Here is a 144,179-nt window from a genome sequence, read left to right as displayed (position 1 = left end):
TGGGAACAAGATGAAAATATATAAGCTGAAACATTTTGGAAAATGCTTAATTCAATTTATTTGCAAAGGGAAAAACATTTTATTTGCTCAAACTTTGACCCCACCCTTGGCTCCAGTTTCCATCGCTCTTTCTACCAGGTCTCAGCTGTGCTTAATATACTGGCATAACTCAAAGCAAACATGAATAAAGAGGAAGATTCCCCAGTACTGGCTTCTAAACAATTTTTTTATGGCACTAATGGGTAGCAGTCAGCAGCTCCTATCTTACTCTCCCAAAATAGATTCTATCCTGAGTCTAGGTTTGCCTTTGGTATGTTTGTCCACAACACACACACACACACACACACACACACACACACACACACACACAATTAAACACATAAATACATTCATCAGCTCCAAATGAAACTTAAATCTGTCTTGGAAACCAGAAAGAAATAGGATGGAATTCAACTTTTTTTTGCCAAAGTGTTAAATTGTGTCTGTTTCATATCAATTCCATTGTTATTATAATTAAGCTAATGATCATAAGCTTTCCTTGTCATTCACCTCATAAATCCAGCTTATTTTTAGTTCCATGTAACCTATAATAGAATACTCTCCTTGAAGTTTTTGCCTATGTCTAAATCATTCATATTTTCAACAAAAAGTCTTTATTGGCTGATGTCAAATGTTGTCATCCTTCATTATCTACTGCCACTTGCTTCATTCAGATGAATTGTTAGTCAAATAGGGTTTTTTAGAGTTTGGGCTCTAGAGTCAATGTTTAATTTAAGCTTAAATTCTGGCATACATACTTATAAACAACACTAAATGAACCAGATGTAAAACTTTTAACAAATATGTACAACGAATCCACTAATATCAACTTTTAAAAAATCAACTTTTAAATGAACAAATAAACAAATTAATTATGAGGCCAGCTGTGGGCCAGATGCTGTTATAGGTGCTGAGATATGGGAGTGAGTATGGCAGACAAGAAACCTGTTCTTTGCAAGCTCACATTGTAATAGAAAGAGAAGAGGGTGGACCATGGGCAAGAAATTAAAAACATTTCAGATTATGGTAAATTCTATAAAGGAAGTAAGTAAAGTCATGCAAGTCAGACTAACTGGGGTTCCTACTTCTTTTGGGGTGAGGGTAAAAAAAAAAAGCTCTGATGAGGGGATAACATTCGGGTTGTGGCCTGAAGACTGAGGAACCAGCATACAGAACCAGGGAGTGGGGGAAGTGTATGCAGGTTAGAGGGAAAAGCAAGCACCAATATCTTGAGTAGAAAATTATATTCAAGGACTAAAAAGGGTGCTGTGGCCAGAATATGGGGTGGAGGGGTGGGGAGCAAGAGCTGTACTTGATAACATTGAGAATTATTAAAAAAGAGTTTGGATTTTATTCTAAGATTGAGATAAAAACTGGATTACTCTGTTTAGTTGTCATGTAGATTTTCAGAAAATTGAATTGGTTCTAAATATTTTTCAATTGTGAAATGTTGCATAAAATCTCAACATGCTATGCATTTACCTGAAGATTCCCCTGATGATTAAGAACCAATTGTTTTGACTCACAATTTTCTTATCCACTCTAGTTTAACACAAATATATCAGGTGATGATTAGAGCAATAAATCCAAAAATTCCTTTGATGCCACTCCAAGTACAGAGTCACAGGGGAGTGAGCGAGCATCTGCCATTCCCATGTCCAAGGTCTCCTCCGAACAACGGTGTTGACCGGAGGGATGAATGAGGATAATTGAACCCGGAGCACAGGGAAGAAGTCAGGCCTGGAATTACAAATGTGGGCATCATCAATGTATAGATGTTTGTAAATCAAAGGAATGAGATTACCTAAAGTGATAATATAGGTAGAATAGGGTCCCAAAGGAAGCCCAGGGTCAAGCCAATATTTAAAAGTAAGTTTAGGTAAAGGAACAGGTGTCATCAAAAGAGACTAATTAGGGTCAGCAAGTCACAGAAAAATTAGAAAAATTTTTTTTAAGAAAAGTGCTTTGTAAACTGTGAGATTGAATATTATGAAAACAGGCACTTCTGCTGGATTAGCAACATAAAGATACTCTAGACCTTGACAAGCACCATAGTGATGGGAAGGTGAAGATAAGTTAGGGTGGGGAAGGAATGCATGATTAATGAAGTAGTGGAGGTGAAGGATGCAGAGAATTTGTGGAAATTATTTTTCTGTGAAGTTGGCTGTGAGGCAGCATGGAGAAATAGGGTGGTAGCCAGAAAAACATTGGGAAGTCAAGGATTTTTATAAAGTTGGTATTAGTGGATCAATTATATATCTGTTAATAGTTTTATGTCTGGTTTCTCATTTTTAAAAGAGGCAAAATTAACCATAATACTTCCAGTGGCTACTATTAGAATTAAGAGATATAGCAAGCAAAGGGCAAGCACCATTCTTGGTGTATGGCCGAAGGCCCAGGTAAATAAAGGCACTCCAATCGGGCAGAATGTTCCAAGATTTAGAGGTTACCTCCCAGGAGCCAAGGACAAAGACCAAACTTCTCTTTGTTGAGTTTATCCTTTACTGCACAATTTACAATCTAGATGCATACGAGAATAAACTCTCTGTTCTGTGTACTCACCACTGTAAACTGACTTTTGTCCAGCTTTGCGTGTGTGCGTGTGTATGTGTGTGTAACATTTAAACAATATGTAATTTAATTAGTAGCTCAAGTCAACAAGGAGTGCAATAATGTTGTATTTGTCTAAATAGCGCTTACTAAAGATATTCAGAGAAACATCTGAATATCTGAGTTTGAGCTGGGGTGATACAGGAAGGTGTTTCTATTAGCATTTAGAAAAAGTCCTATTTGAATTGGGATTACCTGGGATTCAGGGATTACTTGGATTTGAACTTCCCAAAAGAAAAGGGAAGGCAGAGGAAGAATGAACAGAGGAAGTCAAGATGTGGAGGTCCCTTCCCAAGGAGATGAGAAGGACAGAGTCGAGTGAGGTAAGACTGAGAAGGCAACAAACCAAGTGCCTGAAAATGGCCTTTTCTCTTGAAGCTCTGCAGGCCAGAAGTCTGGAGTCAAGGTGTTAGCTGGCAGGTTCCTTGTGGAGACTCCGAGGGAAGGTCGTCCGTATCTCCTTGCCTCAAGGTCTGTCAGCAATCGGTGGCTTCCTTTTATTGTAGATGCATCACTAAGACCTGCCTCCATCATCACGTGGCTTTCTCCCTTTGTGTCTGCAGCTCTTCTCTGTCTCTATTCTGCCTTCTTATAAGAGATCACTCATTGCATCGGAGTCCACTGTACAATGCTAAAACCTATAATTTCAAATTTCAACTTAACCAGTTAAATTGGCAAAGTGCTCACTTCCAAATGAAGTTTCATTCTGAGGTTCCAAGTAGACAGGAATTTTGGGGGAAACTATTCAATCCCATAGAGGCAGATTGGGGGAAAATGTGATCTAAGATGGGCTATAGCTTACAAAAATTGTTACAAAGACATAAACAATACTTGAATACCTTTTAAAAACAACTCACTAAAAAAGGTCTTTCATACTTTCTCGATCACTCATTCTAAATACTAGAATGCCTTCCTTCTCCCCCTCACCCGCTTCCTCAAGTACAATAGCCCTCAAGAGAAGAATTTGTGTGTGGTGGGAGTAATTTGATTTGATTTCAAACAGGGAAAAACCATTTCGTGTCTCTTTTCACTTGATTTCAAAGAGACATAAGAAGAACAATCTGGGTGAAACAGGAGCAGCTTGGTGATTCAGGTGGCAGAGACCTTGGCCAGGATGTCTAGGTGCAAGGAGAGAAATAGGGCAAGGGTGGAGTGGAAGAGGGCCAGGAAGGAGAAGGAATGGAAGAGATACTTCTTTCTCTATTCTATCTAAATGTTTTATTTTCCTGCTATTTTCATTCATGAAAACAGTTTTGTTTCCAAGGCAGTTTGCAGAGCACTCAGGGTCTGTTTTGAAAAGGTGAATTCCAGTACCTTATTTTGGACCTACTCAGTCAGAAAGTCTGTGGGGGGTCCCCGGGAATCTGCATTTCCCACAATCTCACCAAGTGCCTGTTAAGCATAATAACATAAGAGGACCACTCTATTAGCATTTGGTTTGGGTTTAAGATGCACATATCTAGAAAGGTTAAAGGGATACTATTCCACAGATCAGTTTTATTAAAAGAATGAAAATTATGCTTTTGAAGTGGGTGAGTTCTTAAGCCCAGAATTATTGGGGCCCAGGTCAAGTCCAAGCAGGATCCTGTGTGAGGCGGAATATGGGCACAGTCTAGCTGTCTGGACAGAGGACTGGGATATGGTTGAGGAGATGAGAAAAAAGAACAGTAAGGTCAAAGAAAATCTTTGCCTAAATATCAACTTCATATAAAGGTAGATTTGTGCCTTAGAAGGATAATTTCTTCTCCCTCCTTTCCAGCTTCCAGTATTCATACCTGGAGATTAAGGGTTAGGCTTCTTTAGTCTAATCTGGGGATGGAATTGGCATGTATAAATCCATTTCCAGCGAAAAATAATCTTGCTCTTTAGGAGAATTTTTGGAATATATATATATATATGTGTGTGTGTGTGTGTGTGTGTGTGTGTGCACGTGTATGTGTGTGTGTGTGTGAATGTGTGTATATGTGTATATATATGTATATGTGTATATTTATGTATATGTGTATATTTATGTATATGTGTATATTTATGTATATGTGTATATTTATGTATATATATGTGTATGTGTGTGTGTGTATATATATATATTCTACACTAATAAAAGATTAAGATGAAAATTGACCATACCTTTGTGACGCCCACCAGCCAATCAGGAGTGAGTATGCAAATTAACCTAACGAAGACGGGGGTTAAGTTGGATATGCAGGCCCCAAGCGGCACGCTTGCGTCCTCACAGGCATTCCACACTGCTCCAGCTGCTCTGAGCCTCTGGGCAGTATGGGAAGGGGAAAGGTGGCTCTGGCCAAAGTGAAGGTGGTGCTGGCAGCCAGGGTAAGGAAGGCCCATTCTTGCACAAATCTTCGTGCATCGGGCCTCTAGTTTTTAATATATAATACATATATATGTTTAATATACTTGTCAAAAGCTGAGCTAGGCTGTGAAGAGCAGAGTGCTCATGTCTGTGCCACCCTATAATACCTTTGCTAATTTATGGTTGTTGTGAGGATGTGTAACTTACTCCTAGTTATTTAGCATTCCACAATAATGGCAATATTTTTTGAATCAATATGTGAAACTCATTTTTGAAAAGGATGTTGGTGTTTCTTCCAGGTGCATGGTGATAATGGCTTCTATAGGCTAAAAATAGAATTACTGGCCCTTTCAGAATATTGATGGCTAATGAAAAAGAAGGAATAGGATATTTGAATTCTAACAAGTTTTAGAGAAACCCCCAAAATTTTCTTCCTGAACCTCAGAAAGAACAATGATAAGTGCCTTGGAAAGATTAAATAAATTGCATAAGAAAATATATTCAGTTTCTTAATGTTGTTAGATAATTGATCAAGTCCTGGAACTGCAGAGATTTTTTTTTTTTCATATTCAATTGACTTTTCCCACCATTCTTCTAAAGGAACTGAATGCAAAGCAAATGAGCAAGGCAACTTTACAAAGTCCTATCTTCATCAGAAATTTATTACATTTTTCTAATAAGAACCTGGTCTAACTCCGCTGAGGATTTCAGATTTTCTCAGGGAAAAGAAAGAGAAAAACTTGGTTTGTATTCAAAGACATAAGATTCTTTCCTTATTAGAGGATTTATTACATTAGCATTTGATTAGTTTATTGTAAACTCATAATTTCTACTCCGGAGCAAAAAAAAAAAAAATGTTCTTCTAGAACTAAAAATCAATACTTCTCCAGTATCATAAGGCTCATCAGTAAAATTTCTAGGTCCTTTCTTCATATCTGATAATTTCTTCCTATTCTGGCTTTGAACATTAATATGCCAGAATACTGAGGTCTTCACTAACAAACTCCATGTAAATATAATAGGTAAACTATTCAACCAGGTGCCCAGGTGACATCCATGACGAGGATTCACTTTCACAAGGAGATGGCACCTGCAGAGAAGCCCACAGGTTGTGGAGTCACTAGGATGAGGTGTGGGCTCAACTTCTGGACCTCCCCTTTCCCAGTGAAGTGACCTCTGGCAAAAAACTTCTCCAAGCTTTAGAGTCCTCATTTATATCATGTAGCTTAGCAAAGTAGTTAATGCTTAGCAAAGAAGTTCCTAAAATATGGCTACATAAAAGGCACTTCAGAAAGAGTTGCTCTTTCCTTTCTTTCCAATCCCCAGAAAGTCTCTCAATCTCAAGTACCAGCTGCCATGGGAATTGCAAATGTCCTGATGACTACAGGTTGGCCAGAATTGTTGGAAAGAACCTATTATGCTGAGGGTAATGAAGGGCCCACAGTGAAACTTCTCAACAGCAGCAACAAAGGGAAAGGAACATAAAATCGTTATCTGATCATTGATGACTCAACACTCAGATGGGAAAAAGAAAATGCCCAGTACTATTTACTAACGGCAAGAATGGTATTGGCACTTTTACACTTAATTCCTGTATGTCAACCATAAAGAGTGAAATCCATAATCCTTCATAGAAAGGGAAACTGAGATTCAAAAAGCTGATGGAACTTGCCAAAGGACACGTGCAGGATACAGCAGTGTAGGAACAACACACTGATGTTTGATACAACTTTGCCTAAGATGAGGCTCACACTGGTGAATATATCAGTACCTTGTCTGTTCTTCATGTCAAAGAATGTCAAGATCAGATTCTCTTATTCATGAATCATCCTTTAATCTATGGCAAGCACAGAAATCTGAAGGGATATAGAAATGATAACAGAGTAGTAACAACATTAACTTTAGAGTCAGTTGTGGGTTTGAATCTGGCTCTGCCACTTACTATTTATGTCATTGGGAAAATTATTAAACTTCTGAAGATTCCCTTCCTCATCTAAAAATGAGGATAATGATGGTATATACTTCATAGAGCTATTTAATGCTTATTTAAAATAATGCCTGTAAAATGCTTAATACAGTTCCTGACATATAATTATGAATTTATTTTTAGTTGTATTAAGACGCTGTACTCTTAAAGTGTTTCACAAAGTTTGGATGAATAATTTCTTGCATCAGAATCCCTGGGGATCTTATTAAGTAAGAAGGTTCCTGGGCCCCGTTCCACACCTCATGAATCAGAATATCCAGGCAGTGGGACTTTGCTTTCTAACTAGTTGGCCGTATATACTAGTAGTTAAAATCAGCTACTGATGCTATCCATCATTTATTCACTCCTCTTCTGGCAACAATATCCTGATTTCCATTTGGGGAATTACACCCCCCAACACACTCCACTTTTACTTTTCTTGTTGTTAATCCTCACCCCAGGATATTTTTTCCATTGATTTTTTAGAGAGTGGAAGGGAGGGAGGGGAAGAAAGAAAGAGAAAGAAAAAGAGGAGTGAGAGAGAAGAAAGGGAGATGTGAGAGGAACACGTTGATTGGTTGCCTCCTGCATATGTCAGGCATCAAAACTGAAACCTGGTACATGCCCTTGACCAGGAATTGAGCTTGAGACCCTTTGGTGTGCAGGCCAATACTCTAACCACTGAACATACCGGCTAACGCATCCACTTTTACTTTTGATGGAGCATCTAACCTTTGCCTGGTATCTGATAAGCATACCCCCAGCCACAGGGTGGCTGTCTGAGAGTAGAACCAGAAAAAGCAGAGCTAAAAGAGACAGGAGTCTCAATTTGATGGTGTCATTTGAGCCTGTGGTCTAACTACATCCAAAGCCAGACTGCCTCCTACACTTTTCAGTTATAGAGCCAACAGAATCCCTTTTTGGTTAGATCATCTTGGAATCATGTTTATTTTTGTTATAAACCACCAAAAGCCTTAATAAATCAGATAACACATTTATACTTTTTTTTTTCTTTGTCAAATGGACACTTGCTATGCCTTAACTCCACAATGGGTTGGACCCCATGCAGACCATCCGGATGCTTTTTGTTTAGACTTAGGCAAGGCGAGTGGCCTCCTAAATTTCTCTCCTCTAAACTGACACCTGGATCTGGGCTCTCTAGGGCATGCAAAAGATATACAAGAAGACCCTACTCAACTTGAATGCTTTGATTAAAATTTGCTTCTATTAGCCAGAGGTACCACGTCAAATATCCAAGGGGCCAGGCAGGAAAGATGACGAAGTAAAACAGGTTGGGCATCCAAGAAAAACATTAAGGCCAATCTGCCCAGCCTCACTGTAAATAAGACAACAGGAGCAGGGAAACTGGAGGGTCTGGGAGCTCTTGTCTTCTTCAAAGGAAGCAGCTGCTATCAGATCCAGGCAATATCTGCCAAAGGAGAATGCAGTCCCAATATTACCAGCCTCACTAATTTTATGTCAAATCTCTTGAATTTTTAAACACTAACAAATAACTCCAAGTTTTGAAACATACTGTGCAAGCCGACACCCCAAGGGCCAAACTACAGACCCACGTGAGGCACCCTGTAATCTCCTTGGTAGACCTCCCAAGAAATGGCAAGGTGAGAGTTACTGAGGAGACTCTCACAAGTAGGAGATTACCCAGGTCCATCTATAGACACCTGGAAGATCTTAAAGAGAAAAGACCCATGACCAGCCATGACAAGCAGAAGGGCAGTCATGGTGGTCACACTTGGGCTCCTCAGGAATGCATTAAGCTCTTTACTCCTGTAAGATCTTCTCCTCTGGGGGAATGAAATCCTTTTTCTAGAAATTCTGTTGTATTGCTCCCAATCTCTACCTATTTGTCTTCTTACTTTGCCCCTCTAAAACCTGGTAGGGTCTTCTGGTTTCTTTCTCTCCAGCAGACATGAGAGCCAGAAATCTGGTTCCAGGCAAATACCGAATTAACCTTATAATCCTAAGGAACCACAATCACATAAGAGTCCATTTGGTTAACACAATATGTTTATATATGCTTTCAACGCTGGCTGGCTCTTCTATCTTCCCTTACCCAACATATTCCACATTTACATTTGCAGGGGAGAGCTAAGATAAACATCCAAAATGGGTTAAAAAAAAAAAAAAAAGAAAAGAAAAGAAAAGAAAAGAAAAGAAAAGAAAAGAAAAGAAAAGAAAAGAAAAGAAAAGACAGTCTCCAAGAAGGTTAACATAAAACCTTTGGAATGAGGAAGTATAGAGAAACAGCTCAGGGTTACTCAGCTACCAATAGTCTTATCTCCTATCTTAGTCCTCACCTAATACAGAAAAGTTATTCAGAGTCCTGAACTATTGCTCCAGTTTCTAATTTGTGGTTTATTGCTCTACCTCCAGGGAAATCAGGAGAAATGGGGAATTATTAAAGAGTTATTGCTTAGATAGCCAGAGAAGTGACCTACCTTAGGATAAAATATCTGCTTAGCAAAAATAAAAATAAAAATAATTCAACATGAGCTAAAGGTGTAGAACTAGAATCAAAATGAGAGTTTATTGGATTGCTGATCAAATGTGTATAAAAGTAACAACTCCTGAGTAGGACATCTCCCAAACAAAACAGACAGAATGTCTATACGACAACCGGATAACTTTATTTTACTCAACAAACTAGTTCATCTAAAAGGGTGTCCTCGCTGAAACCGGTTTGGCTCAGTGGTAGAGCATCAGTCTGCGGACTGAAAGGTCCCAGGTTCGATTCCGGTCAGGGGCATGTACATTGGTTGCAGGCACATCCCCGGTAGGGGGTGTGCAGGAGGCAGCTGGTCGATGTTTCTCTCTCATCGATGTTTCTAGCTCTCTATCTCTCTCCCTTTCTCCTCTCTGTAAAATATCAATAAAACATATTTTTAAAAAATAAAATAAAGGGGTGTCCTCACCACACATAGGCCAAGCTGGTGGAGCTGCGATCAGCCAGGGATCCTGAGTGACCACATGAAGGAGAGTCTATGCTGCCCGAAAATGGCCAGGTAACATGAAGAAAGGGGAAGCTTTAGTTGTTAAGGCCATGGGATTTCAGAGTGAATTGTAATTGCAGCATAGCGAAGTTCATCCTGACTAATAAAAGATATGCTGAAAAAAACAACAGGAGTTTGCCTTGTCTCTGGAGTGAGGGAAAAGCAATTAGAAGCAGGGTAGCAGCTAGTGGTAAACTCTTCTGTCTTCCTTCTGTCCTCCTGCTTTCTTTTCATTCTTATTCTATGCACACACAAAAATGCACCAATTCTGTCAACTTTCAGTTCTATATTCACACATATGCCAACTTTATAAAACGAAAATAAGGGAAAACATGAAAAGTACACAGCTTAGTTTTGTGCATAATTTAAACACTTAAAAAAATTTTATGTATTCAAATGTATTCACGAAAGAGACATTAGCATGAGACACAGATGAGAAGTCAGTTTTTTTCAGTTCTCTCAGTCCCACTGTTCTTTGGTTAACACAGTGGTCGGCAAACTGCAGCTCTCGAGCTGTGGTGTGCCACTCGGTTGACTAATGAGTTTGCCGACCATTACAGGCTGTTGTGATTAAGTCCCTAGCCAGTGGTCGGCAAACTCATTAGTCAACAGAGCAGCAAACAGGGCTCATGAGCCACATGTGGCTCGTGAGCTGCAGTTTGCTGACCACTTAGCTAACATTCTCTTAGTAGCACATAGCTATTCAGGTCCTAGGATCTTTTTCTACCTTATTAAAAGATACACTCAGAAAACACTGAATTAAACTCATTCACTCAGTCTCTGACACTCATCTTCTGTGTGGCGGGAATTATGCTGTATCTATCCTCAAGGGAGCTCAGAGGTTAGTGGAAAGCTAATCTGTAAATAAATCCTTTTTGTGATGTTGAACAGACATCCACACAAGAGCAAGGGCTAGGAGAAACAAGCACATATGTTTCAGGGGTCTTGGGATGTTCAGAGAAGATTTACTGATAAGGTCACAGTGATTTTTGCTCATTAAAAGGTTATTTTAGTGACATTATAGTAGATGGTTGGAGAAGGGTGAGACTGGACCCAGAAAACCAGGTTAGGCAAGCAGTAATGGCATCATAAACTAAGACGATTATCAAGGGGGTTAGAGGGAATGGAGAAAAGAGGACTTGTGGCAGAGATATTAGGAGGCAGACGCTAATTTGGATTTGAGGAGGGAAAAAGAGGGAAGAGCTAAGGAATACTCTAGAGTTAAGAGTCAGTGAATTTTTTCTGTAATGGGCTGGCTAGTAAATACTTTAGACTCTGTGATTCACATACAATTCTGTTGTATAGCCTTCAGTGTTTCCCAAACTTTTGACATATGTGTACCCCTTCTATAATTTTCGTAATGCTGAGTACCCCTCATACTCATGAGAACGTAGAATTAGGCGCATATCCCCACCAAACTCTTCCCATACCCCTGGGGGTACATGTACCACACTTTGAGAAACACTGCTTTACAATATTTAAAAAATGTAAAAGCTATTCCTTTTTTTTTTTTTAAATATATTTTATTGATTTTGTACAGAGAGGAAGGGAAAGAGATAGAAAGCTAGAAACATTGATGAAAGAGAGTCATCAATCAGCTGCCTCTTGCACACTCCCTACTGGGGATATGTCCACAACCAAGGTACATGCCCTTGACCGGAATTGAACCCAGGTCCCGTCAGTCCCCAAGCCAACGCTCTATCCATTGAGCCAAACCGGTCTCGGCAAAGCTATTCTTATTTTCAGGCTCACAACCTATGCTGTAGATTAAAGTATCTCAAGGGGCTGCTTGTGTGACTCAGTGATTGAGTTTCCATCTATGAACTAAGAGGTCAGGGCACATGATTCTCTCTCATCACTGATGTTTCTATCCCTCTCTCCTTCTCCCTTCCTCTCTCTGAAATCAACAAAACATATTTATATGGAAAAGTTTTCAACTTTGGGAGTATTTACAAAGCAGTTAATAGGAATGTTTTTCAATACTATTTGTATTCTTACATTTGGATTAAATGAGGATCACGAAATGTTTCTGTTGTATCCTAAATAGAATTCTAGGCCTTCAAGTATGAAAACTGCTTCTTTTGTTTCTAATTATTAGGTATTAAGACGCACACACATAAGTGCACATACAATTAATTCTTGATTACCTGAAAGTGGATTAACTGGTTTGTGGAGTAAGGGGTTTGTGGATTGGTCTGTTTTCAGATGGAGGAGGTTAAGGTACAGGCAAGTTTAGGCTGAGGTTACTTCCCATACAGGGACATGTAATTAAGCCTTGGGCAGTTGCCCTGGTTGTCAGTGCCCCAGTGGTTAGGGAACTGGACTCCAGGTTTGGGGGTCATATAATCTGGTGCACTCGATCTACTCTCTACAGTCCCACCCAAAGCTTGGCTGTTTAGCTTCGGCCCCATAAAGAGCTGTCCTTCAGCTCCAATCTCACAATTACCTAATTGTTCAGCCTCACTGGGAAATGAGATCTGGTTTATCCAAAGTTTGATCTGTAAACTGGCTTATCTACTTTGTGGTAATGAAGAGTTGACTGTGGTTTCATCTGAACTGTGTGTGGTTTGGGGTTATCTGTAAACTAGCTCATTTCCACTCACCCTCCAAAATTATCTCTGATAATTATTGAATGTAATTACATATTGTCCTCCAAGTTTTCCTGGAAATGTAATTTCATAGCATGGTGACCAATTCAGTTTATCTTCTAAAAGATTCATCCCATTTCACGGACCCTATGACATAGTTCTATTTGTTTTTAATATGATATTCCTATGATAGTGTCAAACTGTATGATTTGTGTTTCTTAATATTCAATTACAAAAAAAACCCCCATAAAAACAAAAACAAAAACTGGGCTGAAATTAATGTCTTAACTTAGGGAATGAAATGGTTTTTAAATGCTTAGTGCTGGCTGAGTATTAGTATACCAATCTGTACTCATTCTTTACTCCAAATGTGTCTACTTGATAACATCATCCATATCTTTTAACTTTTTACTGCACTCTTTAATTCTAAGATATAACAAGGCAATGCATATATATATATATATATTTAAAAGCTTATGAAAACAAACAAACAAGGAAACACAGTACCACAAGCTGAAATCCACCGAGTGCTTTATCCTTTCAATACCAGAAGAAGAGAAAACCGAATGGGTTAGTAAGAAGATGTCAGAAAGGCATAGAAAGAAGCAATGGAGGAATCCAAGTGTGGGACAAAAGTGAGTGAAAGAATAAAAAAAAGAAAGCGAGAGAAAAGCTACAGCCCTCGTTAGCCTCACTCCAACTGAAGGCCTCTCTTCTCAATACTTCCTATGAAGAATATTGACATTGAAAGGAAGGCTGGAGGTAAGTCAGACAGAATCAGAAGAAGTCCTAAGAGGTTTCTGAATTAAAGCGGTAGGTGTGGAGGCAGAGTAAGCCGGGAGCTGCACTGTCATAATTTCCTTAGATCTCTGGTAGAATATTCAGGTAGACCTTGGAGAACGCGTTTGATTATGAGCAGTCACAGCTATCAGTGTGCATGTTCTGTGTTATATCTGGCACCATGTTGCTAAATGAGATTGCTCAAACCTAGCTCTCTAGCTCCTTTTTCACTTCCTAACATTTTGTGTTCTTCCTCAATGTCTCAAATTTAAATGTTTAAATAATATAATGAATTTAAAGTGAGACAGAGTAGAAAATCAATACCTGGAACTCCCTCTTCCTTTGCTCTTTTACCCCCTTTTCTAGTGACGTGTGCTTTTAGGTTGCACCTTGGATGCCCAAAGCTCCACGGGTGCCATTCTGCCGACCCTGGAAGCTCTCCACACGGAAGGCCTCTACCTGGCTCCTCCTCACCTTCAGAACTTGCATGACTCTAGAAGTCATTAAAACTTCCGGTATTTCCAGTTCTCTGTCTCCCAGGCATATCTGCCTCTTTGTGGTTAGGTAAGTTCACATGACTAGTTCTGGTCATTGAGTTGAGAGTAGAAGTACAAAGAATCTCTTTTGGGCCAACGCACTGAATTACTAGTGCAAGACCTTACAAAGTGCTTTTTGACTCTGGGTTTAGTGTACTTGAGATAGTGGCCACTGTATTAGCCTGAATCTCAGCATAAAAAGATGTGGAGCAGCTGAAACCGGTTTGTCTCAGTGGATAGAGGGTCGGTCTGCGGCCTGAAGGGTCCCGGGTTCCATTCCGGTCAAGGGCATGTACATTGGTTGCGGGCACATCCCCAGTAGGGGGTGTGCAGGAGGCAGCTGGTCGATGATTCTCTCTCATCGATGTTTCTAACTATATCTATCCCTCTCCCTTCCTCTCTGTGAAAAAAATCAATAAAATATATTAAAAAATAAAAAAAAAAGATGTGGAGCAAAGCCCTTGCTCACTTTCAAAGGACATGAAGTGAAAGTGAGAGATAAAGTGTTATTTTCAAAAGCCAGTAAGTTTGAGGGATATATTATGCTGTGACTAATCTACCTTCCAACACTCCCCCTTCCTCACTAGTATACATGAAAACAGAGACTCAGTGAGGACAGAGACTTTATCTATGCTGTCATGTTCTCTTGTGTATCTTCAGTGCCAGCACAGTGCTTAGAGGATAAGCAATAATCATTCAATAAATATTTGCTTATTTAAAACATAAGTGATTCTACTTCTTGCTTTGGTGATAATAGGTTGTAAGGGGGGTAAATAAATGCAGTTATTCATGCAAATGAATCATAGCTCTATTAGCTCAGCAAGTCATAGGTTTTTTATCTGAATCCTTCTTAATGGTAATTGTAAATACATCGGAAGGCTGCATATGAAAAGATTTTTAGTTAGACCTGGGATCCTTCAGAAAATGTACGTTGGGCAACTACTGGAGCAGCCTCATGAGCAGAAAGCATCTAATTCTGCTTAAGAATAGATATGAGTTATTGAGGGGTCTTATTAGAGGAAGAAAGAAAGGGCTAGACTGAAACTTGAAGTTGTATTAAATAAGGCCTTTTTGATTAACCAACACTCTGTTTGTGGTTATCAGGATTGTAGCAACTTCATTGTAACTTAGTTGAATTTTAGGAGAAATTTTAGCTGTGATTATCAAGAAAGAAAATTTTGCTTTATGAATTTTAAGCAAATGGTAAAGATTCATTGTTTTTGCCACCTGGAATTCACTTCTTCTAATCTAAATACTTTCTGAAATGCCTGTGCATAGAAAGAGTTTTTATAATAAGACACACTACTGTGTGATCAGTCCCTGTACACTAAGAGCAATTACAATAAAATTACAATAAAAGTATGAACATCTTTTGCCAATAAGCAACTCCATGGCACGCAGATGCAAAGAGAGGGAAACTAGAATTATGTGAGTATATTTCTCAAAGGCCTAATTAGGCTATAAGGAATCATCCAGTTATAACATTCAAAGATCATACTGAATGAGCTTTGCCAGACCATCTAAATGGGTAATGGTGGCATTAGTGTAAGTGGGTGACAATGCTCAGGCAGGTGGCGGACAGTGTCAGGGTCCTAAGCAGCATCTCACTTTGTCTATAATAGCAGCTATCTAACATTACCTGAATAGATTCCTCACAGAGAACAGAAATGGAGGCCAAGAAGGGGGAGAGAAGACCTTGAGCTCTGGAAACCATTGGGCTTCAGAATCCAAGTTCAAGTGGGCACCAAGCAAAAAGCCCTGAGAGTGATCGTCAGAAATGAAAATAATTAGACACAGACAATAATCCTATGGGAACGTTACAGTAAGTGATTTTTTTTGTATAATCCTTTATTTTCTTACTGCTGAAGACAAGATGGTGGGAGGTGGTGGGGGCATTGCTGGCAGACAGTGGGTGGAAGCGATTTCTTTCCTGACAGTGACAGTCTTCTGGGATTACTTAACACTATAAAAGTTATCAAGCATTAAAAATGTCTTAAGTTCTACTTTTTGTGTTTAGTGCTATTAGTTTCTTTTGTTCTTGAGATTAAATGTCTTTATAAATTGGCAAAAACAAGGAGATTCTAGATACTGTAAATATTCAATATCTGAATTTTTTTTACAAAAGAATATAAAATATTTAAACCTAAATCAGAAAGGATATATGCACTCCTATGTTCATAGCAGTACAATTTATAATAGTTAAGATTTGGAAACAGCCTAAATGCCCATCAGCAAATGAGTGGATTAGAAAACTGTGATACATCTATACAATGGAATACCATGGTGCTATAAAAAAGAAGGAATTCTTACCATTTGCAACAGCTAAGTGAAATAAGTCAGTCCGTGAAAGATAGATACCACATGATCTCATTAATTTGTGGAATATAATGAACAACATAAACTGATGAACAAAAATAGATACAGAGGCCAATAAGCATTGAACAGTCTGTCAAACTACAGTGGGAAGGTGGGGAGGGTTGGGGGGCATAAGAGATTAACTGAAGGACTTGTATGCATGCATATAAGCATAACCAATGGAGGATGCAAGACAGGTAAGGGAGTGGGCGCGGTGAAGGCAAGTGCCAGTGGGTAGAGGAGGCTGGGGGGAAGTCAATGGGGAAAAATAGGAGACATATGTACTACTATTTGTAATACTTTAAACAATAAAATAAAAATTTTTAAAAAGCTGTGGTACATTTATACAATGGAATTCTACACATCTGTAAAAAAGAAAGAACTCTTACCATTTGCAACAGCATTGAGGGACCTGGAGAATATTATGCTAAGCGAAATAAGCCAGTCAGAGAAAGAAAAATATCACATGATCTCACTCATATGTGGCATCTAATGAATAAAATAAACTGATGAAGAAAATAGATCCAGAAACATAGAAGCATGGAACAGATTGTTGAACCTTAAAGGAAAGGCAGGGGAGTATGGGAGGGTGGGAAGAGATCAACCAAAGAACTCATATGCATACAGACAATGGGGTGGTGAGGGCCTGGGGTGGATGAGGTGAGGGGGAGGACAGGAGCTGGCTAGAAGAGGTTAATGGGGGAAAAAGGAAGACCTATGTAATACTTTCAACAATAAGTATTTTTTTTAAAAATTAAACCATCACAATTAATTACACCTAACTTCATAACTAAAAAATTATTAAAAGAGAAATATATTTAATTGATAAAGTTATAATGTATGAACAATCTCTTCTTTGAAGCTTTCAAACTAAACATGATAAATTTGTAAGCAAATGTTGTTCATCATATCTTTAATTGCCTGTGAGAAGCAATGGACTTAGATTTACTATAAGTGATAAAATGTTTAGTTCTTAAACCACTGTTTACTGTCTTTTCATCCTTATTTTGGGTGATATTATCTCTATGCATGAATTTTACTCTATGGTATTATAATTAGACAACACAGCATAAAGTGTTTAGTACAGTTGGAGGCGAGGGCTCAGACTGCCTGGAGTTTGAATCCTGGGTCCTAACTGCGTGACCCAATTTACTTAATAACTGTGACACTTATGCTTGATCTCCTACATCTATAAAATTGATCATAATAATTTATGCTTCATAAGATCATTCTGGCCATTGAATGGAGCTACAGATATAAAGTCCTTGACCTCATTAAATGATCTGTAAATAGTAGGTATCATTAACTATCTACATACATAAGCATCAGGCCTGTGTGGAACTGCCTGCTGGCAAAAAGTCTACTGGGGTGTTGCTGACCCACAATGCATTCAGGCTCTTCAAAAACAAAGCTCACTGTCTTTACCTTGACTCTCTGAAATCTCTGCCTAATTACTTTGATGTTTATCTCCTGGCTCTAACCAATCATCCAGACATACTGCTTTTACTTCATCTATGTCCACCATGGCCTACGTAGCCCTTCTTCTTGGTAGGTCCCTTTGTCATCTGAACTTTTGTATCAGCCCCCTACTTTGCCTTCTTTCTTCTATTCTAGTGCTCAGTCCTGTGCCCCCTCTTCCACCCTTTGTATTCATCTTCTATAAAACAGTCAGCAGAATCCATCTGAAACATAAACCTAATCGGGTGGACTCCCTTAGAAACTCCCAAAACCTTCTGATCACTTACAGAAAAAAGTCTGAGCTCATAGCATGACTTAGAAACTTTAGGACTCAGGTGGTGCCCCTATTTCCAGTTATTCTCATTTGGGGCACCTACCTTTTATTTTTGTTATTTCCTTATTCTCCAGGAATGTGTCTTTATATCCCAGGTTAGGTTGAATACCACGCAGTTTGCTCCAATAGAGTCTGTGCTTACATCTATCCTATATAATAAAACCCTAATTTGCAAATAGACTAAATGGTGGAATGACCGGTCACTATGATGTGCACTGACCACCAGGGGTCAGACACTCAATGCAGGAGCTACCCCCCGGTGGTCAGTGCGCTCTTACAGGGGGCATACTGCTCAGACAGAAAAAAGGCTCCTGGCTGGCGAGTGCAGCAGATGTGTCAGGAGCTCTCCCATGTCTGTGGCAGTGCTGAGGACCCCTGAGTGGACCCAGACTGTGAGAGGGCACAGGCCAGGCTCGAGGGAGCCCCCCCTCCCCTCCAGTGCAGGAATTTGTGCACTGGGCCTCTAGTATCATATAAAATTGTTCTTGGGCAGTCTCCTTTGCTAAACTATAAGCTTCTCAATCATGGCTTGCTAACTTTGCGCCATAAAAGCCTAGCTTACAGTAGATTCTGAATGTTTTATGGAACTGTTGAACTTCATTTTAGTTAATTTCCCTAACATTTCTGACCTCCCATCTAGGAAAACAATTAAAACACAGATTATCTGCCTCTTATAGTTTCCACTCTGGAAATGTTATAGCTCTATTTCCATCATTTCCATCTGGCTTTTATTTCAGGAACTGAGATTCTGGGTATAAAAAGCATACAAGGATCCCATAATGCAAATGTTTGTAGAACAATGGTCAAGTCTGTAGAACATTCTGAAGATGCAGGACCAAACTGACAAAGAACTGAACAAACTGAGAGGATTTGGATTTGCCTGGCAAGACAGACAACAAACAAACAAACAAACAAACAAACCCAAGCAAGCAAACAAACAACAAACAAACACACAATGGGGAAGAGAGGAAGATGTGGGCCTCTCCAATACTAGACCAACTCAGACCAGGTCTAGAGTTATGCTGTCCAATATCATAGCTGCCAGCCATCACCTGAGGCTAGATTTATTGACTTTAGAAAGAGGATGGAGGAAGGGAAAGAGAGAGAGAGAGAAACACTGATATGAGAAATATCTATTGCCGAAACTGGTTTGGCTCAGTGGATAGAGCATCAGTCTGCAGACTGAAGGGTCCCAGGTTCGATTCCAGTAAAGGGCTTGTACCTTGGTTGTGGGCACATCCCCAGTGGGGTGCACGTGCAAGAGGAAGCTGATTGATGACTCTCTCTCATCTATGTTTCTAACTTTCTATCCCTCTCCCTTCCTCTCTGTAAAAAAATCAATATATATATATATATATATATATATATATATATATATATATATATATATATATTTTGATTGTCTCCAATACATGCCCCAACTTGGGAATGAGCCCTTTTGGTGCCAGGAAAATGCTAAACCAACCAAGCTACCTGGCCAGGGCGACACCATGTTTCAATGACTTTGCACAAACACAAAATATAAAATATCTCATTAATAATATTTTAATTGTTTCACATGTTGAAATGACAATATTTTGTATATATTGGGTTAAATAAAATATATGATTAAAATGAATTTTAGCTACTTTTTTTTTTTTTTTTACCATAGCCACTTGAAAATTTAAAATTATATATGTGGTTCACATATTTTATTGAACAATCCAAGAGGATGGAATAACACCCTATAATTATTACTTATTTTCCCTTCAGTTGGAACATTGGAGATGCTCCTTTAGGGACTATGATGTCCTGTGTGGGCAGGGCCGTTGCAGAACCAGCTGTATACTCAGGCTTCCTAGGGCCAGCTGTGAACAAGTCAGACCCTGCATCCAGAAGTCAGGTTTATATCTAAGTAGATTTTCTGAGGCAGAGCTACTCTAATCTCCACTCCTAGGGTGACCTGGGATGCAGCTGAATGAGTCACACGCTCCCCATGGTTCAGTCACTTCCAATGGGGCATAAACCATGGTTAGGCAACTACCTACTGAATGTCTCCCGAACCAGGGTGGCTAATTGGCCATATTCCCAGAGTGTTACAGCCCCTTTGGGTCAGTACAGTCCTGGTTCTTGGGTGAATAACTGCTCACCTCTCGGAAGTGAATTAACTCTTTCAGGGCACTGGGGCACCATTTAGCACACTGAAATAAGTAATTTATTCAATGGCTCCCCAAGGACATCCTGGAGAACAGAGGAAAAGCAGAGCAATTTGGAGCTCACATACAAATTCTGCAAAGCCTATTAAGGGAGCAAGACAAATTAGAGGCAAGTGTGCTTGGTCCAGTTGGGATATAAAGACAGTTTATATGAGCAGGATGTAATTGCCTAAGTGGGAATCTGGCTAAGAAAACAAGGCTTTTCTGAGAAGGACTTTGGAAAGAAAGAATAAAGCCTGGCTAAGCCCTCAGTTCTATACAAAAGCAGATTGCATGCTTGGGCACTCTACAGATTATATTACAAAGTGTTGGGAGCTGTCTGTATTTTGTCCATTATAATGTAACTATCATACCAAATGGGTGAATACTAATCTAAAAGTCAGGAAACTTAACTTCAAGCCACAGTGTCACCATTAACTACCATGTGGCCTCAGGCAGGTTACTTTTTCTCCCAGTTGTAGCTATGATGTTAGGGACTGTGTTGGGACTGGGATATTTTTAGATGGGATTTGGTGAAAAGATTTAGGATTGTCCAAATCTTACCAGACCATAGCCAACTAGGACTGAGACACAAGCAAGGAATGACTGCCCAAGGAAACTGATTATCACTTCACTGTTCGCTGGGTTCTTGCCCGAATTCTAAGGAATGCTGTGGTAAACAGCTGGCGGACAAAGGCTGAGTCTTTGTGTTTTTTCCCCTCTCTATGCCTGAAACCCTGAAGCAGAATTTCACCACATTCTGACAAGCTGCAGGAAGGACTACAGAAGAGAGTGCTGTGATCATTTTAATTGAAGAAAATAGGCTCTGGGTTGGCTCCTTCCTTGTGTTATAAAAGGATCCCAATGCATGGTGGCCCATTTCCCCATTCGCCACTGGTAAAGATGGTCCCTGAGGTTCCTCAACTCTCACCCATGAGTTCCCCTTCAGAGGAGGATGAGGAAGGGTGGGGGATTTTCTCCGGGGGTTGGGGGCGGGGGGGGGAATCAGGAGGTTTTCTTCTTTGTCAAACTCACCTGCTTCTTCTGCTGCTACTATTGTTTCATTATGCCATCTGCCCGGAAGTCTGAGACCTTTAGTGTTGACCTGACACAATTGATTCAGCAGGTTTCAACTTTATATTTCTAAGGGGAAAAAAATGTTTTCTGTTGATTACTTGCTTTGCCTACCTAGAGGTTCTTTGAGATTTATTGAAAAAGCTTATTAAAGACCCCAATCTCGAGAAATTAGCTTAATAGCTCCTCTGACAATCAAGCAATAACGGTATTAATCACCATCATTCGGGTAGTGCTTATTATGTGTCAGGTGCAGTTGTAAGTGCTGTGATATATCAATGCATTTTCTATTTACAACAAGCCTAGGAAGTGTTGTTAATTATAATTGGCATCCCTATTTTACTAATATGAAAACTGAGGCACAGGAAAGTGAAAGAATTTCTCCCGGGTGTCATAGTTAGCAGGTGGCAGAGCAAGGATTTGAACCTAGGTCAGGGGACTTTAGGGCCATCAGCTCATACTACTGTTCAGTGTCAGTTTTATATCTTTGACTACATATTTCAACCATATAAGTCTCATTTATAGAAAAAGCAGATTCAAAGTTTGAAATCACATTTTTATATTAATTTAATTTCTGTAAAGTGCCTCTAGTTGTATGTAAACTACTTACACACAAGTGAACAGTGATTATGGAAGTGGTCTCATTAAGAACACATGAACATATTTGTATTTGTTGTAGCTAATGTTTTAATTGCATAACAGTATTTTGTTAATACACTGTAATAATTATAAAACATCAGAAAGTTTCATTCCATTTTATCCAAAAATGTGAAATAATCATGGAGCCCTCATGGTGTTTGGTACCTGTCCTCTCACTGTCTTCTAGTCAGACAGGCAGAGCTATAACAGGCAAATCAAACAATCAAAATTAAACATAATATGTATCACTGACCCATGCCATCTTCTTGTCATTCATTAATTTGCAAAATTCAGCAAGTTACAATGAGCATTACTGTTCTTGTGCTAACGAGTTAATGATTTGTAAAAAAAATCATCCTTCAGATGTCTAGTGGAGGGGGGAACACACTCCAGGGACTAGTCTTGGTAAAGGATTTTCATTGATTATACCTCCTAGGGGAGAAGTCCTGAGGGACTAATATCAGCCCGTGGCAGCCTGGCACACAAAAGGGCAGCAGTTTGAGTCCCAAGTGGTCTAAATAATGCAGCAGGTAACTACCTCATCAGGGGTGTAAAATCCCCTAATGCTTATTTGACTTTTTCTTCACAAACACCTACCTAATAAAACCTTCCATTGTTGTCACAATTAAATACAGAGCTTGTGACGTGGGCTCAGGTTTCAGAACCAGTTCTCTTCACATAGCTTTGGTAACATTGAACACTGTGTCCACCATCTCTGGCGTGAAAGATTATCTGGAGCGGGAGCGGAAATGGCAGGTCTCTGCTGGTCACATCTTCTGTAATGGGTTTGGGAAAATATCTGCAGCTTCCTTCCCTCCATGTGACTAGGTTAACATGCTGTTTTGCCCGCTAGGTCAAATAGGCATTTTAGGAGTAGGAGTAAGTATCCTGACATAGCAAAAGGCTCATTTTCGAACACCATCCTTTTCTTAATATATATTTCTCTTTTTGTCACTCTTGGGTCTCCATTTTTATTTTACTTCTTCCTTTCTTGTCTCAAATGTCTCTCTTTAAAATCTTATGTAAGCCTTTCTCCTTCTGTCTTCTCTTATGTCTGCAATTCATCGCCTCAGAGGAATATAACCTGAGCTGGGGCAGTTCAGAGGACCAGGATGGGGTGGCGAGGGGGCAGCGGTGTCACAGCTGGACAGAGGGAAGCAGCAATATTGTCTAATTCTCACTGCCTTCTGGGAGCAGGGAGGCTCTACCTTCCCTTTCCAGCTGCTGAAATGATGCACAACCCAAAGCAATCCTGGCTGCAAAACTGCAGCTAAAGCTGCTACTGCTTCCTACCTAGGGCATTTTAAAAATGCAACGATGTAAATGAAGTTCCCAGCGCTTAATAAGGTAGTGGGTACAAAATAAATGCTTGCTGAGTCAACATTTCACTGCAGCCCTCTTAGGCAGCAGATGGGGCTTATTTCATGGGCGTCGACTTATGGTCTAAAGGTAGGGAATAAATTCTCCCCCGTACCCTCATTTTTGCATCCACATTTCTCTAATGGAGTATTTCAGGAATCCCTGCACACACTTGGTTCTGTAATAGGAACTTGGTCCATGTTTACTTGTGATTACAGGCCATTACTCTCAATGGACAGGATGTTACATAAACCTAGATATGATTATGATGCACTAACAGAAGACTGGTTAATGAACAAACTCTGTTTTAATTCCTTCATGTTAGTCCTGTTTTAACCTGAAGACACCATGGACACTGGGAAAGAAGATACTGAGAAGGGTTCCCAGTGGCTAACTAAGCTCACATTTATAAAAATATCGAGACTAGCCATTTCCACACAGATACCTCTCATACAAATTGCACTTCAGGGAGAAACCTACACTGAACTACCTGCCTCCACACTGAGCTGCCTGCTTGCACAGTGTCTCTGCCATCTGAGCCAGCCCTTACACAGGAGTTCCTGGAATCCTATTTCAACCAATAAGGACTAAGGCTCTCCCCATCCAATTAGAGCTGCCCAGCTATATCCCTGTCAGCTTCTTCAGCAACCAATCAGATCAGCCTGGCTGATGAGGCTCAATGGCTGAGTGTTGACCTAGTAACTAGGAGGTCACTGGTCCGTTCTGGTCAGGGCACATGCCTGGGTTGCAGGTTCAGTCCCCAGTGGGGGAGGAGGGTTCTGGAAGCAGCTGATCAATGTTTCTCTCTCATCAATGTTTCTGTCTCTCTGTCCCTTTCCATCCCCCTCTCGAAAAATCAATATAAACATATTTAAAAATCAAAACAAAAGCAATTGTATCAGCTCAATTCTGACCAATCAGGACAGTGCCTTTTGAACCAATCAAACTCCACTGATTTGAAATCCTCATTTGCAAGAGGATAAATCAATCAGGGTCCAGGGGTGGGGACTTCTGTCTATGGAAGCCAGCTCCCTTCTGATTGTGGGAGTGTATTTTCCCTTTCCACTGAAGACTGTGTTGCCCTGGCTGAAGCTGAAACACTTATGAGAGCAGAGCGAAGCACACCATTGCAGGGTAGAGCAGAGCAGAGCTGTCTAGCCTGAGAGGGGCTGGATGCCAGGGCTGCCTGGCTCCAGGACCTCTTAACAGCCATGCTATTTCACAGCTGTGCTGTGTCACAATTGACTTGTTTGCACTGAATCAAGTTTCCTTTTACACCACACCCCAATTGGGAATTCCTGTCGGTGCTGAATTGACGCCAACACCTTTGGTTGACAACACCATCTGCCAACGCTTATTGCTAGGTCTGACCTGTGGGCTCTGCTCCTGAGCTCCAACTCCTTCTGTCAACCTCTACCTCCATCAGCTTTGCAGATAAAGTGAGGCAACTTTACATGGCACCACGGGGTCAGCTCATCCTGCTCTGCCTTACATTTCAGTCATCCTTGGTCACTCACTCAAAACGAAAGCCTCTGATTATGTCTTCCCCTGTTCACATGTACATGCTCTGCTCTTACCCTGACTGACCTCACAAACGTACCCCCAGTATCCCAAGGAAGCCTTGTATCACGTAAAACTGCCTCTCCCTCCTCAACCCACTCAAAGAATGCTGCCTCCACCTCTTTGCCTGGCTCTTCCTGGAGGCGCATGCTTCTCTGGACTCATCCCAGAGTAGAAGCTGTTAGTTCTCCTGAACTTGATGGGCACAGATCCTAGAGACTAAATGGTTTTTCCCAGATCTCAACAATAATATGGATATTTATGGAGCACATTCTGTGCCAGGCACTAAACTAAGCACTGTATGTAGATATATCATTTATTCCTCTTATGATCCCTTATGATTTACATATAAAAAATAATTGAGTTCTTACAATGTACCAGATATTCTTTTATGCATCTTCTTTTAGTTTGAGTTTCCCTGTAAGCCAATCCTGAAAAGGGGATTTGAATAAAAATTGTTTATTTGGGAAGCGATTCCAGGAAACATTAGTGGGTAGTGGGGAAGAGACACAGGAAGGAGAACACACCCAGTACAGTGTGCATTATCAAACAACTACCATTGTAGGTCAAATGGAGAAGAGCCAGTGTAGACTATTATCCTCAGAATTATTCCCACTTGGGGGTTAAAAGATCTGGCTAGGTCCACACCAACAGATTTTCAGAGTGTGCTGATATACAACCGGAGTCAGAGAGTCTTCATTGGTAATAAATCAGTTTATTCACGTCTGTGTAAATGCCCAACCTCACCCTCACTCAATGTCTTGATCCTCTTAAGCTTTAAACTGGTCTGTGGTCTGCATCCACATCTCTTCTTTTTCCTTGTTTCCTCTCAGTGTTATCTTTGCCTCTTCCTTCCCTGGGGAGCTCTGCCCACTCAGAGACTGAGCCATCACCATTTTCTCTTTTGGTTCCATCTTCATCCTCTTTGACATGTTTTCATTTCATTTCATTCCATTTTCATTCTCAAAACAGAAACTTGTCAAATCTCTATTTTCTTAAAAGTAAAAACACTCTTCAGTTACTTCAAAATCTAGATTCTAGCCCAAATCTCTGATAATCTCCAGATCTGCATTAAACACAATATAATTATCATCTTTCCCCCAAACTTTCCTCTCTGCTTTTTCTTATATTAGAGTCAATGTTATACCTCTAGTTATCTTTCAGAAACAAACAAACCCCAAACTCGATTTTGCACATAAGTCCTCTCTGTCATTCATCTCTCACATAGAATTTGTCTTGGTTATCTTTCAGAAACAAACAAACCCCAAACTCGATTTTGCACATAAGTCCTCTCTGTCATTCATCTCCCACATAGAATTTGTCTTGGTTAGAATCCAAATCTCTCCTGCTGTGAATGACTTAGTCTAGGTCCTCACCTTTATGACAACAGCCTTCTAATGTTTCTCACTGCCTCTGCTTTTTTATCCATCCAAATTCTTCTTCACTCCTCTTCCTAAAAGACAAATATAATCATGTCTCTGGTGCCTCAGGACTCTCATAACTAGTCCTGGGTTTTTGCCAAAGTCTGTGAATTCTTCATGATGTGGCATCTGCTTACCACCTCCACCCAGCTCTGCCTCTTATTTCTCTCCATCTGCTCTGTACTCTTTTACCACACGAGGCCCTGTCTCATCTGGAAGACATGCTTACAGACCCATGCTTTTGTTCAAGCCATATTTTCTACCTGAAAAAAAGTCCTTACCCCCCTTGCTCCTTGACCCTAAACACACACACACACACACACACATGCACACACACACACACGCACGCACACACACACACACCACACACACACACACCTTATTATGAACTTGAAAAATGACTAAGTATTTGTTCTCCCAAACTTGTCAGATCTGGTTTGAAAATCCTTTTAGGTGATTCTGTATCATCAAGTTATCTTCAAAAATAAATTTATGTTTGCTGAACAAAAAGACCAAGTTGTGTATACTTTTGCATTTCAAGCACCTAGCACTGTGCATAGCATATAGCAGGTGATCAGGACCTGTGTGTGGAATGTGAATCTTGTATATCTTCTGTCCTCTCAGAAACACTCAATCTATCATTCAAGAAAAATATTTAAAGCCATCATTTCTTATATATTTTTTCAAAGTCCTGTTTAGACGTACTCCTTCTACCCTCCACATCTTAGAGATATTTTTATAGAAAGTTAAGTATCATTAGAAGAATGAAGTTTTCATTCCTTAAAGAAAACTTACAAGATGGATGTTTACAAAGATGAATCCTTAGAGACAACTAAACTTCATCAACTTAATGTAAGCGTGAAACATCCACTAGCTTCCATCACGATGACTAAATATTTCGAATAGCTATTTTCTTAAGTAATCTTTTAAAATCTGTACTTCATTTATGTGTCAGGAAAATGCGCCATTCCACTTGATTAGTGCAAATCAAATTGCTACAAACTGCTCTCTGAACCAACACCACGCTGGTTCAGATGTGCATTAAGTAGTAAATCAACTTTATTGGAAATGCTGGGTCTCATCTTTTCAGAGCAAATGCTGTGTACTGTTTCAGAGGTTCAATAATTCTTGTACATTTCTGGAGTCTCTTTAGTAAATTGCTCCTATTTAGTAAATTATCATGGCACTAAGTAGCCCAAAGTAATGAAAGTATTAAAAAGTGTCCAAAAGTGACATCCCAGTGGTATTCCTGGGCTCTTAGCTGAATTCATTTAGCCTTCCCCGCTTGCCCTTTCAGGGATTTTCTCAGCACCTTTGGCAAACTTTTGACAAAGGTTTGCCAGCATCTTCTGCCTGGGCACAATAGTTTATGACCCACTTCTTCGGAGCTTTGGGGCTAAAAGGCATTCAATAACGCAGTGCTGCAGAGAAGGGATGAAAGCTATTGTCTTCATCACATGTAGGAGCATCTATTCAAATAATTCATCGTCTGTAGCTTTTCCCCATCCAATGGAACATTTACCAGCAGCCTACAAGAGTCAGACTGGTTCAGTTTCACATTGAAATGTGCTGCGTTCAAGTGCTGTGAAGTGTGATGTAAGTACTGCTCAGAAAACAAAGTGTGCTTTTTTGTTTTTTTTAAAAGCATTGTCAGGTAAATGAAGGTGCATTTTAGATATTAAGAGATTCCTTGCTGGACAACATAAAATATGTGCTAAAAAAGCTTTCCCCTCAAATTAAAGCAATTTAACCCGGTCCTTCCAATATAACACGATTACTCCTATTTTACTGAAAGTGCATGAGCACTGAATCTGCTTAAATCCGCTGGCCAGTGTTTGCTAATCTCTGGTCAGCACATATGAAGTGAACACATGCTCATGCCTTGTGGGATGGCATTTTAGCCCACATCATTTTAGGATCAGTCCTTGCTCCACGCTCCGTCAGCTGCATCTGTGGGTTGGATGTTCCTTTGAAAGCACCACCATAAATATTTCTGCAAATGAGTGATCTGTCCCCATTACATCTGCTAATGCTGTCTCATGGCAGAGCAAACAAATAGTTCTGACCTCACACCACTGCACATGGAAGCAGGAAGGGGCACTCTGGCGGGTGCAGCCCGTCCCTGAGAAGTGCATCACTGGTCATCTCCTGGGAGCTAACCCCTCTTTCAGAGACACGTTTTTTGACAGCCTGTCAAAGGAGAGCTGTGGATGTTCAGTGGACAAAGAATAATGTCAACACTGTATATGGTAAAAGACCGCAAACTTTAATCTTGACAGCTTCTGAACACAGACATCTTTTATGGCCAATTACATTTTGAAAGAAAAACCCAAAGGATGAGCATCCTGAAATTTGAGAAGAGAATGGTTGCATCTAACCCCAAATATATATATTTTTTTACCATAAACTTAAAAAAAAAAGACGTTTTAAAATAAGGTTTGATAAATTTAACATTTCTAAGCCCAAGCAGGTATTATCACTATTACCCTAATCATTTTATATTGCACTTCTTTTTTTCTATAAAAAATTATCAGGAGCTGTTTATATTTTTTTCTCAGTCCAGTGATTATCATTTTTTATTTGGAAAACAAGAGAGAGTTAAATTATTCTCCACCTCGAGAGCAATTTGAGGTGTTCTTCTATGTGAATGGTTAAAAATGGCTGACCTATTATGACCTTACTTTGCATAAATAGATAATTTCTTGTGGTTCTCAAAGGAAATAAACTCAAACAAATGGGGGAAAATAGCTATATCTTTTCATGCAGCTCAACAAAATATAGAACAACCAGATAGTATTTTTTATGATCAATCATATCATGTCACATCATCTCCAGAGTGAGGTGACCACAGCAACAGATACAACCCATGGAGTCAAGCTTCTCATCTCTACACCACAGCCTGCAATCTGCTGATGAAAAGGCCATTTAGTGCTCTTTTATTTGTGTAGGATGCAAATCTTCTGCTTGGCAACTTGAAATAAAATGCTTCATTTTTAAAAATCAAATAAAGAGCCTTAATGCTCACACAAATTGACAAATTCTACAAGTCTTATAATGGGCTAGCCTTGGCATGGCTAAGATTAAATAACATGTTCATTTCTCAGCTATATTTTTCTGCCTTTGAGGTTTCTGAGATGTGTCAGCCTATGGATCAGTGATTTTCAACTGGTGTGCCACAAGAATTTTTAAAATATGCAATACCTGAGTATTTAGTGAAGAACACTGACCTCTTTTACCTTAGGTTATCAAGTAAAAAAATGACAATAGCCAACACAACAATAGCCATCTAGTGTAAATGCCTTGCCTTGAACCATAAATACATAGTCATATAATGGAGTTGCATCTTATTGGTCATGTCACATAATAAAGTTACATCTGATTGGTTAATTCTTGGTACTATTGTAGAAATCCTTACATATAAATATAGGCACCTGATTTTTAAAAAAGTCACTTAGGAGCAAAAAGGGTAGGTAATTACTATCATTATTTTGTAAATCAATAAAATTATACCTATTTTTTTTTGTCAGGCAAAAAAATATATTTTTTGGTGTGTCACAGAACTTTAGTAATTAGTTTATGTGTGCCATGAGATGAAAAAGGTTGAAAATCACTGCCATAGATGAATACAAGAAATTATAAAGATTGCTCTGTTAACAATTTTCTTGCTCTGAGACTTGCAGAGCTTAACTACTTTAGTGCTTTGTGAAGAGACAAATGTACTCAGGAAAATGGTTGTGTTAGAACTAAACAAGTTTAAAAGTATTTTAAAAAGAGAACATGAAGGCATAGAGAAGTTCTGTAGTTTCTCCCAATTGCATTCTCACTGAGACTAGAACAGAGAGCTTCTGATCCTCAAACTCATGCTTTTAGCTACTTACTCCTGTGTCTTCCCTAACCGTTAACTAGCCTGTGGCAGGCAGCACCAGTGCAATGGACCCATCATCGTTGGTGGCCTTTGCTGAAGCTTCAGCATCCCTTTTCTTTGCTTTTCTGACTCCCCAGATTCTGTCCTCTCCCACCTAGTACAAATATACTATAAAATATCTGACAGTCTTAGAGCACAGAGTACTGCTATTATTAAACCATTGTTTTGCGTTGAGGATAATCTGTGGTATAATATAAAACAGCTTGATAACATTTATTCATATGAATTCACATTATGCAAGACAAATACTCCCAACATTGACAAATGGACATAAGATCAAACTCTACATATCACGAATCAAATAAGAACAACAACACAGCAGTGAGGTGGTGCCTTCCCAAGCCTGCTGTGCATTGAGGGAGACTCACAGCAGCTCCACAGACTGCCCTTTTTTACTGAGCTTCTATTTAGTGGATATTGCTTGGGGAGAAAAAAAAATACAAAAAGGCACAAGACACACAGCCCTGGTAACCGTCTTTTGAAAAGCTCAGACAGTGATCCTTACACATGCATTTGACAGGGCTTTCCTGAGTGCAGAACGCTGCCCTGGGAGGTAAGGAGTAATAGTGTTTGAGAAAGTTATATCCTCTTTCTCTAGATCTCGGAGCTTTCAGTTCACTAATCCACAGCTGGCATGCGGTTCCCGCAGAAGTAACTAGTCTAACCAGCAGCGGTGCTGGGCACTCCTGTGACTGGTTTACGTCCTCTCACTGTTGAGGGGAACCTACCTGCGGGATCTAAATGATGCAATGTCTTTGCCTCCTCTTAGAGTCAGAGGCAGGGGCTGAAATCCAACAGCTCAGGTGGGCTGACTTAGTCCAAGTACCACTCAGAGATTCAGACAAACTATTAGTAGGTTACTGTTAAGCACTAATATCACAACAAGGGATAGATTCCTTGGTTATTGGTTTATGGTTTGAAATACTGTAACATACCTAAAGCATTACATCTGGTTATTTGAAACATGGAAGCAATTCATCCTTTTTATAAATGATACACACACACACACACACACACACTCACACACACACACACACATACACAGACTCACAAAACAATGGAGGAGAAAAGAATTTGTACAATTTCCCAAGGGCCTAATGATTAAATCTAAAAATGTACAAGCTTTGTAGACACCTGTAAACAATCAATGATGCAAGAAAAATATACTTACACAAACAATTCATGGCCAGAATACACCTCTATATATACTTAGAAAAAAAAGAAAGGAAGGAAGGAAGGAAGACAGAAGGAGAGAACAAGGAAAACAAGGGGACATTTTCTTACCAAGTTAAATTTCATTTATAAAAGCAAAAGAAAACCTGGAGGCTATAGTTTGGTTAATTTCATATGTCATAATAAACAATGCTCAAACACATTTTGTCATTAAAAAAAAGTGTTGAATGTAACTTTAAGGTTGACTGAGTTCCAATATCCCCTTTCCCAACTCTGGTGAGTTTTACTGCAGTCCCACAATAGTAAGTTTCCTATCTATTTGTTCAGTAGTTAGTTATGTATAATCACCAGCTATTTGAATCACACAATCCATATTTTGTCATTAAGTCCATTCACACCTGTGTGCTCCAGTCTTCCTATGTGACTCTAAGACAATTGAAAGAAGATAAACCTAAGTTTTTATGATAGGTGAGTAAGACAATAATGAAAAACCTATTGCATAAAAGTAGAAGTAAAAATAATTCTGGGTGTAAGTTGTTAGGTATGATTTCAGACTTAAAAATTTGAGGTGACAATAAAACATCCATACTAAATTATAAATTAAATTCATGCACTAGAGGCCTGGTGCATGAATTCGTGTAGCAGTGGGGTCCCTAGGTCTAGCCTGTGGGATGGGCCAAAACTGGCTCTCTGACATCCCCTCAGAGGCCAGACATCCTTCTGGACAACCATCTGGATGAAGCCACGGCTGTGAGGGAAGCCTGGGCCCTGGGTGCCAGAGGGAAACAGGTGCCAGCAGCTGGGGGAAGGAAGGCCTACACTTGCACAAATTTCATGCATTGGGCCTCTAGGGAGATAATAAAGTTACAGAGGAAGGTAGCTGACAAATGAACATTATGTTAGCTATTAAAACATTATTGTAGAATGAATTTACCCATTCAACATATGAACATACGACAGTAAACACATGTTATACAATACTAGAATCCTAATGAAGAGCAGACTGACTAGATATCGGCAGGGAAGCAAGGCTTCTCTTTTCTTTCTGATCCCCTAATTCACATATGTCAAACACAAGGCCCGCGGGCCAAATCCAGCCCGCCAGGCCTTGCAATGTGGCCTGCACCGCGCTGTCATCACTGCACTCCGCTGTCAGTTTATGACATTGTCAGTTTATGACTGTTCAGTAAACCATTCGGCCCGCGATTTAGGCTGGATTTTAGATTTTGACCCCTTCTCTGATTGAGTTCGACACCCCTACTACATAACTGAATTTTGATCCTGGAAAGGTGATTATTTGAGGAACAGGGCTTTAACAGGCTGTGCCTGATACCTGCAAGGAGATTACAGGGTGGGATGTGAATCAAGAGCTATGCTAGCCTTGATTAGCCTTAGGAGAGGCAGAGCCACATCCTACTTTGAGGGTCCTGCATTCTCCTAACCCCGCAATATTACAGCCTCAAAGAGAAGTGGGGTGGAACAAAAACCTCTGAATGGATACACATTGTGGGTGGCGATAGTCTCAGTTCTTATATCCAATTTCTCCAAGTCAGTATAAGACACAAATTATTCCAATTAAGGAGAAAACCATTTTATAAATTCATGAGACCAGTACAATAAAAGCAGAATTTGGTTTGTAATGGCAAATTAGCTTTTCCCAGTGGCTTAGTCCACTGCCTTAGCTGTAATCTGAAACTACAAGTGCTGGCTGAATGCAACTTCTCTCCGATTGAAGGTACTCACCTGTTTCTTGCCTAATTTGATATGAAGCATCAGCTACGTGCAGAGGATAGAAAGTTTCTTCTTGTAGATCAGGAATCAGCAAACTATGACTTACAGTCTGGCCTGCAACTAGTTTGGTACTGCCAATGAGCTCAGAGTAGTTTTATACTTTTAAATGATTGAAAACAAAATAAAGATATGCAGCCGAGACCATTTGTGGCTATGGAGTCTAAGATGGCTACTATCTGGTCCTTTTCAGAAAATGTTTATCTGGCTCCTGCTTTAGATCTATGATCAGGAGCCCAAACATAAGAGCCTTTTAGAACAGATGTCAACCAACTTTTTCTGTGAAAAAGAGAATAAATATGCCAGGCTTTTTGGGCCATATAGTTTTGTTGCAACTATTCGATTCTACTGTGGTGATAAGGAAGCAGTCACAGACAAAAAACTGAATACGTGTGGCCGTGTTCCACTAAAATTTTATTTGCAAAAACAGACAGCAGACCAGATTTGGCATATGGTAACACAATTTGCCTATCCCTGTTCTAGAAGAGAGCACTCAGATCTATGTACTGTATTTCTCATTATATCCTTGCTTTGGTCTCTGAACTCAGTTTATTTGTTTGTTTATTATTATTATTATTATTTACCATACATCACCCACTCCAAGTACCTCGATTTGGCTATCATTTTCCAGATTTCTCCATTTCTTGGCAATGACCTCTTGCTCACCGATACTCACATTGCTCACCAGAGCATGCCTTTCTTTACCTATCTGTTTTGGAGCCTAAACTGCAGAGTGATTATTCCCCACCTCACTTTTTCAAAAACCATCACCCAAGGATATGTTTTTAGTGATTTTTAGAGAGAGATGAGAAAGGGGAGGAAGAGGAAGAGGGAGACGGAGAGGGAGGGGGAGGAAGAGGAAGAGGGAAAGGGGGAGGAAAAGGAGGAGGCAGAGGGGGAGGGGAAAGGAAAGGGGAGAAGCAGGGGGAGGGGAAGGGGGAGGGGGAGAGAGACCAGCTGAACCTGCAACCTTTTTCGTGTACGGAACAATGTTCCAACTAACTGAGCACATGGCCAGGGTCCCCCACGTTTCTTTGACTAGACGAATGATTGAAAGCAATTCTAGTGTCAAAGGAATCCCTATATTCACACAGGAGGCAGTTTGACATCCATGAGAAACTACAGTGTTTGAGTCAGATAGAACTAATCTGACTAATAATCACAACTTTCTATCAGAAATGACTTGGATGAAGTTTCTCTCTGAGCCTTTCTTCTCCCAATCTTAATATCTATACAGCATGCTTTATCTGAGGATTAAACATGTACAAGTAGGACATGTTGTAGACCAGTATCTGTTTGATGGTAATCCAAAATCATGATTGCTCTAATTGTTCCTACAATGATCCAGCTTTGAATATACCTCCTGTTATCTGTTACGCACACAAATGTTGAATTAATTTTCCTATAATATCTTTTTCAAAATCTGTCTCCTGAATTAAAATACCTCAAATGACTTCCAGTTATGCAAATGGGATATATTATTTTAATAACCTGAACCCATACATGGTGTTGGGACTAAGTTTTCTTAATTGGAGTTATTAAGACTAGAAATTCTTTAAGAAATAGTTGTAAAGGTAACCTTGAATCTCAATTTAACTTTTGTCACACAAACTTGATTTCTACCCAGAATTCACTCTTACACTTACAGTTCAGGTAACAAAAATGATTCATGTGGCATGTCCACCAGAACCTGTACCTATCTCTACGCTTCCTTTTTGGCCTAAATTATATGAAAATATACCTGATTATTAAATGTTTATTATTTAATCCTGTATAATAGATAGCTAAGATGAAATGGTGAAGACATAACCTTGTCTCTAACTTATCTTGAAGACTATTAGGGGAGGGTCATGTCATGAGGTTCTTATTGGAAACAGATGAGACAGGAATCGTGAAAGGTTTTTTTGGAAGTAATGTCTGTGGGTAACAAAAGGAGGAAGAAGCAGGACTGGGCAGGGAGAGCTTTCAAGTCATGATGTAGATCTGACAAAATCTTGGGTAACACACCGGGCAAACATAGCCTGTGAGAGGACTCCCATATTGGCAGAATGGCCAGGCTGCAGGAACCCTGCAGAGTGAGGTCCTTTGGTGCTGCTCAGGGAAAGCATGGCTTTGGTTTGAAAGCTCAGGCAGATCCTGAAGGTGTAACAGCTGGTAGCTGTCAGCTCACTACACTCCTTACAGCAAAACGAGCATTTCCTTGAAGGAATAACTCATTATCACACTTCCATGGCTTCTATTCTATTGGGAAGGCAAAAGAAGTGCAATTTCTATGACATGTGAAATAACAGGAGTGTGTATATATTGGGTCGGCAACTAAGTAATTGCGGATTTTTAAAAGAAAATCAAAGACAATTTTTTCATGGAACTAAATAACTTTATTCTGTAATGTTTTGCCCATTTTGATCAATGACCTTTTGCCATCTTTCAGGCAGCATCATAATCCCACGTTCAAAAAACTTCTGGTTTTTATTAGCAAAAAACTGAATCAGGTACGATTTGACATCATCATCATTATTGAAATTTTTACCATTCAAGGAGTTTTGTAAAGATCGAAACAAAAAGTAATCAGATGGTGCAAGGTCAGGACTATATGGTGGATGTGGCAAAACATCCCAACCAAGCTCCATTAATTTTTGCCGAGTGACCAAAGATGTGTGTGGCCTTGCATTGTCATGATGGAATACAACAGCTTTTCGATTTGTCAATTCGGGCCGCTTTTCTTCAACTGCATTGTTTAATTTCGTTAGTTGTTCAATGTAGACATCAGAATTGATCGTTCGGTTGGGTGGTAAGAGTTCAAAGTAGACAATTCCTTTGTAATCCCACCAAACTGATAACAAAACCTTCTTTTGATGAATATCAGCTTTTGATGTTGTTTGAGTTGGTTCACCTGGCCTGCTCCACGATCTTTTCCGCTTGATATTGTTGTAAACAACCCATTTTTCATCGCCAGTTATCAGTCGTTTTAAAAACGGATCATTTTCATTACGTTTCTTTAGCAAATCGCAGCTGCTAATGTGTTGCGTTAACTGTGATTTTTTCAGTTCGTGAGGAACCCATGTATCGAGTTTTTGAACATAGCCAAGTTGTTTTAAGTGATTTTCAATGCATGTATGTGATACATGAAGCTTCTCTGCAATCTCACGTGTTGTACTGTGACAGTCCAAATTGATTATTGCTTTGATTAGGGCGTCATCAACTTCAACTGGACGACCAGAGCGTTTTTCATCTTTGAGTGAAAAATCACCAGAACGAAATTTGGCAAACCAATTTTGACACTGCCGTTCTTTTAAGGCTTCGTCACCATAAACAGCACATAACTTTTTATGAGCTTGCGATGCGTTTTTCCCTTTGAGGAAATAAAAAAGCAAAATATGACGAAAATGTTCCTTTTGATTTTCCATTTTTCAACGAACGCCAAACGAAAACTACAAAACAGATCAAAAAACTTTTTTTACTGATTAACAGCTGAATAGCCAACTATCAAATAACAAAATGTGTTTTACATTTGTACTATGTCTGCAAACCTAAAAATTCAACTGAAGCCATATATGTGTGAAACCCGCAATTACTTAGCTGCCGACCCAATATAAGCTAAAGGAGTTAAATCAATGTACTGTATCAATACTAAGAAATGTAGCATTGAGCACAAATCAATTTGAATCTCATTAGAACTTAAAAGAGTGAAAAATTATGTATTTCAAGAGGTATGTTTCAACGATCAAAACTTTTTAAAGATAATTTTTATTTTTAAATTGTTTTACAACAGTTAAAAGTTCTGATTCTATAGTTGCAATTTTATGAACGATTGGCTGAGTATTTGATGGGATACATTGCTCTTTGATAAAATACAGGCTCAGATTATAAATCCATTAGGAATTTCTCAAAATTCCATAGGTTGTTGTGACACAGAATATTAACCTATATGTTTTTTAAGTGGGTCCAGGCTTAAATAAATTAGATAAAGAGAGAAGATAAACAAGATAGACATAGACTTTTACTGTGACATTTCTGAGGTCTTTTAATGTGCAAATATAGATTAAAATCTCAAATGATAAAAGGGGCATGGTAAATAGAAAATGGTAGTCACTCTTATCTGAGGTTTAACTTTCCAAGGTTTCAGTTACCTGTGGTCAACCATGGCCCAAAAATATTAATTGGAAAATTCCCTAAATAAGCAGTTCATAAGTTTTTTGTTTTTTTAAAAAAATATATATTTTATTGATTTTTTACAGAGAGGAAGAAAGAGGGATAGAGAGTTAGAAACATCGATGAGAGAGAATCATCGATCAGCTGCCTCTTGCACACCCCCTACTGGGGATGTGCCTGCAACCAAGGTATATGCCCTTGACCGGAATTGAACCTGGGACCTTTCAGGACGACACTCTATCCATTGAGCCAAACCAGTTTCGGCAGCAGTTCATAAGATTTAAATTACATATAATTCTGAGTAGCATGATAACATCTCATGTCATTGCACTCTATCCCACTGGGGATGTGTATCATCCATTTGTCCAGCATATGATCCATTTGTCCAGCATATCCACACTGTATACACCACCTGTCTCTTAGTCACTTAGTAGCTCAGTTATCAGATTGATTGTTGTGGTATCGCGGTGCTTGTGTCCCAGTCACCTTTATTTTACTTAATAATGATCCCAAAGCCATTCACAAAATTTGTATTACAGCCTTTTTTATAATAATTATTCTATTTTACTAGTTACCATTGTTAATCTCTTTGCCTAATGTATAAGTTAAACTTTATTCTAGGCATATGTGCATTGGAAAAATCATAGCATGTATATATAGGCCACTATTGAAGTTTTCAGGCATCCCCTGGAGTTCTGGGAACTCCACAGATAATTGGGAACTCTTGTCCACCAAATTTCTCACAGTTAATGGAACATAGAACCAAAACTACTTTGGGAATTGCCAAACTAATGAACTTTAACTGTATCCATATGAAGTCATTTAGTCAATTGCTCTAGTAATTTTTTTAAATATACAAAAATAAACTATTTTTTCAGTTTTTATCTGCATATTTAATATTAGACAAAGTCTAATTTTCTGAGTCTTTGTTAAAGGAAAATGTTTTTCTAAAATAAATCTCATATTTTGAAACCATTAGTTAATAACACTAACTAGAGGCCAAAGCAGCTATAATTATTTGCATCATCATCCAGAATTGGCTTTCCTTTTAATAGAGCCCATTTGCACTATAATAAAAAGCATGATGGGAACTGATTAAAGCTGGCTGGAACAGTTTTCATTTAAGAATTTCTCTTCCTCTGTCAGCGGATGTTTCCCTCTTAATGTTATTTTAATGCAGTCATTTTATGTTTAAAAATGAAGGCAATCATGTCAGTCCACGAGCTGGCAGAAGACAGTTATTGATTTTTACAAATCAGTCACCTTTAAAAATCCAGATGAGATGAATATTTATTATTTTGCAAGTACAAATCAGTTCCTGTAGAAACAAGAATAAAGCATGATAAAGCAATGCATTTTGAAAGAATGAAAATGTGAGAAATAGCCTGCCTTCTGTGTTTCTTTAGACTGTGTCATTGTAATAAACATTCCTCATGGATTAATTCTCCCATATTTGGGGCAATTTTTATTAGCTTTCAATGTGCCAAATGCATAAACTGACTAACTTCATAAATGACATACTCTGGAACCACCTTTTGCTCAAGGAGTTATTGCAACTCACATGTAACAATCCTAATTCATCTCACTCCACCAAGAGAAGTGTTCCTGTAACCCCATGCAAAAACGAGCTTGGTGGACAGAATCATTTCCTACATGGATCAGGGCAATGGCATTGAACTGTGCTCCGCGGAGCCTGTAGGGGCGGGTGCAGAGAAGCAGCACCATGGAGGTTACCCTTTGGGTGGGAAGGCCAGGCAGAGCACACTGAATGGAGCCCCAAATCTCTCCCACATCCCCCTTCCTGACAGGGAAGTTACCTAGTAGAGTTCTATGTAATAATCCATTTAAGGCTAACACGAACAGAACCAAAGCCCCCGAATGAACAAACTTTACTAGGCGGGTTTTCATTTCTGAATGTATATCATTAGGAACCCTTTAAAAAAGAAATATGAGCAACAAATTGTATAAAAACATGTTTTACATGAAAAATGTTCACAAAAATTCCTTGAATAAAGCAAACCTGTGTAGAGCATAACATGATAAAATATCCTTGGGTAACAAAAGAAGCTTAATAAGATTTGAAAGCTTTTTTTCTTCCTCTCATTCTCTTTCATATCCTTAATGTCGGAAGGGAGCTAGAGGTAGAGAATGGTTCCAGAAAGTATGCTGAAGGCTAAAGTATGACGAAAAGAATTATTTTTCTCCAACTTCAGAATAGCCAACCTGAGGCAGCAGGGCAAACTATGATTCAGTCAATGGTGTTGGCTCCCATGTTAGAAACATGTGGAAAGTTCCCCCGGTTTCCAGCCTTGCTCTGCATCCCTACAGGAAAGCAATTCTTTCACTTCTCACTGGCTCCAGGGCATGTCCTACTGGAACTGCTGCCACCTTAGCATTTACTTCCCCACAAACAACTAACTAACTTGACAGAACCAATCAAGGTTAAAAGATCTTAAAAATGTGGCCAGACAGCCAAACAGGTAGCCCCCACGTTGACATTAGGTTATGAGCATGGTAAGACAATTTAGCAAGGACCTGAATTCCAGTGAGAAGAAGCAGATTTCTGTTATCGGGAGCTGATGAATTGGGCACAGGACTCCGTTAGATGGACAGAAAAGTGTGGCCCATTCCCCTTTTTCAGTTTAAATGTCTTGTTAGGGCCACAACAATAACAAACAGAAAGCAGATCTGTCTCAGATGTATTAAAATGGCTTATTTAACCCAACACATTGAATTTTAGCTTAATGATCTCAACCCACCATATTCTAGAGGAGGCTTCACAGTCATGCAGAAATAAAACAATACAGCCAAAGAATTGTGTGTGTGCGTTTCTCCTTGGCATATGTATAAATCCTTGATTGTGGTTGGGTTCTGCAGCCCCCAACCATTTCAGCCATCACCAAGTAAGAAATGGACCATCATTTTCTGGTAGCAGGGAATCTGAGGGCTTCCACATTTGCAGGGTAGCAAAAGCCTCACATGATTCTTGTGCTCATTGAAAAGCTGGAAAGACTGATGCAATACCCAACACTCATGACACCGTAGAGAAAACAGCATCTCTGCTCTCTCTCCTCAATGAACTCTTGAGTTCACTCCTCCACCTTATGGATCAAAATTCAGTTACTGGGAAGAACATTTAGAGAAAAGCTTATGTAAAAATTGCAGCTCTCATTCATTGGAGAGCATTTGCATTTTATCAAAGTTTTCAAGGTCATTCTATATGAGTTGAGGTTTTATAAATATGACTGTAAACAACAGGTACTCTAAATTTTGTTTTTTACTAAATCCCAGTGAACGATTTCTCTTCTTGACAGTTTGTTTCATGAAAAGTATCTCATTTTAGGAATAAACAACCCATACTAATAACCAAAACCTCAAACTTCTTTCAGATGAAAGCTTCTGCCCTTTTCCCCTTCCCCTCCACCCTTATAAATGCAAATCTTAAGGTCTGGAAGGTGGTTGATCATTAATGTCGACAGACTATTATCATTTCCTGTCTGAATGGTCCAGGAGCTCACTTTAAAATGTTGAGGTACTTGGCTTTGTCCTTGGACCTTAAGGAAACTGTCTTAGAAGGAGTTCTGTTTTAACATCTTGACACACACCAGACCAACTAAATATCAGTCTCCCACTAAACCACAAGAGATACCATATCATCCAAATATCTACCATCAAGTTAATACCATGTTTTTAGCCACCATTGTAGCTCTGGTATCTAAATATGTGTCAAATGTGTAAGACCTGATCCTTTCCTTCACTTTCTCTAACCTGTCAAATTCCTATTTATCTTTCAAATTTCAACTAGAACAGTACTTCTTTTGCAAGTTTTCCCTAATCCTGTTCACAGAATCAAGTGGTTTTTCTCTTCTTTTTCTCCCATAGAACCTTACTCGTACCACTATTATGTGGTTTATCTCCAACCACACTTTTGTAGATAATCAGCATGTCACCCGTCTTTTTCCTTCATGTAGGGGAGAGAATTTTGTTCCTGATGCCCTCCTCTGTCCCTGCATGTAGCACAGTGCCTTATAAATACTAGGTGATCAAAATGACCTCCCCTTCTCCCACATTTGTTTCTTTTTTTTAATTTCACTTTTCTAGCAACAGATCATCAACAGGTGGAGTTTAAGGGTCTAGAACTCACCCACTAAAGAAAAAAAAGCTTCCATTCCACCTGATCAGCTGACAATTGAATGCTATGTATCACTGCATATCTGAGGGGGATTTCTGCCATATTGTGCAACCAACATGTAGCCAATATCACAGGAATCAGATGACCTCCTTAGAATTATCTGTCAGTTAATTTCTCTGAAACTCAGTCTACTAATCTATAAATAGGCATGTAAAGTGTGTATCAGGAGCTTTATAGAAAACACATTGTGTACATCACTGGCTCATGGCAGGTACTTAATTAGTAGCTATTATTAAAATTAATTTCGCTAATTCACTAAGTGCCTTCTATGTGCCAGACTTGCTCATGGGGACTTAAGTGTCCTTTCATTTGATTAGGAGCCACTGCCCTTTCTTGAAATTGTGAGATAGACTTTAATTTAGATAGTGAGCTTTGCGGTATTTGAAATTTATCTTTTTTTTTTTTAAGTCAAAGGAGTGATTACAGAGAAAAAGAGAGAGAGAGAGAGAGAGGTAGAAATAACAATGATGAGAGAGAATCATTGATATGCTGCCTTCTGCACACCCACTACTGGGGATCGAGCCTGCAACCCAGGCATGTGCCTTGACTGGAATCAAACCAGGGACATTTCAGTCCACAGGCTGACACTCTATCCACTGAGCCAAACCAGCTAGGACTGAAGCTTATCTTTATTACCTGGGTCAAGAAATATTAAACTTGAGTAAAAGACCATTTAAAAAAAACTGTATGTTTAACACTTAGCAAGTGATAGAACTCCAGTTTCATCATAACATTAAAAAAGAAAAAGAAAAATATAAATTGATATCTTGAGAAATCTATGTAAGTGAGAAAGATTATTCATTTTGAAAACAAAAATTGCTATCTGTATTGAGACCTCTATCTCTTATTAGCCCAGCTGCTCTGTGGACCCAAGAACCCTTCCTGGGTGATTTGTATCTTCTCCCAAAGTAATGGAGTCTTATATTCTAACACCTGCTCCCACCTGCTCCTGGTAAGCTAAATGGCTTTGCAGCCTCCTTGACTTTCAATGAGAAGATAAAATGATCATGTGTAACTAGGAGAGCATACTATGGGGACGCAGTAGCAGGAAGCAAAATAAATTAGAGCAGTCCCTCTCTATGCCCTGAGGTGAAAAGACTTAAAATTAAAATGTTGAACTTTGGGTCAGCTGGGCAATTAAATAAGCAGCTGAAAGAATCTAGAGGGAATTTGATGACGGATATTTGAGGCTCAACTGTCAAGAGGGTTTAGGCACTTTGCCATCAGGCCAGGGCAGAATGGTTCACAGTGAATGTTCCTGATAACCCAAAGGATTCTTGTAACTTATCAGTAGAGTAAATACAATTTAAGAATTAGACTTATTTCTGTCTTCACTTGGTTTTTATTGAAATACATATCTTAAAAGATGAAGAAAAGGTGCACACAATGAAATGCCATCTTACAGAGTACTTCTTACTTCTTTGGCTAAAATATTAATTTCACAGTGAACAAAATATAGAGGTCAAGGGAAAATATCTGGTATACTGTAGAAAAATGTAAAACTTAAGCTCTCTTCACTATGTCACTAAATTATTTTATGCCTTCAAAGAGGTAGCGATACTTGAGACGTAGCAACTGGGAGTCCTTAAACACAAAGGGCTAGAGTGGCTACCTGAAATCAAATATTGGTTCTCTTACTTTATAGCTGTGTGAATTCTGAACCCCTGTTTCTCCACCTGTAAAATGGAAGTAATATTAATATCCTGCTCCTAAGGTTCTTATGAGAATTGAAATAACTAATTCATAAAGCAATTAGAACAATGTGTGGCACATTGCATATACGGGGTGGGACAAAGTAAATTTCCAGTTGTGACTACACAAAACACAGCTTATTCTTGTGTCATTTGTTAATTATTGTATCATTTTCCATACGAATGAATGTACTCCTTTCCCCCACCTTGTGTTTATCTGTTGGCTGAACTTTAAGAAATATATACTGTACATGTATTACTGTTATGATTATTCTTTGTTGGAAATTTGATATTGACCATGTTGTTCTTTCCTTTAGTTCTTTCCTCTAAGAGTCTTTTAATGATTTCCAGGTGCTTAGTGTTAACCAAAATAACTATATCAATGATAACAATAACTCTATTTATTGGGCTCTTACATCTCACATCCTTAGCATCTACCATCTCATTAGACTAGAATAGAGTCCATGATCTCCTCTTTCTCTTCATCTCCCATCTCTCATTTATGTCTGACATGTTGTTGGAACAACTCAGGGGACTTGCAGTTGCACAGTTTGCTCTGACTGAAATGCAGAAACTACTGTTGTCCACTGACAAACACATATTTGAACTTCAAGACTCAGGTCTATTGTCTGCTCTTTCAAAACCCTGTACTCCATCCACTAGCAGGTTGTTTTCTGTAGCAACTGCCATGGTGCTGTGCAAAAATCAAGCACCAAGGTAACCATCTTAGAGTTTTATGTCCCTTTCCTCTCTTCTTATTCCCAGTCACAATGATGGTACAAACTAATCTATTGTACATTGCTGTGCTATTGTTATTACCAAATAAACCCCTATGAGGTGCTGTCTCTTGCTGATGAAGACCCTGGTCTCTGGAGTTGGTTACCTGCTTACAAATCCCAGCTCCAGCACCGAGCAACCTTGGGCAACTTGCTTTATCTCTCTAAGTCTCAGTTTTTTCATCCTAAAAAGGAGGTAATAATATAAATTATTTTATAGCATTTTTTTGAAGGACTAGATAGACAATGTTTTAAAACACTTACTTTGGTACCTGACTTCCTATAGATGCTCAATATGCTCTATAAATGGTATCTATGGTTAATTGTGAAATAAAATAGCTCAGACTCCTCTTTTCATTCTCTATGCCTATATCCATGCACATAGAGGACATGATTGACAAAGGGATTACCACGCTATCTAAATGCATTCATTAGAGGTATTTAATAAATATTTGTTGAGGGAATAGCTTATGTCATGCACAGTGTATTTAAAAAAACACAAAAGCATGTCTCTCAAACATGACATGCCTAAATAAAGGGATTATTTGCACAAATCCCCCATTAATGAAACAGAGAAACATGAGAATATATAGAAAACCACAATTCCTCGGGAATCCCTAACATCTTTTTATCCTGTTCTTTCATTCATTAAACAATTACTGAATGCCTATTGCCCAACTAGCAACAAATCCTTTACCAGATGTGGTAGGTACACAATAGCCTTTAGCTAAAAGCAAAAGAATTCTAACCAATCAATTAAGTTGTTTATTTATATTTGAATTTTACCTTTTTTTTTTTTTTTTCCTTTTGTAACCCTTACCTTTAGTGAAGGTGCCATGGTCAGTGTACTGAATTCAGTTATGTAGAAGATGCAAAAGGCTTGGCAGATTATTTTTAAAAATATGCATAATCAGATTCTAGAGCATGTGAAGGCCCCAATATTTTTTGTTTTGCTCCTTACTAATCTATTGCTTCACAAAGGCAAGTATATACATGCTGAGCAGGAAATCTATGGCTCCAATTGACATCTCTGCCTCCTCCCCAATTCCCCCACCACATGCTTAAAAAGGAATGGACACTAAATTTTTCAGTGTTAAGGTAAGCAAAAGAGTAGTTTATTCTATTTACACATGTCTTATTAACTAAATTGCTAATATCTTTAGAAAATCATTTTGGTTAGCTTTCCTTTCCTTTCATTAACTTGTTTTCACAGTAGACTACATTTTCTGAAGGATAAATCTGTGTACTATTATAGCCAGAGGGACGTTTAAGATACCGCTTTGCACCTGGGAAACCCGTTTAATTATTTGAGCTGTCAAAATGTTTTATTGTAAACAGCTTTTCTGATAGATCCTGTTTCCCTCCTATGAAGTATCTTCCCCAGAAGACAGTTCTCTTTTCAGAGCAGCTTAAAGTACAGGTATCATAATTTAGAGGAGTGAAGGTTTTATGTCTGAAAATACCCCATCCTTCTTCTCATCTCTGATTAAGAAATATTGGATGTTCATTTTTTTTTCTAATTTGTGTGCATCATAAAACACTATCATATTAAGAAGGTTTTAAAAATTAAATAGAGTGAACTATCTAAACTACAAGTAAAAATAAGATTTTATCTGAGATAACAATATTTGAAACAATATCTATCTAATAATTCTATTTAGAAATGTAATCTAACAACATATACAAAATTTTGTAATTCACTTAAATAAACTCAGGAACCCAAACAAGTTTCTGTGATACACAAATGTCTTTCACACAGTATAGCTATGGTTAATTATCTTTTTGTCTTATTTGGCCTTAATTGGGTCTAACATTCCCAATCTGTTAAATCCCATCTTTTTCAGAAAATTTATTCTAATTCCGTGTCCTGGAGTACCAAGAGCATAAACAATTAAGGAAAGTTTTTCTCCTTTATCAAGAGAGGCAGGATTCCAACTAAAGTACCATTAATTCTCAGTTTTAAAATTTTCTCATACAAGTGCAAGGGTTATTGGTTAAGTAAAAAAAAAAAAAAAAGAAAGAAAAAGAAAATACAATGAAGATTCTATTATGAATATTTAAATATTATAGGCACCTAATACCCATAATTAGAAAAGAATTATTAACATAATTATTTTAATTAGACTCCTATCTACAGTCCTAGTGCAAATGATAATCTTCTGAGATCCTTATGCATTGAGAAGTACCATGTGAAATATGGACTGAACCTAAAAATACCTGGGAAATGTGTAAAATTCAAACTGATGATCTCTTATTGGCCAGGATAATTAATAAACCAAGAAGACCCCAACTACAGTTAGTATGTTATTATGATTCCAAATAGAACTCTAAACCCAATCTTAAAAAATGGAGCTAATAGTCCTTCTGTACTAAATATTCAACTATGGATACATACTTTCTCTCATCAATATGGGCATTGAACTGTCTATGCTGTTAATACAGTTAAAAATATGCTGTCCAAGTATGCTATTCAGTTAAAAGTGGGCTAGAAGAGGTGAATGAGAGAAAAAAAGGAGACATCTGTAATTCTTTCAATAATAAAGATTAAAAACAAAAACAAACCAAGTATGCTATTCTGCCTGACAAGGTGGTTGGAGCACTGTCCTATACACCAAAGGGCTTCAGGTTCCACTCTTAGGGCACAGATCTATGTTTTGGGTTTGGTCCCAGACAGCGTGCATGCTGGAAGCAACCAATCAATGTTTCTCTCTCACATTGATGTTTCTCTCTCTCCTCCCCACACCTGCTTCTCCCCTTCCCTCACCCCCTCTCTCAAAAATAAATAAACTAATTACCATATTCTCATATGAAGATTTTAAAAAATGCTATCATGTTGCTCAAAGATGCTGCATTGCAACTTCCAAACAGCACATGGATTTGGTCCCTGTTCCACTCAGCCTGTCTGCCACCACCACACTTTCCTGCTGTAGTAAGAACTAGAATTATGGTCTTTATCTCAACCAACATTCCAGGTTCTGAGTGTTCAAGGAGTCAAAAAATTACCAAAGATGTAGGCAGATAGGAAGACATGTAAAACTATAGACAACCCAGAGCAGATACTTGGAAGGAAATATAGAAAACAGCAGGGGAAAAGGGGTAGACCAGTAGTTCTCAATCTAGCTGCGCAGCAGGCTTGCCTGAGGGCTCTGAAACAAATGGCCTTGCCACCTCTCCAGTTCCTGATTGAATTTGCCTGTGATGGGCCCTGAGCATGAGTTTTAGTTAAGGTATCTCAGATAAATCTAATGTGCAGTCAGAGTTGTGGACAATAGGTGCCACATGCTAACCTGACAAGCTCAGGGAAGGCCTGTGTAGCGCTTACAAACTCAAAGACCTAAAGTAACTGCAAAGGATGATCTGTAATTAAACTTTAATTAAAAGCAGTTATGGTGGGTAGTCACCTCCTAGGCCTCTATCTTCCCCGACAAGGTCAACCTTTACTTAACTGAGCTTATTTTCTTTTTGCCTTTAAGATAATGTATCATTGAAATGTCAGGGTAACTTGTAACTTCCCTTTTTTCTGGACCCCTCAGGGCACAGCCAAATGTCCTGGGTGCCAGGACAGAGACCACAAATTCCTTCATGGTTATTGTTATCATGTTAATGATTGACTGTTAACTGTCCTGTACCCACCGAAGTATTTGTCTATTATTTTACTTTTTATCCAATACCAGAGGTTTCCCTGCTTTGCTTTCTCCTGCCTCCCCTAATCTATCACCAATGGATTTCATGTAACCCACCTACATCTCCTCCTTTGATTGCAATGTATAAAAATAAATGAAAAACTGCCATCTGTGGAGCATTATCCCAATCATTGAGATTCTGCTTCCCAGCAATTGTCGACAGTTTGCTTCAAATAAATTTACAAAACTTTACAGGTTTGAATGTTTTTATATGAACAGAATTGAGAATCACAGATGTAGATTGTGGAGGCCTCACATTAAGAGTAGCCAGGAAACATGATGCCTGGTTAAATTTGAGTTTCTTTTTCTTTTTTCTCTCTCTAATCCTCACCAGAGGATATCTTTATTGACTTTAGGGAGGGAGATAGGAATAGAGGGATAGAGGGAGGGAGGGCAGGAGGCCTAGGAAGGGAGGGAGGGAGGGAAGGAGGGAGGAAGGGAGGGAGGGAGGGAGAAACCAATAGAAGAAAATGTTCTGGAATTTTGAAAAAAATAGAAAAATGCTATGATTTTCTTAACAGAACATAAAATAATAAAATTAGTGATAGAATCAAGTGTTTGATGTAATCATATTCAAAATGAGACTTTTCAATGTGGAACTAAGTGATAATTTTTGTTTGAATTCTTTCTATTCCCCAGTTTCCCACCCTACTGCATCCAAGCAGTGATGATTTAGGAATGTTAAATTGTGATGGCAATAAATAATTTAATGTGTAAATCTTATTTTTTATCAACTACACATCCCTACAAGGCCTCTGAATAAAACATTTAATTAGAAAAGAAGACAAGACAAAGGAACCAATAATAGATGAGAATGGCCTCCAAACTCTGAACCACAATGTGGGAGGCCAATGTGCTGGTCTGAACCATATGGGTGCGTGTATGCATGTGCATGTGAACAGATGAGGACTTGCCCAAAGTGTGGTCATTGCAAATCACACAGAACTCAAACAGCATTGCCTTACACACTCCCATTTCAAAGTCCTATTTAAGGTCTGACCATTTTGCTGTAAATCAAACAAACAAACAAACAAACACACACACACACACACACTAAGGTCAAGGACTATTGATCATGGAGAAGAGAAAGTGGAAGATTACTACAGCTTTATCATGATTGGAAGGTGGAGGGTTGGGGGTACCCTCAGCCTTCTGTGAGCCAGGGGAACTCACCTTGGGTTGACCAAGAGTTCCACTGGAGAAGGGATTGTTGAGTGATGTTCCCTTACTGTTTTCTCCAGTTCAGTTTTTTAAACTTGGCTTGCTTCTGAGTTGGGTTTTTTTATACCATATGTAGGGTTAAAACTTACTTTTTTTTTTTTACTTTCCCCCAGAGTTCAACTATAACTAAAAGATCAAAAACTGGATTTAAACTGATTTCCTTCTTTACTGAGTTTCTGAATTTTTCTTTTAAAGCCTCAATAATATTTGTCAGTGTATATGACGAATTCAGAAGGCTTTTCACCCTTCACTGGGATGCTCCCTCCGCTTCTGAGCAAACCTGGCTTTTGGAACCAAAGTGTTCCATATATGGATCTTTTTATTTCCTACTAAATCTTTGAGTATGAGTAATTCCTCTGAGTTCTATTTATATTTCCACTCAGGTTTATGATTCATACTCAGAATAAGGACCCTATACCTCTTTATTTATTCAATATTTAACTCTACCACACTTTAGGTTTCTGAAATCCACAAATTTAATAAAGGATTTAAGCTTATGATCTCTGAGGACTCTGATGAGTAAGGAAGTTACATGAGACCCTGGCTCTGTGTGTGTGTGTGTGTGTGTGTGTGTGTGTGTGTGTGTGTTTCATCTTTTGTTTTGGTTTTACTTCAGCTCTCCTGCACACAACCTTCTGAAGGCCATGCTTTATATAATGAATGCATTTGGAGTATGTGGTGGGAATTATTAAGGCTGGCTGAAGGAAATGCAAGGGAGTCCCCTGAAGTGCACTTGGCATGATTGCTTCTAACCAGAAATGCTAAAACATCACAGAGCAGGTACAGAATGTCAGAATCCAGGCCAACCAACCAAGTAGTGACTTCTGGTGTTTGACACTAGAATTCCAGAACCAAAACAGAACCAAATGCCCTAACAGGTTTTGCTCACAGACTCAAGGGTCCCAGGTTCAGTTCCAGTCAAGGGGATGTACCATGGTTGTAGGCACATACCCAGTAGGGAGTGTGCAGGAGGCAGCTAATCAATGTTTCTCTCTCATCAATGTTTCTAACTCTCTATCCCTCTCCCTTCCTCTCTGAAAAAAAAAAATCAGTAAAATACATTAAAAAACAAAACAAAAACAGAACCAAACAATAGAGCTATGCTTGCTTTGTGGTGAGCTTCACATGGTTAGAGAGGACCTTTCCTTCTTTTTTTAGGCTGAATAATATTCCATTAATGTACAGTCATGTACCACCTACAGATGGGATGTGTTCTGAGAAATGCGTTTTTAGGTGACTTCATTGTTGTGTAAACATCATGGAGTGTATGTACACAAATCTAGATGGTCTAGCCCACTACTGTCAATGAGAAAATGCTTTCTTGTATACTAACTTGAGTATCAGTCTAAACTGTGCTGGCAGTTGGAGGCTTACTCTAAACCAGGAGTTCCAACTGTATAATCTGTACATTAGCTGCAACACCTGGAAGCTTATTAAGAACACACATTTCTGGGTCCATTCCAGACCTACTGAATCAGCAGCTTTGGGCTGGAGCCCAGGAATCTGTACTTTAACAAACCCTGCAGGTGTGATGTCTACGAACCACTTCCCCACACACTGATGATACCTTCCAAGCCAGGAGTCCTCTGGGCCTGGATTATAATAGCTTTAGGCTCAATTCTGTCATTGACTTCCGTCGTATCTCTTCTGATCCCAGAGAGAGAAATGTTGGCAGTAGATCTGTACATTTCTTATGAAAGCAACCGCAAGATCGCTCGGGGATAAGGACAATGCAGGGAAAAGAGACACAGCATTACTAGCTGGAGCTTTGACTGCAAACTTGGTGTCTCTTTCTATTGTCCCCGTCGACAGGGTCCCGTGGAGTCATGTAAAACACAGGTATTCCAGCCTGAGAGGTTCTGAGGCAGATGGGTCTGAGGTGTAAAACCCAGGAGTCAATATGTTAATAAGAATCCCCGATCGATCTTGCAGTTGCTTCCATAAGAAATGTACAGATCTACTGCCTTACCCCTAGATAAAACACTTCTAGCACATTATCTCCACCTCCCAAACTTCTTGGGTGGAGATTTCAGAGCCTTCCCTCAGTTAGAAGCATGAACAGGCAGTGTTGGAATGATAATGTTCTCAGGTGTTCATAAGGCACACTTAAAAGTTCTTTCACAGGCACCATCTAAAAATAGGGAGGACACAAAATGATACTGCTTTGAGGATGTTGCTTTGTCGATCCGGGCAGTGACTGAGAAGTTTAAGAATATGTCTATTGGCCTTACACAAAGGGTAGGGATTAAGGCCATGGATGAAATCAGGCAGCATGGAGTACAAGCTTCCAAGTGACTCCAAAGCAGGGTATCCGCTTTCCTTAGAAAGAATCAAATTGAGGTGATTTTAGCATAACTGCACTAGAGCCCCAGCTGTTGTCAAGGCTCCAGTCTAAAATATTGGATTATGTACTTTTTTCCATTCTTGAAAAACTTGTTTGCAACTTCCACAATATACTGCCAATAAATACTTTGGAACAGAGACATAAAGACCAACCCATTCCCTTTAGGTGGGAGTGGAGGGAGAGCCCTAAGGTCAGTTTCATTCTGTCAGAAAAGGGATCAGGACATCTCTCAGGAATTTCCCATTGGACTCAAGTTCACCTCTTTGGTAGAGAAGAGTATTCACGTGGCCAAGGCTGCAGGTCTGCTTTCCACGCCGCAGGAAAACTATGCTGTGGTCACAGACCACACCCTGGCCCCCAACCAGCTGCCTTGCAAATGTGGGCCGTTGGTCACGAAAGAGTTCGAGAAAAATCGAGGCACTATTAACACTCCCATACAGGACATCAAAGCTCTTTTCATACTAGTACACACAGCCGGGCTTAATATCTACTGTATTAATCATTTAATTGTATTTTAAAGCAGCTACTACGTACTTTGAGAACACCATCTTCTTTTTTGTACGTAACAGTTTTCACCATGCTACACAATAGTGAAATCCAAGACAGACTCTCAGATATTAAGGTAAAAATGCTCTGCAGAAAAATAGTGATGATTCATTCTGACATTTTTATCTGTTACCTCTATTTTATAGACACATTGCTCATTTGCAGTTTTTTTTATAAACTTTTTCACTGTTGTGACATTGGCGTGTGATTGGACGGACATTGCTACAACTTCATTTGGTCCTGCCTAAGTTATTTTCTCACATGATTTAGTTATAGGTAAGTATGCACTAATTCTAGCTTGGAAAGCTTATTCTAATGAAGATGACTGCTGGAGGATTACATGCAGTTTCACCCTATATGTAATGTGGAGTGAAGGTGTGCAACACACACATTAACCCTACAGCATCCCATCTATGTCAAATATTTTCAAAGAGAAAAAGACAAATCCAACAACCTAATGAAGGGTTTAGTTACTATCCTTTTCTTTCCCTCTCTCTCTCTTTCTTGCTCTCTCTCTCTCTTATTAATCCTCACCCGAGGATATTTTCCCATTGATTTTATTTTTTTAGAGAGAGTGGAAGGGAGGGGGAGAGTAAGAGAGAAAGAGAAACATCAATTGGTTGCCTCTAACACATGCCCAGAGCAAGCCAGGGACTGAGCCTGCAATCGAGGTCAAACCTGTTGCTGTTCATAGGCCAACACTCTAACCCCTGAACCAAATCAGCCAGGGTTGAATATACTTTTCTTAGTTCTCACTTATTTTCTGTTGTGACTTTTCTTCTTCCAAGCAACATTAAGGAAGGAAAAAAAGTAAAATGATTTGTTCCAAGAAGAACTTTGTGAACGAAAGCTATAAGGACTGGAGCCAAAGGCCTCTTCCCGTGGGTTTCTTGAGAAAAACAAAAATTGAAACCCAAGACCTCAGATAACAATCTGTGACAGTCTCCGGGGCCCAGCTTCTTAAACTGCAGCTGAGTTACATTCTGCAACTGCTGGGGACCGTTAATGCTTCTGGTCCTGGTTCTGGGCAGTAAGGGGGCAGCACGGCTGTGCTCTGAACGCTGCCTGCTCTGTAAGCATCACGGGATGAGTCCACACCACAAGCCTCCTTGGGAGCCTGTGCTTGAACAGAATTTCTCAATTAATGTTAGCTATAACTATGTCCTACAGAATGGACCTTAAAAATTATCTAGTTAATCTAAATCTCTTAGTTACCAGATAAGGAAATGACCAATTAAGGTAAAAAGATTGTGGAAGGATGCACAGCTGGTCAAGACATAGCACTCTCAGCTATTAAAACACACACACACACACACACACACACACACACACACACACACATTTGTGACAGCAGCAACATTTTAACTGCCTAAATGATGAAGCAAGCAATGCCTGCAGTAGTGTGCCTGAGTCCCAGCAGTACCTTAGTTCCTTTCTGAACATCACACCTTCCTCTTACTCCATAAGCTTCCCCTCCTCCTTCAGTTGTACCTCATTTTTCCAGTCATCCTTGACCCTCCTCCTTGCATACATCCCTCAGCTTCTCCCCAATCCTGAGCCATGTGAGATAGTGCAGTCACAAATAAGCAAGGGAATCAAGAATATTTATTGCTTATTATTCAATATCACAGGTTTACATCTTAACAGGACACTTCAAGTTTCCTTACTAAAAGTATCTGCAGCAAAAGTCCAGCTTTGCAATAAAGATGAGCCATTAAAAAAAATCCACAGGTACTAGATAAGACATTTTACATTTGAATCTTCTATCGCTATCTGTAGATGTGTCAGACAGCTCATCTGCTATATACCTTTCCAGTTCTCTCAGCCATAACTGTCTCTTGTTCTGGACACCTCTGCAGGACCCAGCTGTGACTGGGCTCCAGCCCATCGCACAGAGGTACAATCTGCTGACGGCACTGTACAGTTTACCCAAATGTCCCACCTCTCCCTTTACTGCCCCCATGGCTTCTCTATTGCTGTGGATAAAGAGGCCCCAAAGAACCATGCTTGGCACCCAACTCTGCACAGCTCAGAAGTGGCAAATGGATGTTACTGGAAAATTACTCACCTGCCTCCCTCTGCAACCCACAGGGAAGGTCCCTCCCAACCAAGAGGGAAGGCTCTTTGTGGTTTAAGTCTCCTGGGTCACCTGATCCTATTGGTGCTATTTCCTTCCTGTTGGTTCTACTTCCTGTTTCACCACCTTGTATCTCACTCTGTCCTCTAAATTTGCACTTTCCAATAAAGTAACAGTACTTAAACTTGCTTTCTAGTAATCCAGGCTGTGAGTATGCTTTGATATATAAACTTTGTATATTCCAATCAAATCTCAAAATGATATTGCATACAAAATTTTACAATGCATATAAGATTTAGCATTTACCGATTATGTAACTACATCTAATGTACACAAAAAATTTTTAATGCCAAATTAACTAAGAATTTGTTTGTTAATGGCTTCCCCAGACTCAGTGTTAAAAGGGGTTCTATCTTATATTTAAACTTCACTTGCTTTTGTATAAGAAGAATGTGTGTGAATTAGAGTGAGGAAAGAGGGGAAAATGCATGAAAGTGCATTATAAATATGTTCTCTATTTTTCCTTATAACTCAAAGCATTGAGTTTATATGTGATAAAATCAAGATATTGATAGGTGTTAAATTAAAAAAAGTGGCTGCTTGGTCAAATAACTTTGGGGGGTGTTTTTATTTTTATTGCTTTCAGAGAGGAAAAGGAGAGGGAGAGAGATAGAAACATCAATGATGAGAGATAATCATTGATTGGCTGCTTCTTACATGCCCCCTACTGGGGATTGAGCCTAAAACCCTGTCATGTGCCCTTGACTGGAATAGAACCCAGGCAGGCCAATGCTTTATCCACTGAGCCAAACCAGCTAGGGCGAGGAAGATTCTTAACCTCAATGTCTCCATCTGAAAATGAGAAGTTTAAATACACTGATATTCAGTGAGTTCTTCGGCTATATATTGTATATGATTGAATAAGTCTAACTAAAACATTTAAAAATTTGAGTATATTGTTTGTGATTTTCCAGAACCCACAGCAGTCCCCTCTCTCCTTGCTGCTCATATAATTGCTAATTACTCTTTCCACTGAGTGATACTATGGGAAATGGAAGCCATAAAATCTACATTAGGCAATTTTGCTACTTATTGCCAGGAGGAAGATTAAAGCTATATTACTCCTCCACCTCTTTAGGCGATGACACAATCCAACAAAAGGCATCCATTTAGCTCAAGGAAATATGTTCAATGTAAAAACAACACACACACACACACACACACACACACACACACACACACAAACCCCTTTAGGATGGAGAATTAGTCCATTAGACCACATTTCCCTTAGTGAGCACTATGGACAATAATTGTGTTGAATTTTATATGGAGAAACTTCTATAATATACTTAAAGTACAACCTGAAAATATTAAAATGATTTTAAAAATATCAATTAAAATTAAAATAGATTTTTGTTTTAAAAATCATTTCCCAGCTAATCTCTATGAAAAAATGCCATACTTTATTTCCTTGTTGTCTCCTCCTCAAGGAAAGCTTTGTTGTGAGCCACGTGTGTCTCATCTGTCTTGTGTAATATGGATTTAATAAGACATATTTCCTAATGTGTAGCACTTGGAAAGCTTTTGCCACAATTTGATGTTTTCGGTTACATACATCTGGTGCTAGTTTGACCTGGCAATTACATATAGTTCCTTAATTTCTTGGGGAAAAAATAATAATGTAACAAATTGGGACTATGTTCAAATTAGCTTTTAAGTTTCTCCAGTTAGGTGAACTGAGCAAGAACTTCGGCAAGCATTTCCTTTTTAGAGCTGCATAAAACTTTCTTACACATTTTTCATTGTCAAGAAATGTCCTTTTAAATGTGCCAAAGTCAAGCTTATAGTAGCATTCTAACATTAGTCCAATAAGCCACTCTACCAGTTGGGGCTAGATATATATCTCCCTGAATATTACATGTCAGAAGACTTATCATTTTGCTCAGGCTCTAACACATACTAATATTTGGAACTTTTGTCAACTTATCTGATTACTATTAGCTTTTGAGTGTATTTTGTAGGTGGAAATAAAATTATTTGGCCTGCATACATCCAAGATTGCTTTAAGAATCAAATGAAACAATATATATGAAAATGTTTTAAAATATAAAAAGTATTTACAAATATGAGATAGCATTTTTTTTTATCTCTAGAGATTATTTTATTAAGCTCAATGTATAGAAATTAACAGGACATTATACTATGGAACATAAAAAACGAAAACCTTGTATAATGCAGTTTCTCATGTATAAAAGACTAGAGGCCCAGTACGTGAAATTCATGCGGGGGGTAAGGGGGTGGTCCTTTAGCCCAGCCTGCGCCCTCTCCAATCTGAGACCCCTCAAGAGATGTCCAGCTGCTGGACATCCCTCTCACAATCCAGGACTGCTGCCTCCCAACTGCTCACCTACTTGCCAGCCTAATCACCCCCTAACCACTCCCCTGTCAGCCTGATTGACACCTAACTGCTCCCCTGCCGGCTCAATTGTCCCTAACTGCCCTCCCCTGCTGGCCTGGTCACCTCTGATTGCCCTCCCCTGCTGGCCTGGTCATCCCTAACTGTCATCCCTTGCAGGCCTGGTCGCCCCCAACTGCCCTCCCCTGCTGACCTGGTTCCCTCCAACTGCCTTCCCTTACAGGCCTGGTCCTCCCCAACTGCCCTCCCCTGCCAGCCATCTTGTGTCCACATGGAGGAAGCCATCATTGACCACATGGGGTGGCCATCTTGTGTGTTGGAATGACGGTCAATTTACATATTACCTCTTTATTATATAGGATGACTTAAAACACTTAAAGTAATTAAGAATATGTTACAAATGAAATACTATGTATTATAAGCATTAAGTACAATAGCTGCTTAAAGAAGAAAATAATCAGTGTAAACTGGAATAACCAGAGAGTGCTTCATAGACTTATGTAAGGCAATGAGAAATTAATCATATTTGAGTAACTGAAGAGGATTTAAATAAGTGTAAAGCAAAAGAGGAAGACAGAGAGAAAATATTCAGTAGGGGCAACCGCAGGCACAGAAAGCTGAAATATCAGAATGATTGAACCATGTCCGGTGAAAAAGAAACCCCAAACTCCCTCGTTCTTGTCTTTTGTACAAAATGGAATCCCTGCATTCTTCTACTCAATAGATTATGTGGAAGAATTCAAGACCAACAGATCATTAAGAACACTTTGCTCTTAAACACCCAATACCACCTGTCTCTTACTGTTCTTCCACCAAAGTATCATCGACCATTTTTGGTAGCCTGTCAACATGCAACCTGTCATCACACCAAATAGTGCGCTTATGGTTAGAAAAGCAATGATAACAATGACAATCCGATGTTTCAAATTTAATCTCTGACAGCCGCTTTTCCAAATCCAACTTCTAGAATTTATAAATCAAGTGGGAAATTAGTTTGTGTTTTTAAATCAAGGACAATATGGTGGCTTGTTGCTTTAACTGATTCATACAGTACTAGTATGACAGACCAGAGTAACTCTGGCATCATAGTAAGAGAAGCAAGAACCTGGGGAGAAGAGAAACATCTGTGATATGTCTGTAATGATCTTATAATGGGCAATGTTTTGTCCATAAAATTTGTCATGGTTACCTCAAAAACCAAAAATGATATGCATACGGCATGCTGAAGTCCTTTTATAATTCCTCTTGAACACACTTTTCCCCAACACAGCAAAGCTCACACATGCTGACTTTTTGAGATGATACCGAGTCACTTTCATATCCCTCTGATTTCAACAGCAACTGATTACTTCCTATTAAGCAAAATTTTCACCTTCAAATTCCTCCCATCTTAGAACCCACTGATATGTTCACTTAACAAAATAGTATGCACTGCCTATGGTGTTATAGGTGCTTTCTGGGAAATAATCCAAAAACAAGTTATGATCCAAATGATATCATAGCTTGTCTTGAAAATTATTTATCAAGGTCACTGTGTGCTTCCAATATTATTTCATTCCTCACTATTTCAAGGCATTTTGTTTTATTGTTTGCTATCTCCTTAATGCCTAAAAACATGAAAGTGTGTTGAAAGGCTCTATTTTACTGATGGCATAGTCAGGAAGATCTACCAAGTCCTTCTTCATGGATCTCAAGCCATTTCAAGTTTTAGCATAAAATGGACAGGAACGGGTGTGGAGATGAGGGTGCAGAGCCTCATAGCTGCAACCTACCACGTAGCCTTGCTCATTTATACCTGCTGACAGAACTGAACAGGGAGGGTGAGAACCAGCATCAAGACTTCCAGTGACCTGGAACAACTCTCCCTAGCGCTTAGATGAGGCATCAGCACTAGTATCCTCATTGGAGGCAGCCAGGAGGCTTCAATAACTATTATACATAGAATAATTCCTCAGCACAGAGATTTTGATTTTGAATGCAGTGGAGACAGATCTCCAAGCCATGTTATTAAAATATTAAATCTTCACTAACTCTAATTTACTCTATAGCCTAGGTGGTCATCACACCCTCACACCATCACAAGGAGGCTGCGTTTGCAACAGGTGTTCAGGGTGGGCGGGGACTTGAAGCTGCTTGCGCAGCAGGGAGGAGAGGTGAGGGGGCGGCAGCTGCTCCTTGTGGCGAGGACCCCTAGCTCAGCCTACCTCTTTGAGGACCCCCAGGGGTTCCCAGATCTCCTGCAATTTTGCCCGCGCGCAGGTCACTAGTAATAAATAACAGTGCCATGGAAGAGCACTGCTGTAGGAAGGAAATTATTAATCCATCTTCATGAGGTATTTGACTGAGTTGAAAAAAAAATGTTTGAATCTTAGTCAAGCCATGAGCACTATAGCAGTTTCCTACTTCCTGCCTTTGCACGTGCTGTTTTATTTGCCTGGAAATACCACTTCTCTTTGTTTGAAGAACCCAGCTTAAATGCTACCTTCTGGGTGGAGTTTCTCCTGACCTTCTCTAAGGTAGCAAACAATGCCTCTTCTGCTCTTTCCTTTCATATCCTCAGTGAGCACACTTCTATGGAAACACTGATTACCTGCTTTAACGTTCAACTCAACTCAGCTCTAAGCATCCTTGAAGAACAAAGATATCTTAATGCCAGGCTAATAGCTGAGACACAGTACTTGTTTGTGAAATAAATGAGCATTGTCATGGTCACATAAAGTAAGTGGCTAACATTAAAGGGACAGGGACACGAGCCTTATAACCATTTGTCCATGTTGCCAATAACTGTTCTAGTTGCAAAAAGGTAGGAGTAACCATAACTATTATATCATTCATGTTGATAATATCAATTCTGGATAAAATAGATGTCAAGGGCAGCCTTAAAATGAAAAGGTATCCATTCATTCAGAGAGACATTCAATAACATTTACTGATTAATCACTATATGACATGAAAGGCAAGACAAATGACACAGTCCCTGCTCTGAAGGAGACAAGAAAATAAATCTTTACAATACAGGGTAGTAAGTGCTGAGCATTGGGATAAGAAAGGTATCTAATCCACAATAGGTGAATCAGGGGAGGGTTATCTGAGGGGGTAATGCCCAATGCCCTTGAAAGAGCAATGGGACTGAAATGTGAGAAACTATAGAAAGAATTCTAAGTAAATGGAAAAGCCTGTGCATGCTCTGTATTGGGGGAGACTAGCATGTCTGTAAACTAAAAGCCATTTGATATTGCTAGATTTGTGGCTTGATGGGTGGAGACAAATAGGAAGAAGGAGAGTTCTACCTGGTTACAAGCTCGTGAGGAGATAGGATGAATGCACATGAATGAGTGACAGGGCTTTCAATCTACAATTTAATGGATTTCAATAGTGTATTTCAGCAAAGTTCTTATAGGCGGTTCCTATATTCCCAAATCACAGAGTCTGGGATATCCAATCAAACTGGGGACTTTTTTTTTTTTTAAGATTTAGGACAAAAATATTAATTCTATCTAGTGGTATTTTTTAAAGTTAATTATGTTAAAAATTCAGATGCACAAAACCTTTCTATATAGATGTTTAAAATAATATTTAAATTTTTTCTTTTAAGTCTAGAAGAAAGATAAATAATTGGCTGATTTTAACATATAGGAATGGCTTTTTGGAGAAAAATATAATTTGGTAAAATGGACTATATGTTGTAATTTTTTAATACTTTCCATTGAGCAGATGTGGCTGTTGTATAATAGAGTTTCAGCCTCATGGATGACTGATGGATGTAAAACAAAATTAAAGTGTCCACAAGAGTCTTCAGTAGTAATTTCCTAGCCTGAATTTAATCCAAATTCAACTTTGTTTTTAAAAATGCTACATTTCTGCTAACTCTAATTCCAATCTTTATCTGGAATTCCTAAATCAACCTAGCCTCCCTCCAGTGTACAGCTGTCATTTTATCAAACCCGTGTTAAAGAACATCTACTGTTTCTCTCAGAATTTCAGGGAACACAGGACTAGTCTATTTCCAAAACAATGCCCAAAGAAAACAATATAAAATTTCCAACTCATAATTGTTTAAAAGGCAGAAAAGAGACATAAATTAGTTGCAGTTGTAGAATAATCATCTATATTGCATATACACAAACAGACTCATTCATAATCTGTACTAAGATATTAAAATGTCTCAAACATATATTTAAAAACAAATTGATGGATCATCAAGGAAAGCAAAGTAAATTGTATATACTTTCTATATAATACAAGGCTAATATGCAAATCGACCAAATGGCAGAACAACCGGTTGCTGTGACATGCACTGACCACCAGAAGACAGATACTCAATGGAGGAGCTGCCTCCTGGTGGTCAGTGTGCTCCCACAGGGAGAATATGTCTCAGCCAGAAGCCGGGCTAATGGATGGCTAGTGCAGTGGCGGTGGCAGGAGCCAAGGTGGCAGTTGGACATCGCCTGAGGACTCCTGGAGTGTAAGAGGGCACATACCAGGCTCAGGGTCCCTCCTGAGTGCAGGAATTTCATGCACCGGGCCTCTAGTATTTGCATAAAATGAATTTAGACATTTTAAGCATCTGCTGGGGCAACATTTTATGCTAGGTTTCAACACAGTTCTAGTCTCCAAGGAGCCTTCCAAGGAGCTGATGGATAGCTCCCTCTCCACAAAGCTCTTCATGTGAAGGTAAGATGATTACCTATTGAATAAGCATTATCCTATCCATCCCAGGGCAACTTGTAATTATCTTAAAGCCTTTTGGAAAGATAAAAAGTAATTATAATAAACTAGGGTTAAGATACACTGGCCAGTTGCTTCTAAAGTTCATTAAATTGTCTTTCAAGAACTTCCTTGACAGCCTCTTTCTTCCTCCCATTAAAAAAGAGTTAACCTGTCTATCTGTATATAATAAAGGTTGTTGGAAATAAAAGGAAAATTAGTTTCTTTGTAAATCAGCAATATGAGAAAGCAATGCAGGAGAGGAAAAGGCAAGTGGGGGGGGGGGGGAGGAGAATTTTTTAAAATTAAAAGATTTCTAACTTGAAAGCCCTAGATTGATAAATACATGAAAAAATATTTGCAGGAAAAATATTGAAAATATCTAGATCTCAAGATATTTTCAATATTTAATTTTCACTACACATCTGAGATCTGTGGGCATCATTTTTGCTATTGGTGAAGAAAGGTACCTAGTTGCCTAGGGCTATGCAGCTTGTCACGGTGTGAACCAGGACTAAAATAGGAGTCCTGGCTCTCTGGATTTCTGATACCAATTCAGCAGACTTCAACTTTCCACTAGATACTTTGCAAGTTAAGCAGTTCTCACATCAGCCTGTGCCAACTGTTTAAATACCCTGTCAAATCTTCAAGTGTTATATGTGTCAAGTGCCTATGGACCTAGTATGTCCCCAGGACTATTGTCTACTTTGCTGTACTCTTTGAATTTAGACACCAGTAAGAATCCAAGAGGCCATAATTGCTATAATTACTGCATATTTAAAATACTAATGTTAATATTTTATAGAAAGAAGACTTCACTGGATACAGGCTGAGGAGCCCCAATGATTCAATTTCTCAATGTTAATAAAATGAATTAACACCAACACAATTTGCTTTAAAAAAAATAAAAGAAATAATTGGCAGGGTATAGGTATGCATGCCTATGGATGCTTATGTTGTTACAGAATTTTTCTACATTTATACCATATGATCTATGGTTTAATACCTATGAAATTTACTAATTGTTTGACATTGAACACACACAATATACATAAGTACCTTATATTAAGACTTATATTTTGGTATTAAGTAAAAAATAAATACGCTTAGAAACATGTTTCTGGTTGGCATAACCAAAAAATTTGGAAGTTAATAGAATTGACCATTGGACATATGAAAAGTAATGTAAGAAATACAGAGGAATGGGTGAAAGAAAGTGAAATAATGGGAAAGATGAGGTTAATGCATGTTATTAAAAATTACCACTCAACTCAGCAACTATTTACTGAAAAATTACTACTTCAGGGCACTGAACAAAATAGCATACAGCTGAACTCTTAGTGAGCAGCATAGGGAAATAGACAAGTGTATAGTGTGTTAGGATGGGATAAAAATTATGGTAATATTGACATTTTAAAGATAATTGACTTAAAAATTTAAATAATACTATATTAATATTAAACAGTTTTGGGGCTGTTTAACTTCAGAATTGTTCACCCATGGTCACATATCTATGCAGTAGTGTATAGTTCATAATAGAAAGAGTTTCCACTAGGTGATCTTTCAAGTGTCATACCCTTTTATCTCAAGAAACAACTTAAAACAACGCCTCATTATCATGAAACTGCTACCAAGATAACTCACTGACTGTACAGGGAGACCTCTCTCTGTATCACCTTTGAAGTAGTAACTGCAGCCTTCCCCTCTCATCTTCCATTTCCCATTTTCAAAGCCTTGTTGCTTTGGGTCACAACAGCTGTGTTAAGAAGGGGTCTATGTGGATAGGATCACACTCCTGGATCAGTGTGATAGCTTTATATTTATTCCGTAGAGGCCTGGAGCTCCGTGACAATTGATTAAAGACCAAACAGGTAAAGATAATGAAATGACACCACACAGGGACGTCACCAGAGGAAGATGACATACAACTCAGCGGACCGTTAAATTGCCTCTCTTGATTTGTGTCAGTGACATATACACGGTCTTAATCCACATGTTTTGTATTACTATCATATATCTAAAGCTCATTTGTGGTTATTTTATTTGTTTTTAAAATCTCCAACTTTGCTTAAAACTCTCTTTAAACAAAATGATGTGCATAGTGGAGTCTTTTGCACCAGCACATTCTTTCATACTTTAAACCAAAACTTCTTTCAAATTTACATAGCATTTTGAATGCTCAATATTTGGGATTGGCCAATACCACTGCCACATATTCATTCATTCATTTGCTCATTCAATTCATGTAACAATATATATTGAGACTTTATAATAATAATATCAAGGCACTGTGCTAATATATAGAGATAAAAGACCACTATCTCTACATCTTGAAGGAAGATAGGCAATTAATTATAACATAGTATAATTAAGACAGCATGGAGGGGCCTGGAGAGTATTATGCTAAACAGAATAAGCCAGTCAGAGAAAGACAAGTGTCACATTACCTCACTCATATGTAGAATCTAGTGAACAAAATAAACTGATGAACAAATCAGATCTAGAGACATGAAGAATCTCAGAGGGAAGGCGGAGTGGGAGGGACATTAACTAAAAAACTTAAATGCATAACCCCTAGACACAGACAATAATGAGGGGAGGGTCTGGGTTGGGCAGTGGGTGGGAGCAGGATGAAAGGGGTCAATGGGGGAAGAAAGGGGACACATGTAATACTTTGAACAATAAAGATAAAAATTTTTTAAAAAAAGATAACACGTAAGAGACTGAAGAGGGAGAGAGTAAAATGATAGCATAGACAATGATAATTACAATTGTCTGATATTTCTTTCCTTCCTCCCTTCCTGCTCTGTCCTGCCTGGAGTATCTCCTGTGGGCTGTGTAATTGGGGCTGACATCACTTGTCCTTTGTAACATTGTACACTCCAGTGCACATGCTTTAAGCAGAATGCCAATTAGGTCTCCATACATTGCCAAGAAAAATGAGAAAAGAAGCACTTTAGAAAACACAGCGATACATGTCATTTCTTGTATGTGTGTGTTTCTCCCCCTGCCCCCACTCCGTTCAATAGCGTTAATTGGGTCTGCCCACACTTTGGCATGAAAACTTATTCCTGTGCCACATGAGTCAGTCAAGAGGAGCACAGCAATTTGAGCAGAGAAGGGAATACACTGCTTTGGAAGCAAGGTGATACCTATGCACTAGAGCACAGCCTTGCAACAAAGCAAAATGAAAATGAACAGACAACGAAAGGAATTTATATGTTTGGATTGGTGAATGGAGATGGAAACTCAGGTGTCTGTTACACATTCAATGTGGAGAGAGAAAGAGAGAGCGAGAGCGAGAGCGAGAGAGCGAGAGCGAGAGAGCGAGAGAGCGAGAGAGCGAGAGAGCGAGAGAGAGCGAGAGAGAGAGAGAGAGAGAGAGAGAGAGAGACTGACTAGTGTGGAGTGTGTGGTGGGAATGAAGGACAGAGGTCACTGTCAGCATCAGTGCCAGCAGTGGGAGCGTGAGTGTAAGCTCCAGAATTACTCACCCACAGCTGCGCTCCCTGCCAGCAGCCAGCACCAACAGAGTACGTGGGCTGAAAGATCCAGAAAGCCTGCGGGCTAAGCAGAAGGACACAGAGACATGAGATCTTTGGAAGACACAGAGAGACACTGACAATCTCGAACTTACTGAGAAAGGTTATACATCCGAACAGAAAAATCTCATGAAAGGATCCACCTTAACGAGGCAACCGACCTCATCATGAAGGTTAAAGGGAGGTGATGGAGCACAGGGTTCTCTAATTTAGAAAGAAATTGTTTAAAAAGAAAAAAAAAATCTTTACCTCTGGAAGGCAGAGGAATAGATTTTATTTTTTAAAAAATTATTTTCTCTATCCCTGGGCACATTTTTCCTTGTCACATCTGGCCCCACACAAAACAGCTACTAAGAGGAGACTTTTGGATTATAATCTTTTTACTGAGGACCCTGCAGCTCGCTGCTCAGAATGAGGTGACGTGGGTACTAGTGATCTGCTACTGGGAAGGATCACCACCATAAACAAGCAAGCAAACAAAGACGACACCCTGATGTGGCAGTCACATGGCTGCCCTCGTGACCTGGAGATGTCCTTTTTCACGGGCTTTCCCAGTGGTTTTCTGAACAGTCACAAGTATCTTTTCCCAGTTTGGTTTAGTACTGGGAGGCAGGTGAAGAGACTGGTTACCTCTGGGAGTTGGCATATGTTGATCCTCAGAATTCAAAGTGCCCCTGTTTTATTCTCCAAGAAACGGTCACTGTCATAACGTACCAGTGTCAGCCTGACCACGATGGAGGAGGCCAGGCACCACTGCTCTGCACACGCTAAGGATATAAAACCTGAGCAGCAGATGGAGCCCTGAACAGCTCCCACAATCCTCTTCTGCAGTCCCCACAGCTCCTGCTCCCCTCCCCTTCCCTCTCTCTGAAAATTTCCCCTGAAATCTCAGTTGGAGACACACGGTCATCTTACTATCTTCTTGGGATTCTTGCTCAACTGTTGGTAACACACACTTGGATTTGGGAGTTTCGGCAATTTTGGATTCAAGATGTTGCCATCACTGGTGAAGCCGGGCAGAACCTCCAGCTTTGCCAGGGATGGACTGAGAAGGATTTAAATCAGAGCCGCACCAAGTTGCATAAGCACATGGACTTTTGATAAGAGCACCTGCGAGGCTAATGAAAAACATAAGTTAAATGAAATGCATTTTATAGAATTTTATTTCCATAAGTGCTGATCTACTTTTTTTTTTTTTTTAAAAAAAAAAAAAGCCCTGCTAGTAATTAAATATGTAATAGTTTTCTCCTCTCCAGCAATAGAGACACTTTAGAATAAATGCAAGTAGCTATCATATTCTTCCCTAGAGGGCTAGGTCTAGATATCTTGAAATTTTGGGGGGACTTTCACAAAGAAGACAAAACACCTCAGATGCATTGAAAATACCTTTTCAGAAGGTTTATGGGAGGGCTTCCAGAACTAATGAATTACTGAAGCTCACTTACTTTAGGGGGAATGAATGGGGTAGGGGGAGGGTTATCAGTAGGGCCTAAGTGTCTTGAGGGTTTTAAAAGATAACTGTCCTAAGTAAATTCCAAAGAAAGACAGAAAGATGATGAATTTAGGGCCATGAGATGGGGGTCACCAGAACTCCCTACTTCATGCTCTTGAGGCCAGCTGGTGCCTATGAGAGTGACTGTGTATGAAAACCAAAAGAAATGTACATGAAAGTTTCCAAATTTAGAAACCAGAGCCCTGGCATAAACGAAGTGGCCTCTGAGGGTCTAGGCACCATGAAGACACCATTAACGCAGTCCATCAGCAGAACCAGGTTGCTTCCAGGTTTATCAACAGTACAAACAACACTGTGTTGAATATCCACATATGGTAACATTTTTGGATTTGTCAGAACCATCTTTAAAATAAATCTCTAGACTCATCAGGAACCACTTCATTAGCTCCGGACACAATTATGGCCATATGTCTCTATTTTGAAACCTTGCCTTCCTCATATTGAAGAACCTACATATTTACCCAGTTCTGCTTTAATACAGGGTAGGCTGGAAAAGATAACTGAAAAATCTGATGTGGCCGTTAGCATCTCTGTTATCATTAGCTGCCTCTGGACAGCCATCTCTCAACATGCTCCCCTTCCTCTGTGCATACCGTCATGGGTCTTCTTTCAGCTCTTGGAACAATGAGCTCTCCTGCCACAGAGAATTTGATGTTTCCTTTGTTTAGATTGTTGTTCTCTCCCTCATCCACCTCTTTGCATAACTGATTCCTAGTTAATTATCATATATCTGTCTTAAGTATAACCCTATAAGGAATATTTCATAATCCTTCACTAGCCTACTAGCCTGAGACACAAACAAGAGGGCCCTTGCGTTGGCCTCATTTTTTCTTGAGAGGGCTCTTTATACCCCTGTCCCCGCCACACACACACACACACACACACACACACACACACATTTATTAAACTACCAGGCTCCTCTGTTCACTCTGGAGTTTGGCCTAAATCAGCATTATAGCACTAGTATCACCTTTAATGATAAATATCAGGTCTGATTAACTAACATTGATTAAGACACAGGAAATGCTCCTCCACATATTTTGCCCTATGTTCCTGAAATAAAAGGTTTCATTCATTCCTTAAAGGTTTGTATGTTGTGCTGCTCCTTACATTGGAGATGAAAATGGCTAGATGGGGAGAATTTGTGCCATGGAAGCACTTAGGTAAGAGAAAAGTAAAATTAATTAACTTGTCAAGTCCTTCCTCTCAGATAGCACGAATGTAATACATCCTTGCATAATGAAGTATCATTTCCCAGTAGTTCACAGCATCTATTTTCTTTGTTTTTCTTTGTGTTCCAATTTATGGTTTATGAATCAGCATTATATTTGCAAAACTAGCAAATGGTGGCTAAAGAACATTTGCAATGTTAAAAATTCATAGTTTTCATATTTTGGATAGAAGTAAATCTAGCTATATAGAAAGTACAATATAGATTTTTATGTTGGTAATTAGACATTGACTATTAGAATTGTAAATCTTAAATTTGTATAAATTATTCAATTAACTTAAAATTAAAATATTTCAGCTTTGTTTAAATATTTAGTATTTAATAATACAATTTAACAATTGACAGGACTTGATGGTGAACTGGAAAGAAAGATAATGAGATTATATAAGTAGATGGATAGTGGTGCCATTATCTGAGCTAAGAAGCACTAATTTGGGAGGCAATCTCATCAGTTTAATTTGAGATTTGTTGAGTATGGGATAACTGTAACAATCCAGGAGGAGATGCAAAGTACACAGTTAGATATATGGTTCCAGATTTCAGAGAAGGGACTATTGTGAGAATGAGAAGAGAGTCTAGGATTGAAATTTTGATGAACTTAATTAGTTATTTGTTAAAAAAAAAAAAAAAAAAAAAAGATAAACAAGGGAGAAAATGGCTAATAGAATAGAAGAAAAGTCAGATTGCTATTTCAAAGAAACAAAGAGAATAAAATGATTTAAGTAGGTGTGAATAGTCCTGCTGCGACATGGCCAATAATATAACCCTCCCATATACACAAGGACAGGGTCTTTGTTTTATCCTGTGATATGTCCTAAGTGATTAGAATGCTCCTAGAACATAGTATGTGCTCAATAAAAAATTATCATGTGTTGAATAAAGAAATATGCAGACTAAAAATTGCCCTTTGGATTAAACTACATAAAGGTTATCAATATATTTAGAGATTACTCTATTGATGGAGGGATAAGGGAGTCAGAGTGGTTGAGGAAGGTTTGGGGTTAGAGGTTTGAGGAAATGGAGAAAGTGATGCAAATATAGACAACTCTTCTAGAAAGGTTGGCTGTGATGGAAAAAAAGGAAATACGGGGTCCTGACAAGGTTTTGGTTTTGCTTAGGTTTGTTTTTTAATAAGAAAATATCTAAAAGCCTGAAGGAAAGAATCAAGTTGGGCATGGAGTTGATAGAGAGAGGAGAGAAGCAATAGCGTGAATTATTGGAAGAGTAGGAGTGGAAGAGATTAAGTACAGATAGACAAATTGGCTTTAGGTTGCTGGAGGGAAATGTCCTTAACTGCAACAAGAGGAGAGAAAATAGAACAGGTACTAATATAGGTGCAGTGTATGTTTGATAATGAGTGATTGCCCCTTCAGTGGCTCAATATTTTCTTAGTAAAACAGGTGGTGAAATTATCTGCTAAGATAATAAAGAAAGGTAAGGCAGAGAAAGGAGTTGGATGTTTGAGGAAAGAGCAATCAAAATAGTTATAAAAAGGGGAAAAGTTGACTAGAGATGTTAGAGTAACTGAAGAGTACTGAGGGCCCATTTGAGATTGGTCATTATTAATTTACGAGAGGCCTGCTGCATGGATTTGTGCACTTGGGGTGTCCCTCAGCCTGGCCTATGCCCTCTTGCAGTCCGGGACCCCACAGGGGATGTCCCCCTGCCGGCTTAGGCCCAATCCCAGAGGCTCTCATAGTCTGGGACCCCTCACTCCTATCACCCGCCTACAGCAGAGGTGGGCGAGGCTCCCGCCACCACCGCTGTGCTCACCAGCCATCAGCCCAGTTTCTGGCTGAGCAGCACTCCCTCTGTGGAAGTGCACTGACCACCTGGGACAGTTCCTGCATTAAGCATCTGCTCCCTGGTGGTCAGTGTGTGTCATAGCAACCGGTGGTTTCACCATTTGGTTGATTTGCATATTGGGGTTTTATTATATAGGATAGAAAAATATATTTGCTCTGCTTAGTAAGTGTGAGGATAAACCCTTCTTAAAAATGTTTGCTTCACAGCTATGGAAACAAAATGAATTAGAAAATACCAACTCTGTCATTTATGCCAGTCACACACAGAGTACATTTGTTTGCCTATATTTCCCTAGAGACTAAGTACATTTCCTTAGGCAAAAATGATAATTCATTTGATTTGAAAATGAATTTTGTATGTTCAAAATTCTCTTAAAGAATTTATTTATAGTTCATTGATATAAACATATGTTTATTATCTTTGTGATAGTTGGTGAATAATATTTTTATTTGACCATATGTTTATATGAGTTTAAATTCACTCATGTTAACAACATATATGAATGGGAAACAACAGAGTGTTTTTGTTCTTGTCAATATGATGACTTGTTAAATGTAGGTGTTCCAATATGTTGGGGTTAATGTGATTTGGAAAACTGACATATTACAGATTAAACCCATATGTAGACACTTAACAAAACTTATAGCCTTAGTGGACATAAAATCACAGGGTAGAGCAAATAAAGAGAAACTAAACACAGAGAAACTATCATGCAAATAAGTGAGGGTACTTTAAAGTTGATATTCATTATTCATTTTGTGATAGGTGATAATCAGCTTAATTGACATATGCCACCTTTTACTTTTAAATCTGGTAATCTATCAATATTCATCTCCATTTATAAATAAAGATAGGGTAATGTAACGGTTGGCCCATTTACATTTTTATTATACATCAAATGAAATATTAAAACATATAACCATATTATAACCACTTTTCTTTTATTATAATTGATTTTTACATTTTAAAATTCGCTAATTTGAACTCTTTTCAGATATAATATTAAGAAATTGACTGCTGCCCTGGCTGGTTTGACTCAGTGGATAGAGCATTGGCCTGCAGACTAAAGGGCCCCAGGTTTAATTCTGATCAAGGGCATTTACCTTGGTTGTAGTTGCAGGTCTGATCCTGGGCCCCAGGTCTGGGTGCATATGAGAGGCAACCAATAGTATCTCTCTCACACTGATGTTTCTCTCTTCTGTCTCTCCCACTCCCTTTCATTCTCTCTAATATGCAATGGAAAAAAATATCCTTAGGTGAGGGTTAACAAGAACAAAAAAAAACAGAAAAAGAAATTGATTGTTTTTTTAGAAAAGAGAAATTGCACATAACTACGTTTATTATACTTGAAAGAAATGTCTCATCTAGGAGATTTATTTTCCAATGATAATTGAATTGAAGATCATTAACAAATATTTGTTGACTAAATCAATTTTAGGGCTTGCTATTTTCACTAATAATTTAGGTCATTATTAGATTTTTTTGATTATCTTCTAATTCCAATTTTTATGTGTGGTGATTTTGGGAGTTATAATCCCATAGAATATAGTGTAAACTTTAGGAAGTATCCTAGGTAATATAATTCAATAAAAAGTTAGATGCCAAAACCGGTTTGGCTCAGTGAATAGAATGTCGGTCTGCAGACTGAAAGGTCCCAGGTTCGATTCTGGTCAAGGGCATATACCTTGGTTGCTGGCACATCCCCAGTAGGGGGTGTGCAAGAGGCAACTGATCGATGATTCTCTCTCATCAATGTTTCTAACTCTCTATCCTTCTCTCTTCCTCTCTGTAAACAGTCAATAAAATATATTTTTAAAAAAGTTAGAAAAAGCTATAATTTAGCTATGTTTAGGAGGCCTGGCATAGTTGTCAATCTGTTGTTAGGTGCTTATGATTAGATCTCATAAAGTAATTGTTTGATGAAATTTAACCTTTAAAAATGTTGTGCCAACAGAAATAGGTAGGAGAAGGAGGAAAAAGTGACAGTTTAATAGATTCCATTGGATATAACCAATGATCCAATCTGCTTTTCTGAGGTCTACTTATCAGATAGAATGAGTTGTTTTTTTTTAATCCTCACCTGAGGATATTCTTTTCCATTGACTCTCAGAGAGAGTGAAAGGGAGGGATACAGGAGAGATAGAGAGAGACAAACATCACTGTGAGAGAGACACATCTACTGGTTGTCTCCCACAGTTGCCCCCACAAAGGGGAAGGGAGTGAACTCACAACTAAGGTCCAATTGAGGTACATGCTCTTGACCCATGACCCTTTGGTCCTCAGGCTGATGCTCTAACCACTGGGAAAGGGGCCAGGGCATTTGAGATCTAATTTATGAAACAGGTCTAGAGCTAAAGGTTTAAAGAGAAGAAATGGGTCAGTACTTGAGGGAAAAGAAATGTTAACATCAAGAAGTAACAACTTAATGAACCTGGAGTTATATCAGAAATTAATTCTCATCAATTTTCAAATTATTCCCTATATCTGGAATGTCTTTTCTTTCTTCATACTTCATTGCCTTGCCTGAGACTCCTTCCTTCTTATCTGCCTAGTTTCTTCTTCCTCTGCCTTTGGGAAGTTGCTGGTATGTTTTCTGTGTGACATCATTCCTTACCCTTTTCTTCTCTACATCACATCTCACTAACTCCCAATTCACATTAGGCCCTTCCATTTCTATGTACCCATAAAAATCACAACTCCATTATAATAAGTCACTTGCTTAAATACTAGAGGCCTGGTACACGAAATTGTGCATGGGTGGGGTCCGGCCAGCCCTCCCTAATCAGGGATGCTCAGGCTGTGCTGTCTGGGGGGAAGGGGCCTACTGAGGTTGGCTGGTCGGCCTGTCCCCAATTGGGATAGGGGATGATTAGAGGTGGGGCCAGCCTGGGGGAGGGCCTGGGGTAGTTGGCAGGCTGGCTCCACCTCCTGGTCAAACTCCCAGTTGAGCTCCCAGTCAAGGGGACAATTTGCATATTAGCCTTGTATTATATAGGATTCCACTATTGGATTATGGGCCTCTGATGATGATAATTCTGCCCTATCTCCAGGGATTAACACATTACTTCTTTGAATAGTTAACACCTTGTCTACATAATCTGATTTGAGATAGAGGATTTAGAGGTTCCTTATTCACTGGAACTCTATATACATTACAAATATTTCCTCCCAATCTTATAATTTTGTTTTAATTTTGTTTCTTTTAATTTTGTTTCAAAAAATGTTTCATGAACATTAACATTTTTTGCTATACAAAAAATGTTAATATTCATGATGTAAAATCTGACAATATTTTCCAAAATGGTTGGTTTCACATTTCACTTAGGAAGTTGGTTCCTATTACTATATGAAAAGTGTGAACATGTTTTTCTGTATTTTCTTTCAATATTTTTATCATTTTTGTGTTTTAGACTTTACTGTGCATTTAGTCAATGGTCAATTCAATTAAAGTAACATTAAAGAGTTTTATTATTACTGTTTAGGAAAAAGAAGCTGGAAACTCTGGCCATGATAGGGACAACTTCCATTTTCTGAGACTCAAATCATGAAAGTCCCCCAAAAAGCAGGACTCAAGAGGATTTCTTTTTGGCTAATGACATATAGTTCACACATAGGAAATAATGGTTTGATTATTTTTATTCCTATGTTTAAATGACTTTTGGTGTTATGGAAATGTTACTGTTTTAAAATTTGTTTTTTATTTATTGCTGGCATATAAATGTATTAGTTTTCTATGCCTAGCAAAGTTATACAGACTAGGTGGCTTAAAAAACAAAACAAAAAAATTATTTTTTTCACAATTCTGGAAGCTAGAAGTATGAGACCAAGGTATTACAGGTGTTTTCTTCTGAGGCCTCTCTTCTTGGCTTATAGATGGTTGACTTCTCACTGTGTCTTACAAGGCCTTCCATCTGTGTATCTCTGGCCTAATCTATTCATCTTATAACATCACTTCTCATATTGGATTAGGATTCCATGTCCAAATACAGTCACACTCTGAACTACTGGGGTTAGGACTTCAACATATGAATTTGAGGTGGGGGGGGGGGGGCAGAGCGGGGGGTGCAATTCAGCTCACAAATCCTTCAACACGAATTCATTGGTAAACCTTGGATGCAGTGATTTTGCTAATTTTATTAATTATTCCTAACTCCATTCAGCTTTTAAGTGGTTTTCTGCTTTGCTTTCTTAGTCACTTTCTCTGAGAAGCTTAAGAATAGGGTGAATATCTAGAAGAGAAAACCACTGAGCACGGGAGTGGCTGTTTTATGGCTCCCATCTTACCTGCATCTCCACCCCTCTAATCACAGGGCCTGACCTTCCCCACACCTGTCTCTCTAGTCTTGTGAGATTATGTTCTGCTGGAATCTCTTCCTCTGCATGATGGCTTTCTGCCTGAGTTCAGAGTCTCTGAGTCAGAGCCAAGTTTATAGATGTTTATGGACAAGGAGTGACTCACAGAATATTGGTTCACCTTTCTGTGGTTCTCTTTCCTTTGAAATCTTAGTTTTTTAAGTCTTGGTTGCCTTGGCAGCCCTGTGATGTCTCAAATATATACATTTATAGGTGGATAAGTCTGGATATTCTGGTAATTTTTAGTAGATGCACTCTTAGGCATTTGTTTGTTTTGTTTTGTTTGTTTGTTTTTATAATGTTTTTTCTTTATTAAGGTATTACATATGTGTTCTTATTGCCCCATTGCCCCGCCTCGCGCCCCCCCCCCCCCCCAGCCTCCCACTCATGCCCTCACCCCCTGTTGTCTGCGGCCATGGCTAGGCTTATATGCATGCACGCAAGTCCTTTGGTTGATTTCTTTTGATCTTAAAGCAGACATCTTCAATGAGTGAATCCATTCAACTCTGAAATTTGCCACCATTTAAATGATCAACTCTCAGCTAATCTACAAATATCAACTTTCCAATGTAAAATGGACATAAAACTAATATTATTTACTTAATTTCCAAGTTAAATGTCAGTTCAAGTATATTACTTTTAAGAGATTTAGTTGATAGCATCATTATAGGCTATATAACATTTTATTCTATTTAAAGGGAAATAAATATTCTTTTTCCTACAAATAGGAAAATGTCTAAAATGCAATTAAACTTGATTTCTCTTAATAATGTCCATTGCTATAAGTGCCATAAAGTTTATAGCAGAATATTTAGCATATATATCCAGCAATTCAATCATAATTATTATCTCTATTATTATTATACACTGAGTGGCCAGATTATTATGATCTCTGAACGCATAATAATCTGGCCACTCGGTGCATATAATAAAAGGCTAATATGCAAATTGTCCCCTCGACCAGGAGTTTGACCAGCAGGCAGGCCAGCCAACTGCCCTTGTCCCCTCCCTCTGGCCAGGCTGGCCAGACCCCACCCATGCACAAATTTATGCCTGGTGCACGAAATTTGTGCATGGGGGTGGGGGATGTCCCTCAGCCCAACCTGAACCCTCTCCAATCTGGGTCCCCTTGGGGGATGTTATGCACCTGAAACTGATACAAAATAACAATGAGTGTAAATTTAATTTAAAAATAAAATAAAATTGAATTTAAGATGGTGGTTTAAGTTTTATCTTTAGACCTCTAGAGGCATGTAGTGTCTGGGTAAAATCTGGTCCTCCTAGACTTAGTAGATACTGTGCTTGAAACTTGAATGCAGAGGATAACTCCTAATTTCTCTACTGTAAAATTCAATATTACAATGTTAAACCAAAAATTCATCCTCATGTTATTTAACCTTATTTGTCACAACTGAATTATATGTAAAGAGGCAAAAATAAATTCACAAAGGAAAAACACTGGTGGTGGTGAAGAAATTTTTAATGGAGTGATATTTGAGCTGGGATCTGACAAATGAGTAGAAGCTAAATCAATTGAAGGTAAGGCATTGGACGTGGTAGAAAGTACTCAGAACAAGGAGATGCAAAGGTAGGGAATCCACAAAGTAGGAGAGAGAATGACACATTTGAAAATCAGAATGAAGCTTTCACTCAAGACAACAAGGAGAGTCCACTTTGAAATCAGGTTGGAGAACTAGTCAGAGGTGAGATCATGAAAGACCCGGGGCACTTGTTTAGAAATGTGATCTTCATCCTGCTAGCCTTTGTAAGTTACATGATAAGATTTAGTTTACAAAATAATACTTTAATCAATAAAGAAAAAATTTTAAAAAATTATTCCAGATGTAGTATGGAGAATAATTTAGAAGGGGACAAAAATCAAGGCAGGGAAATAATTTATTACAATGGTCTATATGAAAGAAAATGGTAATGAGTACAAGTGTATTATAAGGCAACATGTGGAAAACTGGATACATTTAAGCGTTTTTTAACCATAATGGTGGGTTATTGAAATTGACTGGGAAATTTTGTATGACATGCAGTGAGAAGTAGGCAGTCAAGATGATTCCTAGGTTTCAGATTTTGCATAACTAGATGGATATCGGTGCCACCTATTGAGATGGAAAATACATGGCAAAGGCTCGGTATGGGGGAATAATTACAAATTCCGTTTTAGATAGTTTTAGTTTGGCACATGAGATATTACGTAGGCAGATAAAATATGGCTGTAACCCTGAAAAGAGTTCTAGGTTGGAGAAACAAATTTACAAGTGATGGAGATGTAAATAAAAGTTACAGGTATGGGCTAAGCATGAACTTTTGAGAAATCTCACATTCTTCTGGATTTCTTTGGTTACATTATATACAGCCTATCATACTTCTTACCTAGAAGAAAGTAGGCTTGTGTACTTGTATTTCTAAACTGGATTTATTACTAAATAAATACATGCTAAGACAAAATTAGATTTTTCATCTTTAAATTATCAAGTAACACTAAAAGGGAGATATTTAGAGCTATTACTAGTATTCATGTATAAGGTGTTTAGATATTCCAAATTGAATATTGAATACATATGTATATTTGTCAAAGGTCATACACACATACACATCATTTTTAAAAAATACCCAGGAGGTTATATAATACTAACTGTTTTTATGATTAGTAAGTTTCTTATCATAAATGAATGTTTTTAATGTAATCTTGCTCAAATCCATGGTGAATATTCAAAACTGCCTGTTAGCAATTTCCTTCACTTCTGATTCCAACTTTTCAATTATTTGAAGACAGTTATTAATTTGTCCCTAGTTAACTTACATGGAGATTACATAGCTTCAAATTATTTCATTATGTGCCATTTATTTTCCATCTTATTGCTTAACTAGAGGCTTGGTGCATGAATTCATCCACAGGTGGGGTTCAGCCAGCCACCCCTACTGGGGCTGATTGGGACCGGGCCAGTCAGGAAAGGGGGCATGGGAGGTTGGCTGGCCAACCTTACCCATGATCAGGGTAGGGGACTGATCTGGGCTGCAGTGCAAGTGAAAGCAACTCTTCGTTGCAGTCATTCTGGTTGTTCTGGCATTCTGGTCGCTTGGACTAATATATATATTTCTCCACTGTTGACCATTCCAGTTTTACATATCATTTTAACTTGTTTTAAGAATATTTTTTGACAGTGCTTGAAATAATTATCCAGCCTCAGTATTATACTATTATTTCCTTTTAAGTTTTCCAGAAATATTTAAAATTAACATAATTGTACACTTAAATGGTAAATTTTTCTTTGCTATATTTTTAATCTCTTTATTCCTAAACCAAAATATTAGATAGAAGAGGGCCATAGTTTTTATCTTATAAAAAATACTTTGAATAAAAAACATACCTTCAAACAGCAAATCTATAATGGAGGTTAATTAAAACTGTATTATTTTTCCCTTAGCTATCAACAACTAGTTTTGGATAGATTATTGGATTTATAATTAGAGGTAATTTGACTTAATTAGTTGGCTATAGCTCTTAATTATGGTATATCTTTTCCCATTATGGCCACTGTAACAGTAGCTTAGGATAAACATTGATGCCAGTGGGATTGATTCTATCCCTTGGGTTATTTGTATGATAATGAGAACGAGATTTCGGGAGCATGACAGACGGTCTAGGCGTAAAATATTGTTTTGGCACAGCTCCCTTTACTGGCTCTCAATTCTCAAGCTTATTCCATCCCCAAAGAAGTTTCATGTGAATTATTATTGTTTGGGAAGAGTCAATGGGAGAGTTAGGTAAACATTTAAAAGATGAAGAAAGCCAAGTCTTTATCTGAAGCTTCCTGAGAGCTGAAATATTAATGAGTTACCTAAATTCAGGTGCCTGAATAAAATGAGTCACATGGATGCTTTGAACCTGTTAGTTTTGAGATTTCACAATGCTGGTTCAGCCTCATTCCCAAAATTTATTCTTGAAAGGGTTATACTATGAAAGAATACAGTGCTCACTGAAGTGAAAACAATCTTGTATAATGTACCCTGTGTATACAGTCAAAGTGATAATCAATTTTCAAAGAAAACATTTTCAAAGGAGTTAGAGAAGAATGGCCCTTAGCCATTGAATACTCACTCATGTTAGATATGGGAGCAGAGATCTCGCATGCCACAAAAATGGCTTGGTGTTGAAATTAAACAATATCCGTACAGATTATATGGTGATTTGGTACCACTTCTCCTATTTGCAGACCAAATAATTCCTAGTCTATTACATAATAGCCAATTACAGGCTACTCAAGGGACATGGATCATGCAAATCAGCTCATATTTCACCGAGTGACTGTTTCTCGTGTGTTTTGAACTATTATCTTCATTACAGTATGGCACATGAATCCTCATCCGTACTATAATTGCTATAAATCAAGCATCCGTTTGCCATTATTTATTGCTCACTATAAAGAGTTTTAATAATATTTAGAGGGCAGTGCAATAAAAGCAATCATTTATTGTGTCTGCTCACAGGGTCACTCAAGGTTTTCAACAAAAGCCAATGTCATTTCCTAATCTTTTAATATTCATAAGGTAACATCACTTGCAAATGGTACATTATGATTTATAAATATTTCCTGGCCAAGAACATAAAAGCATCATTACAGTAGTTCCTTCCCAAGAAAAGCAGTCAGACACCATTGGGCAAATAGCAACACAGGTCCCAGAGTCCTGTGTTCTTAACTGGATCTTGTTTTTCATTATCCATTGCTCTTGATCATACCACTTAAACTCATTCTCAACTATAAATTATGAAGAGCTTGTCAGACAGAGTCCTTTTGCAAAAGAGGATTTGCGTTAGTATTTTAAAAGGAGGTTGTGTTTTTCCTCTCTCATCTCAGAACTAACAGAATTGACAATTCTGGGTGGGTTCAAATTCTATTAACATCAATTACTACATCTACTATTTTTAACAAACAAATTAATCTCTATAAACATCTGCTTTCATTTATGTAAAATGGGAGTAATAATACTTGAAGGAGCTATTCAAAGGATCTCTGCAAGGATTATGTGAAACCACTTACAAGGTTTAAGGCAGTCCAGCCCTTAGTTGAAAACATAACCCTTTTTGAGAAAGGTAGAAATAGTTTTCCTCCAGAAAACCACTTGTAAAATTATGAGACTGAAGAAATACATTATATTATACTTATCTAGGATTATCATAGAATCTCAGTTCTCAGGAACTTATATCCACCACACATATCACTGTTAAATTTTGTCTATTACATCCCCAGACTTTGCTTGGGCATCTCCAATGATGAGCAACTCATTACTCCTGACAGAAATATAGTAAATATGATCTCTCTCTCTCTCTCTCTCTCTCTCTCTCTCTCTCTCTCTCTCTCTCTCTTTCCATCTATCTATCTCTATCATTTATTCCAAAAATGCTTTTACTTCAGGACAGATAAAACAAATTCAGTGTTTTTTCTTTTACAAGTCTCTATGATATTTAAAAACAAGCACATGTTCTCCACAGTCTTGTCTTTTTCATATGAAATATTTCTAATTCTTTCAATGATTTTTTATTAAACATAATTTCAAGTTACTGGTATATACAGCAATATCTTCTAAACATTCAACTCTCTTAAAAAGTATTGCATATCTACTGTCATAGAGGTACATAGTACCAGAGATAGAAAGCTAAGGTGTAACGAAAAACTCCTACTGTAGTCAAGCCAATTTTCATATCCTACTAATAAAGAGGGAATATGCTAATTGATTGCCACACCCTTAAAGATGGCGGCACCTCCAGCCACAAGATGGTGGCGCCCAGTCACCTCAGCCCTGCATAGATGGGCCTGCCCCAGGCTGGTTCAGCTGTTCCGCGTGCCTGCCTCCTGAGTCCCCCAGTCTCCTCAGCCCCCCACTGCCTGGGGATGGCCCAAGATGCAGACAAGCCTTGGATGGTGGCTGCCCAGCTATTCAGGGCCAGTCCAAAGAACAGGTAAACCTTGGATGTCGGCTGCCCAGCCACCCAGGGCCACTTGAAGCTCAGGTAACTAGGGCTAGCCAAAGCTTTTGCTGCTGGCAGTGGCAGCAGCAGAGGTGTGATGGGGACATCGCGTTCCCCTGATTGCTAGTTTGCCTCCTGCCATGCCTCCTTCCCTTGAGGGGTCCTGGAGTGTGAGATGGGGCAGATCCAGCTGAGGAATCCTCCCCCAACCCCCTCCAATGCATGAATTTGTATGCACCGGGCCTCTAGTTTAGTATAACTATCTGTATAACAACACAGTCACCTGAGATGTATTGAACACATATTCTATGACAAGCTCTTTGCCACGGCTGGGAGTTTAGCAATAAACCAGGCAGAAAGCATTCATCAAGCTTTCACTTTGTTGGGAATAAAGGCAGGTGAAGAGTAATTTCTTAATAGTTTATTAGGTGACGGAGAAACTAGTATTTTAGAAAGAAGGAAGATCATTATGTCCCTGAAGGCAGAGACCATTTCTTTCTTGTCCCCTTATGAGTCCCTAGTACCTATCCAAGTGCTTAGCACATAATATATATTCTGCAAATACCTTGAATGATGAAAGAACCAGCAAGCAGGTAAGATTTCCTGGAGCACATGGCATAAGAAGTGAGAGTAGGGAAGTAAGAAGTGCCTGCAGTAGATACTATGAGAGCTGCCCATATCCCATTATTAGCTCCTTTAGATTTTTCTCAGGGAAACAGTACTGAGGCCACTCTGCCAGCCTGGGAAGCAAACCAGAAGGGCTGGGAAATTAACCCTTCCTTCCCCGCGGAGCAACCCTCAACCAAAGACTGGTAATAGTTGATGCATAAATTCGCCAGCGTCCTTGCCCTACTGGTGGCACAATTTTGTGGCACATATTCCACAATGATCCCCAGATTCTTCCTCCGTGGACCAAGTGTTAGTTGCCTTCAATGGAAACTGCTTTGATAAATATCCCTTATTGTCTGACTTCTTTTATGTATTTCATTTCCCCACCAAATGACCTGCTCAAATCCTTATGTCAGTGCCTACTTTTGGGGAGGTCATTCTAACCCAGGGCCACATAGTGGAAGTCCTTCTAAACCATACTTCAGTGTCTAAAGTCTATCAAAAGATAATTTGTAAGCGTTTATTAGCAGTAAAATTAAAATATTGGGAGGACTTTCTATAGCATTTTCAGAACTCCTAATTAGCCTGGGCTGGGCTCTTGGTGGAGCCTCACTCCCTGCCCCCACCCTAGAGACAGGGAAGGGGCTAAGAGCCCACCTCTAATATCCTCCCCTGGATAACAGTTGCATTCCCAACCGAAGACACTGGTCTTTATATCAACCTATGAGGAGGTTTGGAGTCAAATGAAGACATGGGTGAAATCCTGACTTCCTGGGGAGTGCTTTTAACTTGCTGGCCAGAACATCCTGAGCACTCTAGGAATACTAAGAGCTTGTTCTGGGTCTCCAGAGCAGCCCGGGCACATGGACTGAGACTGATACTCTAGCCATGGGGACATGCAGGGTACTTTGGACACTGATGGCTCAGGAGGAGGGCAGGTCTGGACATTGCTATAGTAACTACTTCAGACACACTGGCAGACCTGACCTGTCTACCTGGAGCAGGCGGGCCATGATCCCATATACAAACTTCCATTCCAGAACTCCACTCTAGATGGCAGTGAACTGTGGGTCACCCAGTCCCACTGACCAATGCTAATATTGCAGGCATCCTAGTGAGATCACTATAGTGCCCAAAGCGCTATCTTCTATACAGCTATATGATGTTCCTCTATCTTATAAAACCGTGGTTCTCCAAAGATCAGGAGAATATTACTTCCAAGTTATAACTCCAGGCAATGAATGCGTCAGCATCTAATGATCATACTACCATCACCCACTCTTAATTTATAATCAATGGTAATGACTGGAGACCCTTGCATTGTGACAGCTAATGAGAATTGTATGTTTCTTAGTATTTCTTCTTTATTCTTTCTTTAATCTTAGCATGAAAAGAAAGTGTAACATAAAAAATTCCTTTATGTTTAGCTTAATGTCATACATAAATATGTAAGAATTCTAATTGCTTCTGAGATTGTTACAAAGACAGACTTTTTTTTCACAAAAATCAGTTTTTACTTTCTGATATCTGTATTTAGTTATGGTCAACAATAAGTTGTTCCTCAAGAATATAATAATTGTATTTAAGTATTATATAGAATAAAAGCATATTTTATCAACATATAATGAAATATTTAAGTATATATAAATAAATTCCCATATACTAGTATGCTAGGTGCCAGGAATAAGTTAGACAAGGGGACAGCCTTGAGATATAATTTTCACCAGAAAAATTTGACAAATACAAACAATTTGATAATATATGGCCCTACCCAGGGTTTGATGAATCACAATTTTTACAACTACATACTAATCAACTAATCCCGCACTTGTAACTTTACACTAAAAATTATAAAGGTTTGTAATTACTTGACTATAATGAATTTCATAGCATTCTTGTATAGTGACAAAAAATTGGGGGAAAAGCCACCATATTTAGTTACTTAGATTGATAGATAACATTAGCATTGGGCTCTCTATCAACATTTACTTCAGCCATTAAGAAAGAATGCTATAGATGAATGTTTATTGATATTCAAAAACAACTTATTTTTACTTCTTAAAAGCAGGTAACAAGAAAGTATATACAGTGAATTTATATTTTTTAAAAATAAAACACATGTAGCTATATATAGAAGATATAGTTATAAAAATAGATATTGAAAAAATAATATGGCTTATCTTTACGTGGTGGATACTGAGTGATGTTTAAAGTTTTTCTTCACTTATCTTTATTTTTTACACACATATATATATATATATATATATATATATATATATATATATATATATACCAGAATGACGGAACAACCAGTTGCTATGATGCACACTGCAGTGGCCAGACAGCCTGGTCAGGGCCCTCTAACCTCCCATGGCCCCTCTCCATGACCGGCCCTGCCTCCGATTGTCCCCCCTTTCCACCCAGATCAAAAGTGGAATCAGCTGGCCAACCTCCCCTAGCCCCGCCCCCCTGCTGGCCCAGCCCAAATTGACCCCCCTCAGGGCTGGCTGGCCAGACCCCACCCATGTACGAATTTATGCACTGGGCCTCTAGTTTCAAATAATGAAGGTCACCCTGGAAAAAATAGCTAAGGTACAAATTTAAAAATGTCTTTAATACCACATGAAGGAATAAACATTTTATCCTGGAAGCAATAGGAAAATATCAAGGTTTCTAAAGCAGGGAAGCAAAATAATCAGATTAATAGCTGGGAAGATATAGTAACAGTACCCAAGTTTCTCTTATATAAGAAACTGTATTTTCTTTTTAATAATAAAAAAAAGTTGAATAAGCTTTTTGAAACTGACAGAGCAAAACTACTCTGTATAAGAGACTATTAGGAATGTAAAAGCGAAGGGGATTATAGGAAAGAAGAGGATCATATAAACAGAGGGAAGGATCCTGGCCAGCAGTGCTCAGTGGTCGAGCAGTGACCTATGATTCAGGAGGTCATGGTTCAATTCCATGTCAGGGCACATGCCTGGGTTGCTAACTTGATCCCCAGTAGGGGACATGCAGGAGGCAGCCGATCAATGTCTCTCTCTTATTGATGTTTCCGTTTCTCTCTCCCTCTTCCTTCCTCTCTTTTAAATCAATAAAAAAAAATTTTTTTTTAAATGGCAGGAGGAAGGGAGGGAAGAAACAAGAAAGAGATAGATATTAGAGAATATGGCAGAAGGCCAGAATTGTATAAAACCATGCCCTGTGGTGAGGAGGCTGAAGTAACTTTAAGTATATATCTAATATTTAAGAAATATCTTATATTGCTTTCTTTATTGGTTACAATGCTATGATGTAAATTTGCTCCATTACCTGATACCTTCACTGGAGCCCAATAGCCCATACAGCTCAGTAGAGAGGTGTTTAAAGGATGGAGTGCTAAAATCTTTACAGGGAGGTAGGTCTGATTTAGACAGACCTGAATTATTGCTCTATTTCTCAATTTCTGTGGGACCTTGGGCAAATTTCTTAATGAGCTTCAGTTTTCTGAGTTAATATTTAATAATTGCTTTTAAAACTACTAACCGTGTCATGTGCTCAGCAGTATTCTAAGGGGTTTTACAGGGATGTATTCATTTAATCTTCAGGATAACCCTATGAAGGTAAAAATATTTTATTTATGGCCTCATATGCCTCAGGTAAGAAAACTAAGGCACACTAAAGTTAAATAGCTTATTTGAGGTCACACAGTTTGAAGAAACTGGAATGTAAACCAAGTATTCTAGTTCTAAAGCATGTACTTACATCCACCTAGGTTCTACTGCTCCTCAGAGGTTGGGTACAAGGTTGAGAAAACTAAGAAAGATAATCTGTGTTCACACCAAACACTGTGACTGACACATAGGTGCTCAGCAAATTTCAGATATATTTCTTCTTTTTTCTTGAATTTGTTCAGTATTTACAAAACTTGTTCATAACAAAGTCAAAAGAATTTCTGTCAGCCGTCTTTAAGCTTACATACAATTTTAATTTTAATATTATTTTTACTAAGAAATAAAGAATTCTATGAAACAAGGGAAAAATTACATTCATCTTATTCTCTCCAAGTAAACTCTACATTCTTCTCCATTTTAGGATTTTATGTAAGACTAGAGGCTCAGTGCACAAAATGTGTGCCCTGGAGGGGGATCCCTTAGGCAGGGATCCCTCAGGGAGCCCTCAACCGATGTCCAACTGACTCCTGGGGGAATGGGCCTAAGCTGACAGTTGGACATCCTTTGTGCTGCCATGGAGGCGGGAGAAGCTCGCCACACGCCACTGTGCTCACCAGCTGTGAGCACAACTTTTGGCTAAGTGGCACTCCTCCTATGGGAGTGCACTGACTACCAGGGAGCAGCTTCTGAGTTAAGCCTCCACCCCCTGGTGGTCAGTGCATGTCATAGCGACCTTTCGGTTGATTTGAATATTAGCCTTTTATGATATAGGATGAAGGGCAAGCTCATTTGTCTGTAGCCTCTTAAGTTTCAATTCATACAATTATCAAAGTAGACTAATATACCTTATTCTATTTGCTCTCCATAGCATGATCAAGAAAGACATTCTTTGGTCATAATCAACATGGATGTACAGAAAAGAAAAACCCTTGTGTGCTGTTGGTGGGATTGTAAATTGGTATAGCTACTATGGAAAACAGTCTGGAGAGAGAGAAAATACAATATGCAATCAAATATCTTTTTGCTGAAGATATACAATACACATATATAAAAATGTGGGTATAGTTTCTAACTATAATATATAGATATATAATATTTTTGGATTATTTTTATCTAGTTACAAAGATGTCATGCTTCCATTCATTATGGCAAATTCATTAGGAAAGATTAAACTTATAATTTCCCAGATATAATAAATTCTACAGATAAAAGAACTGAGTCTTAAAGCAGAAGGAAAATCAAAACTGTGGAAATAAAAAAATCAAAGATTAGAGACAATCCATTAATTTAATAACAGTAATTTTTTTCTCCTAACTTTAATACTTCTGTTGAGCTGAAATCAGAAACTATTTAAAAATCTTACTTAAATGTAGTTAAAGCCATGAACAAATCTCTGTAGCAAATAGACTTTGCATGTCTGCAAGATAATTTAATAGCTGACAAATAGTTTCTATTAGGACCTATCTTAATTGGTACTTGAACTTTTTGCCTTAAGCTTATTTGGCTTCTAAAATCCTTCTGATCTTATCAACGATGGACCAACCAGTGCCCTTAAAGCTGACTGTACTGCACACAGGCTGCACATGTGTATGTGTCAGCTATTTCCTCCTTGTTCCTTACTGAGGCATTGATTTGTGTGATTTGTCACAAATGAGTAAGCTCAGCCCAGTAAGTCTGCTTTCCATTCTTTTCCTTCAATAGGCTGAATGACAGTCTCTATTCTCCCTTGCTGGGGAGGCACCCATCAATGCATCCATAATCTCTCTGAGATGCTCACACACTGCATGTGCTCAGCTGATGAAGACTTTGCCAATAGTTCACAAGGCACTTGGACCCCAACCTACTGCTGGGTATTATGGTGAAATATTAGGCCAAGTGAGTGAGAAGATGTGCAAGAACTGTTAAGAAGGTTGGGTAAAACTATATACACAACATTAATCTGGATGCCAGGGAAATTTTAGACTCCTGGCTTGTGACTTTATGAACCACCCACTTCTTCAGAATTGGTCAATTCAGCAAGTTCACCTCCACCTGGAGGAAAAGCAATTGGCTATTGATTGTTTCTCTTTTATTCTATTCTAGTGGCCCAGTGCATGGGTTCCTGCACATTGAAAGGAAATAAATTATAAGGCGGCTGACAGGGCAGAACTGGGTGAGACCACTGAACATGCCCTAGAGCCAACCTGCAGTTCATCCCCAGCCAGCCGCACTTGGCGTGACATCCTAGCTCGAAAGACATCTGTTGCCTGGGTCCCTCCAGCAGGTAGGGTCTCTCGGCCTGGCCTGTGGAAATCAGGCGAGACCAACTCTCCAACATCCCCCAAGGGGTTCTGGAGTGCAAGAGGGCACTTTGCGAAGTTGTGGAACACAAACACAGTGTGCAGTAAACCAGATTTGGGGCCAATAGTGCCCCAGAAACAACATAATCCATGGCTGAAGATAGAGTCACAGCCCCAGGAGGAAGTGGGCTCTGTCCTCTGGTTCTGGGATGCGTCACCTGAGAACTGCCACTGCCAAGTCACTGCAGCTCAGCAGGTCCTGCATTGAGCGTCAGCCCCCTAGAGGTCAATGCATGTCATAGTAACTGGTTGACGGATGGAGGGAACTTAGCATATTAACCTTTTAAATATATAGATGGAAAGGAAATGTTAAGCTGGTTGGATGAATCTAGTTAAAAGCATAATCAACACAGTGAAACAGCATTGTGTTATGTCATTAAATCATTACTAGAAAATAGATACAGTTACATATATGTGCATATATATACATGCATATATGTATGTATACATATGTATTTATATGTTATATAATTATATATAATTGATGAGAATTGTTCCATTTTTAAAATAGTTCAACTTTTCTGTTATGGGAACTCTAATGTTTAAAAAATTACATTGAAGTTATAAAACCCTAGGCATTCTCTAACTTCAGAGTCAACAACAAAAATTAAACTTGGATATACCTTGTATTTTAAATGTTCTAAACATTAGAACACATTTAATACTAAAGTAAAATTAGGTGACTTTCCCCACATAGAGTTTTTAATGCTTTATTTTATGCATTTGTATATATTTTTCAATGAGTATATTTAAAATAATAAAAATAACAAAAAGAGTTACCAAGTAATTAGAATCCATCTAGGAGAAGCATATTTGAACAAATTAAATAATCCAGTGAAACCAGTAGTGTCTCATTTATAGAAGTGTATTTATTTTTATTAAGTCCATTTTATATTCTATTCTCAGTATCATTTATAATACATGGCTTTCCCATGCAACAATAATTTAATAATATCTTATTCTTTGCTTAAAAAGCAAAATAAATATTATCAGGAAGTCTTACACTAAGCTAAACCAATTATCTTCTACAATGATTTTAATGCAGGCAAAATATGAGTCATCATTTTAGCATAGTGAGATTTATTAAGACCACAGTTCAAAGAAATAAACTAGACTTCTATGCTACATCACTTCTCCCAAGTTTCAATTAATATTTTGAAAGTTTGTATTTTATACTGTAAAAAATTTAAATGTCATAGCTTGCAGATTTTTCTATAGAGAACTAATAATATCTTTCAGGCCATTTGGTTGTAGCTGTCATATATACACATTCTAATTCAAAGCATACACAGCAAATGCTACTGCTAAACGTGGCAGACGCACTAAATAGTTAAAAAAAACTGCTCCCATGTCCATAATTCAAAAGAGGTGAAGAAAAAGTTAAAGAGAAACTGATATGATTTCCAGACCTCTTGATAAATCCTGACTCTCACGTTATTAATACGCTATGCAAAGGTCTGCCATCGTTACACTAAACATTCTTCTGAGATGAGGAGGCATAGCAAATCAGATACTTCTTCCCCCCTCGAGGATAAGAATTGGTTCTGTCTTTAAATTCTCTACTGCAGTCAAATGATTATTTTCTCTAGTCGTTGCTGGCTCATATATCAGCGTTAGGTGCATTATTTTATCTGAGGAATAAAAAGATTAAAGCATATATTTCTTCTTCAACCACTTTTATCTCTTCTCCTTCAGTGGAGTCTTTTTGTTTCTTACTGCAATTTTGAGATTAAGTATCTCTTTTAAAGGAGAATCTCAAAGAGCTAGAGAAAGATCTTTCTAAAAACAAATAAAGCAACACCCTATCTCTTAAAAATGGCCTTTTTTTTTTTTCCCCTACCCATGTGCTGTTTAACTTTGCACTCCGAGTGCTACAGACAACACAGAACATACTAGGGTTGGCTACAAAAGAAAAACACGTCAGTGTTAATAGTTTATGATTTCTCAGTGTAGGACTCTAAGGAGTGCTTGCAATTTAACATTTGAGGGGGTTTCATTGTTGGCTATTCCATTATAACCTGTGCTTTTAACCTTCCAGGTGTAGATTGTGGGTTTCAAGGACCACCTCCTCAGACTTCAGACTCAGTTGTTACCTCTATATACTGGTTATACATGACCCCCCTCAGAGGATTTGGTTAATTTGTTAGAGTATCTCACAGAACACAAGAGATATATCTTACTAGATTACCCCTTTATTATAAAAGGGTGTAACTCAGCCAGACGCAAGAGACGCACTGGACAAGGTATGGGGAAACGGCAAGAAGCTTCCATGCTCTCTCCGCGAGCACTTTCCTCATGCTCTCCGAGCCAGACGCTCTCCGAACCCTGTCCTTGTGGGTGCTTAGGAAGGGTTCATGACAGGCACGGTTGGTCAATCATTGAGCATTAGTGGTTGAACTTCATCTCTAGATGCTTTCTTCTCCCTAATTGGTGGTCAGGGATGGAACTGAAAGTTCCAACACTCTAGTCACATGGTTGGCTCCACTGGCAAAGAGCTTCCATCCTTGGATGCTTCCCAAAAGTCACCTCATTAACAAAACAAAAGATACCTTTATCATGCTTAACTCACAGGCTACTTCAAGGGTTTTTGGAGTTCTGTATCAGAATAAAGATTAAATATACATATTTCTTTTTAAAAATATATATTGTATTTATTTTTTTACTGAGAGGAAGGGAGAGGGATAGAGAGTCAAAAACATCGATGAGAGAGAAACTTTGATCAGCTGCCTCCTGCACACCCACTACTGGGGATGTGTCCGCAACCAAGGTACATGCCCTTGACCAGAATCAAACCTGGGACCTTTCAGTCTGCAGGTTGACACTCGATCCACTGAGCCAAACCAGTTTCAGCAATATGCATATTTCTTATTGTGAATCAGAATATTACAGAAGAGTAGAAGAACCAGTAGCTACCATCTTAAATTATTCTGTAAAGAATTTTGTTAGATCAGACTAGTCTTATCTAGAGAGAAATAATTTGAATGTTGTGAATCTTTGCATCTTATCTATAGAATGTCACATATTTCCTTTTCTCCAGACCCCTCTTTTCACTTCAGCTTAGTTTTTAGTTCAGCCATCTAGAGAGAACAATGGATAGACTGTCCAATTTAATTTGTCTAAAACACATCAACCTCCCCACAAACCAGCTGCTAACTCACCCTTCTATTCCGCACAGTGGCCAGATTAGGAACTTAAGTGTCATTATCAACATTTTCCACTTGCTTTTCTCAAAGATCTGAGCCTTGAGATTAAAATTGGTAGCTTCAATCCCTGTTACTTTACCATGGAATTGTCTCAACTACTTTGCAATTGGTCTCCCAATTTCCTGTTCATTCTAAATGTTTTGCCAGAAAAAAAATAATCTAAAGTATTAGCATTTCTCTGCTGAAAAAACTTCAAAGTCTTCCTATTTCCACAAAATAAGGTTTAGACTTAGCCTGCCCCTCAAGCCTTTCTTGAACCAGACTCCAGCCTGCCATTCTTATGTCCCCCCCCACCCCCACCCCCACTGCCCTTTTATGGAGATTGCAACTTAAAAACAGAGTAAAATGATCACTCCTTCAAACAGCTCTCTCTCTCTCTCAAATGCCCACCTTCTCAAAGATCTTCCAATTGGAATTCTACCTGGTTTTGGAAATCAACCTCAATAACTACATCTGAAGCTCTCCCAGAGTTCCCCCTTTCTCTAAATTCCCACATCACTTCGCATATATCTTTTAAGACACTCGGCACATTCTAAATTGTTATGGCCACATCTGTAACATTTCAATGAGGAATAATAGAAGTATTATAATAAAAAGAATGCACCCTGCAGCATCTAGCTTAATGAATTAAATGAGCAATCCCATAGATGTACAGCAAACGAGTGAACTGAACCATGGAGAGTGCAAAGATCACGAGAAGCACAGAACCTTTTCAATTAGCACAAGTTTCATTTCCAAATAATTCCACTCACTCACTGCAGACCCTGAACTCAGTCTTCTGATAATTACAAACAAAGACTTCTGGTCTCTGTAATGGAGTGGAACAAGTAGGGGGGGCTTCTGTTAAAGCAGGGAAATCCAGAAATTAACATTTTCAGAAGTGAGAATGGGCCTTTGGGTATTGCTATATAATTCAACATCATTAAACTTATCTACCAAAGTAAAAATAATGTTGCCATGTTGAATTATTTCCTAGTTTGTAAAGTAAGATACCTTGGTAGTAGGCTGTGAAGGACCCAAAGTTTTAACAAGGCAGATGGTAAGGATCTTTTACAATTTATACAGCTTAAAAAATGCTTCCGGCCTGTGTATGGAGAGGTAATTGCATCTAGCAATCAGTTAAGGCTTAGCATTAGAGATAAAACCTTCTACGGACTCTAACCCTTCCAGGTTCAAAGTCATCCTTGAACTTAAACACGTTGTATGAATTTGAAGGAGAAAGAATCATGCCATTCTTGCACTGACAAACACACTTTTTACGACCCAACGCCACATGCCTACGGTACTCTGAGGTCACTATGGGAAAGGATGAAGATTAGGAATCAGATCATTTCATTCCACGTTAACTGTTGTGCCAGCTAAAAGCATTCCTTGGAATTTAAGCCAAAGCCAGCTTTAATGAACTAAACCAGCCCAGGATGAAAATGCTTCATTTCGCTTCGAATCTCAAAGCTGTTTATGCATTATGCTATTTGCAAAGGTGAAATTCGATTGGCTCACACACTGAAAGCTGTGCTGGAAGCCAGCAGTACAGCCACTTCTACCTCAGATGACACGAAGCATTAGTTTGCTATGATAAAGTAAACAAGCCACGGTGAAAAGATCACTAACACAAACAGCATTTTGCTAACGGGATTTGGGGGTGACTTAGCTATCATTACACATCCATTGGATTCAGAACGCAGACTTCGAACGGTAAGGTGAGCTGTGCTTGAAAGTAACAGGGGAAGGAAATCCCTGCTTCTCTCCAGGTGATTCATCTCCATCGTGACTTAGAAGGTCTCTGAGTCTGGCCTCTGCCTCCTTGTCAAACCTCATCCCAACCACTCTCCCTTTTCCTTACTCTGCTCCAGCCCTATTTGGAACACAAAGCTCTTCATCTATTCAGAGCCTTTGCACCAAGCCCTGCTAATGGACTGTGATCATCCTGCAAATTTGCTCTGTGCAGCAGGGTAGTCACTAGCCCCTGTGCTACTGATACTGAGCATTTACAGTGTGGCTAGTGTGGATTAATGGTGCTGCGTTAAATACACATTGGATTTTGAAAATGTAGTATTTATGAAAACTGATCTTGTTAATAATTTGTGTTATTGGCTACATGTTGAAGTGATAATATTTTGGGTAAGGGGATTAAATAAAGTGAATTATCAAATTAATTTTACCTGTGGTTTTCTTTTTTGTTTTTTGTTTCATAATGGGGCTACTACGTAGAAAATTCAAAATTACATGTGGTTTGTATTTGTGGCTCACATTATATTTCCAATGAGCCATACTCTTCTAAATATCATTTTATATGTCACCTCAGAGAGTTAAATTTGTCAGAAGGCATTTGTTTATTTTTCTCTACTTTATACATTGTTGTATTCAAACCACCTATATGCATGTTGAGGCATGAAATAAATGTGTGTGGGATGAACAAATGCATTATACATACATTGAGTAAGGGCTGAGCTCTGGAATCAAGATGTCTAGATTTCAATCCTAGTTCGGCTCTTTATTAATTGTATGAGCTGGGACAAGGTGCTTATTCTCTCACAGGGTGATTGTTAAGATAGAATGAATTCTTCTATCTCAAGTGCTTAAACCAGTGCCTGAGACATAGCCAGTGCTCAATAGATGTTAGCTATAGATAAGTATTATTATTCCACTACAACCAGAAGGTGGTCTGGAAGGTCGTTTGGTCTAATTAGCATATTAGCATATTAGCATATTAGCTCTTCATTATATAGGATTCTGTAGATAGGAATGTAAGACACAACCCTTTGGTTATTGAGATGGTAAATTGAAGACCGAGGATTTAACTCTTGAACAGTATGGCTTGAGGAGTCATTTTTCTATTCCATGAATGTAAATCAATAGTTGATACAAACAAAAACCTGATTTTAAAAAATCATTTTAATAGTGTTTAAAGGTAGACATATGATTCCTACCTTGTCATTCTGAATGACATCAGACTTTGGATTCTAAACTGAATATTATGTTAAAAATGTGACAATTCTATTAGCTAATATTTGTTTAGTTTTGTTAGCAGTAGGCATATTATATTTATCTTCTCACATGTTACAGGTATTAAAATATTCGAGTCTTACACTGTCTCTCAAAGTGGACACTACCCATCCTCATCTCCATTTTCCAGCAAAGGCGACTGAGATACAGAGAGACTGAGTACTTGACAGCCACACAGCTAAGAAGGCAGGGACGCGGGCTCTCCCTCTCCCTGCTGCACTGCGTTTCCCCTCACACTGTATGCCTGCGGAGCAGTAAAAGATGGGTGAGCATTCAGCCTTGTAGTTTCTGTGATTAACTCAAAGATAGAAACTGACTGCCGGTATTTATCAGTAACAGTCCATTTTCTAAGAAAAATTGTTTTTCTGACACAAACTGTAGAATGGACCATCTAAAAGGAAATTTTCCTTCCAAAAGACATCTTTGTAATCCATATAAACTAGGCCATCAAAACCTCTCTGTCCTGGGGCGGGAGTCCTCTGAACTGGACTGGAAGGAAGAATAAATTACCCTGCACTTCATACCGCATCACGCCCAGCCAAGCTCAGCATCTGCTTCTCTCTGCAGAGGCCCAGCACAATAGATCGTATGCTGATGACACTTACAGTATTTAAATAAAACCAGGCTAAGTTTATGATTGAAGAAGCCATCATCTTTCATTAGGAGGAGGAGATAAATTTTCAGTACTAGACTACTAACATGTTGGAATGGCTCAATTCATTTTCTAGCAGGTCACGGCCAATATCCACTACAGAGCAGCCTTGTTGAAAACAATCCTCTTAAAGAATCTACTTTGTCTTGATGATGAAGAGGTGTGTTCTTCCCCTGACAAGAAATGAAACAAAACAGAACAACACAACACAACCCCACTAAGCCCTCTAAACGTTTTTACATTCCAGTGATTTGGTTGTGAAATGCTCTCCCGTGTGAGGGGGAAAGAAAGCGGAGGAGGAAAAGGACAGACCATTCTCAGTGAGCACTCCCAGGCCTGTGGCAGGACTGACAGAAACCAGGAGAAGCAGCAGCCTGGAACAGAAAGAAGCAGCAAGTGAGAGGCAGAGCGGTGAGGTTCTGCTTCACCCCTGTGACTACCTCTGTGGATTTGAGTGTCTCACAGACATTTTCATGAAGTTCTTTCACAAATGAGAGGGTTCAATTACATCACAACATTACCTTCAGTCTGTTCAAGATCTTTTCAAATCACTTCATGTCAGAGAATCTTGCCAGAATGTGGGAGGCACTGGGAGGTGTCGCCTTCACAGACCCTGGAGAGGACGGACATGATGCTGCCTGATAGACAAAGGAGCAAAATCCACACACTAGGTCGGTCTGGCTGCGGCCGGCCATCAGGAGAGATGGCTGGGAGAGTGGCTGTGACTCTATGATAGAAGAACTTGGGAACCCTCACTCCTCAGGAGCACAGGAATAGGGTGTGAAGACTGCTACGTGTGCTGAAATCCAGACGTGTGTGTTGTCCTTTTTTGGGGTGGGAGAAGGATAATGTGAACAGAGGATGCTGTCACCCTGGACACTAGGAAAGGGAAGAAAAAATAGATTTGCATGTTTGCTTCCCTGGCCAGGTCTCAGTCTAGGAGGGTGGCGAGAGGCATTCCTCTCGGTTGTAAGGTGCAGACCCGGCCCTTAGAGCCTAATGCTCTTGTTCCGATCGATAATATGCGCTTGCCTCCTTCTGATTATGTCTTAGCAGGTATCCTCTGGCTTTCTGTGGAGACGCAGGAAAGACTACGTTGGAAAGACTGACATCAATGCCCAATTTGCCTATGGTAATATATTCTTTTATTGGAAATAAGTCAATCTGCATTCTGATGCGCTTTCTCTGACAAATGGGCCTCAGGAAGTATACACACCAGTTGGCCATCTCAAGTGTCCCAGTCTACTTAATAACTGTATTTCTCATTCTAAGTTAATTAATTGACATTGTAGTTGAAATATACTCATCTCAATGAGCTTTATTAATGTGAGTCTGTCCCTGAGGGATGGATCTTTTCTAAGGGTTCTGGCAAGATAAGGTTTAAATCACATATCTCCAAGTATTCCAGACTTCAGGTTCATTCTCCCTTTCGAAATGCAAGTCCTAAAACCTGTCCTGGTTTTCACCTATCATCTCTGCCAGTCTTCCTCCTCTCCACCAGCATGTTTCTTTGCCAGTTAGCTTTCTGCATGTCCACACCAGTGGTACCACCCTCTGTGGAGGTTCTTCTATTCAGCATCACTACAGGCTTGAGAACAAGCCCAATTTACTGTCCTAAAGATGTGGGGTTATTAAAAAGAGTAACAACCAAAAAAAGAAGAAGAAAGAAGAAAGAAAAAAGTTCTTAAAGTTAGACAAATACATTGTTATAAGTTTTTGAAAATCTAGCCCCCTAGTACCTCAATATTGTGACCTAATTTGGAAATAGGGTTGTTGCAGATATAATCAGTCAAGTCAAAATGAAGTCTTACTGAAATAGGATGGGCCCCTAATACAATATGGTGGGTGTCCTTATAAAAAGGGAAAACTTGGACATAGAGCCACGCCCACAGAGAGACTGTGACAAGAAGATGAAAGCTATGCTGTCACAAGCCACAGAACCACAAGAAGCTGCAGAGAGATCTGAAGCAGATCTCCCTCTGGTGCTTTCAGAGACAGCATGGCCCACTGGCACTTTGACCTTGAACTTCTGGCCTCCAGAACTGCCAGACAATAAATTTCTCTTGTTTTAACCACTTAATCTGAGGTACTTTTATGGCATGTTAGCAAACTAAGACAGGTGTTATGGTTCCTTTAAACTGAGGACTAAGTCTCAGCCTGCCTCCACATTGCAGGGACCAGATAAACCTGAATACCTATAAATAAACCTGCAACCTTCTAGCAGGGGCTGGGTTGTCCTTACCTATTTACTACCTAGGCTCCACAATGAACCTTCTTGCATCCCAAACGACAGCTTAAAAGAAAGAAAATATTGTAGTATTTCTCTGTAGTTACCAAAGGGTTTTCTAGTCAAGACCAAAATGAGTTCTGCTGAGATGCAATTCTGATCATAATGAGAAAAGTTGTCATAAATTTCATTACAAAACAATCTTTGGCTTTACCTTTATGTAACCAAAGAGGTCCATGAAGCAGTCACCCAAAATAAAAGTGTTCTTCCGAAGCATGAATGCTGCTTAATGCTTTAGAAAAGAGTGTAAAACAATAGCTTGTCTTCTCTCTAGTCATTTAGGCTTCAGGGTGTAAGATATCCAGTTCAATGGTTTAGAATCTGTGAGGTTAATGAACAACTAGATTCAGGGCAAATTCTTAGGTGAATGTCACCTTCAGAAGCCTCCCGGCTGGCATTTCCCATGTGCAGTGAGTGGTGTCCATGGCCCGTCCCTGCCCCCTTAGCACTCACTGTTCTCACACACGCTAATGGCTTTTCACAGCAAGCCCTGCCTGAGGTGTGCTTAGCCCACTCACAGAGCAGGCTGGGCCGCTGGAGCATAACCAGCCCTGTGAGCAGCCCTGAATCAATGCAAAACAGGAGATGGTTGTATAAATGCCTGGGATGGTCCGTGCTATGGCTGAATGGTTTCTGTCAAAAAGACATGCTGAAGTCCTAACCCCTGGTACCTGTGAGCGTGACCTTCGTTGGAAACAGGGTCTTAACCAGGTTAAGAGGAAGTCATACTGAATCCGAATGCTCTAATCTGACATGACATGACAGAAGAGGAGAAGCTAGACACAGACACAGAGGGAAGCCAGCCATGTGGAGACAGAGGCAGGGGTTGGAATTATGCTACCACAAACCAAAGAATGCCCGGGCCTCCCACAAGCTGGAAGAGGCACGAAAGGTGCCTTCTCTGGAGGCTCTGGAGCACATGTGTCAAACACAAGGCCCGCGGGCCAAATCCAGCCCGCCAGGCCTTGCAATGTGGCCCGCACCGTGCTGTCATCACTGCACTCCGCTGTCAGTTTATGACATTGTCAGTTTATGACTGTTCAGTAAACCATTCGGCCCGCGATTTAGGCTGGATTTTAGATTTTGGCCCCTTCTCTGATTGAGTTCGACACCCCTACAGGGAATATGGCCAACACCTTGATTTCAGCCTCATAGCCTCCAGGACTGTGAGGGAATACATTTCACTTGTTTTAAGCCATCTAGTTAGTGGTACTTTATTGCAGCAGCCCTAGGAAACAAATACAGTCAATTTGGCTAGGCTATTGTAGCAATTATTTAATCACACACTAATCTGGGCATTATCGTGAATGTCTTTTGTAGCTGTGGTGAACTTGAAGCAAAGGGAATTTCCTTTGATGATATGGGTGAATCTCATCCAATCAGCTCAAGGCCTGGAAAAGCAAACGCTCAAGTTTCCCAGAGAAGAAGAAATTCTGCCTCAAAACTGCAGCTCAACTCTTGCCTGACCTGCCAGCCTGCAAGCCGATCCTGCCCTACAGATTTGCTACTTGCCAGCCCCAGCAGCTGCAGAGCCAATGCCCTCAAACACATCCCTTTTTTGGGGAGTGGGGGGAGGGGAATGTATTTTTCCATATATATTTTTGTACATTCAAAAATAAATCTCTTGACATGTATATATAGCTGTAGTATAATTGTCCTCATGTGGTCCTGTCTCCTGGAGTGTGGGCAGAATCTGACACCTGCTTCTAACTAATAGAAGTGATGGGATATATGTAATGAGCATGTGCATGCTTACATTATGGAAGACCATGGGACCTGTCTTCCTGAGAGTCTCTCTCTTGTTGGCTTTGAGGAAACAAATGGACATGATGGCAGGGAACTGACTGCAATTTCCACCTGACAGCCAACAAGAAATGGAGGCCGGCCCTCAGCCTGCTAATCCACAAGGATGAGAGCTGCCAACAACTATGTTAGCTTGGAAGTGGAGACTTCCCCAGTTGAGCGCCACATGAGACTGCAGCCCCAGAGGACTTTTTGATTGCAGCCTTTGAGATTCAGAAACTAACTGGTTAGACATTTTGAAGAATTACAGTGACAATACTAAATGGAAAAAAAGAAACTAGAATTTGGGTCATTAGAATCTTGGATCAAGGACTTTCTTGTTCTACCCCAATATGTCCCCTCTGGTGTTTACAGGAATATACCTGCTGCTTACAAACTTCTGCTGCCAAGAAAAGGCTCTAATTATTCTCTGTACAAGAGGGAGCATGCAAGTGTTGGTGTGGGTGTGTGCATGTTTGTCTTTTGTGCTTTGTAAGAATTTGATTTATACATTAATATGTCCGTTCATCAGTACAAATCCCTATTTCCAATTCAGAGCAACTTGGCAGTAATGAGCATCAAAGCTAATCATTTTGCATGCGGAAATAGAGGGTTATTCTGCTATTAGCACTCAGAAAAATGTGCCCTGTTGGCCTCCTATTTCCGGACTGACATTGATTCAATTGGAAAACTGCGGAGATGTGGCTGTTTCACCTCCATTTAAAGTAATTAGAATTAGTGAGAGAATGTCTTAGTGTTATACCTATTGCTAGTTTTCACAATTACTGTGAACTTCTGGGAAGGAATAAAGAAGAAACCCATATTGACCTCTGGCAGACCGGATTATGTTAGCAATCAACTACTGATCTCATAGGTTACCATTTCCAGTAAGTTTTTCTCATTTTCCCCATAAAATTATGATCTGATCCATTATCTTGGAGTTCATCTATAGCTATAGTGTTGAAAAAAATGTATAAGATCTGAGTCAGAAAAGTCCTTAGAAATAGTCACAGCAGCAGGTGCCCAATCAACTTGCCCTGAACTAGAAAAGCAACCTAAAACCCAGGGCAGGCGCCCCTCCCAGAAGAAACTTCAACGTTACCATTTATTGTAAACTATAGCATTCAATTTTAACAAAATTCCGTGAAGGCTAAATGGACAAATCTACTCTCTGCAGCTCTATGATTGTATGTCCATGGGGGATATTGAGAAAGTTGGAAAGTTCTTCATGCCCCCCACTCTATGCTATTTACCAATAGTTTTTTATTTTTTATTTTTAAATAAACTTTACTTCAAGCTATTTACCTTTGTCTGTGTCTTACTGTCAATCTTACTATGATTTTGGTACATGGCAATGGTCATGGAGTTGGTGTTGGGATATGGGAGAGAATAGATTAACCTGTAAACATTATTTGTTTTCTGTGCAAGTGATGAGATTACAAGCGATTTTTATCTTCTTTTTGCTAGTTTTAATTTTATTAATTTTCTACAATAAGTATTACTTGAATATTTTAAAAGTTATTTAATGGCAACTTTAAAACAATATGGAAAGAAGGAGCCCAAAATTGATTTTAGTGTCTGTATATGCCATATATAAATCAACTGAGTTGTGGTTAATAGATTATACTGATGAGATTATATATTTTTTGCTTTTATGTATTTTAAAATTTATCATCAAAATAATGCTAAGGTTTTAAGAGTGCCCTCATACTTGGAAATATTAGGATTCATGGTATTGGCTCTGGTCACGCCCAGGGGAGATCCTAGGCCAGCAGTATTGACACCTTGTGAGTACAGAAACTCAGGCTCATGAACCCTACCTGCCTTTTAGGAAGATCTCAGGTGATTTGTATGAAGATTAAAGTTTCACAGCTCACAACCCAAAGATGATTTTTCATCCATGTTATCCAGGTTTTTTAGTTCCTCTGCTAAATATTCTGATTGGCAATAAAAGCTGCTATAAGTAGAAGTTCCAATAATGAACACTTAGTCACCACAGGAAGCCTTGTATAGAACTTATACTCCATGTATTTTGATAAAAATATACATGCTTGAGACAATTATAAGTCACCCATTTGGAAGATAGAGTAGATAGGGGGAATGTAGGAAAAGATGTGAGGAGAAAGAAACTTTGGCTATAATTAATCCTCAGTGGTAGTGAAGATAGGAGTTGCTTAGCAACAGGAAAGTCCCAATGGGGGTTAAAAGTCAGGTATGCTTTTCTTTTAAAAAAAATAGTTTATTGATTTTTTTTAATATAGAGGAAGGGAGAGAGATAGTTAGAAACATTGATGAGAGAGAAACATCGATCAGCTGCCTCCTGCACACCACCTACGGGGGATGTGTCCACAACCAAGGTACATGTTCTTGATCGGAATCGAACCTGGGACCTTTCAGTCCACAGGCTGATGCTCTATCCACTGAGCCAAACCAGTTTCGGCAGGTATGCTTTTCTTAATCAAATCATTTTTGTTTACCACTGATGATCTGATTTTGAAAAGATTTATTCATAACTTACAACTATATTTTTTATTGATTTCAAAGAGGAAGGGAGAAAGAGAGAGAGAGAAACATCAATGATGAGAATCAATGATGAGCTGCTTCCTGCACACCCCACATTGGGGATAGAGACAGCAACCCTGGCATATGACTTGACTGGTAATCAAACTATGGCCTCTCGGTTCACAGGTCAATGCTCAACCACTGAACCACATCAGCCAGTCACCTATATGTAGCTTTAAATTTTAAAAGAATTTTACACATATTTTCTAATTTTATCTTTACCTAATTTCTGTGAACCACCGTGCTCTTATTTAAAATGGGATAAGCACTTTAAATAAGCCCACTGTGATTCACAGGAATTAACATCTGGCTAAAGACTGGAGAGATAATCAGCAACAGGAATCTGGGTCAAAGTTTCCATCAGCATCAATAGCCAAAATTTAGCAAGGAAGAACCATTCCCATGCTTCCCCTCTCCTCACAGTCTCCGTCTCTGTCTCCAACCCCTTTTACTAAATCATGAGTCCTTCTTACCTACTTAAGTCTGGGACTGTGTTGGGTTCCAGGCAGAGAGCAAAGAAACGTGACACAAGTCCCCACTGACAAGGAGCTCACAATCTTGACAGCCTGTCCTTTCCATATTTTACATTTATTTAATTCAATATCAGGCACTCATGTCATCACTCTTCTGAGCATGAAGCACCCCATACTGGGTGAGGGCTCCTTCTGGAAATCACTTTTCCTTAACCTCTAGCTCAAAAATCTATTTTGTGACAGGCCCAGGGACTTACCCATATATAAGCCAGCATGTTCACATTAAAATAAGCGAGTCCCTTTTCATCAGAACATTTACTTCCTTTTCTTGTGATGTCAACACTTATCCACATGAAGCAGGCATAGTATTTCCCAGGCTAACAACCCCAGGCCGTTTCAGATGGAAATCCCTCCTGATTATGGGGCCTGTCTCTGTTCTGAAAGGCTGCACCCCAGAGAGCAGAGAAGGGCATTAGTCTGTCAGTGATGCTGTTCCCAGTGAGAAACGACTCCCCAGAATTGCCACCAAAGTAGCAGGTTTTACTGCTCTGCCTGCTTGGTTGCTGGGCTCATTAAGATCCCTGAAAGGTTTTCGTTAAAAACAAACCAACAAACAAGAAAACGTCCAGTACCTTCCATAATGAATGCGTCCATGGAAATAAGAGTTTCCGTTTTCATAAGTGCTATCTAGAAAATGTTATCAAAAATTGGCTTAGAACTGAGTACTCTGCACACAAATGAGTCTTTAACCTTCACAGCATGTATTTCCCCATTCTGGTTGATGGCTCCAGATATGAGCCTTCTGGCAGCAAAGCTGTGTGGTTAAATCATGGAGTCTGGAACTGCATTTTCTGAGTTTGAATTGGGATTCTGTCAAGCATTGGCTGTTTGTTCTCAGGCAAGTTACTTAATCTCACTGTGATTTGGTTCCCTCATCTGTAAAATGGAAATAATAATAGAATTTCATGGTGTCATCATGAGGACTAAATGAGGTAACATATCCATGGTACTTAGGACAGTGCCTGCCATATAGGTAGCACCAAATATGCATTAGCTATTGTTTAATTGTGCCTTTCTGGAACTGGAGTCTAAGCATCTTGCCTCAGTAGGAGTAAAAGATTTCCATACAATGTGACAGTGCAAGTCTTTACTGCCACAGAAAAGGATGACACAGCAGACACAGAACTGAACAAGAAATTAGGAGATATGCGCTGGCAGTTCTAGTTCTCTTAATTAGCGCAGGGATCTTGGGTACATTTCTTGGCCTTCCTGAGACACAGTTCCTCGTTTGGAAAAAAAGGAGGTTAGAATAGTTAATCTCAAAATTCCTGTTGAGTTCTAAGTTTCAATGATTTTAAGTTTTTGTTTAGGGTTCTGTGTAGTATGAGAGAAAGAGGTTTGGCATGATTCAAAATAGGTAATAATTTCATGTATAATGTAATAGCTCATATTTGAAGCTAAAATAAAAATCATTTTAAAAAGACTTGGCTAAGAGCTATTCTTTATAAAGTCTATTTTAATTATTTGACACTTATATCACTGGACACAGAGTCTACTGGATTGGAGCTAACTAGATCTCTTGTAAAACTCACTGCAGGGAATGGATTTAGTTCCAGGAAAGTATAAAAAAATAACCCTAGAAATCTGATCCTGAAATGGCAGGCGAGCACTGTAACAATTTCATGGCCCTGGGTCAAGTGGAAGGCAAGCACAGTCCAACATTGTGGGGAGGGGAATGAATCTTTCCCAGCTAGAGAAAGGGGGCTGGAACTGAGATAACTTACTTCTCAGGAGTCGGAATCCAGTGAGCCCCAACATGGCATATTCAGCAGATGTGGTGGTTTCTGAGGCAACAGGTTGTATATGTGATCTCACTCCTGATTATATCAGGTTAGAAAGTCTTAGAAACCTGTCATCCATGACTCTCAATAATAACCGAGGGTGAAAAGTCATACCCAAGCTAAAGATAAAGTGCAAGAGGTCATGTGTGTGGTGTTGATGCGGTTCCTGTTCACCTAGAACTCCTGTAGCCTTGATATTTCCATGGCCGGCAGCCTGTTAACACTTGGAGGAAGACTACCATGGTTGATAATTCTCACATGGCCATCATCCCTCCAATCCCACATAATCCCCTCTGAAACAAACAGTGGGCAGGGAAATAACCAATCTGGGTTGAGATGTGACACAAAGCGAGCAGTAGCACACAATTGCAAATTAAACCTTAAAGCAGGCAAAACAGTGAATGCTAAATGCCCAATATCTAATTCCTTTAATAGAGAAGATTTTTGCTAATGATAAGAGAAAATAACAATAGTTGGGAAAGGTCTATAGATCACACTGTACTACAAAACTCTCCATAGATGGCACAATCTAGGTGGTAGCCACTAGCCATAGGTGGCTTTTGAACATTTGAGCGTGGCAAGGGTAATCAAGAAACTGAATTTTCAAATTTTATTTAATTTTAATGAATTTAAATAACGTGGCTAGTGGATACCGGTTTGAATACTGCAGCTATAATTCTGACAAATCAGGAAACTTGATGTGTTACCAGTTAGTAAATCATTCACTCAAGCTCTCTGCCATTATTTCCATGGGCTTTTCTCAAAACCACTTGAGAAATTTACATTCTAAATTTCAAACTTGGTATTGAGCAGTCTTGTGGAAATCTAGCTCCAAGGAAAATTATAAGGTAGATAATATCTGTGTTTTTCTCCTGTGGCTTTTCTTATCGTTGACTTTCTCAGTTGATGCTTCTTACCTTTCCCTAACCATCAAGCACCATCCCAAGTCACCACCCCCCCCCCCTATACTTTACTCTAGCACTTAGAAACTAAATTATTAGTTTACAATGTTTCCTGGGGGGGATTTTCATTGCAATATGGGACTTGCTGAGAAACAATGTTTTTGAATACCAAAAATCAGTGCTTTTTAGAACAAGGTTGGAGAAACCCTGGCATTAGCGTTAACTGGGGGCTGGGGAAGTATATGTTGACAATTTGGATTCCTGGGCCCCAGCCAGAGACTCTGGCTCCCAAACCTGTAGGAAAGGGAACAAGGAGTGTTCTTAGGGACCAGCAGAGACTCTGAAATCAGGCTGCCTTCATTTGAATTCTAGTTTCAGTCTTCCCTAAGTATTAAACCTTGAGCAAATGACAAAACCTCTTTGTGGTTCCACTTGTTTGGGATAATCATAATCCTCATAATCCTTCACTTAGGGTTGTTTCCAGGAAAGTATCAGTTGATATATGTGATGTACTTAAAAGAGCTCCTGGAGCATGTTAAACATTATATTAACTATCATTCCTATTACTTGTGGTCTTACACATACTTAAGTTTGAGAACTCCAGTCCAAAGCAAAGCCTAACAACCTCAGAGTAGGAAGCTCTGAGTGTGCAGTGATAGCTCCTATCTTGTGTAGCTACTAGCACCGTGGTCGGCAAACTGCGGGTCGCAAGCCACATGCAGCACTTAGGCCCCTTGAGTGTGGCTGTTCCACAAAAATACCGTGGCCTGGGCGAGTCTATTTTGAAGAAGTAGCATTAGAAGGAGTTTAAGTTTCAAAAATTTGGCTCTCCAAAGAAATTTCAATCGTTGTACTGTTGATATTTGGCTCTGTTGACTAATGGGTTTGCCGGTCACTGTACTAGTATATCTTCAGCTGTAAAGTAAGATGGTCATATTTGCTCAGAGATAAATGGATGTAGAAAATAAATGTGAAAGTCTTTCACTTTTTATGCAAAGCTGTACTATGGTTTACACATGAGAATACTAGGTTGGGGTTTTTGAATGGAATGAGATGCTCAGAGACTATCAAATAGAGTATCACCTTGGGGAACTGTCAGGAGGAAGAATCCAACACATGCATACGAGAGGGAGAAGTGGCATCCTCAGTGCATAAGTTTGTGAGTGGAATTTACAAATAGTTAAGCTTATAACATAAAGACTTGCAGTGGAACCCTTCCTGTGCGAGCCGGGTTATGGAGCCTTCCATTTCACAAATCACATACACCTGCCAATTGGGATGGGCGCTTTTCCCTTGTCAGCAAGCTGGAGTGAAAGCTTTGCTGATCATCACCCTGCCAGCTAGAAAATGGATCTCGCTATCAATTTATTCTGGAAGCAAGGAGCTCCTTGCCTCTGGGAGAGATTATAAAATGGAGTCATTTTACTCCTGACACCTTCAGAGTCAGTTAGTCCTTGTGGAATAACTCAAGATCCATGCTCGGTGCCTTTGGCAGGGAAATATTTTCTACAAGCTACTGGCTAACACCTCACGGAGTTTTATTTAGGGTCCGTCTGGGACCAGAAACCAAAAACCAATAAATTGACACTTTCTAGAGAACACAAAATAACTGGAGACTGAAACTGGCAGATTTTTCCTTTTTTCTTTCACTATTACACATCACAATAGTTTTGAATGGATGACTGAATTCTGAAAGTAACATACAGTAAGTTTTGAAATTTCCTACCTTCTCAGTTTCTGAAATATAAAACCAGCTCATTTCTCATTTTACAGAGACAGCATGCTGTACTCTATTTCCATCCAAGAAACTGCATGCTGCCCTCCCATGACATGAAATACACTTTTAAGAGTCCTACATGTCTGCCATATATGTATTTTTTAATGAATCGTATGCTTTAGAGCTTACTTCAGAAGAGCATATGTCAATCTAATTGACCAGTATGTATATTTGTATGTTTCCAGAGGCCAGTTGAGTTCAGATGTCCCTGCAGTGTAGACTATTCTGCTGCTCTGAAAAGGGTTTTGGGAAAACCAAACCAGGGCTGCCCCTGGTACAAAGGATCCCTGAGTATTCTGGTCAGCTCTGAAGCTGAGCCAAGTTCAGCCTCTGACACTTTGGAGAGATTGTCACCTAAGCCTCATTATAGACTATTCCAGTGTCTGGAAAAAATATCAGAACTTTTTTTTTTTTCTTTCTTTCTTTCTTTTTTTTTTTTTTTTCCATCTCCTGAGGGCCTCTGAATAGAAAACCCACCAGATTCTGACTAGAGTGAATAGGATCAGTTGGGCATTCAAGAGAGTCCAATTGACAATTCCTGGGGCTGGAATATGACTGCTCAGGCTTTAAGCCACTGAACACATTGCTTTAGCTATTCTTTCGGCCAGATTGATGTTGTCTCAAATGCTTTTTTTTCTCGATTTGAAGTTGACTTACACTGTATGAGCACTGAAATGGATGAACACAATTGTACACATTTACTGAGAGGGAATCCTTTATTTAACCCCCTTTCTCTGCCCACATAAGATTTTCAAAGTAACTTGTTCTCTACTCCTCTAGGTCTAGAAATACCAGCACAAAAGAAAACAGAAATAAAATATGTGAATTCTTGGCTTTTGAGTTTCTCCTGGCCCAGGATGGATAATATTAGGGCCATTCAAGAAAGATTCAGGGGTAAATCACTATGCACCATTTTTTGCATTACTGGCTGGCTTAGCTCCAAAACCCCCAGGTAAGCTTTGACTTCATTTCGAGTGGCTCTTCACCTGGTGGGAACTCATAGACACTTTTGAGAATCGAATGAAAACAACAGACTCAATCACCAGGAAAAATACCTTAGATGTACAAAAAAAAAAACATTTTGGATACACTTTTAGGAGATTTTTGGACACCATGAGGCACATCTACCCAGAACAAACATAATTTAAAACAAAGCAGCACATGTAAATTAAAAGGAATAGATTTTGGAATCTGACAGCTTGAATTTGTCCCTTGGCTCTGTTCTAGCCACGAGAAATACTTTATCTAGACTTCAATTCCCTCATCTGTAAAATTAGGACAATAAAGTGCCTATTCCTAGAGTGTCTGCGAGGACCAGGTGATATGATGCATATAAAAACACTTAGCACAGGCCTAGCATTTGAGAGCATTTGATTGAAGTTGGTACTATTTTGTTATCCATCATTTGAAAACTAATATGGATATAGATGGGATTCAGCAGAGCTGAGAATTAGCTTAGATGTTGGCATCCTCTAATATTATCCCAGAAGCTGTCCCAGAGGTAAACACAGTGGATTTGAACAACAAAAAGTAGATAAAGATTGACAGAAATGCTTGAAAATTGAGTATAAGTGACTAAGAATAAGGTAATATAATGGAGGAATAAGATGTGGAGGGCTTTTACGCTGAACCTTTTCCATTGTCATGGCCACATAATTGCTCCCGGTACAGAAAAACAGTCCTGCCTGTCCAGTGCTACTGGGCCAGCAGATAACATGCAGGCTGCGCAGGAGCCTGGCAACAGTTAGGAGACATAACAAGAGGGCCTGGTGATTATGGCAAATTCCAAAGCATTGCCAAACCTGTCCCTAGTTTGAACCAAGGGGTAAGGATTGCCTGGTTAGGAGAGAGCAAAGAAAAATGGCCAAGTCCAGACAATGGCATGATGGGCACTTTGCCCAGAATCCTCTTCCTCCCACAGGAGCATTATAAGCGAGAACCTGGATCTTCATATTTACCAAATCTGCCAGAGAAAAACAAGTTCAAAGGCAAAAATAACTAGACATCTGAGGAGCATAACTGCTACAAAATACAGGCAACAAAACCAACTACAAATATTAGGCAGAATCAGCTCCTCTTTATTTACTTATTTACTTTACTTATTTATTACTTAAAATAAAACTAATTGAAAATTCTCAAATAATTAAGAGTAGTGGAAATATAAAACAGAAACAAGCATATATATATATATATATATATATATATATATATATATATATATATATATATAATGCAAATTAGGACAAGATGCTGTAACAGTCACACCAGCTCAGGAGGAGGGGCCAGATGTGGCCCCAAGCCTAAGAGAACAACATGCAGGGGGGGGGGGCCTGGCCACAGCAGCCCCAGATCAACCCACAGAAGGAGGCCAGACTGTGAGAGGGGGCAGAATGGGCTGAGAAACACACACCCCTGCAGTGCACAAATTTTGTGCATCAGACCTCTAGTATACAAATAATAAAGCATACTTGGTATGAAATTGTGAGTTTAAATAAATTGTTAACATATTGGATAAATAACTAAAGGATATGGTCAAAGAATGAAATAGAGTATTGGAAAGTAGGCTAAAATAGTCTTCCAAAAAAGCACTTTGGATAGGAAAAAGGAAGGAAAAAGAGATATGGAAATCTGCAATGGAAATATCAAAATATATATATTTTAAAAGTCCCATTAGGGCCTAGCCTGTTTGGCTCAGTGGATAGAACATCAGCCTGTGGACTAAAGGGTCTGGGTTCAATTCTGGTCAAGGGCACATGCCTAGGTTGCAAGCTGGATCCCCAGTGGGGGTGTGCAGAAGGCATCTGATCAATGATTCTCTCTCATAATTTTTTAAATATATTTTTATTGATTTCAGAGAGGAAGGGAGAGGAAGAGAGAGATAGAAATATCAATGACAAAAATCATTGATCAGCTGCTTCCTGAACACCCCTTACTAGGGATTAGCCTACAACCTGGGCATGTGCCCTTGATGGGAATCAGACTTGGGGCCCTTCAATCCATAGGCCGATGCTCTATCCACTGAGACAAATCAGCTAGGTCTATCTCTCATCATTAATGTTTCTATATCTCTCCATCTTCCTTCCTCTAGGAAATCAGTTAAAAAAATATTTTTTTAAAAGTCCCATTAGGAGACACAGAAAAGAGTATTTCAAGAAATGACATCTAAGAATATCCCCAACTGAAAGAAGAGGAAAAACCTCAGGTTGAAAGGGCTTTAGGGTATAAAAGCATAAAGAATGAGAAATCTAAAACCAGAAACATATGATAAAATGCATGGATATAGAAGACAGAAAAAAATTTTGCCCATTTCTAGAGAGAAGAGTGGACCATTCACCCACAAAGGAAAACAAGTCATGTTGGTTTCAGATTTCACAAAGCACATGTGAATGTAGAATAGAATGATATAACATTTTCCAAAGGTTTAAGGAAATAGCTTTCAGATTTTAAGTCAAAATCTAGCAATATGTTGCCATATATGGCCCTTAAAAGACATATATAAAAGCATATTTTTTTGAGGAATTTGGAAAACTCATTCCACAATTTATATGAAAGACTAAAAGTCCATAAATACCTAACTCAACTTCGAAAAAGAAAATAAAGTGAGCATGAAAGTGTGGGAAGGGAAGGACTTCTCTGCCAGATCTTAAGACATAACCGAGGTTGGAGTGATAAAAATCACCAGGTATGGACTCAGGAGCAGATAAGCAAGTCAATGGATAGGAATAGGGTTTTGAGGTCAAACATAGCACTACAAAGCAATGGGGAAAGGATTATTTACAAATGCCATTTGGAAAATAGGCTCACTGTACAAAGAAAAATGAACTTAAACTTGTACGTTATCATAGTTAGTATATTAAAACCATATGTGTTAAAAGTAAAAGTATTTTTAAATGTAAGAAAAAAAATTTGTGACGCAGGCATAGAAAAAAAAAATTAAATGAAACTCAAAATATAAACTCTTAGGCAAAAAGAAGATGGATTTTATTGCATAAAAATTAAAGTTTTCTATCTAATGAGAAACATTATAGACAAAATCAACAAATGTCATTCTAAGAAAGACATTTATAAATCAATAAGAAAAAAGCAGGCAAAACAGATGAATAAGCAGTTTATAGAATGAGGGGGGGGGGGAAAGACATAATGGCTAACAAGAACATACATCAGATAAAGATAAAATTAAACAATAATGAGACATCACTTCACATCAGCCAGAATGGCAAAAATAAAAAACATATTTAATAACGAATGTTGGTAAAGATGAGAAGGGAAAAACACTCTCATATACTGCTGTTAGCAATATAAATCAGTACAGATGCTTCTGAAAGCAAATTGGTATTTTATTTATTGGAATTAATTATCCATTTTCCTCATAACCATGGATTCTCATATATAAATTTAAAAATACCCTCCCACAAAACTGTACTACAGAGATAAGTGCATATTCAAGGCCCATATTACAAATAGGGTGGTTTCCATGAGTATGAGGGGAATGGGAGAGGGAATAGAGAAAAAGGGGGAAAATGTAAGACAAGTTTGAAGGCTTGAATTGACCAATGATGACAATGTGCATAGAACTGAGTTGTATAGTTAAATTAACTCTGCACTTCACCTCAACCTAAAAATACAAACTCATAATATCCTTAAGGCATAAAGTAAATTACCAAATAAAAACAGGATATTAAAGAAGCCAGAGCAAAACTTTACATTTAGATAGATTTAAATGTCTGTAAGAAAATGTTATGAAATAATATAACCTTTTATAATATAACACAGTGTTCTATTTTAGGGATATTTTCCTTGAATACATCTTGCTTATTCTTCCTTATTTTCAAAGGATCACATATCTGATATGGTATTAAGATTACAAGTAAAAAAATAATAGAATGAATCATACCCAAAAAGATAAAATAGCAGAAATTGTGAGAAGTGATAATGATATAAATAATAATATCATTGATGTCTTGAATTACTATAGCCTCTTATTTCCTAGGTACTCAAAGAACTGTGACTCTGGCTCAGAAAATATTTAACATGAATATTATATTGTCATCATTTATCATAGGTTATTACATCAATGCGATACAATGAGATTTGGCAGTGCCTGATCTTCTCTGTCAACATTAGGATTTGTGGTCATCCTATATAATAAAGAGCTAATATGCTAATTAGACCAGATGGCAGAATGACCTTCTGGAACGACTGTCCAGATGACCTTCCAGGTAACTTACTGGAAACGACCAGTGGGAGGGTCCGTGGGGCCATGGGGCTGCGAGGCAGCTGGGGCTGCGAGGGCCAAGCTCCTTGAACAAATTTCGTGCATTGAGCCTCTAGTATTCTTATGAAGAGTAAGTCTGGGCTGTTAGAAGTGGCCTAGAGCAGTTATTCTGATAATGGAGATGAGTTATGAAACGAGAGAGATTTAGTAATGTTTACTAAAAAAAAAATCAGGATAACAAGAGTTTCAGAGACTGGAGACAGTACTATTGAGATGTCTATAGTCAGTCTTTAATGATAAATATGTTCATGGCCTTCATATGCTCCCTATACACTCGTCACCTACCTTAGATGTTTCTGTATCTGTCACTACCACAGGACCTATTTCCACTATACGAAATCCCCATCCTTTCTGAGAACCACGCTTAATCATCTGGTAAACTCAGTTTGACTCTCTATTTGATTTTGACTAGTATGGGCTAACATGAAATATTGATATTTTACCGATTACCTCCAAAGATCCTTTTTATCCCATTAATCTTCCATTCTATACTTAGAAACACTTTTTATCTATCAATTTGCATATTTCTATTCCATATTCTTTCCTCTATAGCCAGAAATAGAGTTGATAAAAACAGCTATGCAGTGACACCTTTTTTTTTTAATTAACATACTTTCTTCTTTCCTTAAAGGATACTGACCATATGTCTTAATTACTGAATATGAAACTTTTTAGGAGTGTTCTGAATAAATTCTCATCTCCCTACTTTTTAAGATTAGTTCTACATTGTGATTTCAGTGCCTTGAGTATTCAACCATTGTTATAATTCCTTATAGACAACCCAAAACTAAACACTGCTAAATTACTTACTAAATCTATTTGACCACCTTATAAGCAACCGTCAAAATTTTATGACTACAATGACTCAAACAGATTATTTTTCTTCTAAGAGAAAACGTCTTCTGAAGAAACTTGAAATTAATAGGTTGGGCATTGTAACTAGGCACATTATCATTATAGAAAAATATTATATTAAAGGGACAACATTCCAATGTAACAATTACCCAGAACTATCCATGGCTACTAGTGTCTGCTAAAAATTAAGGGAGGACATTCCAGCAGTTTGATGACAGTGCTACAAATTATACATGCTAAGGCCCTGGAGGAAAAAGGTTCAGAGTTTATACAATAGTTTATACTTTTTTAAAGAGTGTTATTTTTTCCATGAGATGAAAACATACGAGTACAAAGTCTCTGGAACAGTGAACAAAAACAGGGAATCCTTTATACTCAGTAGAATACTGAAAAATCTTTCCCTGAGGGAAAATAGTAAAGTAATCTTACGATATTTTATTAACACATGTAACCTTTCTTTCTCAGGCAATTCATCTCATTCTGGTAAACACACGCTATCGCTAGTGTCTTCTCTGCTGCCTCATGAGTTCTACATCATAATAAAGTAGACACAGCTCTCCTAAAGCACAGATGCTTAGGTAGAGTTTTATTACTTTTCTTCCTATAAAGCTTAAGTGCATTTGCTAAATTTCTTCTCCTTCCCTCTATCATTTTCCGAATTAACACTTTTCAGCATCCCTGGGCGGGGTTATACTGGCTTTGTAGCTAAGAGATCAGATACTTAACTTGAACTGAATATAAACCAGCAAGGAAACAGAGCACCGAAGAAAGTGCTCCGTGCCCTCTTGCAGCTCCTTGGCAGAAGTTCTTATTTTGCCACAGAAGCATCCCTCCAGAGCAGGGGTCCTCAAACTTTTTAAAGTGGGGGCCAGATCACGGTCCCTCAGAGAGCTGGAGGGCCGGACTATATGAACTACTAATTCCTACTGTAACACCTCGGCTGCTCTCACTGCCCAAAAAACCTGGCGGGCCGGATCAGACTCCTCTGCGGGCCGCATGTGGCCCGCGGGCTGTAGTTTGAAGACCCCTGCTCCAGAGTCTATAACGGGGGTGTGAGGGGAGAGAGGGAGGGAGGGGGAGAGGGAGCAGGAGTCATTGATATAATTTGAGCTTTACTCTTCTCAGGTATTTAATCCAACAATTTACTAACCATCATATTGTTGATGTGACTAGTCTAAAATCACCATCCCTCATCCTTCATCGTCATTAGAGCCACCCCTTTATTTGGAAGCCTCTGGACTCAATAACCCAAGTGTCATCCACCAGGAAAAATAAATCAAGGGTGTGGCTCACTTCAAGAGCTGGTGCATAAAATGTCCAAATTTATAAAGAAGACACCTTTGTATTGAGATATAATTCACATGCATGACAGTGATTCTTTTAAAATGTACGGTTCGGTGTTGTTTAGTCTATTCACACAGTTGTGTAATGATCACCGCTATCTAATTCCAGAACATTTTCACCACTCCAGGAGGAAACTCTATACCCAACAGGCCCTCCCCCTACCCCACCCCGCCAGGCCCTGGAAACCACTACCCTACTTTCTCTCTCTTGCTTTACCTATTCTGGATATTTCATATAAATGAAATCATACAATATTTGTCCTTCTGTGTCTGTCAGCTTTCACATAACATACTGTTTTCAAAATTTATGTTTATCTCTTTTTAAAATTTAAGCTGGGTGAGGAAGGACACAGGGACTTGGAGGTGAAAAATAGTTGAGTGGACGAGTGGAAGTCCAGGAGTGGTCGCAGAATAGTTAGAATGCAAGTAGAAAGTGACAGAATTGAGCCTGAGCAGGTTTGGCTCAGTGGATAGAGCACTGGCCCGCAGACTGAAGGGTCATGGGTTCAATCTGGTCACTTGGCCCAGGAGAAGCAACCAATGAATGTGTTGCTCTCACATCCATGTTTCTCTCAGTCTCTCCCCCCTCCCTTCCACTCTTTCTAAAAATCAATGGAAAAATATCCTCGGGTGAGCATTAACAACAACAACAAAAAGTAACAAAATTGAAAATATTGGAGGTCAAAGAGGGGGAGATTGAAACATTTTTTTTTTTTTGAGGTAGTGCCGTTAGGGAGGAAAACAAGCTTTGAGGAGAGGGGCAACAAAGGAACTGAGAGGTCAGACATGGGACGGGACACTGCTGTGGATAAGTCAGCAGAACGAAAAAGATCACAATGAGCCACGTATTAAAGTAATTGGTAACCATGGGATCCATGTGGGGAGACCAGTAGCCAGGAGTTGATAGATAACAGCAAAAAGGAAGAAGTAAGCTGATAAAATGCAATTTAAAGAAGCATGTGGTTTAGAAGAAAAAATGAGGGAAAAGGAAAATATCCCACTCTATGTAACTAAAAATAATTCTGCCTCCTATAAGTAGGAGTTTAAGTTTACTAAAATCCATGCATTCATATCAATGAAATAACATATGGACTTGTAGAAACTAAAGGTGTGTTTTTACAGCGAGTATATTAAGTTAGACAGCTTTGATAGCACTATAGGGAAAATTATTGTCTAAGTGTGACACAGCTATCAACTATAACAAAATCTGAAATATTTCATTCATAAGAATGACTATTTCTGTAAAGGATAAAGATGGGAGAGAATTAGTTCGATTGATTAGTTGTGCTTTTGCATGGGAACACATCTAATGTGAAATTGGCAAAATGATGAAAAATGAAATGAGTGCATTCAATAAACTAATATTTATTCTAAGCTTTTAAAAAGTTTATATTTACACTGGAAATAAATATAATGAGCAGTAACATCAGTTGGGTAGTATTTAAATAGTAAATCATCTAATTAACTAGTCACTTGAAAGGAAAAAAGGGAAATCTGAATCTGTTGTTTAATTGCCACATTTCAAGCACACATTTTAGCTGGCTGCCTCTAAAAAGAAATACTAATATGAGATCATGAAAGCATTTCATAGTAATGAGCAGGCTCTGGTTTCTATTTATTGCCTATACAGAGGATACTGACAATAGTTTTGGAAAAATGAGTAAAGCGCTCAGAATACCTAGCACAGAGGTATGAAACACTGGTGCGGGACAGATCAATTCTAGCTATCCTGGGGCGAGGACAGCCTTTCTGAAAGCTGTTATGGAAGGAATATGTGTCTCAGAATTACATGGTTTTAAGCAGTCACCTTGGGATCAAATTCCAGTTCTAGCCACATATCTTCTCAGGAGGGTGAACACATGGGTAACATATCATATGTTATATTAAACCATTATTGGGCTCATATTCTAACAACTTCTCGGGAAGAATCTTCCTTACACATGCTGGGAGAATGTTCCAGTGCCTGAAACTCTGTAGTTTCCCTCTGTGTTAAACACTGTCTCTTCTACATAAAAAAAAAGTGTCAATGAAAAAATAAAATATCAAGTTCCTAATACTTCAAGATACATGAATATTAGAAAAGTTGTTTCTTCCCCTCTAAGCACCTGTATGTGACAATGGGGATGGGAAAGGATAAACGGAAATAAGTTGTGATAAAGAAGGGGGATTTAAAAAATAGAATCTATCTGGTTTGTATCTTTCCCTGTTTTCTTCTTCATAGAAGGCTGGTTATGCTCCAGTGGAAGCACCTGGGGAATTAGTTTCTCTCTATCATGACGTGTAGCTGATGCAGAAAAGGATGAAGTGATATGGGAAATGCTTCTGATACGGCGGTAAGTGGGGGGAAATAAGCAACAAGAAAACAGTTATACAAACCAAGAGCTGAAGGCCTTACAGAAGCTAACCAGCTTTACCCTGATCCCTTCTCCCATCAGTTCTCACTTCATCTCTCACTGTTTTCATTGCTCGCTGCCCTCCAGCCACATGGCCTCCAGGTATGTCCTGCCTAGGGGCCAAGCCTGGCCTCTCACTTGCCTGGAACTCTCTTCCTCATGACATCTACAAGGCAACCTGCTTCACCTCCCTTAAGTGTTTGTCTCATTGTCAGGTCTCAAGAAGTCCTCCACTGTTTAGTCAATTTATGATTTCAATGCCCCTCCCCTGCCCTGCCACTTCTGACACCCCTACCCATACCTTCTCTATCTTGTAACCAAAGTCCCATCACCTTTTAATAACAATATAACGTACTTGCTTCTTTTTACTGTCTATCTTCAATGCCCCAGAATTAAATTTTCATGAAAGCAGAGAATTTTTGGTCCCATATACCCCAAGTTTCTAAAATAATGTTGGCAATTAGTAAGTATTTATTGAATAAATAGAAAAATAAATGATGTTTTCACCATGCTTACTACTATGTTAATGGTTCAAAGGGTAATGAGAAATTAAAATGTTTGGTTGTTGAGGTGACAGAATTGTGAAGAAATGGTATCCCTCTTTTTTGGTGTTTAATTATAATTCCTAAAACACTTGTATAATAAGAAATGAAGATAAGTTAAAGTTTCTGGAGAGAGATTTTCTTCCCTTGCATGCATAGTAGGAGCATTATAAACACATATGATGGTCAAATCACAGAGAATGACCAAATCACCCCTAGTCAATAATGAATATATTTCTTTGCCTCTTTGCCTGCACCAACCAAAACATATGGCGTAGAGAGCCTCAGGCATGAGAACACACACATTCTCTTATACATGCATTTTAACTCTAAAGTCATACGGTGATTTATTACTTAAAATATATGTGTAGAAAGAAATGCTAGACATTCTGACAGGTGTGAGATGGTAGCTCATTGTCATTTTGATTTGAATCTCTCAGATTACTAGTGACTTTGAGCACGTTTTCATATGTCTCTTGGCCTTATGTCCTCTTTTGAAAAGTATCTATTTAGGTCTGTTGCCCATTTTTGGTTGTGGCAGTTAGATAATATAATGTCAAGACTCAGATCTATACAGTAGAAAAGTTGAATGTTGCTGCATGTAAATTATACCTAAGTGAAACTGACCTCAAGAAAATTTGTCACCCTATATTCAAGTGAAGAACAAATTAATTTCCCCAAATATTTACTAAATTTTTGCTATGTAATTGACACTATTTGAGAACTTGTATCAAGATATGCATCTTTTCCCCCCATTTTCTTTACAGTAAAATGTTAGCTATGTGTGACACCCTGAATACTTTTTAACTGATAAAAGAAAAATGGAATTACAGTAGGTTTTTTCAATCCAGCATTTAAAAAAAGTGTTAACTTCTGCTTGGTAAAGAAAATCATTATTTGTACCTAAATCTGTTGATGTTTTGTTGGATGTTGACTTATTAAAAGAAAATTCACAGGCAAGTCATTCCTGTCATTTGTCTGAAAAGCAAATTGAAATAAATTGACATAAGGGGTTTTAGGTAGGAATGAGAACTCTGCTGGATTGGAAATATCTACCGTAATTCCATTTTTCTTTTATCAGTTAAAAAGTATTTAGGGTTTTAGCCAAAGCAAGTTTTCAAGTGTAGCTTATATTTACATTTCTCTTAGTTCCACTGTTTGAGCCATCACATGTGAAAAACCGATTCAAGTAACCACTTCCTTGAGCTGAAGTCTTATTTCATCATTGATAACATCTAATCACAAGGATCCTTAAATAAGGAGGAGGTAGAAGAAGGGAGTCAGAGGGAGATGTGTCTATAGAAGATGGTCAAAGAAATATAAGGCTGCAGGCTTTGAAGATGGAGAGAGAGGCCCATGAACTAAAGAATGCTGACCACTTCTAGGAAATGGAAAAGGAAAGGCAATGGATCCTCTCTTGGAGCCTGCTGAAAGAAATGCAGCCCTGTGGACATCTTGATATTAGTCTTATGAGAGGCATGTCAGACTTCTGACCTATAGCATTATAAGATAATAAATTTGTGCCCTAACCAGTTTGGCTCAGTGGATAGAAAGGTTCCTATGTTCGATTCCGCTCAAGGACATGTACCTGGGTTGCAGGCACATCCCCACTGAGAGGTGTGCAGGAGGCAGCTGATTGATGTTTCTCTTTCAGTAATGTTCTTAACTCTCTATCCCTCTCTCTTCCTCTCTGTAAAAATAAATAAATAAAATATATATTTTTAAAAAAAGATAATAGATTTGTATTATTTGAGCCACTAAGTTGGTGGTGATTTGTTAATGCAGTAGCAAATTAATACCTCATAGTTTATCACACTTATTTATGTTCTACTGGTTTTGTTGTTCATGAATAATTTTCTTAATATCATTGTTTCTTTATTTTATTGTTTTCTACTTGGATTAAAATTTTAGTCTATATAACTAATTATTTGAGTGTTTTTTTTCTTCAAGTAAAGCACATATATAGGTTTTTCTAGATTCTTCTGCATACAAACTTAACTTTCAGTTACCCTTGCCCATAAACAGAAACTTGACAGTAAAGAATTCTTAGACTACAATATTTAATTCCCATCACCTTCTTTTGCTCCAGGTTTTTTCCTCTTTCTTTCTATCCTTCACCTCCCCCCCTCCTCACCCCCCATCTTTCTGCCAAACTGTAATTTTTGTTGTGTGGTAGGAAATTGCTATTTTTTATCTAGTACTTTTCTATGACATCTGGGCAAATCTCTTTGTATTTCTTCTCTCTATTTCTAGTTATTTTGCCCTGAAGACACAAATCCTTTTTTTTCAAGATCTTTTTATTATTATTTATTTTTGTTTTCTCTATCTGCTCAATTCTTTACTCCTATATTTATGTGTTGCATCTCTCAGATCTGATCTTCATGTCCCTTATTTTTTTTCTCTCATTATTTTACTTTTCCCCTAAATGTTGGGAAAATTCTTTTTTGAAAAAAAATCTTTATTGTATTACATATGTCCCCCTTTCCCCCCCATTGAGCCCTTCTAGCCCACCTTAGCTCCCTGCCCCAGGCTTTCACCACACTATTTGTCTGTGTCCATGGTTATGCATATATGCATCCAAGTTCTTTGGTTGATCTTTTCTACCCACCTACCCACTCCCACCTTCCATCTGAGATTCCACAACCTGTTCCATGCTTCTATGTCTCTGGATCTAGTTTGTTCAATAGTTTCTTTTGTTTATTCTAATTCTAATTAATTTCTTCATATGGGAAAATTATTAAGCTTATTTTCCATAGTACAGCTTTACTTTTTTTTTTTCCGATCTGTTATATTCTGCTTCCTTTGTACTTTTTATTTTTATTTTTTAAAAATATATTTAATTGATTTTTTACAGAGAGGAAGGGGGAGGAATAGAGAGTTAGAGACATTGATGAGAGAGAAACATTGATCAGCTGCCTCCTGCACACCTCCCACTGGGGATGTGCCCACAACCAAGGTGCATGTCCTTGACTGGAATCAAACCTGGGACCCTTCAGTCTGCAGGCCGATGCTCTATCCACTGAGCCAAACCAGTTAGGGCCCATTGTACTTTTTAATTTAGCAATCTTTCAATTTTTTAAAAACTGTATTCAGGCCTTTCAGATTATGGATTATTCTCATTTTATGTTTGCTTCCTCTAACTTTATAATCATAGCATCCTTCAATGAACATGGTTTAGAGATTTTCCATACTTTAGTTTTTTTTATTCTCTCATTTGCTCTGATTTCTCAGAGTAGATATCACCTCTTAAATTCAGTGATATTTCTGCTTTCCTATTTTTAAATTCAAATTCTAACTCTGTTTCTCTCTAGATATATGAGTGTGGGCAAGTTAGCAATTCTCTCTATACTCAGATTCCTTATTTATAAAAAATATTCCTAATAATGGCACTTATCTTATAAGAACTGTTATGATTAACTGAAATAACATAAGAAAGAGCTTAGCACAATATCATGTAAATGGTAATTGCTCAATAAATGGTACTTGCCAATATAATCACTGTTACCATCATCACCATCATCATCATCATCACCATCATCACAATCACGGTAGAGAAAGGCCTATTGCTCTCTAGGCAGGAACAGAGGGTTGGTTTTGTAATAGTTTGGATTCTTACTCTAATTGGGCAGAACTAGGTAAAAGAAGAAAAGAAATTAGCATTACTACTATGTTGCTTTGCTACTTCAGAATCTCACTTCTCTGGGACCAGTCTAGATGGCACCAGAGGCTGAGGCACCTGCAGCAGAAAGCATTATTTCTGGTTGAGGGCATCTTTTCCTTCCTTGATACGCCAGCCAGGAATCTGCCAGCGTAGTCTACTCCACTCTGCATTTATCTCCTGATGCCTGTCTTTCCTCACATCCTCTTGATGAAAGGCAACCACAGCCACATGCCAGCTCTTTGACATGGTCACCCACGGTGTGGTCATCAAGGGTGTCTGTATGGGGGTGGGGGACTAAGCACAGCCAAGGGTTCCTTAGCCAATGTGAACACAGTCACATGGGTACTTGCCTCTAGCCTTTGTGCCTATGAGTTAGAGATAATTTGGTGGCAATGGATTGTGGGGGAGGCGGGAAGATGTTGGAGGTCTCTTGTGGTTGCTTACCCTGATAGCTATACCTTCACAGGAAGTTACTGTCCTTCCCTGCCTTAGATATATTCCTGTTTGCAATTTCTCAAAGTTGTTGGGATCTCATTCTTCTAATTACCATTTTATAGCTCTCCCCATTTTTATATTCTGCTTTCCAGCTCACTAGTCAACTGGCAAGGAGGGTGTTAGACATGAATGCTCATAAATCAACTATTACTCTTGAAGTAAGTTTTTCTTTGTCAAGCTCATCTTATACTCAGTAAAAGGTTTATTGTTTAAAAAATCATAATAAGTCAAAAATTCTTCTAAGGCTTTCACATCATGACAAAGCTGTAAATGGGAATCCTTTTTTCATTTTTTTTTTAAGTTCTCAAATCTTATTTCTACTGCTTTAGAATCTATTTAAGGTCCAGTAACTTCTAAAAATACTTTGCTCTATTAACTTAAAATGATCTGGCATTACTCTATTACAAGAGCAAAGAAACTAAGCCAGGTTTTTACATCTATTGAAATTCTTATATTTTCAACTACAGCCTAATTCCTCTAGAATGCTATTCAGCACTTTAAATAGGTAGTTATATATAGTAAAAATGGAGTCCCTCGGTAATACAAAGCAATCTAAAAGGCATAAAAATACTTTCAATATCTCTTTCCAATTGAGGTTGAACAGATGTTGAATATGTTTTCTATTTAAAACACTGTCCATGTGGAGTGGTCAACATTTCCTCACCACGTAAGAATGAAATAGCCAGGCCTTCAAATGTACCCTTTTAAATCACTGGAGATAATTGTTTTGTGATGTGGAATTTTATTTTAGACCATACATTGGTTTATAAGATTAAATCACTTTTCCATATTTCTTAATTCTCTTTTTATGAATTTCCACTCAAAGCTGAAAAGCTCTGAAATGAGCTTTATTGCCAATTTATTGTTAAATCAGTTATGTTTAGAATATCTAGAACAACATTATAAAACCATTTATAATTGCAAATATAAAGACAATAAAAACTTAAGGGAGAACCGACTTGGGTCCTATTGTGGTTCTAACAATACAGTCATGCATCGCTTAATAATGGAGATACATTCTGAGAAATGAGGCATTAGGTGATTTTGTCATGTGAACATGAAGTGCATTTACACAGACTAGGTGGTCTTACTTATGAGGCTATATAGAATAGCCAATTGCTCCTGGCTACAAATCCATACGGCGTGTGGCTTTACTGAATACTATAAGCAATTACAACATAATGATAAGTATTTATATATCAAATATATCTAAATATAGAAAAGGTACAGAAAAAATTATATACAAAATAAAAAATAGCCAAAACCGGGTTGGCTCAGTGGATAGAGCTGTGGACTGAAAGGTCCCAGGTTTGATTCTGGTCAAGGGCATGTACATTGGTTGCGGGCATATCCCCGGTAGAGGGTGTGCAGGAGGCAGCTGATCGATGTTTCTCTCTCATCGATGTTTATAGCTTTCACTCCCTCTCCCTCTCTATAAAAATTAATAAAATTAAAAAAAAAAAAAACAGTACACCTATATGGGGCGCTTAGCATGAATGGATCTTGCAGGACTGGAGGTTGCTCTGAGTGAGTCAGGCAGTGAGTGATGAGTGAATGTGAAGCCTTAGGACATTACTGTGCATGGTTGTAGACTTTATAAACTCTGTCTCACAAGCTCTTCCTCCTGTCCTGCTTCAGACATGGCCACAGACAGAACACCGAAGCTGTCAGTGCTGCTCCAGGAACAGGGATGTGGGCTGGAGGGACAGGAAATACCGAGGAGCAATTGGCTGGGTAAGGCCTAAATCACCATAATCATAACAGCCAAGAGGGAGTGAAAGGTGGCCTGAGGATGAGTAGGAATAAGAAACTGAGGAGAGATAAAGGAACACAGGGAATTGCCATGGTAATGTGTTTTGGCTAATGCATGTTGGAGTGTGTATAGGTAAGGGACTTTGTGGTCTTCATAAAAAAAATATGGTGTTTAATATGGAGAGGGTGTAGAACTAAGGACTCAATATTTTTAATTTGGAATTTGTTTTTATTGATTCTATCTTGTGCAAAGGGCTCTCCCTGGCATTGAATTGATGGGAGAAATAAAAAATCTAATCTTTACATCATTACAACCTGAAAATATTTCCAAAATGTAGGGACAGGCTGACTCCACACTACCACAGAAAGCTTTTAGTAGAAGCTTCAGTAAGTGGCAGTGACACTTAATACTTGTTCCGGTAACTCCTGTGGACATGTATCCTTTTATAGGATGTGAGGTCCTCAACAAAATATTTACAGCAATGTACTCTGAAGACCATCTTTTACTCTCTCCCTCCCTCTCCTTCCTCTCTCCCTTTTTTCTTCCCCTGCCTCCTGTTCTCCTGTGTATGGATGTAATCTAAAAGAGAAAACAATATTTAGCAAGGCATGAAATATACTGAATAAACACATACCAAGTTAGATTATTTTATTCTGAATCCCTCGCTAATACTCTGGGAGCGCTGAGATGGTAACTCCTGCCATAGTGGTTATCAATAATATTTACTGGGCATAAGAATCATCTTGGGTGTTTGTTACAATGCTACTATCCAGGCCAGACCCCTCTGAGATTTTGATGCAGATAATCATTGGACCAAGTGATCTAGGCAAGGTGTGAATTTAACCCACTGCCTTTTTCTCCAAGTCTTACTCTTCGGGTTCTGGTTCAGAGTAAGTTTTAGAGTGGTTGCTAAGGCAGCTTCCTTTTGCTTCTGTGACTAAGTGCAGGGTAACATAGCTCTAGTAAGGCGGCCTTCTTCACTCCACACTCTCACATACAGCCAGCAAGTCCTCTGCTTTCCCATACTCAGTGATTCTATAGTCTTTTGTTTTGGATCTTCGTATGGCTGCTACCCTGTGGAAATGGGTTAACTCTCTGTGGTCCTGCTCCACCCTCCATCTCCACCTTCTTCCAAATTGCTAATGAATCAGATTTCAAGAAAGCAGGTCTATTAAAGCCTCCTGTTGTTGGCATTTATTTTTAAGGATCTTCACGAATTCCAAGATAAATTTCAGATGTCTGAACCATTTAGGATGTAACTCCTGCCTCCTGCTCCATCCCTACACTGGTCTCTGGCTGCTCTGAACTCTGTCCACATCCCTGGCCTCAGCTCATTCCTCCACATCCACAGTCTTTGGCTTCCTGCCTTTTTGTTTTCTTGGTGTACCAATGCTCACCAGAGAAAGCTGCTAACATCTATTCATCCCTTGCAGTTGTAAATTGGCCTCCAGATTAAGACTATTTAGATATCAAGGAAATTTCTGCATGAATATAAACTATGAGCTTACATGAGTCTCAATGTTTTAAACTTGGAATTTGCTTTTATTGATTCTATCTGGTGAAAAGGGCTCTCCCTGGCACTGAATTGATGGAAAAAATAAAAAATCTAATCTTTACATCATTGCAACCTGACAATATTTCCTGTGATTCTGTAATCAGAACAGTGAATACATATTGCTGCCTTTAGAAACATTTTAGTGACTACACAATTTATGAATTGTGGATTCTGAGTCCTGGGATTACAAATTATTAGCATTCTTATAATTTCTGAATGAATAATAGCACAAAACTCATCATTTCCCGACCATATCTTTTAAGAAGTTGCAAGTTCATATGTATTTACTAATTTATTTGACTAGTACTTATCTGAAGTCTCAGCTAGGTTGAAGACTGACTTATTCTCACTTCACAGACACAAAGAGTAACTCGAAAATAGTATTTCATGGAACCATTGTCTTAGAAATGTTTGCTCATCACCCTTTCAGCAGAAACTACTTGCAGAGTTTCTAGACACTCAATCAATTATTAAGTTGCTACTATTTAATAAGTGGTATAGGTCTCTGGATGAGAACATCCAGGGCTAAAGAGGCCTTTTCAAACAGCAGACAGTCTTTAACCCTCCGAGACACACACACACACACACACACACACACACACACACACACACACATCATTTAGCAGAGACCCCACACCACCACTTAACATGACAGAACACATTTAAAATGTACTAGTCATCAAGGTTCAAATGAAAACAGGAGAGACAACACTGGCTAACCTGACCAGAAAACAAACCCGTGGGAAAGATCTGGCGTAGCTCACAGAACTCACAGTCTGAGCACCAAGCTCTGTGAAGAGAAAACAGCCAGATGAGACTGCAGGGGGGATGTGCTTAGTGCTCTAACTGTAATTCCTGCGGTCAATGCTTTACTGCCCTGCCTGCTCCCCTCACAGCGAGAGAACCGAACTCTCCGTGTTTGAACTCCTTCAGAGATCTCAATCTCCTGAAGTTGTGGCCAGCTGGTGAGCTGAGTTCATGTTACTACCTCGGTAGCAGGGGTGCTCCTGAACAGGAAATGTGCTCAAGCGCTAGGCAGAATGAAAGAAACAATGTGTACTACACAGTTCTACACGGAACCAACAGATACAGCGATGTGCAAATCCACAGAGTGTGGTCTTGGGGAAATGCTGGCTGTGACAGCATCAAGGCTCTTCCTGTGAGGACGATCATCTGCTTTGTGCAGGAAAGATGGAGATGCTTGTGAAAGTGTCCTGAAGAAGAGTGAAAAAAAAAAAAAAAAGTGGGAGAGGGAGGAAGAGGAAGGAAAAAAAGAAATTTGAGTCAGAGGAGAAAGAGAGATAGGGAGAAGTGACCAAGGATTGAACATTAAGAGAACTAAGACTCAGCAACAGAAGATGTTGGGGGAAGGCATGTGAAAAAAAAATGGCCAAATAGAAAATACTTCCAGAAAAACCCCCAAAAGCCATAGATTCTTACTTCCTACAGTATTACGTTAATTAAGGAAGATTCTAAGAATAGAGAATTAGCACTTCCTAGGACAGTGTAGGTAGACACTCCACAATGTATGTTAGTATGGGATGATTTATAAATATTAGTTATGGACATTTTGCACATTAAATAATAACACGTCTTGTTAGTGCTATAGCAGCCTAGGCACAAAGAGAGGACTCTTGAGACAGACAAAAGGAAAATATTGCCCTATTGGCTTCTTTTCCTATCTTTAAGATTTCGGAATGCATGGTTTTATAAATTACCTACTATTTCATGGTAATGACTGTCAGTAGCTTCATGAAATATTCAGTGTATTCAAGTACTGAAAACTGGTTTTTAGCTACAAGCCAATAGCTTTCCTCATCTTCTTCTTTCTCACTTGGCCACCTGAAATTTGTTTTCTTTTTGAACAATACTTGATTTTATTGCTTATGCTTGTTCATCTCTTAAGTATCGAATAACTAACCCCACAACTTAAACTAATATGTTGTTTTTCTTAGCCTGGAATAGGGGTAGAGAAAATAGAGTGGGGATGGGCAAGTTCAAGTGAAATTCAGTGAAACAAGCCTATTTATATTTATTGATAAAACATAAACCATAATTATTTACTCAATTCTCATTATCTCTGTAGAGTTTTGAGATGCCGATCACCCAAGGCTAATCATTAAATTTATAATGGGTAAACTATGTATTCCTCTAAAATACAACTAGTGGGATAGAAGGCAACCATGTTAACAAAGGCATTAGGATGTTGAGTCTGACAGGGGTCTATGAGAGAAAATGGAAGCAGAGCTATATTACGAGATTTATTGCAAAGAATCAGCTTACATGATTGTGGGAGATGGTTAGATGCACCCAAACTCTGAAGGCCAGTGAACTGGAAACTTTGGGTCAGAACCTGGCACTGAAAACCATAGGAAAAATGTCTTTTCCAGGGAAACATCAGTTTTACTATTAAGGCCTTTTAACTGCTGGGTGGGTAATTGCCTATACTTCAAGTCAGTGGAATGTAGATGTTAACCACCTGTCCAGAAAGAACTTCACAGACTTAGATGGATGTTTGACTGGATAACTAGTCAAGCTGACAATGAACCTCACCATCACAGATGTTCAGTGAATAAAAAGGCCTTAACAGAGCTGGAAAAACAAGTCAGCAAGGTATACACTAGCGTCTCTTCAGAGTAGCAAGAGATCTGTAGGGCTTGGGGAGTTTCCTGGACATCCAATGTAATTTTGATAAAGGCAGTTCTACTTTTCATTGTAAAAAAAAAAAAGAGAGAGAGAGAGAGAGAGAGAGAGAAAGAGAGAGAGAGAGAGAGAGAGAGCGCTGTGTTTAAAAATCTCATATCTCTGGCGAGGGATTAATAACAACACAGAAGCAGCTACTGTTGACTTCCAGGCCCCATACTGAGCACAACCTCATTTCATCTCACACTCTCATGCTTTACAAAACTTAATTTTTGTCATACGCACCACTTTACATGTGGAATTACTTCTCGTATGTTACGCTGAGAATATTGAGGGCCCACAAGTTTAAATAGTGTGTTCTGTGCTTAGTATACAGTAAGGAATGGATTCAAATACAGTTGTGTGTTGTTCCCCCCCCCCCCCCCCCATTCAAAGACCATATTTGTTCTACAACTAGGTTGAATTTCAACAATCACTTTTCACTCACAGGGCTCCTGACAGAAAGATGAAGACTTCATATAAAGTGACCACATAAGGGGAAGGGAATTCCTTTTTGTAACTGGCTAGATGAGAGAGGGCAAGTCACTGTGCCAGTTTCTGGGACACAAAAAAAAATAGGCAGAGAGCTAAGAAGCATGTGGTGTGTCCCTGATGGAGAATCTGTGCATTGAGGATAAATCACGTAACTTTGTATATATGTATATTTGGCGAAAAACTATTTAAGTAAACCATAAGGCATCCACTCATATTATTGCTTTACTAGAGGGAATTTAAATAGCCAGTACATATATGACAAAGAGTAATAATAACAACAATAATAATAGAGGCAGGTTCTTAAACATAGTATCACAATAGATAGATTTTTCATACTCTTTCATGCAATGTACCTTAAGTATTGTTGTTAACAATAAGCAAAATTAATGCCTTCTGAAATCAGAGCAGAAACAAGATTATACCTACAATATTGCTATCTCTGAGTTTGGTCAGGAAGACAGACTGCCTGCAATTGTTCTAGGAATAAAGGACTCAGTAGAGAGAAATTTAGGTTTGTACAAACGTGGCAGAAGCTGAATGCCTGCAGGCACTAGAGTGAAGAAGAAATCAGCAGCAATTTCAGTTCTAGGCGGTGGAATGGCTGGGAATGTTGAGTTTGTGAATCAACCTAAAATGTTGTGTCCAGCTGCTGGGCCTGCAAAGCTGGAGCCAGTTCAGGAGTCTCTGATGCTCTCAGGAATAATGGCTTCCTCTTCCAAATCTTCCACAAGTGCCTCTCTTTGGCAAACTGGCCTGAAAACAGACAGGAAGGGGGGTTCTGGGCAACAAGTCTCCAGATTCTGGAGGGAAAGGAGGTGGTTCTGAATTGACAGATCACAGGGTTATGATAGACCCTCTTAAGAGCTAGAGAAGGTATGAGGTTAAAAATCTAAGACACCAAGAATTGTGTATGGGGGAGAGGGGTGTCACCTATACGAATATGTCTTTACAATAAAAAAGAAAATAAAAAAACAAAAACAAAAAAAACAATAAGCCCTGGCTGGTGTTGCTCAGTTGGTTAGAACATTGCCCTGTACACTACACTGAGTGGCCAGATTATTATGATCTCTGAATGCCTTCTGTCTCGGAATGCCGATACTATCACCAGAGTGAACCAAGAAAGGCAGAAGGCCAATGGACCTTGGGCTTTAGCAGGGCCAACGCTAGGCACTGATTATTCATGTTGAGATAGTGGTGGCTCAAGACAATTCCCTAACATGATAATCCTTTTTGTGTTTACCAAACTTTACCTTTGATATGCCTGTATGCATTGCTAAAGGGAAAGTGTGTATTTGAGCAAATAAAAGGTGGACCAGGCCAGAAATGAGGGTGTCTCTTCAAGAAAGAGGCTCCACCTGGCTCCCAATGCCTTCTAAATTCATATTTCTTGTATAGCATTTTCATTTGTGCTTTGACCCCCTCCTTCAGTTCCTGAACCCTGCCGTGAAGGTTGCAGCATCCATCAACTGAGGTTTCACCTTTCTAATACGCTAACATTTTTATTATACTTCACTGCTTATGTGAGACATTGAAAATTCAGAATGCTTGGAAAAGAGTTAAGCTTTCTTTGACCAATTGTAATTTCTGTTTAAAGAGAACTTTCTTTTATTTATTTGATTTTGATATGTGAAAAACTCTTATCTCTGTAGGTTTTATTGGTATTGAGAAATCTATTTTAAGGAGGGGCAGTAGCTGTATTTGACACAATATTTGTCAAAAAGTACTTTAAGTGGAAACAAAAATCTAAAAATAAAAGAAAGAAACTAATTATGTACCAAAAACTGTGTTAGGCGTCTTCTCAGATTATTTATCTATCAAGGTTTTTTCCACTTTGTAAACGTCATATTAAAGATAATGGTCATAGTTTTGAATATTTAAAACCAGCTATTGCAAGAGAGACATAGTATTGGGGAAAATGGATTAAAAATGCTGCACAAATTAACCAAAAAGCTCTGTTAAAAAAAAAATCAACAGCTATTCTTATGCCATTCTATGGTAAAAATTAGTTTTGTGGGAGAAAAATAGATAGTAGCAAAATATTAGTTCATTAGTTCTGATGTTTCACTTTGAAAGGTTCTTAAAAATCAAGCTAATTGGTTAAATTTCTATAATTTAAGTTACAGATGAGATAAACATTCTCATGCTCAGGGACTTGTAAATTTTTTATAGTACAGCAGTTTTCCATGTACAAACTGATTCACAAGACTTTTCTATTGCTTCCACTACTGGGGCTAGATATAATCAAGAAGAATAACTGTGGTACCCAGAAATAAACAAGAGTTAATGGAACTTTTGCTGAGCCACAAAGAGAGTATTTTCAGCGTTTGGCTAAGGGTTCAATTTCACACTTGAGAACTTTCTAGGCATCCTCTTTTCCGCTGGTCTGTACCACTAACACCTGAAGGAGGGATGGAAAAAACCGAGCCACACTGACAGAAGCAATGTCTTTCAGGCAAGAAATACAGTTGCCAACGAAGGCTAATGAGGACTTTATACAAGTGGAAACTCAGCGGGCTATCTGGGGACATCACATTCCATGGCTCTTTTCTGTTTATTGCAAGATATAAAAACAGTCATGTGCCACGGGGGGTATGTTTCACGAATTAAATGTTATAATTCCATAATCAAATACTATGGCTTTAGGAAAATAAATGAATTTTACAGGAAGATTTTTTTTCTTCATACTAGAGGCTCCCACTGGCCTTTTCTCTCCTGCACAAAAAGCTTTAGGAATTCCTTTTTTTCTTTCTTTGCCAAGTTTCATTTAACATTTAATGATGGAAAACTATTAAAGAGTAGCAATATAATTGGTTTTCATCTCTCTACCTGCTCCCACCCCTTGCAAAACAGGTATTTCTTTCCCTATCCTTTAATAATTTCTCTGTATGAGTTCTTTATTTTGGTTTATCTTTCAATTGTTCTAAATATACAATATAGCCATTTTAAAGAAGCGTGCTCGAGTTAATATATTTCATGAATTGTTTTATATTTAAATATCTTTTCAGGTGCTTGACTCATGAACTTTATGTCGTGAATGACAGCTTATCTTGGTAGAGCAATTATTGAATCACATTTTTTTCTCCTTCCAAATAATGTACACACTGTTCATCTATACTGGCCTCTAACATTCTAAGATCAGCATAACTTTTTCTCCTTTATAAAGATTATCAGCATAACCTTTTTCATATATATATATATATATATACACACAGTGGTGCCTCACACAACGAACTTAATTCGTTCCAGGAGCAAGCTTGTTATGCGGAAAGTTCGTTATGTGAAACGTGTTTTCCCATAACAATACATGTTAAAAAAAATAATTCGTTCTGTAGCATAAAATATGCTAAGATGACATAAAAAAAAATATGCTAAGATGACATATTTTTATTTAGATACATCTAAAAACATATTTTTTAAAAAAAAAAAAACACATTTTTTTAATTTTAAGACAGACTAAGTAGAGTCTACCGAATCTTGCACATCTTCATCCATTTTCTGCTTTTTGGCCGATGGTTTCATGAAAAACCTGTCCGAAGTTCGCTGTGCGAGGCGTTCGTTATGCGAGGCACCACTGTGTGTATATATATATATATATATATATATATATATATATATATATATATATTACAGATGCTTATAATCTCATTTCTTCAGTAAAATATTTAAATAAAAATTATCAGATTATATCTTAACTAGAAGCTTATTGCATGAATTCATGCTCCAATGGGGTCCTTCGGCCTGGTCTGTGGGGATCGGGTCGAAACTGGCCCAGTGCACAGATTTGTGCATCAGTGTGGTCCCTTGGCCTGGCTGGTGGATTGCGAGAAGGTGCCGGCCAGGGCGAGGGTCAACACTGATGCACGATCAGGGCTGGGGAAGGCCCACAGAAGGGCTCCAGGGTGTGTCTAGACCATCTCACCCACTCCTGATCGGCCAGACTCTAGCAGCAAGCTAACCTACCAGTTGCAGCATCTGTCCCCTGGTGGTCAGTGCACAACAAACAGCAGGAATGCTGCTTGGCGGCCCACCAGCCCGGTGGCAGCCACTCATTCCCTCAGTCGTTCTTCAGGTCCAATCTGGAGATCGGGCCAGGCACTGACAGACCAGTGCCGTTGGCCTCCTGAAAGTCATCCTCAGGCACCACAGCCGCTTCCCCTCCCTAGACACTCCACAAGGAAGAAAAGATATAAAAGTGGCTGCCAGGTGGCTTCTGACAACCAGCATGAATAACAGCAGGACAGATCCGGATCCCGGGCTGGCAAGGGCATCCCACCACCCGCCCTGAGGGCCAATCGCATCCTGGACCACCACCCACCTCGGGGCCTCTAGTATGTGTATAACCAAAGAGCACTGCTCCTGTGATGCCTGTCTATTGGTATGTTCAGAAGCATCAAGGAGGTCAATATAGCTGGGCCAGAGTGACGTTGGGTGGGCTAGGGTAGGCATCAGTGTGAGTGATAGGTCTGGTAGATGAAGGGCTTCTGCTAGACCGTACAGCAACTCTGTGAGACTTAGGAAAAGATGCACGTCAGTCAGACATGAGGACATGTGGTTTGATGGATTTCAGCCTCCATTAGCTGCTACAGTCTGGCACCCACATACAGTGCAGAGCCTATCAACCATACAGAGCCGCCTGGGACTTGAATATCATTAAAAGAGCATTGGTTTTTACTCAAGTTACATGGGAAGCCATTGGAAGCTGTTGAGTAAATCAGTGCCATGACCTGACTTACATTTCACAAGGATCATTTGGGGTGCTTTGTTGAAAATAAGAGATAATAGCAGAAGCAAGAAGGCCAATTGGGAGAAGGGGCAATACATAATTTGAATGAAAAATAATGATGACTTGGATTAAGATGTTAGCAGAGAAGGCACAGAGAAATTCTCATGTTCTGACAACATTTTGATGTAGGTCTTGTAGGATTATGATAGAGAGAAAAAGGTCAAAGATGACTAAAAGAGTGTAGAGTGAAAAGCTTCTAGACTTCACAGAATCACTCACTAAATAGCTAAGTTTGAAAAATAAAAACGTAATTCCACTATATTTTAGATTCCTCATTTGTTAGTTGAGGATAATGTTTCCCTGATTACTGCACTGGGATGGTATGAGAATCACAGGAAATTTTGTATGTCAAAATGTTTTAAGATGATAAAATATAATACAATGCTAATTATTATCTGAAGGCTAACTTCAGGGAATGTTTAAAGATACTTTAAAGAAACCCTGTCCATACTCCAGTTATAGCCCAGATTATCTGTCAGAGGCCCTATAGTACACAATTAGAGTTTATTTGGTTGTTTTTTTTTATTATTTTTAAAAATTTTTTAAAAATTCAAGCACTTTCATGAAGAACAACTCCTTTAGTGATTAACAGTTAGCACCTCAGTGAGGATTAACTGATAACAGCACAGCTGTACAAGAACTTACGGTGGGGGTGGGGGGTGGGGAAGCAGTTAAGGTTTCAGGAAAGAACACCAGGAAGAGCTAGTTAGAAAAGAGAAGGCCCTCGAGTCTAAATTTGGTCTACTTTATAATTTTTCCTATCAGCTACCATATCTCTATGTTCTGTGTTCCGTAGGCAGAATTTGTAATAGGAGGAAGTTTGTAATTTTACATTTCATAGTTTGCAGACAGAGGTCACAAAGAAGAATGTCAGCCATGCCTAGGGAAGAATCAGCGTCGTTCTAGATGATGGGCAATTTATTTCACATGAATTAAAGGAAAACACAAAAACAAGAAGATAGGTAACTTCTATTGGGAAGTTTCCCCAAAATTCAACTACCTGTAAGATCATTGGCCTAGAATTAACATATATGGAGGACATATAACCCATATTCATCAAATTTAAGATTTTTTTTCTTAATAACTTTCCCAAACATTTTTCATGGAGCATTTTGATAATGCATAGAGTTCTAAAAATGTGCTGTTTTCTATAAGAGGAAACTAATGAGTCTATGACTAAGGAACAACAAATCAATGTTTCTCTCTTTCTAAAAAATTTTTTTAAAAAAATCAATGAATAAAAAAATTAACCTGTATTTTATAGAATCACATATGGAAAATGACCTAATTTCTATAGAGCAGACATAGATCCAAGATATGGTATTCATATCATCTTACTAACAGAAATAATAGTAACATTAATTAGTATTTTGTACCAGTTATGTACCTGGAAATATAAGAAACTGTTTGATTACATGATCTAAATAAATCATGAAACAACTCTGGGTATTGCTATCCCCATTTTACAGATGAGGAGACTGAGAGGACTATCAGTTGACATCTCAGTGGAGGTCAGTTGACAGGCAGAGAAACTTGTCCTGTAGTATAAAAACTTGGCACTATGGGAATAGCACATGGTTTAAGAAAATCCAGGCCCAGCCCCTGTAGCTCAGTGGCTGAGCATCACACCTATGAATCAGGAGGTCACTGGTTCGATTCCTGGTCGGGGCACATGCCTGGGTTGCAGGCTCGATCCCCAGTGTGGAGCATGCAGGAGGCAGTCAATTGGCGATTCTCTCTCATCATTGATGTTTCTATCTCTCTCTCCCTCTCTTTTCCTCTCTGAAATACAAATATATTTGAAAAAAAAAAAAAGGAAATCCAGGAAATGGTAGAACAATTGGTTACTTTTCCAATAATGTACTCAACATTAAAAAGGAAACCTACACAATAAAAACTTTCCCATTATTTGTAAGACTAATAATGTTTTTTAATTTTTAATAAAAAATTTAAAAGACAATGTATTGTAACAACTTATTTGTTCAGCAAATATGTAGTAAGTGCTGCCTGTATGACAGACACTGTCCTGGATGCTGGGGGTACACTGTACTCAGACAGCCCAGGTCCCTGCCTCGAGAAGCTCCCCTGAAAACCCCAGAAAGCCAAACCTTACAAAGACAACATTAAATTCTTGCTAGTATGAGAGACGGTAAATATATCTGAAAGCCAAAAAAATGTCTTACTGTGGTTAGTCTTTAGAGCCTCAATTATAAGCCATCTTTGGTTTTTAAAATCACTTTTAAAGAAATAACTGCTCTTTCACTTAGCATAATATTTAATAAGCCAGTCAGAGAAAGAGAAGCACCATATGATTTCACTCATATGTGGAATTTAATGAATAAGCTGAAATACCAAGTAAAATACAGACAGATTCATAGATAGAGAGCAGGCAGACAGCTCTGGTGGGGGCTAGGGTTGTTGGGGTGAGGGATTGAGCAAAAAAAATAAAATAAAAAGAGAATTAAAAAAAAAAAAAGTAACTGTAAAGTTCTCTCTTAGCAGCAAGCCTAGGGCCTGGCATGGGAATTATGAGAATGTGATGACGAGTCTGAGTCCTCCGAAATCTGAGGAGTTTCCTGGGAGATGGAAAGCTGTTCCCAGGAGCTCCTGGTGCTGCCGTGGCTGTGCTATGAAGCTTGTAGGAAGCCACGTGCTATGCAGGTAGGTACACATAATCATGAGTCCACTGAACTTCCCGCCCCTTTGAGTCTGTGTCTCAGTAACACCCCCATTCACTCTCCTCAATTGGCTTTGATTTCTCTACCTGCCAGAGGAAAAGACACGTGAAAAATAAGTGTCGCTCTTACAAGGGAATCCAGACGAGTAAATATAGTGACTGTAGCACAAAGTGAGTATTATCCAAATATTTCATATTCAGTTACAGAATTCGTCTCCTCATCTCCCAAATGTGGGAGATTTAAAATGCTTCGCTAGCTTTTAGGGTTACTCTGAAATTCAGTAGTGGGGAGCCTTGAGAAGGGGTGTTTATAAAGCACTTGGAAAAGGATAATCACAATGAATGGCACATTTTGCAGGAATGTAGAATGTGGTTTAGTTCCCTTTGGTTACTATTGTAGTATAAAGCTCATTGCTGTCTATAACAACCCAGGTTTTGTATGAATGGATAAGCCAGTTAGAAGAACTCTTCATACTCAGTTCTGCAAGATATTATATTCAGTAATTAATTTTATAATAACTGGTTCACACATATAAAGTAGTCAATTTGCATAAAAAATTACTGCTTAAATGACAAATCAATTATTGCACACAAAGTCAATTATTATACACTTGTTTAAAACTGAATATCATAATTAAAATTTGAGTAATTTGCTATTTTTCCTACTGCAACACAGTGCAGTAATTAGTATTCTAACACTGTGAGATTAAGTATCTCCATAAAGTCATTAAAATAAAAATCCTTAAATCTAATGCACAGTAAATGCATGATAATTATAATATTTCAAAGGAAGTAGTTTTTTTCATAGAAATGATCACTTAAGCCTTCTTTTCTCTTCTAAACCTTCTGACTGAGTTTGCATGATTATTGGCTATCACTCTTTTTTTTTTTTTTTTTTCTGAAACAGAAATGGGGGTAAGAAATAATCATGCAAAGGTGGAGAGCAAGCATCTTTCTGACCAAATAAAATTCACTTATATAAAGTAATTATAAATCTTTTTTTTAAGAAAGCATCAGAAAGGGATTTTTTTGTGTGTGTGCGTGAATTTTCTAACTGGAACGTGTAACTCCCAGTGAACAGAAGATAAGCACTTTGTTCGCTTGTTTTAATTCCATAGGAGCACTCAGCAAGTGAAAAATATTCAAAACAGAAGCAGAGTCATCAGACTGAATAAACGCATCTGTGAGGAGCTCTCTACTCAATAAGCCTTTGCTCCTGAATATCACAGACCCCACAGGCCCGCATGGTCACATGGGTCAGGAAAATTACAGATACTCACATATATGTTTCTACCTAAGCCTTTCTACGAGCAAAGTACACATGAATACCAGTTCTAGCTTCCAGTTTTATCCAGAATCTGATCCCTTTTCCCCTCTTCCACCCTCCACCCTGGTCCAAGCCACCTGGATTACTGCAGTAACTGTCTAACTCCCCCCTTACTCCTTCCAGAAGTTCAATGAAACAGCCAACCTAGTCCTTTTAAACCACAACTCAGATGAAGTTATGAGAAGTTAAGCAAGGAACTCTGTTCCAAACCCCTGAGAGCTCTCATCCCACTTTCAGTACATGTCAATGTCTTTGCCATAGCCAACAAGACCATCCTGGCTGGCCCCAAAGTGACAAAAGTTATAAAGGAAAATGAAGCTGAGTGAGAGTTTATATAGTATCCCCGAGTGCTATTGGAGGCAGTCCTTCCTGAGGAGGGGGCATGGGAATAGAGCCCTGAATGAAGTGTGAGAGTGAATTGAGAAGATGTTTGGGGAAGAGCTGCCAGATGCTAATGGCAGGCATGCCAAGTGGAGAGTGAGGTCAGCATACCAGAGAGAAGGAAGCCAGAGTGACTGAAGCAGAGGGCCAGGGAGGATGAGGGGTGAGCACATGGTAGCCAATGCCACTGGAGAAGTAGTCAGGAGCAGGTTTTTTAAGGCTACTTTTCTCAGTGAGTTAGGAAGCCACTGGAGAGTTCAGCAGGGAATAACCGTGTCCGACTCATATTTTACCAAAGTGGGTCACCCTGGATGTTGTGTGAAAAAGGGGCCAGTGTGGAAGCTAGGAGAGAACAGCACTTATAAGGGAGACTTATTTCTAGCAGTTGTGGGATATTAAGAAGAGCTCTTTGGTAATATTTGGGAGCTGGGATAGGAGGCCCAGAATGGGCCAATCACCTGGGTAAATATGGGAGCAGAACAATATGGGCACATCCCCTAAGCACCACTATCAGAGTCATTCAGAAAGTTTAAAACGGAAGCTCAGCACTCAATACACCCAGGATTATTCCTCCTAATAATGAAAAAGAAAAATGCTACAGCCAGAAATACTGTATTTTCCCATCTTTTCATAAAAGAGAAAAATAGGGTTAGGATAAGTAACACATACAATTAACCACCCAGGCCTGGAAAGAATGTGGCCAGAGTAGCCCCATTTGAGTCACTTAAGTTCTCATAGATAAGACATTCATGGAGGAAGTCACCCTTAACCCTAAAGAGCAATTGAATGAGTGACCACATTGGTCATGCAGGGATCTACTCTTTCTCTCACTGAGCTAATGCACAGCTTTCTTCCCTTTCCTTACTCTTCCATCTGTTAAATATAAGTGGCCCAGAGGTTGTTTTATAATAAAAAAATGTATAATGAACTCAGCATCAACCATACTAATTTCTTCCATAATAGTTATAATGTTAATAATTTAAATCTTTGTCATCTACTTATCTGTGGCTTAATCTTATTGACTGTGAAATAGAGAGAAACCGAAGAGTTCATGCAATTCATAAGTCCCTTGGACTTTATAAACTGTGACTACCAAAAGAAGTGGTATTTGCATTTTTGTCCAGATTATGATTTGAAGCCACTACACATCTGAACTTCTGTACAGAACCCTCTCTGCAAGTGTTTCTGATTATTTCTCGAAGGGGTTGTTCTTATATGACTTATTTTGGTAATAGACTCACTCTTCTCTGGGAAACCCATTACCTGTGAATTGGGGGGTGGGAGGGTACAGCACAGTATGTAATTACAAGCTTAGGCTGAGCCCACATTGCCTGGATTGTCATTCAAACATTGCCACTTATTAGCTACAAGGCATTGGCAAGTTACTTAATTTCTGTATCACTCTGTTTCCTGATTTTTAAACCATGGATAATACTACCTTCCTACCTCCCAGGAATTTATCACTCAGAGGAATGGTATGAGGAATAAAAGAGATATCTGTAAAACAGATAAAACAATGTCTGACATCTGATAAATGCTTAATACACGCTAGCCATTACCAGCATGCCTTGGGGAGGAAAGCTGTTTTCAAATTCGCCACTGCCCCTGCCGAGGGGTGCCCATTTTGAGAATGCCAATGCCTGGGCCAATCGTCCTCTCTCCAGGTGACCCAAAGCTGCCTTTCTGTAGTGCTGCGTTCTGGACAGAGCAGGCAGATGAGCCCTTTCTTGTGAACTCTTCATCAGGCCTTGTTTCCTTCCCTTCCCCCCCCCCTCCCCCCGCCCGAACAGAACTCCCTGGGGCCATCATTCTGCCAAACTTCTAGCCTGGGGCATCTGTTAGTTTCTGGTCCTCCCTTTTCCTTTTATGAGGGTTCAAACCCAGACCTTGTGCCTAGACGGGGAGCAGACCCCATACTATTCTCTTCATTTTACTATTTGCTCCTGCTTTTAGCCAAACTCCTTTCCTTTCCCTTAATTACTAAACAAATGCTCCCATACCTATCATCAGAACACGAAAAGGGAATGGGGGACAAGAGTATTTTTGACACCATTAATGTCTGCTTCTAGTTCAGCCAGCCACACATACTCTATTGTACATGTAGAAGTTCCATCTATCCAGTGGGGTTAGATGTAGATTGTCCTTGGTTATTTGGTGTAAAAGGTGCCCTGATTATTAAAGTATACTAGAAGTGGGATTAAAAACATTAAAGTCCAAACATGTGTGGCTCAAATGCAATAAATATCTTATTTCTTACGCATAAAACACTCCAAGGATTTAACTGTTGGGCAGTTCTCCTCCACTTAACGATTTAGGGAGTGACCCAAATTCCTTTCCTTTTGTGACGGGATATTGTTATCATCTGTATCTAGCTCTCTAAAAAGAATTGGAGCACAAAGGAGGCATGCCTGCTTCTAAAAAGCCCCAGTGCCCAAGAGCCCCCTGTCTTCCATGCACAGGCCATTGTAAACTAGTCACGTGGTCACACCTCGCTGCAAGGTGTGTCAGATGCATCCCTGGCCAAGAAGCCACTTCCCAGCTACACCTGCATATCACTGAAGGAATAAACATTTTTTGGTTGGTAGCTAGCAATCTCTATACACAGAGAAAACACAATATTATCTTATCACAATCAAATTGTCAAAATCCATAAATAGTTTATTCAACCTCAGAAATAGTGTACTCCAGATCCAAATTAAAGCTTAGCAGTCAATTGTCATCCTGTGAAACTAATTTTTTTTAAAAGGTATAACTATAAGCATTACATCTATTTAGTTCCTCCTGCCACATTCTCTGTAAGGAGTTATGGTTTAAGTAGGAGAAAATATTTACTGACAAAGATGATTAAATTAAGTATTTATTTTAGAAATCCAGTAAAACTTAACCTCTGTTAAAGAAGAATAGCAAAAAGTGGGACCTAAACACAACTACCTTTACCCCTCACACACACACACCCCTTTTATTTTTATCACTTCTACTATCCATCCAAGGACTCAAATTAAGTCTCTGGTGAGTCCAGAGAAGATGGTAAGTAATTCTTGGTTGTCATTAGCAATATTTTTAAAGACTATTTTTAACCTTAATAAGCTAATTTCAATTCATGCTCAGAGAGCTGCTAAAATTACACAATTTCAATGTGCTGAACAAATACCCCTGATTCAGGCGGCATCTTTGCTACATTACTAATGCATTACACATAAGCTCTCCTAATATTGGTGCCACTGTGCAAACAGCACTGTCACTTGGAACCATGTTCACCTTTTGTAAACAAATGATTCAATTAATAAACCTCAGCAGGGAACCGTACTTTTGACTTAAAGGTTGCCTTTCTAAGATTGCTTTATAAAACATTCACTTTCCTGGAGCTTATGACCTAGGTGCATTCAGGATTTGCTAATGAACTGCTCAGCTGCTGAGTTGAGTAAATAGAGAAGGCCATTTCTCTTTGCTCCCTTCACACCTTTTAATTGGAAGAAGTAAGTTTTGGTCTGATTCATACTTTTACTCATATGTGTTAGAAACCTGTGTGGATAAGGACTTGGTTGAAATGCTGCAGGCATCAGAGGTCCTATTTTTTAACGTGGGCAGGAGGATTGCTTTAATTCTCCAGGACAAGGATTAATAGATCCTGAGCGGCATGATGGATTGGTTTGAGAATTACATTCCAACCTGAGTGAGTTTTAACTCTCATAATGTGTCTTTCCATGTCTCTAAAGCAATTATTTTCCAAGCAGAATGCACAAGGTGGCCCACGGGGGTTACAAGAGATTGTATTAGTCGTGACTTTTTCTGGTTGCAAGTGATAGAAACACTTCTCAAAATGGATTAAGAAAAAAAATGTAATGTTCATGCTCATGTATGTGAAACACCCAAGGTTGAGCTGATTTCAGGCTATGCTGGTGTATCATCGGGTGTCTCAGAAGGAAATAGCTGGTACACTATAATGAGACTGCCTTATTTACATGAAGGCTAATGTATGAAGGTGTGGATGTAGTGAATGAAAATGAACGAGTACAGTTACCAAGGGCTAGCAGGAGTAGGGCTGTGACCACCTCCATTCCCAATGATATGAGAGGAGGGAGAAGTTATCAGAACCTAAAATAAATCTTGACAAGCTAGTCGGAGACAGTCTGGCAGATGGACCCAGATCTAACTGCTTCACTTTCCCTGTTAGGGCTCCCAGTGTCCCACCTGGTAGCTAATTCAGGTGAGACATACCTGTAGAGAGCCTGTGGAGAAAAACAGAGAGTGGATCTTAGAAAGAAAAATAAGCTCTCTCAAGACTAGATATGATCCCCTCATTAGGTCTCCATCTCCTGGGACTTTACTCTGTTATTGTCCTTCCATTAGCTATACTTTCCCCTCACGGTGGCAAAACGAAGACCAGCAGCTCCATGCTTAACTGCTAGCCATCGCTGAGAGGGTTACTTTTGCTGAAAGTTGAACAACTGGCTCACTGATCCTTCCCTGAACCAACCATTATATGCAGGAGACAGAATACAAAGATAAGACAGTGTTATTTTATATATATATATGTATATATATATATATATATATATATATATACATATATATATATATACACATATATATGATTTTTTACATAGTGAAAGGGAGAGGGATAGAGAGTCAGAAACATCGATTGGAAAGATACATCGATCAGGTGCCTTCTGCACATCTACTGAGGATGTGCCCACAACACAAGGTACATGCCCTTGACTGAAATGAACCCGGGATCCTTCAGTCCACAGGCCAACGCTCTATCCACTGAGCCAAACTGGTCAAGGGATAAGATAGTTTTAGATTATGTGCTAGACTGGAGTTAGGGTGGATTCAACCAGACCTAAACCAAATAAACTGAGTTAGAGGAGGCCATATCCTCAGAGGGAAAGGCAGAGTGCTATGATCAAAGAAAGACTAATTGATGCTGGGCAGGTAGACAGCCACTGAACAGATACCCACTTCAGGGACCAAGGTTAGGAGCAATATGCGAGCAAATCCATGCACTGCACTGATATGTGAGCAAATCCACGCACTGCACTAATCAGGCACATTCCCAGTTCTCTTTTGTTTCTTTTGCCAAGATTCATCCTGAGAAATTTGACTCTTTTTTCTTAGGATACTTCTACTAGTACATCTGAAAACCTATTATTTCTTCATTTCCTCAGAGAATCTGATTCATCAATTTAATTTTGTGGTAACTACTCTTTCCTTGAATGGAAAACAATACTACTCTCCCCTGAGGGGTCATAAATATTCTTTTGGAAATCTTAACATGAGGTCTTTGTAATCCCAGGAGTTTAGTTATGGATTGGTTCCTGTGAACACCTGTTCTTGTGGACACCTATAATTTTAGAGAAAATACATTATTTTCATTTGTTGTTTTTTTTTTTCTGAGAGAGAGTCCATAGATCTTGGATTCTCAGAGGAGTGACCTTCAAATAGTTAATAGCCTCTGCTGGCTCACCTCTCTTCATAAACAAATATCCTTTCTGAGGGCTCACAGCTCCTGCAGAGAGCAGCTATACGAATGCTTCATTAAAGCATGAGCTAAGGAGATCCAGATTATTGTTTCTTCTGGTTTTTAAATTGTAAGCAGACCGGCCTACTTTATTTTTTTTCTTTATTGATTCAAGTATTACATATGTGTCTTTATCCCCCCATTTCCCTCAAACCCCCCCCCTCCCCTGGTATCTGTGTCCATTGGTTAGGCTTATATGACAGGCCTACTTTATGAAAAGATAACTATGGTCTATAAAAATAGAATATTTAAAGAAAATTTTTCAAAATAAATGTCAGATATTTAATAACGATGTGCCTAGAAGAGATGTTGTTTCTAGTAACTAGCTATATAATGAAAAGAAGTTCTCATAATTATCTAGGATTAATACTATTTTAAAATTCATTTTTTTCTCTTCTACATTAATTTTCTGTGCCTACCAGTAACATATGACATACTGGAAGTGCTAAGAAGTCCTGTAACCAAAGCACATTTTTAATTTTTGCCTGAAGAAGTTCTTTTCAAACTTATTTGACCATGTAAACCAAAAAATTCACTGACTCCTACTTATCATCTAATGGAGTTGGTACTATCTGCCACACATTTGAGAAAACAAAGCAAACATTTACTAGAACTTATTCCCCATCCAAATTTTGGTTGCATGCCAGGAGAAGAGGAACCAAGGAGCTTGGAGAAAAGAAATTACAACTAAATAATTAGGCTTCTACTTTAATATTTTTAGTCTAAGTCCAGCTCTGTGTCTCTGGGAGGTAAACCATACATGGAAGGCTCATAGCTTAGGCAAGGTCCTAGCCTACCTGGGAGAATTTACTAAAAATATTATACTATGAATGGCAGGGTATCTAACAGTGAAAAAGAAAGATTATGAGCCACTGGCAATCTAAGCAAATAAACAAGTGATTTTAACAGAGCAGAGGACAAGGGCTCATTAGAAAAGTACAACAGGAATTGGTTTGGGAGTACTAAGCAAGGACAACATACATCTAGGCCTCAACCACATGTTTAATCTTTAGCATAACTCTGAAATCAGTGTTACCACCCCAGTTTCACATATGATGTTCCAAGTCCTCACAGTAGTGAGCAATAGAGCTGCAAAATCCAGGTCTCAGTTATCCCTACAGCCGATATTCTCGCTATCACACAGTGATCTGAAGAGATCCCCAGAGAGAGGCATGCCTAAGAACATCAGTGAGAAGTCCTTCAAGAAGAATGAAAAGCACAGCCAGTGTGTCTCAGTGGTTGAGCATCGACCTATGAACCAAGAGGTCACAGTTCAATTCCCAGTCAGGACACATGCCCAGGTTGCAGGCTCAGTCCCCAGTATGGGGTGTGCAGAAGGTAGTTGACCAATGATTCTCTCTCATCATTGATGTTTCTCTCTCTCTCTCTCTCCCTCCCTCTCCCTTCCTCCCTGAAATCAATATAAAATATGTGTGGTTGCTTATTTTTAAAAGAAGAATGAAAAAAGAGTGGGTTGGTCAAAAAGTCCTGTTTTAGTACACAATACATTCCATGATGTCAGTGGAAATTTGCTGTCCATTATTGTTATTGGTTCTATTACTTGTTATAAACCTGAAAAAAAATAGGAGCTACAAAAATAACCTTCTCTGACCTAAGATTATTGTGAACAATAGAGTTAAAAACTATGACTGAATTTTGAAGTCCAGAAACAGATTGTAGAGCTGTGCTAACTGACAAGAAAAAAGGATAAATTAATTTTTAAAAAATCATATCCCTTGGAACAGACCCAAATGTGGTTCTGTACAGTGCTTTTGTCTGACCTTCAAGAGGGCTGCTATGTCACACCCTTGATGCCGTAGCAGGTTCCTCAAATCTCATTAATATCCCCAGCAAAACAAAACTAGCATAAAATGAGACACCTTGGGATTGACAAGAAGATCCGGAAGCAGTCAGTCTGAAACAGCAGCCAGTGTAGTTCTATACCTCCGGCGCATGAAAGATACACAATAAACACACAGCAGCAGGCGTTCTAATAGCCACTGGAGAGCAGGCGGAGCCAAGGAGTTTCCCAGAGATACTGCAGCCCATTTCAAGCGGCATAGTAGAGCGGGGAATAGGTTGGAAGCGTCAGCAGTAGACAGACCAATATGGCATGAAGTATCACAGATGGGGTGACTTTTTGACTAAAGGTGTCAAGCAGACTGTGAGCAAGTGAAACAGATTCTCCCGTGGTGGCTGCAGATGAAAATGAAAGGGCAATCTTGTGTGTCTGCAGCATGGAGAACGCTGCTTTGCATTTTTCAGCACCAGCAACACCCATACGTCCAGATTGTGAGCACTGGCAGAAGAGACTTTTTTTAAGTTTTGGAAACATTTGACTCACAAGAAAGATTCTTACAGAATACTGAGCATTCTAACGTTGTGACTTACTATGGCACTTTGTGTGCAGCGCAGTCCAACCTTCAATACATAATTAATCTAGATCACGATATTGTATTAATCCTTTTTTCGCTCCAGAGCATCTGGGTTTTTCCTCCCAAACAAAATAAGGCAAATGAGGTAAGATGGGGGAGGGAAACAAGAATGTCTCAGCATGTCATTACAGAAGATTTTGTTAAAAATAAACTAGACAAGTTTAGCTAGAAGAAGAAACAATAAACAAAGGCATTTGTTAAGGTAAAATGAACTGAAATGGAGCATAAGGATCTTTGGATATTTAAAAGATTACCCTCAAAAGAGGGAGTAGGTTATTCTTGATCCAAAGACCAGAACACAAATCAATGGAAAGAAACCACAAAGAAACAGGTTTTAGTTCAGCACAATGAAGGCCTTTCCAATTACATTTCAATCTACAGAAGAATAGACAGTCACTTAGCTGGCTGTGGTCACTGACTGCATAGCCATTTGTTTCAGATGATATAGAATAATCTTATTACTGAGTCAGAGGTTAACGTAAATGTACTTCATATGTTTTTGTTTGGCTCTTACCCCTCCAACGGGGTTATAAACTCATTGAAGACAAAAACAGACATTTCTCATCTCCCCAGGACCTAGCAGAGAAACTTGAACACAGCAAGCTCACTCACAAAACTTCTGATTAAATTAATTTCATAACTTATTTCATCTTGAGACTCAAAAGAATTCAAAAGTATCCACTCAATTCTATTCAGCTAATGCAGCCCAAACTAATCAACTGGACAGAGTTACAAACAACTGAATTATCTATGACAATGTGCTTCTTTGCCATTGAAGTGCTTAAAATCAGTTCACACAGGAGTTGGGGCAAACGTAGGTTGTGAGTACATGAAACACAGTTTATGCTTATATTATTAATATTATTTATCAGTTATCATTTTATTTCTTTGCATTACAACTGTAAACCTCCTTTTGCCCCCCTTGAGAGGGACAATGTCAGTTGACTGGTGACCTTTTCCACTTTCCCACCTTACGTGATCACTAGGATAGAATTATTTACATGAGAAAGTAAATTTCATGCTTTCAGAGATTCAAACCAGTCAAGTAAAAGTAAAATCAGATCACTGCCAATACTTTCTAAACTTCAGCCTTTCCTGCATATTTTTAAAAATGAAAGCGTATCAAATTATCAAGAGATTTCAGTGGTATTATTTTAAAACATAATATATGTTTGAAGGACCCACTTCAAAATGCCACGCTGACCTTTGGAACTTCTGCACTTGACTCCCTCTTTAAAAGAATGGCACCGACATTTCTGTCTTAATAGATGTTCCATTAAGGTCACCGCCACATTTGCTGTAATAAATAGAGGAGAATTAAGAGCTCATCAGCACTGTCATCGTAGTCTGTGAATAGACTGAATTATGTGCTTAAGGGGATGAATCAATGAATATTGGCAAACTCTGCTAAGAAAAGTGCTGCTTTGGAAAATATCTCAGAGAGAAATGTGTTTCTGTGAATATTTTTTCCCTTCTTTGGTATATTTTTATTTCGATGGATACTCCAATAAATTAGAGTTGTCTTTTCAAGATGTACGCTGGCACTCTATGATTGAACTACCCTCTAATGAGCTCACAGGGATCCC

This window comes from Pipistrellus hanaki (genome assembly GCF_964339955.1).
Source record: "Pipistrellus hanaki genome assembly, chromosome: 8".
Classification (NCBI taxonomy): Eukaryota; Metazoa; Chordata; class Mammalia; order Chiroptera; family Vespertilionidae; genus Pipistrellus; species Pipistrellus hanaki.
This window is presented reverse-complemented; position numbering follows the sequence as displayed.